Source organism: Muscardinus avellanarius, assembly GCF_963383645.1.
Source record: "Muscardinus avellanarius genome assembly, chromosome: 6".
Classification (NCBI taxonomy): Eukaryota; Metazoa; Chordata; class Mammalia; order Rodentia; family Gliridae; genus Muscardinus; species Muscardinus avellanarius.
This window is the reverse complement of record NC_137791.1, coordinates 129,935,206-130,079,384: the sequence shown is the minus strand read 5'-3', so window position 1 is coordinate 130,079,384 and position 144,179 is coordinate 129,935,206.

The following is a 144,179-nucleotide window of genomic DNA, read 5'->3' as shown; positions in this document are numbered from 1 at the left end:
TTTGCAGCAACAAGAACCAGGCAGGAGGCATCACAATCCTGGACTTAAAATTATACTGTAGAGCAATAGTAGTAAATACAGCATGGTATTGGCACAACAATAGGCAGACTGACAAGTGGAACAGAATAGAAGACACAGAAACAAACCCACACATCTATAGTGAACTGATCTTTGACAAAGGGGCCAAACTCATACGCTGGAGAAAAGACAGCCTTTTCAACAAATGGTGCTGGGAGAACTGGCTATCAATTTGTAGAAACTTGGATCTGAATCCTTACTTCTCACCATGCACAGGGATCAACTCGAAATGTATCAAAGACTTGGAAATTAGACCAGAGACTGTGAAGATATTAGAGAAAGGCATAGGATCTACACTTTGACATATAGGTACAGGGAGTCACTTTCTCAATAAGACTTCCAAAGCACAGGGAATTAAAGCAAAAATTAATAAATGGGATCTCTTCAAACTAAAAAGTTTCTTCTCATCAAAGGAAACCATCAAGAACTTAAAGAGGAAGCCTACAGAATGGGAGAAGATCTTTACCAACCACCACTCTGATAGGGGGCTAATATCCAGAATATACAAAGAGCTCAAAAGACTCTACACTAGCAAAACAAACAACCCAATCAAGAAATGAGCAACTGAAATGAATAGACATTTCACAAAAGAAGAGATACAAGTGGCCAATAGATACATGAAAAGATGTTCAGCATCACTAGCCATCAGGGAGATGCAAATCAAAACTATGCTGAGATTCCCTCTAACCCCAATCAGAGTGGTAAACATAAAGAAATCAAACAACAATTGCTGGTGAGGATGTGGGGAAAGAGGAACTCTTTTACACTGTTGGTGGGAGTGCAAAGTAGTTCAGCCACTATGGAGATCAGTATGGAGATTCCTTAGAAACTGGCAATAGATCCACCATTTGATCCAGCTATACCAGTCCTGGGTATCTTTCCAAAGGGGTTGAAATCAGAGAACTACGTTAACATATGCATACCCATGTTCATAGCAGCACAGTTCATAATAGCCAAACTATGGAACCAACCTAGGTCTCCATCAACAGATGAGTGGATTGCAAAATTATGGGAAATACACACAACGAAATTCTATTCAGCTATAAAGAAAAATAAAATAATTTTATTTTATTTTATTAAGATGGAAGGAACTAGAGAACATTATGTTAAGTGAGATTAGTCAAGCACAGAAAGAGAAGGGACATATGTTTTCTCTAATATGTTCAAGCTAGGGAGTAGTGGGAATACCAGAGGGATTCCAGAGGATGGAGGGGAAATCTCAGCAAAGCTTGAACGGAAGGATAGGAGAGGAAGAAAGCTGAGGTTGTTCAATGGAGGAGCTACATATGAATATGTGTAATAGTATAAATACAACATGATTAACCTGGACATCCTCTATTCGGGGGGGAGTGAAAGGGAGGGGGAAGGGCATGAAGCACAATGTAAATGTACACCACTCTCAATATGTTCCACTTATAAAAAAATAAAAACCAAATTAAAAAAAAGAAAATAAAAGAAAAGAGAAGGTATATTAGACAAGATTTGCTAGAATAACAGAACTCACAGCATGTATATGTGGTAAAATAGAATTTACCAAGTCAGCATACAGTACAAAGCAGTGTGGTTCCAAGGGGCTTCCTATGCGTGGAGAGTTGGAGGAATCAGCTGCTAGTCAAGTGGTCCAACAGCTGGAACCTCAGAACAGTAGTAATAGGTGATGCAGTCTCAGTCCAAAATGGAAAGGTCAGGAAAGTCTCCCAAGTAACAATGGAGAATGACCGGTTTAAAAATATGATATCCCAGGTGAGGACAGATGTGTTTTCCTCAGGAGGAACCACAAATACTTTCATGTAGCATTCTACTTCTTTTTATCCAGGTCCTGTGAATATCAGAACAATTCTGCTCTTACTCAGGGCAGGATATCCCTTTCAATCTGCCCTTCCATTAGCCAATCATCTCATCAACACACCCAAAGTCACAGAATCTTAGATATTTCAAAATCCAGTCACATTGGCAATCCAGATTAACCATCACAAGAGCTAGGGACTTGGTAGTTTGGTGAGGGTAAGAGTTGGCCATCATGTCTGTTAAGCCACCTGGGGTGACAGAAGCCAAAGGGAAGCTATGGGACAAATAGCATCACTATGCTCAGGTCAGCCCCAGAATGAGTAATGACCAGGCAGGTGGTTATCAGGGACAGCAGCAGTGGGGACGGAGGGTTGTGCAGCTGAGCTTCAGAAAATAGAAGAACAGAGGGCACAGGATGACATCAGGGAGCCGAATGCTGGCCACAACTTGGTGGAACATGAAAGGACATGTTAGCAATGAGCAGATTATGTGAGAGATGACTGCAAAGAGGTCAGTGCTCTTGGGAAAACCTAGGTAAGGAAAGAGTGGCAGGAGTCTTAGGAAAGAGGTGTGGTGCTTGGTGTCAGCTAGCTCTGTCGGGGACTCCAGTGCTCCCTCCTTTTCCAGTCTCAGGCCTCATGCAGCACTAAGGGCTTGTCTTGCTCCCCTCCCTCTTCTTTCCCTCTCTTAGACTGTCTTCTGACCTTGGCTGTGGGCTCTGACCTTGAAAACAGCCTCAACTCTCTGGTCCCTGAAAAGGCTACTTTCACAGTTCTCCACCTGGTCTTATCTCCCCAGCTAGAACCTTTACTTGATTTACTTACTGACATTTCACACTGATGTGCAAGGAATCATCAGTCCAGTTCTGAGCAAACACATGACTCAAATGTTTTTTGAAGAATATGTGGAGGAGGAAGAATAAGGAAGGAAATAAAGAAACAAGAAAAAAATGAGAAAGGGAAGGTTTTAGTCATGTCAGTCATGAAAGCGCCTACCAGGCTCACTTTGGTTTTGTTTGTTTTAGAAAATGACTGGAGGCCATTATGTTTGAACGCTCCCATTGTCGAGTCTGCTGAGAATTCAAACAGGGCCGACCTCTGGAGACTTCTCTTTCTTCAGTTCCTGAGATGGAAAAAAATAAAAGTCTGAATCTTATTAAGCAGATCCCCAGGACTTGGATAGAAAGAATAATAAAAAAAAAGCCACAATTTTGTGTTCAAGCATGAGAAGGAAAAATAACTTCAGAGTCAGCCAGACATACTTTGGAATTCACAGCAAGATATATCTAGAATATATGTGCAGGCGGGTGTGTGTGTGTGTGTGTGTGTGTGTGTGTGTGTGTGTGTGTGTGTTCATCTCCTGGCAGACAAACTGTTTGCATAAGAAGGCAATATTTTTTCTATCAAAATAAGGGGAAAAAGTTAACAAATGACCTTTAAGATGGTACGGACATGTTTGAACACCCCAAGCTCCTGCCAGGAAAATACTCTCCCCTGCATATCCCAATATTGCACACTTTTAGGGTGTGACCTGGAGGGCTTCTCTGAACCATCTAACATTCTCTTCCTTTTTAGCACCTCCCTATCCTATAGTGTCTATGCCATTTAATCAAACACAGCTGTCTTAGTCAGTTTGTGTTATTGTAACAAAATAAATAGTAGAGGCTGGGTGGCTTATAAGTAACAAAAAATGTATTTCTCCTGGTGTTGGAAGCTGGTAGTCTGAGATGAGAGTGTGGGTATGGACAGGGTCTGCTGAGGGCCCTCTTCTGGAGTTGCAGATGGTAACACAATTCCTCATTGTGTTTTAAGTTGGCAGAAAGAGGGCAAGAAAGCCATATGAGGCCATGTTTATAAGGATCCCACTCATGAGAGTTTTACCCTGAAGACCTAATCAACTCGTGAAGGCACTGCCTTCCAGCTGTCACCTTGGGGGTCAGGATTTCAATACAAAAATGTGGAAAATGGTGGTGGTGGGGATGTTGATTCCATCTCAGAGGCTGTCCCACACGTCTAGGTTTTGAACATTTTGGGGTTGCCACTGACTTTCTCAAGTCTGACCTTCTTAGCTATGATTCCCACTACACTGATCTTCCTTAAATACAAATCAGGTCTGTCTTTTGGTTCTTTATAGTGAAGCTTGTAAAACATTATCACAGGCTTGTGCAATGACAGAAAATACAGTGCAGATGAATAATACCAGGTACAGTTGTACTAGCAGTCTTAGCACCAACCCCTCTACCCTCTACTCTCCTGTTTTTTTAGTCCTCAACTGAATCTGGGTGTGATGCCAGTAAGAGATCTCTCTTACTACCTTTGAGGGGAGTGGCCAAAATATGTGGGTTTTCTTGGCCTAGGTCCAAAGCCTTAATCTTCTAAAGGCTTTGAAAGAAAATAACCAAGGATTCCTCTAAGTTCAAGGCCCCTTTTACCCAACCAGGAATACACTTCACAGTATTGAATGGCTTCTCATTGTTTTGTGTCTCAGTATTTTGGGAGAGAATCTCTTCATCTTCTTCTTCCTCCTCCTCCTCCTCTTCCTCCTTCTCTTTCTCCTCCTCTTCTTCCTCTTCCTTTTACTCCTTCTGGTACTGGGTATCTCGGGATTGAACTCATGCGCATTCTACCTCCAAGCTATACCTGTAGCCCTTTTTTTCTTAAAATAAGATCTCACTAAGTTGTTTAAGGGCTCACTAAGTTGTTGTGTGGTAAAGTGAGCCTAGCCCTTAACTTCAGTAATGCCATGATATTACTCTAGGTGACCCCAGGGCACTAATGTTCATCACCAGGTACCTTGCTAATCACACATAACTACTCATTCGGCTTTTGTAACTCATGCTTGGCTTACACCTGCAGAGCAACAAAGCCCACTAGGAACTTTCTATCCTTAAGACAGTCAAAGATGGACAATAGGAGGGACAGACACGGGTTGTTGAGCTCCTGCACAATGCTGTTTCTGGCATTTGTGCTTTCCGCTTAACTTGAACACCTGCTGAAAGAAATTGTTGATTGTCTATTCTGAGGGAATCTAAACTCTTCAATCCTGAGCTTGTAATTTTGATGTATGAAAAGAGCCTTGAGAAATGGCTCGGGGCTTCACTTAGGACTAAAGACCCTGCAGTGTAGTCACTGGCTGGCTAATAAAGACTTTCTATTTGGCTTAAACTAAGTCTGAATGGTCTTCTCTGGTGGTCGCCCTATAACAATTAAGACCGGCCTCAGAATTGCAATCCTTCCGTTATAGCATCCCAAGTACTTGGATTATAGATGTTACTTTTTCTAATTCAAATGTTCTATAGTGTTATTTCCTAAGCGCTATCCTCCTTCATAGAAGAATATGAGCCTTTTCCTATGAAGAAACAGAAGAATTGTTGACAGCTTTCAAATATCAGGGGCATGCTTCTGCTGTGAAGCTGCCTAAACATTCCCGAATGAAGTGCCGCTGGAGAAGTTCTGAGCATGTCAACTCTTTTCCCTCCCCTGTCCCTGCTCAGGTGCAGAGTTTTGCCTTAGTGTGATATATTTCTTATCACTGATGAATCAATATCGATACAACCATTTACTGAAATATGTTATTTACAAGAGTTCTCTGTGTTGTGCAGTTCAATGGATTTTGACAATGAAATACACGGTATTGTACCTGCCATTATGGTGTAATGTAGAGCAATTTCACTGCCCTAAATATACACTACGCACTACTTCTTTTTTGCCCCTGACAATGTGTGTGTGTGTGTGTGTGTGTGTGTGTGTGTGTGTGTGTATGTGTACTGTTTTATAAAGTCTACTAGAGTTTTATTTACTCCTGAATGCATCTGAGCGTTCTCCTTGCCTTTCACAGCCCAGAGCTTACTTCTCTTTGTCATTGGGTCCTCTTTTGCTGCGGAGATGTGCCATCATTTGTTTACCCATTTACCTACTGAAGACAATGTGGTTGCTTCCAGTTTTTGGCTATTAAGAATAAAGCTGCTGTCAACTTGTGCATGCAGGGTTTTGTGTGGACGTGAGTTTTCAATGCATTGAAGCAGGATTGCCAGATCGTATGGTAGGCATATCTTTAGATTTGTACGAAACTGCCAAATCATAATCTAAAGCGAATGTTCCATGTTGCGATGTCACCAGTGGGAAGTGACAGCTCCTGTTCCATCTCATGAATGGTGTGCTTAATACTTTATGTCTTAGCCATTCTCAGAGGCACGGAGTAGTGTCTTGTATGGTTTCTCTTGGTGTTTTAATTTGTATTTGTATTTTTTGGTGGTACTGGGGTTCCTGGAAACCCTTCTACTTCTGGGCTACACTCCCAGACCTATTTTATATTTTTATTTGGAAACAGGGTCTCTTAAGCCAGCGAGGCTGACTTTGAACCAGTGTGATCCTCCTGTCTCCACCTCCCAAGTGTGGGGATTACAAGTGTGCACCACAATGCCCAGCTTAATTTGTAATTTTTTAAACATGCTTATTACACATCTGTACATCTTTGGCAAGGTAGGTGTCTGTTTTAGCTCTTTGTCCCTTTATTAAATTGGGTAGTTTCTTTTTATTCATTCTTGAGGCTTAAGTGTTCAAAATACACAAAGAACATAGTATATACAAGACATATTATACATATGTACAAGACATATTATATATGTAATTTTAATATTTTTGGTACTAGAGATTGAACCCTGGGACATTTTATATCTCAACCCCCTTTTTAAAAATTTTACTTTGAAAGAGGATCTTGATAAGTTGCTGAGGGTCCCACAAATTGCTGAGGATGGCCTTGAATCTGCAATCCTCCTGTCTTAGCCTGCCAAGTACTGTGATATAAATGGCATATACCCACCATGTCTGTTTATAAATATCTTTTTCTTAGTCTGTCTTTTCATTCTCTTAACAGAATCTTTGCAAAGTAGAAGTTTTAAATATTAATGAAGCCCAATTGCCAATTTGTTCTTTTGTGAATTATGCTGATAGTGTTGTAAGAAGTCATCACCAAAGTCAATGTCACCTAGATTTTCTCCTATGGTATCCTGTGTAGTTTTGAAGTTTACTTTTAGTTCTGTGTTCCATTTTGAGTTAGTTTCTATAAATGTAAATACTTAAATATTTACTTTTGCATGGAGATGTGTAGATGTTCTAGGACTGTTTGTTGATAAGATAGTTTTGCTGAAGTGACTTGCCTTTGTTCCTTGTCAGAAGTCAGTTGATTATGTCTGTTTGTTTCTTTTTCTTTAGAGTTACTCTGTTTCATTAATCTCCTTGCCAATTGTTTTGTCAAAACTATACTCTCTGAATTACTGTAGCTTTATTGTAAGTCTTGAAGTTGGGCAGTGTGGATCTTCACAGTTTGTTCTTTTTCAGTATTATATGGGCTATTTTAAGTCTTTTATCTTTCCATAAAAGATTTAGAGTCATCTAATTAATATACAAGAGCAAAGAAGAAAAGAAAAGAAAAAAGATTTTTTTTCCTGAAAATTTGATTAGGATAGTGTTGACTCTTAGAACAAGTGGGGAAGAAATCTTTTTATCTATGAACATGGAATATCTCTCCATTTATTTAGATTTTCTTTGACTTTTGTTAAGATTTTGTAGATTTTTTGTATAGATCTTGTATAGATTTTGTCAGATTTATACCTTAGAATTTTATTTTTGGAGGCATTTATATAAGTGGTGTCATGTTTTCAATTTTCAGTTCCAATTATTCATTGTTGACATATGTATTTATATATTTACTTATCTCCAAAAAGAAAAACCTACACAAGCTCCAGTTGCCTTAGTATAAATAAAATCTCACTAGAAATTGAATGGTAATTCTTATCTGAAGCCTGATTCCTATAGTGTCATGAGAAGCTCACTTGTTTTATGCTTAAATATTCTGAAGAGCTTACTATCTTTCAAAGCAACTGATTTTTAATATTTTTAAGATTTGTGCATTGTAGTCATACATCTTTTTTCCCACTGTTTAATTCTGCTTTCATTAAAAAATTTATTTCTGCATTGTTGTCATACATCTTAATGGGATATTCATTTGATTTTTACAAAATTTTCACCCTATTCCATCCCCTCTCCCTTCTTCTCATGTTTGGATTACTGATTGAATTTGATATGTTTATGAATATATGTCAATGTATGTCATGTACATTAGGGAATTTCCTTCTCCCTCCCATTCCCCTCAGTGAAGTCACTTTATTATGGTTTCTCCTTCCTCATCTGGAGTATCTACTATGACCATTTTTCTCCCTAGCCTCTAAATATTAGGAAGAGCATCTGATTTTTACTTTTTGTGACTGACTAATCTCACTAAGCATAATGTTCTCCAGTTCCTTTAATTTCTCCATAAATAACATAATTTTGTTTTTCTTTATGATTGAGTAAAATTCCATTGTGTACATATCCATTTATCAGTTTTGTAATCCATTTATCAGTTGATGAACACCTTGGCTGGTTCCATAGTTTGGCAGTTGTGAATTTTGCAGCCATGAACATAGATACATGGGCATTAGTTTGGTAGTTTGGTTTCCATTCTTTTGGGTAGACACCCAGAAGTGGTATTGCTGGATCATGTAAATATTTTTTGAAAACTTTGCTTTTAGATAGTTTTTCTTATATGGAATCCTTGTTGATAAAGTATAACTTAAATCTAAAATAACAATGGCATTTTTGATCCAAAGTTATGTTTTTATCTGTAATATTTCTTCTCCTTTGGATAAATGTTAAGTTGAGGTGCTCTCAGCACTGATTGTGCAAGGGAGTCCTGTGTACTGTAGAGTCAAACTCTAGGAAATTGTCTTGGAGCCAAATACCCGACTTCAGATATGAATTGGTCATTTAGCTGAATTGGTCACTTTGGGCAAACTCATCATTTTTCAATTCTTACTCGTATCATTGTCATAGAAAGAATCAAGAGGGTGAATGTGAAATCAGTTTTAAAGCAAACTGTTGAGTGGAAGTATAATTTTAACTTGTCATCCTTTATTTTAGATCCATGAAGTATCAAATGAACCTAGGAACAAAGGAGGGAGAGAGAGAGAGAGAGAGAGAGAGAGAGAGAGAGAGAGAGAGAGAGAGAGAGAGAGAGAGAGAGAGAGAGAAGAGAAAGGATATGCTCCCAGTGATCCTCAGGGTTCTGATTTCCAAGCTTTAAATGTCAAGGCTAAAAAGAACCTAAACTTAATTAAGTTTAACTCTTTTATTTTGCTGGTGAGAAAACTGAGCTCTAAAGCTGAAGTTAATGAGCTAGACTATTTAGTTGTTTAACTAAGAAAGGATCTAGGCTGACTCTTGAGATCCCTGCTCTTCCTCCTAACTCACTTTACAGAGGAAGCACTTGGATGTTTCCTTCTAGGCTCTGCCAGTTGCCATACCTTCCTGCCTTTTCTTGGACCATAGAACATGTGGCTTCTCAGTCCAAGCTCTCATTGTTAGGAATTTGGGGTTCGGGTTCATGGTGGGCATTTATCTTAGTTTGTTTTGTGTTGCTACGGCAAATACCACTGACTGGATAATTTATAGAAAAAGAAGTTCAATTTCTGACAGTTCTGGAGATTGAGAACTCCACCAGGTGCTGGCATCAGCTGAGAGCCTTCTTGCTGTGCTATTCTGAACCAGAGGGTGGATGGGGCAGACTGGGTGAGAGAGCAAGACAGCAAGAGAGAGATGAACTCATTTTTATAACATGCTCACTCTTCCAATAACTAACCTATGCCTGTAATAAAAGCACAGATACATATAATCACCTCTTTAATGGCTCCATCTCCCCTGGAACCTGCAAATGTGACCTTAGTTGGAGAGAAAGTCTTTGCAAGTGCAATCAAATTAAGGTGAGGTCATTCTAGGGTAAGGTGAATCCTAAATCCAGTATGATTGGTGTCAAGAAGACTATTGGTTAAGAAAAGATGAGAGATAATAATTTTTATAAAATCTCTTTGGTATTGAAAACCTTTAGTGTCTTATTTTCAAGTCACTCCACTTTGTCACTCCCTGAGATAGTGCTTTATAATTTCTGTCCCATTTTTCTGCCTTAAAATTACAAAAAAATGAGAAAAAGTGCTCTCCCCCCCAACACACATATAAACAAGGAAACCACAGAAAAGGACATTGTAGTGATCTTCCTAAAAAAGGAGGTAGTATAAAGATTACCAGCAATGATCAGAAGGTAGGAAGAGTCAAGGGCGTGTCCTTGATTTCAGATGTCTAGCTTCTAGCACTGTGAAAGAATATATTCTCATCATCTAGGTTTGTGGTTTCTTTTTATGGCTTCCCCAGGAAACTAAACAGCCACAGAGAAAAGATGTGCTCTTTCCCTGTTCCTTTATATTTGAATCTCTGGAATCTTCTGCAGCTCTTGGCCCCAGCTTGAGGAACTATGGCGATTGGCTGGGGCTGGCAGTGTGAACGGCTCAAAATAACCTGGGTGTGAAGTTGTTGAATTTACCAACCCTGGAGCTCCCTCTCTAGGTCTTCCTTTTGCATTAGATAATACACCTTTCCCCTTTGTTTAATACATCCCAGCATATGCTGTTTTTTTTTTAACTTTAAACAAAATTACCCTAATCCATTCAGAAAGTCACTCACTCTCACTCCTATTTCTTTAACTGTAAAGTAACAATGCTACAGCACATACTGTACACAATTTGGGGGAATCAAAATGAGGAGAATGATGTAGATAGTGTTCGCTTTGTCTGATTCTTGTTATGGTGCACAACAAAATAAAATACACATTGGATACTGTTATTATGACTATTCTATGTTTGCTTTAATGCATACTGAATATTCAGTAAATACCTACTTGTGAATGCATGCATGCATGAATGAATGAGGTCACGCTAATGCAAAAAAAAATATCTGAAAATGATAACAATGAAAAAGCAAGTCCCAATGAGAGATGGGAGATTCATTCTGTACCCTGGCTTCAGTCAAGCCCTTGGACCTACACATGGCTTGGCTCAGGTTGGCCAGAACTCAGAGTCAGGGAGGCTGGTGTTTTATGTTAAAATATGTGAATTAAAAGATATCAATAGGGTTTTGAAGATAAGCTGAGGGTGCAGGATAGGCAGGAGGGGGTGAGGCTCAGAGACTGCCTTCCAAAGCCTCGTGGCGAGGACTCAGACTCAGGCACAAGGATTAAAGCAGAAGTGGGGGCTTCATCAGGTTAAGGAAGAGAGCTTTCATTCTGCCTGAGGGAAAGAAAATGGCTGTTTGCCCCTAAGACTCATTTGAAGTTAAGGTCTTGGAACACTGGATTCAATTAACTACCAGTTTAGGAACCTGGGGGAATCCAGCTTGCCCTCTGCCTTGTTTTCCCTCCTGTTATCTTTCTTCATATTTCTCCCACCTACAGAGATTTCTGAACTCAGGGGTGCATCTTCAAGACCAGTTTTCTTGTCCTGAGTTCAAGGTCAAGAATACAAGAAAGGGTTTGTTTTTAAAATCATTTTTAAATTTTTCTCTCTGAGATGTGGCACTGATTCTCCTTGGTTGCTGATGTGCTCATAGGAGTGATATTTTGTTTTGAAAGAACTTAAAGGAAAAGGCATGATGATAGTCAAAACAGTACTTACCTGCCTTTTTTTTTTTTTTTTTTTTTTGCGGTACTGGGGATGGAACCCAGGGGCATTCTGCCTCTGAGCTACATCCTCAGCACTATTTTTTGTATTCTTTATTTTGAAACAGGATGTCACTGAATTGCAAAGAGCCTCACTAAGTAGCTAAGGTTTTCCATGAACGGCGATCCTCTTGTCTCAGCCTCCAAAGTACTGGGCTTATGAGCATGCGCCACCATGCCCGGCTCATGTACCTGTCATTTTAATGAAGAGCAAGGTATTTTTTTCTACACTGATAAAAAATACATACTGAAACAAATAAATGTATTTCATTTTCAAATAAATATTGAAACATACTAATATCAGCTGGTAAGAAGACCAGACACTTCCCTTATCCAATGGGAGCTGATAACATGTACAGAGCCCCCAGGAAATGGGTTCCACTTAGCAGCAGATAATTTGGTACAGCAGGAGAAAGGAAGTGGGAAGGTCAGGACGAAGCTGGATCATGGAGGTGCATGAGCGTCTTGTACCGAGGTTCCCGTTTGTCCCCTAATGTTTTATAGATTACAAAGAGCTACTGCTGGAAGCAATGTCATGGAATTATTCGTAATACTCTGGTTTTTAAAAGGGAAATCTGAAGTATAGAGAGTGACCATGGTCCTGTGCAAAGATATTTGGTAAAGTTTCATAGAGTTAGTTATGTTGAGCAAAAGTTTGCTTCCCTGTAGTTCTTCCCTATTGGTTGTCCACATCCACAGTAATTAAAATAGTCTTAAGGCATTTTATGGAGGGCTAGAAGATAGGGCTGGGCCATCTGTGTTTGGCTTTCAATTCCATCACTCATTAACTACTGAAACTTAAGTGAGTTTCCCAGAGCTTCTGAGACTCCTGAATAATGTGATTGTTAGGTAAAAACCAAGAATATTAATGTATATAATTGTGTAGCAGGGTGTGGTAATGAGAACTAAATCCAAGGATATTCTATCTTCAAGCTACAGCCCCAGCTCTTTTTTATTTTTGTTTTGAAACAGAGTCTCACTAGGTTGCTGAGACTCTTGCTAATTTGCTGAGGCAGGACTCAAACCTATGATCCTCCTGTTTTAGTCTCCAAAGTACTAGGATTACAGGCCTTGCCCTTCTCTTGCTGAAAGAGATTTTCCTGAAATCTCTTTTCCAGACTTACAGAGCAATTGTCACCTTAATAGTTTCCTAAGATGGAGAGGATGACTTAGATTCTAGGACTATTTGTCTTGCTTCAGTGTTTTAGTATTAGAGACCTTTCTCTCAGGCCTTTAGAGTAATGTGTGATTGTTCAGTATGATGAGAAAAATTCCCTCATCAAATGCCAGCAATCACTTGCAGGATAAATTTTATCAAAATGAATGTTACCTGGTAAGGTACCTGGAAAAGGTTACCATCTTGTCCATGCTGGCTTCATCTCCAGATCCTGGCCCCTCCTCCACTATTGCTCTTCACAAGCACAGGCAGCTGTGTGTATTCTCAGGCAATCCCTGGCATATCGCAATCATTCAACAAACATAAGCACTTACCGATTATATTCTTCATGCTATACAGGACAGTACATGGTCTCCATCCTGGGTTTAGTAAATGTTTATTGAATGAATAAATGAAAAGGCAAATGAAGGGTAGTTCATCATTGAGTGTTTGTTGAATGAATGAATGAATAATTTAATGGGTTTAGAAGAAAATCATGAAGAATGCTTCTTTTTTTGGGAACCAAAAGATGTTCTACACATGTGATGCTCCAGCTGCTCTTGAATCTCAACTTGGTATCCTTTTTCCCACTCCTCCCTTAGAATAATTTATCAACAGAACGATACAGCTTGTGCAATGTTTTATTTCGATTTGTCTTAAGAGTTATTACCTTATGTGAAAGAGCTGCTGCTCCAAGCACCTGCAGATCGAAGGATGCGGATTAATTTCTTGCATGTGGATCGAGTTGGTTTCCTTAGAAGAGCCGAGCAAGCAGTCTTCACCACCCTCCTACCTATGGCAGCTGAGTGGACAAGACGAAATTCAGTGAAGTCCCCAAACATTTTGGCTCTTCTTTCAAAAGAGACATTGTGGTTGCTAATTCTACACAGTGGAGACTGACTAGTGGATATTTCCTGCCCTCCCTGTTCTCACCAAGCAAGAGAAGTTACTTGAGCTGGAGCTAGAGAGGCAGCTGGACCTTGGTTGCTGTTTCCAGGACTTAACTTTCATCTTAAATGTGCTTATTCAGCTGTGGGGATGCATTGATATCCAGCTGATTTTTGAAAAAGTGCAAAAGCCCATTTGAAAACATAACCAAATCCTCTTTTTGAGATAGGGGCCTGGAGTGGAAGTGGGGAGGAAAGGATAAGAAAACTTTTGCTCTTTTCTCTGATATTCTTTGCTTTATGTGCGTGAGTACTTACAGAGGTGCCTGCGGGTGGTTCTCCGAAGCCTCTTTTTGATCAAAGTCGATAAAGCTCTCTCGTTGTAGAGAAGAAGTTCTTTTTCACAACTTCCTTCTTACTTTGTACTTTCTTGTGGAGATAAGACATCTAAAAATCACACAGCCAGGGTTCTTATCTGCCAGGGCCTGCCATCCTTACCCGTGGCAACTATTGATCCAGTAACCACAAATTAAGTGATTACTTATGTGCCAGGCATGGAGCTGCTACAGGTTGGGAGGCAGAGGAATTTGGAAAGTAAGCTAACAGAAATAGCTATCATTAATTTTTCTAATGTGCATATATGCCTACTAGGTGCCAGACACTTTGTCTGATATTTTGGGGTAATATTCATGAAAAATGAGCAAGGCACAATTTACTCCTTCCTTTTTACAGAGATGTCAAGATTGAAATTCTGAGAAGTGGCATAATTTGCATAAAGCTCACTCAGGGAGGGATGCAACCTTTAGTCTGAGCCTTTTGATACTGATACTGGGTGCCAGAGAGGAGTAGTGTAAAGAAGGAAAGATAAATTGAGAAGAAAAATTGGCTTAACAGAAGCAAGAAGCAGGAGAGCCTGTTAAGGTTCCCTGAGTTGTGTATTGTCTTTTGGGACTCAGTGAGGGAGAAGTTTGGATTGGAAGGCCAGCTTGATCAGATGAAACAAGGTTTGGAAAAGTGAGCTGTGCCAATGGGACTCACTTTTGAACACCTGGATTTATTGTTGTCACCAACAGTAATATGGATTAATTATAGGTAGGATTGTGTTAATAAGGATAATCAATCAACTAGTCCATCAGTGATTTTTGTTGTGTTTCTCCCTTATAAAGTCAATATATACTCATTATCAAAATTTTGCAAACTGCCAAGAAATAGAGAGACAAAGAATTGACCTTTGCATCACATACCAAAGCAACTACTGTGCACAATTGGACCTCTTTCTTTGTGTCTTACTTCTTTTCTTTCTAAGTAGTTGGGGTGTTTGACTTATATAATTGCAATTATATTGTACACAAAATTTAATGTAGCCTATAATCCCAGTACTTGGGAGACTGAAATGGGAGCATTTTAAGTTCTATACCAACTTTAGCAATTTAGTTAGAATTTATTTCCAAATTTTAAAAAAAAGGACCTGGAGGTGTATCTTGAAGGTAGAATGCTCCTGGTTTCAATCCCTAGTACCACAAAACAAATATCCATAATTTTTTTATGTAATTCATAGCTTTAATTTTAATTTTTAATTTGTGCATTGTAGTCATACATCTTGATGGGATAAAAGACTTGTGAAGACATACATGCACACATCACTCAATTATCTCTTACCCAGTCTCCACCCTTTCCCCCCACCATCCTTCCTACCTATGCTTAGCTTAGTGATTGACTTTGATATGTTTGTTTATGCCATCTTTTACTTCATATTGTAGGATTTAACTTTGATGCATCATTTTGGACGGAGTAGCTCTATGGCATTTTGGAGGGTGTAGCTCTATGGCAGATCACTTGCCTAGCGTCCACGTTGCTCTGGGCTCAATGCCCAGCACTGCAAAAATAATTATTATAATCTGCTAATTGAATATCTTTCCTTATATAAGTAAACAGGACCTTAGAGTTGGATATTGACATATTTTATACTTTTAATGGTGATAAATTAAGTTTTGATGAGAACATTTTGATTTTCTGATTCTTTAAATGGTTTTTAAAAGGAGGAATTTCTAGGAGTGCTGCTAAGCTGACTCAAGAATCCACGTCTCAGTTGAACTGTTGGTAACAATAAGCATTACAAACTTGCATCATGTATGTATATGAAAGAAATGGAGTCAGATACTGGGCATGGTGGCACACTCTTGTACTCCTAGAACTCAGGAGGTTGAGATAGGAGGATCACAGTTTCAAGCCCAGCCTCAGCTGTTTACTGAGGTCTTTATCAATTTAGGACAACTCTATTTCAAAAACAAAAAATAAAAAAAGATGGAGGTTTAGCGCAGAGGTAGAACACCCCTGAACTTAATCTCTCTCTCTCTCTCTCTCTCTCTCTCTCTCTCTCTCTCTCACACACACACACACCTCTCACACACACACAACACACACACACACACACACACTGATGTTAGTAAAGAATCACAACAACTTTTATTCATTTATTCTAATATAATCACATTGTCTCACTTTTGTTCAATGAGATAGGAATGGGGAGAGGTTCCTTCTGTAGCTGAGCTATGTCATTCTGTCTCTGTTGTCTGTACCCTCAGCAGCAGTTACAACATGGAAAGGAGTTATGAAAATCTGTTGGAGACTTCAGAGCAGAAGGATGGTCAAACATAGGGTCTTGCATCATGCTTTTGAGTTGATAGCAACTCTGAAGCTTCCTTGTATTTCTTGTTGTGTAAGATAAATTTTATTATTGAAATGAGTTGATAATGAGTTTTCTATTAGTTAAAGCTTAATGCCTCTTTGTTGATGCAGTATATATGCATGAATGCCTTGGACCAGTAACCAGTTGATGTGAAATGTCACAGTGGAAACAGGTTTATGAAGAAGACTCAACTTTGCCGCCACCTCAAGAAGGTAAGTCTTCCTGACCTTCTGCCTGCCTATACCTTCTTTTGTTTAGGCTAGCTGTCTTTCCTGAGCTCTTATATAGCCTCTTTGATTTTATTGCATAAATATTGCTTTTGTCTTCCCACTAAGAAGTGAGAGTCCTCAGGAATAGTGTGTCTCATTCATCTTCATAGTTGCACACTTAGAACTCAAAAATGGAAAGTAAAACAAATGCATTGTTCACCACCTTGCTATAGTTTCCATTTCGCACAAAGGCATTTAAGTGGTGTGTGTGTGTGTGTGTGTGTGTGTGTGTGTGTGTGTGTCGGTGTGGGTGGATGGTTCATATTATTTTTTATCAGATTTGATATCTTTATCCATTTGCATGCCTGTTCTATTTTCTTCTCCTATCTTTCATATGAACAGCATTTCTCATAAAAGTCAAACAAATAGAGTTGAGATGAAACGCCCGTGCCCCTAGGGAGACTTAGAACTTACTCTGAGTATCTTGTCTTGTTGGAAAGGCAATTTGAAGAGTATGTGAGAGGAAAGAGCCATTCCGCTGAATGACTTTTCATAATGCTACAGGCCAAAAGGTGTCCCTTTCTTAATAAGTAGGATGCATAACTTTAGCAGTGTGTCTGACACCTCCTCCAGCCTCATGGGGTCTGAAAAGAAGTTTCAGAATTCTGTAGGTGACTTGAGGCTCTACCCAGAGGCTTAGGAATGTGTGATCTATAATACTTACTGAATGATTCAGCTGCAGAGTCACAAGGCTCACAGATGACTAATAATTATTCTCATTCCACAGCGTATGGTTTGCAAAACAAAGCCAGCAAGGCCTCTGCCCTTTTGTCCTGTGACTCATTCCTGTAAAACACACAGTGGTAAGTAAGACTGAGAGAGCATCAGAAAGAGCCGCTGGCTCTTCTGGCCCTTTTCTGCTCTTCTCTCCCACAGCCTTGTCCCTCTGGGCTGCAGCTCCATATTAAATGCTTGCAGAGCTGTTGTGCTCAGCGGTGGTTAAGGATCAGACTTTGGATTTTAATGTGGGAGTTCACATCCGGGCGCCATCATTCCTCAGATGCGTAGCCTTGGGTAAAGACGCAGCCTTACGGAGCCCCAGTGGTTTGCATCTCCTAGGTGGAGACAATGAAAAGAAGTCATAGAGTTGTTATGGAAACCAATGGAAATAAAGTGTTTAGTACACTACCTGAGTGCAGATCGAGGGCTCAAGAAATGGTAATTATTATTGAGATTAGCTACAAGTTTTCCTCAGGCCGTCTTCAAAGAATGAAATAGCGATATGATTTGAGGATTTTTTAACCTTCCTTAATCTGTTGTTTATTCATTAAAACAATCATAATCCTTTCTACCTTGCAGTGTGGGGAGGAAGTAGAGCAGGATACAGCAAAGTGTCTGGCATGGTAGAGTGGTGTACTGCAGATGCTGTAATACCTCTCAGAACGGACTGATATTCTCTTGGTGTGTTCAGTCCCAAGAAGCAGATCTTTCTGATCTTCATCATGGAAGAGATACGTTTTTAATCACCAACTCCAGAAGACTGATTCTCAAACACTAACTTATAGACTGGCACTGAGTAGTTTTCTGACTTAGAGGAGTAAAAGGGTTGGGGCTCTGAAAATGGCAGAGGTCTGCTCAGTGTTTCGTGTATCATCCTGGGTGGTTACAAACCCATAGAGGCACTGCAGTACAGCTTAGGGGCAACATAGACGAGTTGATGGCTAGATGACCCACCCCCAAACGTTTGAGACTAGAAGTACTTGTCAACACTAGAGGTGAGGAGGAGTCCTGCCATAATGACTGATGTTGGGCCTCCTGCCACATGGTCCACTGGGGAATCCCAGGTGGAATTCACTTGATTTAGACAAGATGATGCTACATGTCTTAAATGCTCATGCACAATAAATTCACATTGTGTATAAATGTATGTTTGTCAGTATGCATATCTGTGTATCAATATGTCAAGCAAGTAAGGCTTACTCAGAAGGGCTTATGAATGATAGCCAATATTTTCTTACTCTCTCTGAAAGAGTAATAGGTTTTGAGGCACAAAATTTCATAGTTCCAGACTGAATTCTGAAGTCAGGGCCAGAGCAGTATTGTTGGTTTCTTCAATTACCATCTTGGGACGTTAAGGCAAGTCACTAAAACCTCCTGCTATGGTTTAGATGTAGAATGATCCCCCAAAGGTCATCAGTTGAAAGTATGGCTCCCAATGCAGCAAGGTTCAGTGGGTTGGGGTTTTAGGCAATGATTGAACCAGGAGTCTCTGATTTTATAAGTGGATTAATCCATTTGATAGATTAATCCATTGGTAGTAGCTGAATGGACTACTGGGGAGTGGAACTGAATGGGAGGAAGTACTTGACTGTGGGCATGCCTGGAAGAGTTTATCTCATCTTGTCTCTGCCTCCCCCTCTTTCTCTTTCTCTTCTTCCTGGCTACAATGAGCGGAACATCTTTCTCTGTCATTCCCTTTCACCATGATGTTTTTGCCTTGCAGCAAGCTAACCAAGGACTGAACCTCTGAAACTCTGAGTCAAAATAAACTTTTCCTCTTCTAAGTTCTTCTATTCAGGTGTTTAGGTCACCACAATGTATAGCTAACTAGCCCACCTCCTGGTTCTGTTTCTTCATTTATAAGGTTCAGCTATGAACTAAGTTCCAGCTTTTATAGATTATTGCTGAGCATAAAGAAGACATGATAGACATGTGACTGGCTTGCACAACTTTCAATTGTCAGCTATTACTATGATTGAATGCTATCATGATTATATAATAGGTGTTGCCCAAAGCTTTGTACTTCCCCCATCATACTTCCTAAAGACTAGTGTTGAAAGTAAGCATGGAAAGACATCAATTCTATTCACAGTGTGCTTGTTAGCATTCACCTCTGAAGCTTTTGGGATGCTTTATGGCTAATTATACGTAGGCTTAAAAAAACTCTCTTGAGAATAGGCACACATGCTCACTTAGATGTTTTGAACACAAGGAATTCTACCATGTTGGAAAATAGCCAACTACACAGGTAGGAAGATAGGGAATTTGGGGGAAAAATTAAGAAAATTGTTTTTCTTTGGAGGTAGTGGTAGAATGGGAACGAGTGAAAATTTTGGAAAAATAAATATTCTGCAATTTCATGATGCACTTTAGAGAGATAAATGTAATGTATTCTTTTAGCAGAATTTGTCATAAGTAGTTTTGTTTATTTTTTCTTTTAGAGATCTAAAGGCCTGCCACATTTTTTCTTTTGAAAGAAAGGCCTCTTATGCTGGAGTCAGCATAGGTTCAGGTAATCCCTCTCATGTGTTTTCTCTATAGTTCAGTTCAATCAGATACATTTTATTTTAGATGAATTTAATTTATTTCATTTGTATCAATTATGCATGTTCCCAGTTTTAGTCATAATGGGGACATGAAAGGAACAAGTGGCACAACTTCAGTCCTTGCTGGTGTATGGCCCCATGGGGTAGTGCCGAGGCTATTCTGGTTGGGAAGAGCCTTCAGAATGACTGACTCAAACCATTCAGATGGAAGGGAGAGTCCCAAATGGGTCATTCTGCTCCTCCTTCCATTCCATTTGATGCTCTTATTTATTCTATGATATGTTTTCAAAAAGTAATTATACTAACATCAAAGGAAATTGATAAGGAAAAATGTTAAGATATACTGTTAAGTGCAAGAAAACAGGTTGCAAATCTACATCTATGATGGAATGTACATTTTGTGTATGTATATATAAAGTAAAATAAGAAATATGACTTGTTCTATCACCTCAGATTTGATTTCAGCCCACAAACTAAACAATGAGCACTTAAATATTCTCAATTTGTAGAGTAATATGTTAATATATAAAATAGCTTCCCTAATAGCTTCCCCAAACTGGAATTTCACAAAGATGAAACTCTGGGAACTAAATTTCCTTTTGGCTAAATCAACAAATTACAAAGAAGCCACCATGCCCTCTAATCTCTTGGGAGTTCTAGGCAACAGTGTGAAAGTGAGGGACAATGTGGACCAAGAAAACAAGTCAGAATGAAGAAACTGACCCTGAGACTGACCTTGAAACCACAGCATCCTACTGCTTTTGGGTTTTACAACTGGAGGCCGGTGAGAGCTATCAGGAGGAACACAGATTTAAATTGGATGAGTTTGGATGAGGGTAGTGACACTGGACTTTGTTATAAGTGAAAGCAAATGGAGAAATGGTGGATGCTGCATGAGATTTCACACAGTGTTTGAGAAGGGAAGCTCAGGAAAACAGGGAGGAAATGGCTATAAAAAACAAAGTTGTTTGTGGCCAAGATCTTACTTTATCCAGACTAGGAACTTGTATATGTGTGTGTGCGTGTGCGCATGTGTGTGTGTGTGTGTGTGTGTGTGTGTTTATGTTTATGTTTATTAAAGTTTATTTTATTGCTGGGTTATGAACATCAAAGAATTTCTTTGCAGTCACTGTTCCCAATAATGTTGTGATAAATCTCTCTTACCCACAGTGTGATGGACTCATAATTTCCTATTCTCTTTGGTTACAGTAAGTTATTTTGGTTTAAAAGACCAACAAAAGAAAAAAAAAGAAAAGAAAATGAGGAGAGAGACAAGCAGAATAATGAAAGGGAGTTGAGAGAGGGAGAAGGAAAAGGGAAAAATGAGGCTTGAGGAAGTAAAAAGACAAAATAATGTTGTTTGTATATGAAGGGATTACGACCAAACATACTAGCAAGTGCCTGGAAGGAGGAGGGGAAAGAAAATGTGGTGGGCAGGTTAACACACTATTAGATGTTGCCTGCAAATATGAATGTATCACTTTGATCTCACTATGATGTATAACTACAATTAGAAAAATTTAAAGCAAAAGACCAGTCTCCTCTCCTCTCCATCCAGTGCTTGAGGCTTAGGAGGTGTGGGTAGGAGGGGACCTGGGTTGCTTTCTCTTTTCCTTTCTTCCTTCATCTGTTCTCTGGGAACAGTCCTTGCTCTCTCATAGGGGACAGGTCCTGCAGTTTGTTGGGAAAGAGAGGGGAAAGCAAGCAAGCATGGCAATGTTTTTGAACCCTTGGTCTGCAGTGATGGATCCTTGTGGTCCTCTCTCTGGCAGATCCCCATCTCCATGGCTGTCATATAGTAGATGCATTGCCAGTTTTCTAAGGTTCTTCCCCAGGTGTCTCCCCTGATGCTCAGTATTCTGCTCTGGCCACCCACTCCCCTGCATGGAGTCAAGATTGACTCTTTTCTACAGTATCCACTGGACTTCCAGACAGGTGATGCATCTCTGCCATGACAACTGCTTTGGGTTGCCCTCTCCTGCTCTGTTCTCTCACTAAGGCTCTATTTTCTATTTGGAAAGGAACAGAATAAATTAACAAGGCCACTGTCTAATCAGCTGCATGGCCAGGGGATGAGAGGTCAGCATCTCCTTCTTGAAAGGTTTCCAATATTTACTTATTATATTTTAAAATGATCCTTTCATATCACAGGCCCGCTGTTTAGCTCTTGTAATATGGTGTATAGCTTAACATTTTACTCAACATTTTCACTCAACAGTCATTGATTGCCCTTTTCTGCTTGTTTTCATGAGGTACTGATAATAACAATCTTGAACTTGCACTCCTTCTACCTCTGCCTCCAAAGTACTGGGATTATGGGCATGTTCCACTACACCTGGAAAAACTTTTTTTTAAAAAAACCTATATTTTATTTAGATATTATTTATATGCAAAAAGCTGTATTTATTTAATGACTATAGCTTGATAAATTTGAAGATAAGTGTACTCTCATGAAACCATCACCACTATAAAAACTATACACATAAACATTACTTCCAAAAGATTCCTCTTGTGCATCATCACAACCATCATCATCATCAGCAGCAGCAGCAGCATCTCTGTGTGATGGAATACAACATAAGCTGTATCCTTTTAACAGATTTTAAGTACACACTGCTATGTAATATTAGTTGTAATTCTATGCTTTGCATTGAATTTCTAGAATTTATTTTTCTTTTATAACTGAAACTTTGAACCTTCTAACAATATCTCCTCATTTTCTATCTCCCCAGGCCCTGACAACCACCAGTCTATTATATGCTTCTGTGAGTTTGACTATTTTAGACTTCACATAAAAGTGAGGTTATACAGTATTTATCTTTCTGTGTCTGGCCTATTGCACTTAGCATAATGTTCTAGAGGTCCATCTTTGTTGTCACAAATGGCAAAATTTACTTCTTTTGTAAGTAGCATAATATGTATTTATGTGCCACAATGTACTTATCCATTTATCCATCAATGGATTTATCCATTTTAATTTTTTCTCTATCTTTACTATTGTGAATACTACTGTAATGAGCATGAACATACTTATTTGAGGTACTGATTTAAATTACTTTGATAAATACTCAGAAGTAAGATTGCTGAATAATATACCTTTTTCAAGATTCCAGAAAGGTGCTTGGTTTTGTTCAGAAACTGTGACACTCAATAATTCCTTAATCACAGTTTTGTTACTTCTGGAATAATAGGAAAAGCCTACTTATTTTTATATATTTACACACACACACACACACACACACACACACACACACACACACACCACATATCTCACTCTATGGAGTGGTCGAGAGAGAGACAGAGAGATAGATAGATAGACAGACAGACAGACAGAGAGATAGATAGACAGATAGATAGATAGAGAGAGAGACAGAGAAAGATGGGTTCTTCTCTTTTAACAGTGGCTGTCCTTGGGTGGTAAGATTAGAAATTATTTTTATTTTCTTCTAGGTTCTTTATTGAATTCCTCACCTTTGCTTCAATGAAAGCAAATCCCTCTTAAAATAAGAACATAAAGTACAATAAACATGATTTTTAAAATACTTCTGAGCCATGGCAATATTCCATGGGTAGAGCAGATGTGAGGGGCAGAGGCTGGGTTTTCTGACCTCCTGGGGCTCTCTGCAGGCTCATCATTCTATAAAACATCAGCTGTTCTGAATTCCTGCAGCACCTGCCACAACAAAGGCTGGCGGTTTGCAGAGCATACTAATGCAGTCTTGCATGCCTTTGTAGAACAAAGGAACCAAAAGGAGGAGGTCCTTAAGCTGGCCATGGACACTGTTCATCCACTTTCTGCCTGAACCCTCTGGGGGAGGTGGAAATCCACCTGCAAGGGAAGATGGCCTTGATGAGTGAGTTCCTGCCATCTCCCTTTTGTCTTCTCTGGTGGTCTCCCTCCCTTTTCTGGTCCCCTGCCTCCCACTTGGCTCACACCTTGGCTACTGTCTTGTTCTAAGGACCCATTTAGCATCTGCTTCTCTATCTCTGCCTCTGAATTCTCTTCTGGACCTAACTCTGGCCCACACATCATATGCCTAAGAGACAGTTGGCTTTCCAGAGGGCCAGTGCTGCAATGAATGGCTGACCCCTTAAAACTGCTTGCTTCTTCCTGCCTATGTTTTCATACTTCCTGCTATTCTTTGACTAGTCTTCAAAGCTATAAGCCCTCAGCTTGGATTTTCTGAGATAATACATTCTGATGACCAATATTACAGCATTTTTCCAAGATGAGCTGCCTTCCGTCCATCCTCCTCATGTGATGAGCACTGGAGTTGAGGACCATTTCTCTTCCTACCCTGACACCCCTGTTCTGTGTCAAGAGGGGAGAAATGACCGCTCTGATTGGCTCCAGCCTGATGCTTACTGAGACATGTTTATCAGTGGGTTAGTTCACTGTACCTTAAAGGAGGATTCCAATCTTTACCTGTCTGTGCTTGAACATAGAAGTCTTTCTATTTTTTCCCCAATATGGAAACAGACCCCAGGGAGGATTCTTTTTCCCCCCTAATTTACTAGTGCACTATAACTATATACCACAGTGAGGTTCCATGTGTTAAAATGCAAGCACACAGCTCTGCATATTTCCTTGCACATCCCACATCACTCCCCACCTTCCCTCCTACATGAGTTGAAGTTAGCAAGGTGGTTAATAATACCTTCAGATATTGCTGTAGTATTAATTGAACTATTTCCTTCCCTAGCCCTTCTTTTTCCCTTCCCTATCACCCCTAGCCCCTTCAACTACTCTGCCCAATGATTCCATCCTTCCCTAGTGTAAGTCAGTGCACACTGAATTCTGTTTCTCCTTTTGCCAGTGTGGTGAAGAAGGCTCGTCATCCTCCCCTGTGTAATGGCCTTTCTAGATGCACCCAGAGTTTTGTGGTTGGTTGGATAGTCAAGTATCTTCCTTTCTTCTGCAGCATGCCTGAGCTTTCTCTTCTCAGGACTTCATATCTAAGCCATGCACTACAGTTTAGCCTTTACCAGAATTCTACATTTGAAATGTCACAAGTCTAAAACCCCGAAGACCAAGTGGTAAGTTTTCATTTTGCATTATTTTTAGGTGGGTGTAAATGTAAGATGCAGGTGAGGAGGGAGGCTGGGTGGAGGCTACCTTGTAGAGGCTGGGGGTCAGATAGACAGTCTGCTATGAAGAGCTCCATGCTTCTCCACCACTGGCTTTAGAATGGGATGCCATTTATTCCCTTGCTCACATTTTTCCCTTGGTCCACACTGAGAGGCATTGGTACAAAAGCACCGTACCGATGCTTTTACAGTAGTTGCATGGGATTCTCAGACTTTCTCTCTGCTCTAGAGCTAGTCTCCTCTATGACTGACAGCAGGAATGATGAAGACATAATGATAGGTGTGTGAGCAAACCAATTACACCAACTTATGTTGAGCCCACTTGGCCTAAAACAGAGTGGAATTTATGGTCACCTTTGCACTCACTATGAGTGACCAGGCCTGGGATATTGTGATGGAGCTGCGAAAGATTATACAAGACTGAGAACTCAGTAGTCTGGCTCCTCCTCACTCAACTTCAAGACTAGACCTTAATAGAGGTCTGTATAGTTCTGCTTCCTCTCTGTTCTTCTGCCATGTTCATAAGGGCACAATCAGGATAGAGCTTTCTGGGGTATCAGAGGAACATGGACTAGGGCTGAGTCACCCCACCTGACCCAGCAGGAGCTGGAGCTGACAGCGGATGGTGAACCATCTCCAAGCAGAATGAGTCAGCAAGCAAAGTTGAGCAGAGCCATCCAGCCTGACATCCTCCTTGCAAGAATAAATGCTTATTGTTAGGAGGGCTTGCCGTGGCTGTTCTGATGTAGCATGGCTGTGAAGAGAGATAAAAGAAAAGTGACCTTGGCAATATAAGTTTGTCTTGCTCCTCATCTTGTATTCACTCATCCAGTGGATGTATATTGAGTGAGCACCTTGTGTCAGCCCTGGCCTAAGTGTATTGAGAGGCCAAAGATGATGGTAGCATCATTTTTAGCAGGGAAATGTTGGCAGGAGCAAGACTATGTCCTAAGAACAGGAACTTTGTCTAGTTTATTTACCAATGTATCTCCAAGTCCTAGAAGAGAAAACTGGCATTTAGTATATGCTTGATAAACATTTGTTGTCGTATGCACACATAATGATTCAACAAATTTATATTGTCGTATAGGAGTCTTTCTCTGTGTGTGGATGTGTGTCCGTGTCTGCATTCTAGAAAACTAATTAAATATTTCATTAAAGTATGTAACCCCATCTCTCTTGTTCTCTTTCTGGACTGGCAGAAATGACAATTCCTATTCTTTCATCCACTGTCATTTTTTCCCCCACTCCTTCGATGTCACAGCAGAAACTGCAGTGTGCTATAAATGTACCTCCATAATAGAATGTAGATGCATAAATCAAAACAGCTTCTAACGGGTTGTCTGCAGTAATAAATGCTATGGAGGCAGCCTGACTGGCAGTGGAAGAGAGATTATACAAACTGCTGCCCGGAGAAAACACAGCAAAGTGAATAAACTCAGCCTTGAATTATTTATATATTTTAGGCCTGATTTTCTCTCTTCAATCCTGCCAGTACTGAGAATAATTTTTTTTCCCCCACTGGGAACTGAGAGTGCCCAGGTTTAGCTACAAAATGAAGATAGTTGCAGGGTGTCATAAGCTGAAGTTCAGGCAGTGGATGGTTCTGCTCATGGGAGGCAGCAGCACACACTCAGGGGGCAGTGAGCAGGCCCAGGTGAGAGTCAAGAGGGGTTCATTCAATCCCGACAGACTGTATCCTTAGTGGCCATGGACTTTGTCAACCACCGCAGGTCAAGTGGAGAGCAAAAAAAGGGAGGATGGAAGAACCCCAGGGCCTCTCTCTCCCATCTCTACCATGGAGTCATGGCTTCTTTCAATTTTATGTTATAGGTTTCCACCTAAGATTTTGTTGTGGGGAAAAAAAATCTAGTATAAAAGAAAAAGTTTAGAAATCCCTGGCTGGGTTAATCTTTGAGACTCTATTCATTTGGGTCTCATTTCCTTCTACCCATTATGAGTCTCTAGGGAACCTTTAGAAACTATTCATGCTTGAGCCTAGACCTTAATCAATTAAATAAGAATTTAAAAACTGTCCATATGTCTTAGTCTGTTTTCTGTTGCTAATGGCACAATACCACTGACTGGCGAATTATAAAGACAAGAGTTTTATTTGGGGTCAAAATTCTGATCCAAGGTTGAGGGCCTGCATTTGGCGATGGCCTTTGCTGTCAGAGTCCTGAGGCAGTCAAGGGAAGCACATGGTGAGAGACAGGAAGTGTGTGTGCAAATCCTGGTCTCTCTCCTTCTTCTGGTAGAGCTGCTAGTCTTCGCTTATGGGGCTCCACCCTGACCGCATTGTATCTTAATCACCCCCAAAGGTCCAAACTCTAAACAATATAGTCAGTTGAGCTTACACCTTCTTTATACCTCACAAGGGGATTAAACTCTGAGAGTTTTGGGGGAGACAAGTAAGTCAAGCTGTAGCAACAGGGAGCTTGGATGAGTGGCCAGGGTTGCAAATCACAACTTAAAATCCTTCATTTGTCCAAGTCCAACAGGACAAGTCATGAGCACCTGCTATGCAGAGGACTAAGGGTAAAGTGAGAATGAAATGAACCAAATTTCTGCCTCTGATGAATTTGTCATTTTATACACCATCCCCGAAAGTAAATACAACATTGAAATTAGGCAGGTTGTATTTTGATATGGGAATATAAAATGCTATGAGAGAAATAATAGCAATGATTATAACAAAAGTGATTATAATTATTGCTGGGATAACTATGTTTGAGCCCCCTCCCACTTTACCATTTTTTTTAATGGCGATTGAACCCAAAGGTATTCTACCTCTGAGCTACAGCCCCAGATTTATTTTTTATTTTGAAATAGAGTCTCATTAAGTTGCTGAGAATCTCCCTAAGTTGCAGAGGCTGGCCTCAAACCAGAGCTCCTTCTGCCTCAGCCTCCTAAGTTCTTTGATCACAGGCATTCACCACCATGCCAGGTGGTTTGAACTCTTTTTAAGACCCAAGCACTGTGAAAATGCTTTGCATAAAGGATCTTAGTTTCTCATCCCAACTCTGTAGATAGGTGCCAGTACCATCTTTGTTTTACAAATGAAAAAGTGAGGCCCAAAGAGAAAGAATAACTTGCTCATGAAACCATGGTTCCACAGCCCACAGCAGTGAAGTATGGGAGAAGATGTTTCTCACTTAGCCTTGGAGAATCTGGTTGATGTTTCTATTCTTCATCTCTGTTTGAGCGTTCCTCAGAGCTGCAGAGACTGGAAAATGTCAGCATATCTGTTGAGGAAGAGAGCTAATTTTCACCAAAGGTCTGGTGCACACACACTACACACACACATACACACACACACACACACACACACACCAAGTATTACAGGCAGAAATGACTAAATGACAACATTTTTGTTTTGCATCAAAGAAAACAGATTCAGAGAGAGCAGATAGCACAGGAACCTGCTTTGCCATCATTTATGTGAGAATCCAGTTATCCTGTTTCCCCTCAAAGAGAAATTGTGACACCTTACTATGACAGCATCCCCCTCTTGCTTAAAATCCCCAAATTCAAAGGCATTTGTACCCAGTTTCACCAGATGTAATTTCACCTCAGTCAAAGCCACCTGTCCTTGAGCTGACTTTTTCTATAAGCACCTTTGTTCGCTGAACCTGCACCTTGAATTTTGGATGCCCCATTTCCTCCCATAAGCAGGCTTTTTGTCTTCAGCAGGTGAGGGAGAATTTGTCATGAGAATATTATAATCCTTCCCATTTGTTCGGAATTGGTACTTCTGAGCAACGTTCCCTAGCAACCAGCCATGCTCTTGTAATCCTGCCAAGAATCCTTCAGTAGAGAGGGAAGTTGCCATGACCAGCCCATCTGGAAGGTGAATTGACTCAGGTTCAGGAAGGATGTGGGACCTCCTCAACATCATAATTGTAGTCATGGGATGATGTACAGTGCTGGTTAATTCTAATGACAAACTTGTCATCACACAATGTCTTTGTTAGTTCCATTTGTGTTTTCTCCATCTTTCTGCCACCCACCTTGAGACTCTTCCTTTCCAGATCACCTGGATTCCCAAGTCTGGAAAATCTACGTGTGTGTGTTTGTGTGTGTGTGTGTGTGTGTGTGTGTGTGTGTGTGTGTGTTAACTTCTCATCAGAGTATGATATTAATCTGGCCACTGCCTTCTCCTCTGTTAACATCTGAACTTTCTTCTTCCCATAGATAGAAATGCAGTTCCTTGCTTCTTTCCAAGGCTGGTTTGCAAAGGTTCTGCCATTATTTTCCCACTCTTTCTTTCTTTCTTTCTTTCTTTCTTTCTTTCTTTCTTTCTTTCTTTCTTTCTTTCTTTCTTTCTTTCCTCCCTTTAGTCTTTGATTCTTTTTGTTCTAACCATTGCCAACAGTTTAGCAAGAGAACATAAGACAATTCTCTAGAGTTGGGCCCAGTCAGTTCTCTTAACGGCTCATCTACTTTGGGAAATCTAGATGGTGCAAGGGCAGAGACTTTGTTTCTGAAAAGTTCCTTGAGACTCACTCCTAGTATGGCTAGCTGCAAACTTCATCTGAGGCCGACCTTTGTGGAATCCACTGTCCACGTGGGAATCCTTTCCTTGTAAGTAGAAGCAGAGGCCCCAGTCACCAGGCAGGATAGGTGGGGCGGCCATTCTGTTGGGTACAAATTCTTCTAAGCAGGGTGAGTGTGCAAATTGCTCATTGGAGGGCATTTGGGGACTCTGGCTAAATAAGGCTTTCTAGGATCCCTGTTGGGAAGGAAACCAGGCTCTTTCCAGAGTCAGAAAATAGTTCATTAAGGTTAGTGCTGGATCAAAAGAAATTCCAAGGTGTCTGGCAGATTGGCAGCCACTGTCCTAGGATGAGGTGTGTTTGAACAATGCTCTACACTCACTTTATCTCATTCCCTTAAATGAAAGAACTTTAAAATCTGCAGTTTTTATAAGCACCCTGGATGGTTGAAGCCTAGTTATTGCACAGATGAAGTTGTATGAAGGAATTAACTCTCCATTTCTGTCAAGTGATAAGTGAAAAGTCAGAGGCTACTTCTCCTAGTGTCTTTATAGACTTTGGTAGGAAAAGGATGGAACAGGCAACCTTTTAGGGAGTAGATCTTGGCACCTGAGAGGATCCTTTTTGTCTTCCTACAACACAACTTCAGATATTTTCTGAGTGTCTACGAGATACCAGACCTGGCATAAGCTACCTTGGATTTAATGATTAAAAGGGGGTGGTACTCTCCCATAAAGCTCCCAGGCTAATGGGACAGGGCCCTTGGGAGGCAGGATCCTGAAAGCAGTCCTTTCTTTGGGGGATAATTGGAGAATCCTGTCATTTTACATGGAGTGATTTCTTCTAGGAAACAGATAAGATAAGATCTGTGTACTGTGTATGGAACCCTTCTACCTCCGGAGTACTCTTCCAGACTCTTCTCTCTCTCTCTCTCTCTCTCTCTATATATATATATATATATATATATATATATATATATATATATATATATATATATATATACACACACACACACACACACACACACACACACACACGTGCACTACCACGCCTGGCTTAAACATATATTTTTACAAAAATATTCAGAGAAAGATGTTGCTCAGTGCCCCATCTAGGAGAGTTGAGAGAAAGTTAATATATGCCTATAATTTTTACCCTCTCTCCTCTCTCCCCTGTTTCTTATAACAGTCTCTGTTCAGAGTACAGAGCTTTAGCTGAAGACCACTCTCATGCCTTAAATTCTGAAGCACATAACTGTTTATATGATTAAGAAATCTCATCATCCCATTTTTGGATGAGGAACTGGAAACAGTACAAATAGTACCTGGGCATTGTTATGATCTTTTGAAGAAAAATAAAGGCTGTGAAATTCTCTTTGTGGGTGTTCTCAAATTTTCATTTTGCTGTGCTGAAAAGGAGTAAATGTAAATGCTGTATTAGTTTGCTAGAGCTGCTATAACAAATTGCCACAACTTAGGTAGTTTTAAGAATCACAGAGAATATTATGATAAGTGAGATTAGTCAGTCACAAAAAGTAAGAAATTGGATGCTATCCCTATGTGGAAGCTAGGGAGAAAATGGGTCATAGGAGAAACTCTATATAGACAAAGAAGGAGAAACCATAGATGAGCAAATAAGGCCACCTAATTGAGAGGGATGGAAGGGGAAAAGAGAAAAATTCCCTAATGTACATGATGTACATTCACAAACATATCAAAGTCAATCACGAAGAAAGCATGAGAAAGAGGGAGGGAGGGAAGACACGGGGTGGTAAGTGGTAAAGAGCTAAAGAAATGATATGCATATGTATGCCTCTATCATCTTGTACCTTATTAAGATGTATGACTATAATGCACCAACAAAAATAAAAAAATAAAAAGCACACAAATTTATTCTCATAGTTATTAAGGCCAGAAGCCCCAAACCAAGGTGTCAGCAGGGCATTTCTCCTTTAAAAACACTGGATTCAGATCCTTCCATGTCTTTTTCCCACTTTATGGTGTTGCCAGCAGTGTCCAATTTCCTTTGGCTTGTTGAAGCATCATTCCAGTCTCTGCCTTCAGAATCATATGGTCTTCTCCCCAAGGGTCTCTGTATTATGTCCAGAATTTCTTCTTACAAGACTCTCCACTGGATTAGTACTAAACCTACTCTGATACATCTTTCTCTTGACTATATCTTTAATGACTCAATTTCCAAAGTTCACATTCACAGGCCTTGGTAGTTAAGGATTAAACATTTATTTTGGAGGGGGCATAATTCTTACCATAACTAGTGCATTCTAAGGGAAATTGGGGAATAAGCTGCTGGTTTGGCCAACTGTAGATAGCGATATTAGGTGAATATTTCTTCAATATCACTCCAATATATGTTTTCCAGGTCTCAAATAGTTCCCATGCATGGGCTGGGCAGGGGCAGAGAATAAAACTAGTAGTTCTCTAGGCAACAGGCTGCTTCATGGTAGCTTGAGGTAGTAGCTTCTGTTTTCCTGTAGAGCTCCACAGTGTGAGTAGGGCAATGGCTTGGATGCCTTCCACTTGTCAGTGCCCCTTTTCTCTCATAATTCCCAGCCTGGATGGCTTGCTGATTCCTTTCTGCCTTTGTCTGAGGCTCACAAGGCTCAGAGGTCCAAAGTCACCATCTTCTCATTGGAGAGAGCAGATTCCCTGTTCACTTGGAAGGGGTTATAGGAATTTCCAATCTGGCCTTCATTTACTTTTCTGAGGGAGAATGTGCTGGCTGGAATCCCTCCCTTTAGGGCTCCTGATAGAAAAAATGAAGGAGACATTGTCCCACCTCTTTACCTTCTGCCCTGTAGCCACAAGGCAATGGTGCCATGTGTCCTTACTACAGCCTCTAGAGGGAGCTCAAAAGCTTCATCCATTATCTAGGACTCTTCTGAGAAGGAAGTGTTCTGATTGGTTAAAGATTGAAAGATAAACACTCCTTAGATGGGACTATTTAGTGGGAAGAATAAAGGAAGGCTCTGAAGGCTTTGGAAAAAATACTTTGGAAGAAACCCTTTCACCTTAAAGGGCTTATAGATCTTTTCTGCATGCAGATGGTTTTGTCCCTAGAAACTTGTGGGCATGATGATGTTGATGGGCATGGGAGGCTAGCTGATGCCAGCTCTTTCCTATCTATGTTGGTGGATGCAGTGAGGTAGAGCCTTCTGCTTTGTTCTTCCCTTGGACTGGGAAGATCTGAGGGCTCATGGGGGCTAAAGCCTAAACTAGCAGAATCAATGAGGCCTGTCTAATCAGCTGGCCTGCCCCTGGGTCGAAAGTCTTTTTGGACACTGTAGAAGTTGGATAGGATGCAGAGTCTTGATCGCTTCTCACCCCTCTTAGGCAGAGAATGTGAAAAAGAAGCCAACTTAGTGGCAAGGACCATCACTAAGATTGTGTGATAGTGAATTGTTGCTCAACTTCCAGAAATCTAGCTCTTCCCTCTGTAACTTATTGATACCACATGCTTTAAGAACTATCATGAGATTTAGAAGTAAAAGCATCAACATGGAAACAGCTAGCATAGCTCATAACACAGCATGAGTCTTCAACAACCAGTGGCTGTTATGGCAGGTGTGTTCCTGGCTTTTGCTAATGAGTACTAAGTGACAGCTAATGCCAAACACTTTGTTTCATCTCATCCTCCCACATAGGTAATTTCATTACATATGTTCCTATTATCCCTAGTCTCCAAATGCTAACATGGAGGCTGAAGCTTCCAGAGGCTGAGGAACTTGATCAGAGTCACACAGCTTATAACTACTAAAACTGAGATTTGAATGCTGATAGGTTGACGATGCTACATCAATTATCTAACTGCCTCCCCAAGGATGGCTCTGAGTCAATTGGTGGAGAATTTGGACTCTATGGAGCCTTCAGCCTTCAGTTTTACCTTTTGTCAGTAGGTGGTGGGCGCTGTGTGGGTAGGTTTGGATGGGGATGACCAACCTCTGTGTGTACCCAGGATGCATGTCTGTGACACTCTGTGAATCTGGAGGGAGCTGATGTGTCTGAGTGCCACTTTTTCATCAAGGAGACTGATCCATCTCCCGTCGTCATTTGATCTTTGATGAAACAACAGCCACAGATCTCCAAGCAACACAGGCATGACACAGACAAAATGAAAAGGGAGAAAGTGGCATCTTCCGCTCATTAATGGAAGAGAAGAAAACACATGGCTGTGCCTTAAGTGTTTGGGGGATGAATTATTTTTAGAAAAGAACATTTTGTGATTTTAGTTGTTTGATTTCAGAGAAGGTATTCTTTAAAATATTTTTCAAATAAATTGCAGAATCAAAAGGGCATAATAGATGGAGCAATAACAATCAATCAACAAAAGTATAGTGAGCTCCTTCTGTGTGCAGAGCACAGATCTAGAGACAAAGAAACTGTCAGACTTTGTCCTTCCTCTTTAGATGGTTAAAACCTCCTAAGACAGATTGCAAAGCTATCTATGTAGAGAGCTCAGAAAATAAAGCAGTGGGATTTACTATAGTTCACAGGGGATAAAATAACCAGAGAAGAGAAAATGATAGAGTCCTGAAGAATAGATAAAGTTGTTTATTCATTTGTTCATCCAATGAATATGTATTGAACACCTTCTCGGTATGTAGGAGGCAAACACAAAAGAAAGCTAAATAAGGACTTTGCCCTTACCCTTGAAAAATTTGTAGATCAGTGGCAGACACAGAATTATAAACCACAAAGTAAATGATTGAAATTTATACAGGTAACATGGTGCTACAGTGGGAGATGTGATTAGTTCTACCTAGGATAGAGAGATGGAACAGAAAGACCTCATAGAAGAGAAAATAGCTAAAAAAAGAAGAAAGAATAGCTATGCAGGATATTGATAGATGAATGCTAACTGAACAAAAAGAAGTAAAAAGGTAGTCCAGGCCAAAGAAGCACTAGATGCAAAGATGTAGGAGCTTGTTCCACGAGGTTCAGGCTCTGTTTGCATGAGGGAAAGGTCAGAGATTAGGGGACTTTCTAGATGATGCTAGAAAGGTGTTTAATGATACTGTGTTTGGAGGCAATGGGGGAATCCTTAGAAGACTGGAGATGATAGGGTGACTTCATCAAATCTTTGTTTTAGAAAAAAGTTACACATTTAACAATGGACAAGCAAACAAGGCAGTATAATAATAACCTTGAGGGTAACTGTTTGGGTTACCATAGGGATTCAGAGGGAAAACACTTTATCCAGGCTGGGTGTATCTGGAGAAGACTTCTTAGAAGACATTACAATAGCAAAAGTTAGCATGGTGGAGGTGGGAGTGAATTGGAGGAAGACAGTTCTCCAACAAAGAGGGAGAAAGATTTGGGGCACAGCAAACTGCTCTGTGTGGCTGAAAAACAGGGTGTGTGTGTGTGTGTGTGTGTGTGTGTGTGTGTGTGCATGTGTAGTAAGATTGGACACCAGGCAAGGGTGGGAGTGTGTATGGCAGGCCTGAAAGAGGTCCTCAGCAGACTATCAAGACTTTAAAAGCAAGGTGAATCTTATCAGATTTGTCTTTTAGGAAGGGCCTCTGGCTGCTGGGTGGGAATGTAGGGAATGAAGGTGCTAAAAAATAAAAGAAGAAAGAATAGCTATGCAGGATATTGATGGATGAATGCTAATTCAATAGAAGGAAGAAGAAAGGTAGTCCAGGCCAAAGAAGTACTAAATGCAAAGTTATGGGAGCATGGAGGAGATATTGAAAAGATATTTGTATTGGTCAAGGGAAAAAAGGATGCTGATGTAAACCAGAGTGGGGGCCATAGAAATGGAAAAAATGGAGAAAAGCACATTAAATGAAGAGGTAAGAAGGTTATCATTTTGATAGCCTGGGATGTTGAAAGAAGTAGAAGGTGGTGGGGAAGGAGTGTTTAGAGAAAACTGGGAGAATGGTGGGACATTCAAAGAGATACAGGACACAGGATGAGGCAGTGCTTGGGGTAAAGTAGCCTGAGTTATGGAAGACAATTCAGGCTCTGACTAGTGTGGCTTGGGAGGTGAGAGGAGTCTAGGGTGTGAGGGAATAAAGAGTGATGATGGAGGAAGCAGCATTTCAGCTCAGCAAACATTAATTGAGCAGCTGCTGGGTGGCTGAGGGCCTAGGGGGCTGGGGCCAAAACACCTACACAGAACATTTTCAAGAAATCCTGAAGTCTGACGAGAGATGAAGATGCTCGGTCACTTAGAAAACTTCCGTAGAGCGTGTCCATGTGTTGATAGATCTGTGCAGAGGCTTTCAGGAAAGAATTATTTAACCAGGCGAATACTGACTAGCACCTGGTCTAAGCCAGAATGGTGCTGGGTACTGTGGTCCTGGCCATGAGTGAGTTTAACAGGAGCCTTTTCTTAAAGGAGATGGTATGTTACTGGGGAGACAGTAAAGAAATAAATTAAAATAGATGAAGATTTAGATAAATACTAATGTGTTAGTTTGGGTTCTGAGAAAATCAGAAGACAGGTCTTTGAGAAAAGATAGAGATAGAGATAGAGATAGAGATAGAGATAGAGATAGAGAGAGAGAGAGAGAGAGAGAGAGAGAGAGAGGGAGGCAGGCTGAGGAAGCCTTTGAATTTTAGTGCTAATCTGACTCCATGGAGGAGAGGAGACAAAAGAAGTTTAGGTGGGAAAAGCCTCAATTTCCATGCAGTCTAAGAAAGCTTTAGCATTCTTAGACTGGAAGTCCCCAAGTTAATGTTGCCAGTTGCTGGAGCTCAATTCTCCCAGGAAGGAGCTGTGGTACTGTCCTGCCTGACTTAGTCACTGGATAGGTGGAATTCAGGGAGGCAGAATCCAGGTTTCGGAGCCTGTGTGTGGCTGGATTACAGAGAGTAATAGCCAGAGAAGTAGACAATGACACTTCAGCATTTGGGGATGGTAAGGCAATTCAAAAAGCCAGACACAACCAGCAAGTAAGTCAGTCAGTGTCCATGTGAGAATAACCACAGAGACTGAGCATTTAGATGATCGGGATGGATGGTCAATCTGGGGAGAAGACATTTAACCTAGGACCAGAAGGATGAAAAAGATGAAGTCATGTGGAGAACACTGTAAGCCAAGGGCACAGCAAGGGTAATGGCCCTGTGGTTGATCAGGGTTCCAGGGTAGCTCAAAAGTAAAAAAAAAAAAAAAAAAAAAAAAAAAAAAAAAAAAAAAAAGACTTGCAGACATTGTAGACAGGATTAGATGACTCAGAGTTTCACTTAACTGCAAAAGAAGGCCAACAAGAAATTAAATTGAGCAGTGATGTTTATATGATATGCCATATATATATATATATATATATATATATATATATATATTTTAACATTTTATTGGTGCATTATAGCCATGCATCTTAATGAAGTATAAGATAAAATTTGAAAATTTTAAGAAGACCACTATGACTGCTGGGTGGAGTATGGCTTACAGAATTTCAGGAATGGAATTGAGTTAGTTGGTAGGAAATGATGATGTTTTACATCTGGGGCTACAAGGGGTACCAAGAGGATTGTAAAAAAAAAAAAAAAAGGATTTCGGGATAGATTTTTAGGGAAACTTGCAAAACAGAGGTGACATTTGAGTTGAGCCTCACCAGCTCTGTGAAGGGAGGACCAATTTTGTAGCAGTTTTCAAAATCATTTCACTAAAACACAAAGCCATAGCAGTCTAGCGGTCTTTAATTTAGTGCCTTTTATGGGGCAGAATATGGTTCAAGAGGAACCAAGGACATTCACAGGTGAAAAGTACTTAAATCAAAGAGACAGCATAGTTAGGGAAAGGAGACCAACCATTTCTTGTTTTATGGCAGAGAACATTAACTGAATACTTCAGAGACCAAAGCAGAGAAGCCAAAAGAAGCAGAGACTTCATTCTGGATTTGGCACCAGATCTGAACTACAGTCGCAGTGTTCCATTTTGAACGCAGAGAGTTCAGGGGAGGTGTGTTCTGTGTAGTATTAAAAGCTTGTTTTTCAAAAGCCATTTTTGGTACCATGTTGTATTTTGAAAATAAAATGCAAAACCTACCTTCCAAGTCACAACAATAACACTAAGGGCTATGTCACAGATCAGAGTCCAAACACTGAGTAAAATTTCTCCCTCTCCCATTCAGCCTCTCTTCTTGATTGTGCCTTCTGTCAGCCAGCTATCGTCAACTTTTTATTCAACAGCTTGGCTTTAGGTTTATACCTTTGAAACAGATTCCTAATCAGTATCTTCACCTCAATTCTCTTGTACTATACACAGGTCAAATAATAAAATGATGGCTTATTGGATAATATAACCCATGATACATTTTTATTAAACTGCATGTGCATTTGTTATCACTTTGATACATTATGATGTATAATTACATTGTACTAACAAAAGCATAAAAATAAAGTAATCTTTGGACAAAGATGTCAAAACTAAAAAATCAGATGGTTTTACATAAACATGCATATTTTCTACTGCTTGTGAAAATTCAAATGATCTGACTATGCTGTTTCACATCTAGCAACAACTAGATGAAACTGAATATGGCCATTTATTTTAGTACAAGCATCTGTTTTTTTTTCTAGCTACTCATAATCTCTTTTCCAGACTAGTATGTCGTTTCATTGTTGTTGTAGTTGTTGTTGTTACCTACCTAAGCTTGGGAGGTATTTGAGTTAGGAGATATTCTTTTACAGATATATTTTTCTAAAACACGAGCCTGATCATGTCACATTCTGCTGAAAACTTTTACAGTCATCTTGCTTGGTGGGTGAAGTTCAATTTCATCAGCCTAGAAGTGAAGGGTCTCCATAACCCGATCTCAGTGTCTCTGTGGAATCCATGCCCTTTCCAGCCATGCTGAACTGCTGTGCTATGTCTCACTCTGTCCCCTGTGCAGTCCTTAGCTAGGATACAGTTTTTTCTATTATACACCTGGGGAACATGTGCCCTTTAGCTTCAGATCCAACTTAAATCGTCTTCTGACTTCTCTTCTCTTTTACTTCTTCTTTGCATTCTTAGCATCTTGGACTAAATTCTTTCTCTTATAACATTGTCCAGCCAATTCTGTCTCCTTATCCAGATGGTACTACCACACTTAGGGTTCTGAACTGTCTTAAAATGTCTGGTGCAGGATAGATGAGTAATATTTGCTGAATGAATATGTAAAGGTACAGAGTTTGGTCTTCATTTCTTTACCTGTAGAATGGACTAGTCACCTCTCAATTCTCTTATCCAAGGATTATTGTGATGATCAAATAACATGTCTTTTGAAAAATGTGACAAAGGGCATGGACACTGAAAGGTAATATATGCATGAATGGAATTAATAATAAGTGATATATTCTCAAATCACTTAAAATACTTGAACTACATCATTTCCAAAGATAAGAGCAACCAGAAAGGCAGGGTACCCAGATTATAGTTCCAATTTTATTGCCAATTTTCTGGGTCACTTAGGATGAATCCTTTTGCCACATTAAGGCTCAGTTTTTATGGCTTAACATAAGAAATTTTAAGGTATTTGTTCTTTATTTTATTTTTTTCTTTAATTTTTCAAGTAGTAAAAATTTTATATCTTTTTTATATCCTTTTGTTGTTTGTTCTAGTACTAGGTATTAAGGCTTAACTTAAGAAATTTTAAGGTATTCTTTTCTCTATTTTTTCCTTTAATTTTTATATATATTTTTATTGGTGCTTTGTAGTTAAACATCACAATGGAATATAAGATTTGTGAGGATATAAAAGCACACATCATCCAATTAGCCTTTATCCAATCCCCATCTCATTTCCTCCCCCTCCCTTGATCTCGTGCTTGATTTGGTGATTAACTTTGATATATTTGTTTACATACATAAGGTGTTTTAAAAAGATTCCATCTTCCCCCATCCCATCCCCTCTGATTGGTCACCTTAATTGCTCCTCGATAGGGCCCTTTCTTTACCTAGATATCCTCCTATTACCCATTTCTTCCTGTCTTTTGCATATTAGGGAAAGCATCCGATTTTTATTTTCTGTGATATTTCTCTGTTTGCGCTGCATTGCAAGTACTGATCCCACTCTTGAAGGTCTCGGCACTGGCCTGGCCACCCAGCAGATGCTGATCCCGGCCTCGTTGGCTCCAGCACTGGGTTTGCCTCATGGCAGGCTCCAATCCCAGCCTCGGAGGCCCCAGAACCTGCATTGCCTTAAAGAAAGCTCCTATCCCAGCCTCGCTGGCTCCACCTACGGCCTCACCGCATGGCAGGCTCCGATCCCAGCCTCCTTGGCCCTGGTACCGGCCTCACCCCTTGGCAGGCTCTGGTCCTGGCCTTGAAAGCCCCAGCCCCAGCCTTGCCTCACAGCAGGTTTGGATCTCGGCTTCGCTGGCCCTGGCACTGGCCTCACCCCTAGGCAGGCTCCAATCCTGGCCTCAGAGGCCCCAGCACTGGCCTTGCTGCATGGCAGGCTCCAATCCTGGTCTCACTGGCCCTGGCACTGGCCTAGCCACCTGGCAGGCTCTTATCCTGCCCTCAGAGTCCCCAGAACCGGCCTTGCTGTGCATCAGGCTCTGGTTTCTGTCACTATGAGCAGGTCGTCTACAGATGTTCCCTTTTTTCTTTTCTCCTCTTCTTCTTCTTCTCCTTCTTCTTCTTCTTCTTCTTCTTCTTCTTCTTCTTCTTCTTCTTCTTCTTCTTCTTCTTCTTCTTCTTCTTCTTCTTCTTCTTCTTCTTCTTCTTCTTTTTTGGTGGTACTGGAGTTCTGGAAACCCTTCTACCTCCAGGCTACACTCCCGGAGACCTATCTCATAATATATATATTTAAACTTGGAAACAGCGTCTCTTAAGCCAGTGAGACTGGCCTCGAACCAGTGCAATCCTTCTTTCTCCACCTCCCAAGTGCAGGGATTACAAGCGTGTGCCACCATGCCCGGTGTTCTTCCTTTTTTTTTTTTTTTTAATATGAGAAAGCAGTACGTGTCTTTTGAAAAAGCTGGGACCCCAAATACCTAGTGGCAATAAATTTTGTCTTCCCTCTAAAGGCAGAGGTCCACAGCTTCACTTTGGAAAGCAGGCTCTGCTGTTCCATGTGTACCCTGGCCTCCCACTCTGTGCAGAGGAGCACGGTGGCCATGAGGGCTGATGATTCCCAGAACACGCAGCATGTAGGCCCATCTTGGCTATGCAGTGCTTCCTCTGATACCACCCAAACCCTTTTGCCACTTAGCATGTTGTCCAGAATTTTCAAGCATGTGTGGCAGGAGCAATCAGTCTACTTTTGGGGAGATTTCCTCATAGGCTCAAGGTAGACTGGACTCGAACTGTCTGTCCCTCCAAATTCTGGTCACCATCGCTGCCACTGCCTCCATTGCCATCTCGGTTCTCTCCTGAACACCTTTCCCACAGAGTTTGTTTTCCAGAATTCCCGAGCATGTGTGGCAATAGCAGTATACCTTTAAGGACATTTCTTTAAAATTATGGGGTGGATTGGATTAAATCTCTGCTTCTACCAAATATTGACCACCGCTGCTACTGCCACAGCCATCTCGATTCTCTTCCGAGCACCTTGTTCACACAGCATGTTGCCCCAAATTCCCGAGCATGTGTGGCAGTAGCCTTCTACCTTTGGGGGGATTTCTTCAAATGATCAAGGTGAAGTGAATCAGATCTCTGCCTCTCCTGAATACTGGCTGTAGCAATTGCTGCTGCCTCTACTATCTCAATTCTCTCCCAAAACTTTTCCCACACTGCATGTTGTCCAGAATTCCTGAGCATGTGCGGCGGTAGCATTCTACCTTTGGGGCAATTTCTTCAGAAGATCAAGGTTGGTTAAGGTTGAATCAGATCTCTGCCTCCCCAAAATAATAGCCTCCACCTCTGCTGCCAGTACCAGTGCCGGCGGTGCCGCTGCAACTCTGGTGCCACCACTGCCTTCCTTCTGGTTCTCTGCTGATCTCCTTCCTTACATGATATGATGTCCAGAATTCTTAAGCATGTGCAGCAGGGGCAGTCCCCCTTTGCGGGGATTTTTTTTTCCAAAAGTTCCAGGTGAATTGGATAGAATTTGTCTGCATCTCCTGAGTCCTGGCTGCCACCACGGCCATCTTGGTCCATCTCCAATATATTTTTTTTTTAATAATAGAAGACAGTATGTGTGTTTTGAAGAGATTGTGAGATTGAGCACTTAGCAGCAATGAATTTTATCTCCCTTCCAGGAGCGGACGCCACAGCCTCACCACATAGAGCAGGATCTGCTGTTCAGAGCACACTGCGGCCCCCGGTGCAGCACAGAGGAGTGCGGTGGCCAGGTGTGCTGAGTTCCCAGGAAGCATGGCTCTGCTCCTCGCTGGGCACTGCTCGGCTCCCTCCACCACGCCCGGGTCATTTAACAAGGTATGTTGTTAAGAGTCCCCACGCCTGGGTCGTTTTTCTTACAAGGTATGTTGTTAAGAGTCCCTAGCATGTGCACCTGAAGTGGTCTTTTCTCTAATCCTTTCTGGGATGTTCTTCCAAAAATCATTTTTCTTGTGTGGCGGAGGCCTCGTCATCTTGCTTCTAGTTCCGCCGTTATCCACTCTCTCTCCTGTATTCTAGATAGGAAGTTGCGGCTGGAAGTGTCTCCTTAAGTTGTCCTGATCTGATATTAAACCAAAATCTGGTATCCAGGGCTTCCCCGAGGAATGCTTGTCCTTTTCGGCGGCTGTGGTTGTCACTGTGACCACAGCCACCGCCATCTTTCTCTCTCAATTTCCCACTTCAGATTTATAACTAATGAAATTCTGATAGGAGTGCTGTGTCTTTTGAATGCCTGCTGACCAAATGGACATAGGATATGGCTTTTATTTGTGTTATTCCACCCCCCCCCCCCGTGATATTGAGGATTAAACTCAGGGGCACTCTGCTACCAAGCTACATCTCCAGGCCTTCTTCTTTTTTTTTTTATTTTGAGGCAGAGTCTTATTAAGTTGTGAGGCTGTCCTCAAATGTGTGATCCTCCTGCCTGAGACTCCTTAATAGCTGGGATTCCAGGCATGAGTCACTGCACCCAGAGATTATATGGCTTTTCTAAGAACAACTAGAGACCACTTTGGAAATAAGACATGTTATTACCAGACACAAATGAAGATCAAAGTACTTGTCCAATATTTCTTCCAGACCAAAAATTCCACCATGTTCTAGAACTTTTAACTCAACAAAACATGTTGCTGGTGAAGATCCCTGGAGCAGAGGCTTCTTTGTGTTGAGTGTTCTTTTTCTTTTCTTTTCTTTTCTTTTTTTGGTGGTACTGGGGTTCCTGGAAGCCCTTCTACCTCTGGGCTATACTCCCAGACCTATTTTTACATTTTTATTTGGAAACAGGGTCTCTTAAGCCATCTCGCGTGGCTGGCTTCAAACCTGCACAATCCACCTGTCTCTGCCTCCCAAGCGCGGGGACTACAAGCGTGTGCCACCACGTCCAGCCGAGTGTTCTTTTTCTAGCAGCTGAGAATGAAGTCTTTGGACAAACTGTGGATGTTTCTAAGCTTCTCCCAGTTACACCAATAGTTCCTCTTCATGGAAGACCACTATGGAAATTTTTCACGAGGGAAGAAACTGTCCTCATCACCAAGGAAGGTACAGACATTTTCTCATAGTTTATCTGTGCAATTATCAGACAACGACTAGATATAATGAAAACAAGATAGTAAGAGTTTAAATTGTCAGAAATAATGGTTTTCCCAGCCCTTAGAAAACTGCATGTATCTTGATATTGTTCTTGAACTCTCTGTGCAAGAATACAGTAGAAATCTTCTTTACTTATTACCAGAAGTTTTAGATCTGTTTGACATAAAATTGAAGTAGGGTGATTGGCATTTGTTAAAAGGCAGATTTCCTCTCTGAGATTTTCTTGACTCCTTTGCTTGGGTTGAATGAACAACAATGTCTTCAGCTTTTTGAAATCTTTGTTCATATTATATTTCAAAAAAATTATCATGGTAAAGAACAGTTCATTAGCTGAATGATTCCTCATATTCAAATAAAATAGTGCCCATTCTTTTGCTCAACTCTTTTCAATGTATTTTCTCATTGGGCCTCAATGTATCTTCTCCACAAGGCCAGTCTGCAGACATGCACCAGGGTCCCAGAGGCCCACCGCAGCTGCGCCCACACCCCCGGTCCAGAGCAGCCCGGGGCACCAGGCACCCAGGCCATGGCTGCAGCTGTCGCGCCCTCCTGGGTTTTTTCCTTTAATTTTTCAAGAAGTAAGAATTTTTTCCTTTTTAGTATGTTTGTTTGTTTGTTCTAGTAATAGGTATTAAACACAGAGGGGGGCATTTTTCTACCTCTGAGCTAAACCCCAAGCCCTTTTTTAAAAATTTTGAAACAAGATCTTGCTAAGTTGCTCCATCTAACTAAGTTGCTGATGATGGCCTCAAAACTGTGATCCTCCTGTCTCAGTATCCTAAGTACTGGGGTTCAAGATGCACCACAGCATCAGATTTATTGTTCTTCCAGATTACCACTACTGTATATTTTGGATGGTATATTAGCCATAATACTATAATGAATATGCAGTAATTAGTTTTTCTATTAAATATACAAATCAAGGACAATAGCTATTGTGTAGTGCTGATTACTAATTTTCCTAGCCTGGAATTGTTTCCATTATTTAATCAACATTAGCAAATGAAACCTGCAGAGTTCAGGCGGGAAAGATCTCAGCGGCTGTAGTACCATAAACCATGCCTCCCTCAGTCTCTCCCAGCCTCTCTCTCTGTGTTTGATGGCAACTCCATCTCACTTCCATGTCACTCCAAAGTCACCATGTGACTGATGTATTGAGAGGGAGCAGACGGGAGTGGGAGAGAGTGGAGGAAATGAGTTTACTTGATGAAGAAAAGAAAGCTTTCTTCTTTCCTGGCTTTCTAAATTGCAGCTGATAAAATTGATTCATTGACTGCTGACTTAAAATAGTGTCTGTTAATAGTCCTTGGTATTACTTCTCTGTAATGAGCAGTAACATACCTATGAATGCTTAGAATAAGACATACACTCAGAAGACAGCCATGACCTGGACAGTCCACTGAAGGCGAGATTTAGGAAAGCTTTTTGACAACATCCTTCCCAATGGAACTGCTGGATGGGAGGAGGGTAGTTGGGGGAGAAGGTAGCCCACATTTTAGATGTGGTGTGGCTGAGGACGTGTTCTGTGTGAAAGAGGTGGCAACTCACACTATCTTGTGCTTCTACCTGGAAGATGACTCCTGCCTGGAGATTCCTGGGTTATGTTGCCTCTGGACTGAATGTCTATGAATGCATCCCATGGTGGAAATTCATGCCCATCAAGAACTTCAGTATGTGATCTCATTTGGAAATAGATTTTTTGCAGGTATAATTAAGATAGGATCAAGATGAATCCTGCTGGCATAGGGTGGGTCTTAAATCCAATAAGAGTGTCCTTAAATGACGCCGGCAAATACAGGCAGAGCCACATAGAGAGAAGATAGCTATGTGAAGACAGAGGCAGCCTGGTGTAGTGTAACCATAAGCCAAGGAATCCCTAGAGCCACCATTGGCTTGAAGAGCTAAATGAGGACTTTTCTCTAGAGACTTGAGAGGGAGTCTGTATGATAGAACCTTGGCTTTGGACCTTTGGCCTCCAGAACTGTGTGAGGATGCCTTTCTGTTGCTTTAAGCTATCAAATTTGCAGGTAATGTTTCAATGGCAGCCTTAGGAAGCTAGCAAAATGGAAAACTGAACCAAGGGTTGACATTTCTAACATCTAAGGTAGCAAAAATGAGTAGGTTGACTAAGGTGATGATAGAGGCAGACTGCAGAGGGTAGGCCTTAAAGTAAGACAAGCTCTTGGCCTCTAAGAGAGCAGATGCAGACTTGCGAAATCTGTTTCTAGATGAAAAGAAAACCCTGAAAGTATGGATATTATTTGTATGTTTATTTAATTTTAGGGTTGCCTCAATGATACTGCCAAGAAAACGCTTGGCAATTAACTGCTGAAAGATTTCTTTAAAGGAATTTATTTGGCATCTTAAGACAAGATACAAGGAATGCTAAATCTTTTGGAAATAGAACAAATGTTACAAAGAAAAAAAAAAACAGTAAGACAATATGTAAAGGGATGTGAATGAAAGGCTTTTTATGAAACATAAAAGTGCAACATAGCTGGCCATAGTGTAATCCAAGTATTTTGGAAGCTGAGACAGGAGGATGGCAGTTTCAAGGCCAAATTTAGGAACTCAGTGAGACCCTGAGCAACACCCTATTTCAAAATAAAAAATAAAAAGGATTGGGGTTATAGCTCCAAAGTAGAATTCCACTTGGAGTTAGTCCCAGTACAGTACCCCTCACCACAAATACAAGAGCAAAGTTAAGAAGCAGTCACAAATATAATTTGATTATAGGAAGTCAAATTATGTTACAAAAGACAAATTTTAGAGCTCTCCTAAAAAGTGTGGGGCATGCATGAAAACGAAGAGAAAGTACATGTTTGCTAAAGAGAGCTATGATAGAACCTTTAAAAACTATAAGTTCTGCTAAGTGGGATTAGTCAGTCACAATAAGTAAAAAATTGAATGTTTTCCCTAATATGCAGAAGCTAGGGAGAAAAGGGTCATAGGAGGAACTCTAGGCAAAGAAGGAGAAACCATAGATGAGTAAATAAGGTGAACTAACTGAGGAGGATGGGAAGGTGAAAAGGGAAATTTCCCAATGTACATGATGTACATTTACAAACACATTAAAGTCAATCAATAAGCCAAATATGAGAAGGAGAGAGGGGGAGGGAATGGGGAATTGAATAAGAGCTAAAGTGATGTGTGCATATGTGATTCCCACATTTTGTACCCCATTAAGATGTATGATGACAAATTTTAATAAATGATAATTTTTTTCTACTAAAGGGAGAAAAGATAAAAGATATATTTAAAGAAAATTGATTACTTAAGAACAATATACATACAGTAAAGTTGCTAAAGATATAAATTAAATCAGAGAAACATGCAGCAAACAAGAATATCGCTGAGACAAAAATTACATATTTATTTATTTATTTATTTATTTATTTATTTATTTATTTATATTATGGAACTAGGGTGTGAGCCCAGAGACATTCTACCTCCAAGCTCTACCTTAGTTATTTTTATTCTTTTTTTTTTTTTAAAGTGGTACTGGGGGTGGAACCCAGAGACTTTCTACCTCCGAGGTATACTCCCAGACCTATTTTTTTATAATTTATTTGCAAACAGGGTCTCACTAAGTTGCTGAGAGCCTCACTAAGTAGCTGAGGCTGGCTTTAACCTGTGTGATCCTCCTGTCTCAGTCTCCCAAGCGTGGGGATTACAAGTGTGCGCCACCACACCGGCTTATTGTTTTGTTTTGAAACAGGGTCTCACTACATTGCTGAGAGTATTACTAAGTCACTGAAGCTGTCTTTGAACCTGTAACCCTCCAGTCTCAGCCTCCCAAGTACTGGGATCACAGGCATGCGCCATCATTCCTGGCTTATTTTTTATTTTTAACTTAAAAACTGTACAATCTTTAAACATCCCAATACAGTACAATGTAAATTAATAAAAAGTCATTATATGTCTCTCCTGATTTGATCTCCAGAGGGAAGTCTGTTGTTAATGGTTTGTTGAACAGCCTTAAAGATTTTGCTTCACATCTACTAATACCTATAAACATTTGTCAGAGTTGTAGCCAAAAAGATTATTACAGTAAACATAGCTCTGCAGTGTGTTTTTTTCTTTGTGTAGCAATATATTGTAGATATTTCATATTGTCAGGACATAGGGCTCTCTTCAGTATTTGAAACCACTGGAGAGAATGTTTTTGTACAGGTGTACTGCAATTCATCTTATTATTAGTAAGCATTTATCTTTTTTGGACTACAAACAGTGATGTTGTAGATATTCTTATCTTTGCACACTCTTTTAAATAGATTTTGCTAGACTAGAGAATACATTTCTTGTTGTAGAATTACTCTAGTGCAAAGTTTTGCCTAAAGATAAAAAATAAATCCTATAAAGATATAGGTAGGCAGAAAATGAAACAAATAAAAAGCAACAAAATTCCCAAGCTAGTTATTGCAAAGAAACAGAAATTAGGAAGGCCTTTCTTTTAAAGCATTGAATGTCCAAGTGTTTGAATTGAAGTTTCACGTGCAGAATTATTTTTGTGTGTGTTAGGGATTGAATCTAGCAGTATTCTCCCTCTGAGCTATATCCTATCCCATTTACATTTTTCCCCAAAACTTGAAGCAGGGTCATAATAAATTTCAGCAGCTGGCTTCAAACTTGTTATTCTCCCATCTCAGCCTCCCAAGTACTTGGATTACAAGTCTGTGACACTAAGCTCAGCTAATGTGCAGAATTTTAAAGTGGAATGACAGTATTATCAAAGATATTGCTCCCCTTCAAAATGGCCTTTGTATGGAAAAATCATTCTCTAGTAAACTGGGATTGACCCTCTTGGCTTCCTGTGTACTAATTGATGAGGAGAGAAGAGGGAAAGGACTTGAATGCATACTCCATATTACCAAGAACTGATTACAAACAAAGAGCCCAGGAATGAGAAGGGCATAGCCCAAGGAGGCTGATGGCTCTCTGTTTCTCCAGAATGGACTCCACACCTAGGAACTCAGCAGTGTTTTGGAGTCCTTTGGCCTTGATAGGGCCCTTGTTGGTTCTTCTCTTCCTCCAACTCTTCAAGGTATCTTTCCAGAATTTTATACCCACCAGTTGAAACAGAAGCTGTGCCATGACTGATGCCCATTTCAAACAATTATTCCTACTCTTCTCTTTAAGCACTTGGTAATGCTCATTAAAATACTGAAATGACTAAAACACCACTTAGAAAATTAATAAAGAACAAACATAATCCATTTCTTCTCTATAAGATAGCACTGCAGAGAGTGACATATGACCGTTTTCAATGCTGCAGAACTTGAATAATGATGTTCTGCATCTTTAAAATTCATGTTGAAACCAGAAAATGCCTGGATATTTGGAAAGAAATAAACCACCTACTGGCAGATATTATCTGTCATTAGGCTTCTCTTTATTTTATTTTCCATCTAGGAACTACAAACATGCCTGAGTTCTTTATGCTTAAAAGCAGTGCTATGCTATTATTTCAAGCACATTAAAATATGTGGAAAAAATGAAGGACAAATAAAAGTAGCTAGCACTGTTTATCATTAGTTGTATACTTGATTATCTTTGTTTTTAAAAATTCATATTGTATCTTATCTTCCTCTATATTTTAAATTTTAAACATTCTATAGAAAAGGGCCCTTTTATAATGAAAAGCAAATGGACAACATTGAAAATAACTGCTTAATTTTGACATATCATAATGTCACAAATATAAACATATACATCATTCAACTAAAAGAAAATATCCCAAAATATTACCAGTAGTTATCTGAATGTGAAGTTAGGGGTTTTAAAAATAATTCTTAGCCAGATGTGGTGGCACACACTTGTAATCCCAGCATTTGGGAGGCTGAGACGGGAGGATCACAGTTAGTGGACAGCCTCAGCTACTTAGTGAGGCCCTCTGCAACTCAGTGAGACTCTGTTTCAAAATAAAGAATAAAAAATTTGGCAGGGAGTGTAGCTCGGAGGTCAAATGCCTCTTGGTTCCATCCTCAGACCTGCAAAAAACAAAAACAAAAAAAAATTCTTTCTATATTCACAGATTATATAGAGCCTTATTATTCTTAATAATAAGAAACAATTTTTAGGTATTAAGAGTGCACTGAACAAGAAAGCTGTGATAGCCAGGCATGGTGGTGCATGCTTGTAATCCCCGTGCTTGGGAGGTGGAGACAGGAGGATCCCACATATTCAAAGCCAGCTCGCTGGCTTAAGAGACCCTGTTTCTAATAAAAATATAAAAAAAATAGTTCTGGGAGTGTAGCCCAGAGGTAGAAGGGTTTTCAGAAACCCCAGTACCACTAAAAGAAAAAGAAAAAAAGAATGCTGTGATAGCCTTTTGTGAGGCAAGGTCTCTGTGGTTAGACAGGTAACTGAGGAACGGCACCATATTCCAAGAGTTTTAATTATTATGAGCTATTATCTCTTATATTGTCTACATTGAAAGTAAAGATTGACGACTCACTTTCACTGACGGAGAACACCCATATCATGGGCTTCTTGGTCAATCTGAATTGGATTGGATAATATTCGGTATGTTAAATCTATTCTGGTGAAGACATGAAGTTCAGAAAGAATTGTATACGGCATTGGTTCTATCTGGATTAGAGTTTCTTTTCATGGAAAGCTTGCCACTTGAACCCAAGTATTAAATTAATTAAATTATTTTGGCCTCAGTGTCCTCATTTTTAAAATGCAGAGACTAATATGGAACTGGTGGGGGCAGTGGGAATAAAGTAAATTATGAGGAAGTATGTATCACAATGACTAAAATTGAGACTCATGAAGGCTTTGGAGACCCAACTTGAGAAAGGCAAAGTAAAGCATGCATGGTCTTTCTTTGGATTCCAGTGTTTTCATCTGAGGATTTAAAATTTACACTAGAACTAATATCCCTTGTACTGGAAGCACTTTAAACTTTGCATTCTGATTTCATGTAGCCTGCCTTATTTCACACCAGAGTCCACAGGTATCTTGAGCCAAATCAGTGGGTCTGATGGGATCAAATAGCTGCAGGGTGGGCTTTCAGGAGAGTGATGAGCAGGCTCCATGTTAGGCTTCAAAGGGGTGTGTTGAATTCTGGACAATGACAGCTTGAGACAGATGGACAAGGTCAACCAGGGGAAAGGTCAAGTAGTTTGCATTTTCCAAAAGACTGAAGAAGGAACACGGCATGCCCTGCTACTGTATTGAGAAGCTTTCTTGAATTGCCTTTGTTAGTCTTCACAAGAACTCTGAGATCTGGACAGTACTTCCAAAGACCAGCAAGAAAACAAAGACCTAGAGGAGATGGTTTGTTTAGGATGAACTTGATGAGAAAGAAGAGGATAAGATATGGACTTAAGGGGATCTGACTCTACACACATCCCACTCCTCCTAGATATAGAATGGGTTCTTGGTACTTCTGAGATGGAAATCAGCAAGATATTAGATTTGTAACAGCAGAGTTTAGTATCTCAAGAGAGGAACTTGTCTCAGTTAAGTGGGTTTTCAGGACGTGAGTTGCAGTGGTCTCCTGGTCTATTCAGCGGCCCATTCACTGTGATGAATGCTAAGTTCTATGAACTGAGAATGTGCAAAGGGTCCACCAAGAAAGTCTTCAGTGTAGTAGCTCCTAGGATCTCAATTTAGCAAGTTAGTCACTGTGCTAGGACCCGCCAATCAAGTATATACTCTATTAGCTGAAAAGATTCTAAGCTAAGATCTAGAGATACTGCAGAATTTTGGCTAGAAAGTTCATATCTATAGCTTTGAATAACCAGGACAAGCAAAGATATAAGCAAGATAAATGCCAGGGAGTGTTTCCCTCTCACAGAGGGAGAAACTGAGACTGAAAGGCATAAAGGACACACTTCATGAATGGCAAAGTCAAGTGGGCCTGATCTTTCTTTGCATGTGGACACCTTTCTTATTTTCCTTTATGCCTGTGTTCATAATAATTCAGACCAGTGGAAGCAAATGTTTTTGCTCAACAAATGTTAATTGTTGAGTGTATTGACAAGTGTTCTTCAATATTCTTTAGATTCAATAATAAACATGGTTGACAAGAATTCCACCTTTGCTGAGCTTACATTCTAAAGGAGGGAAGACTTAAAGAATATGTATTATGCAGTACATACATATTGTAGTTAGATGTGGATCAAGGCTATGGAGAAGAATAAAGAACAAGGACTATGGGTACCTCATTTTGAAGACATGTAAAAAAAATCCTCATAGAGGTAAGGAAGCCAATCATGCAGAATTCTTGGAGCAGAATGTTCTAGCCACAGAGAATTGCCAGTTCCAGTAAGAGCAGTAAGGTGGGACTGTTCTGGGAAGATTAGGAGTAGTCACTGAAGTAATGGAGTGTTAGATCCTGTTTGTACTTATGGTTCATTTCAAGGACTTTGGTCTTTATTCTGGGTGAGATAGAGACCTAGGGAGGTTTTTGGTAAAATATGATGAGAGCAGATTCACAAGATAATATAATCACCTGGGCAGATATGCATTTAGAGTTGTTGTGTATAACGTTTTTACTAGACATGGACATATACAATGTTCCCCTGTCCCTCAGTTTTAGGTTGGCCAAGTCAGAAGACACTGGACTTGTGACTCCAGGTGGATCATAAACTTCATGTGGTAGAGGTATCCAGGGATAAAAATGCTTTAAGAAGAGGCATTGCCTATATACCTCTCAGGATAATATGGAATTGTATTTCCTGATGGTACTCTTCATGTTATCTTGGCCACATTCAGCGAAACACACCTGGATGGTATTGACATAAACACATTAACTGAAAGCTTTCTCTGGTGTCCTTGAATCAATGTTGTTATGGAAAATTTCTCAGGTGATTCCAACCTGGACAAGCTGCTTGACCTAAGCCTCCAGAAGCACCTGCTTTCCCATAGGGTAGGACTGACAAACCTTGAACATTGCTTCACATTGACAATGAAGGGGCTGGGAGACGGGAAGAGGGAAATTCTCTAATGTACATGATGTACATTCACAAACGTATCAAAGTCAATCTCTAGGCAAAGTCTCTTAATTATATTTGGTACTTTTAAAAAATAAGGCTGAAATTTTTCTGGACTTTTTAAATTCACAGATTTTACTAGTTATTTTAACATACTTTAAACAAAATAGTTATCAAATGCTTTCAATGTTCCAGGCACCATGGGAGAAGGTAAATAATAAGAAAATTTTCCTTCTTGTTATTGATAAGCTTAGTGTAACAGAACACTTGAATGACTAGATAACTGCAGAACCATGATGCATGCTTTTACAGGCGAGTTTCTGTGATAATATTGAAGCCCAGAAACTTAACTTCAACTACGGGGTTAGAAAAAAATTTCCAGAGAATTTAGCTCCACAGCTTTTTACTTAGGGAAGTCTATCATCTTTAAAGGTATTTTTCTTCTCCCTCACCGATTCTTACTATTTCCCTTTGTCTTTCCTTCTATCCCTCCCCTTGTTTACTTTCTTAAATAACTAATTGACTGTTTATATTAACAAAGGGAAAAGCATTTGGGATTAAGTCTTGTTTTTACAAAACTTATAATAGAGTACAATTGTTTGGATTTAGTATGTTCCCCTAGCTTCATGGAAATGTAAGCAGTAGCAATGTTAGAAGTGGGATTTGGTTGCTATGGAGGGGTCACTGGAGTGTGGTCTTGAGCATGGTATAAGGTCTCTCCTCCCCTGCTCTCTGCTTCTGGCCTCTGTGATGTGAGCAGGGCCCTTGTGGTCTCTTCTTCTCTCTGCTTCCCACCGCCAAGCTTTGAGTTCTGCAAACCCAGATTCATATGGACTGAACCTCTAAATATCTAAGCACTATGAGCAAATCATTCTTCTTTTCTCTGAGTTGTATGGTTGGTTATTTTAGATTATTGCAGTGAGAATGTGAACCAGGACATAGAGCAAGAAAATATTATGTTCAAAAAACTGCAAAAACAAAAAGTAGAACAGTACTTCCTAGAAACCAGGGGAGGGAGTGGTAAATGGAGAGTTACTGTTCAATCAGCATAGCATCCAGTTATGTCCAATGGAAAAGTCGTAGAGATCTGTTGTGCAACACTATACATATGGCTAACAGTATTTTTTCCCCAGTATCATTCTATCACTCTATGGGGATGGAACCCAGGGGCATTCTACCTCTGAGCTATACCCCCAGCCCTATTTTTATTATTTATTTTGAAGCAGGGTCTTACTGAGTTGCAAAGGGCCTCACTAGGTAGCTGAATCTGTCCAAGAACCATGATCCTCCTGTCTCAGCCTCCCAGATGCTGGGATTACAAGCATGTGCCACCACGTCCAACCATGGCTAACAGTTTTGCAATGTATTGTACACTTAAAAAATTGTCAGAAGGGTAGAGTATATATTCTATGATTCTCATCACAATAATAAAAGAAACATTGAAAATTAAAGAAACTGCAAGAGTATTTAGGTTTGTCTGGATTATGATATGTAAGTAGGACTTGCCAAATTCAATGCATAACACCCAGTTAAATTTGAATTCCAGATAACAAAGGACAATAGTTTTTTTTTAACACAACCAAATATTGTGTGGGACATAGATATACAAAATATGATTAACTGGGTGTCCTTTTTATTGCTATGTCTGGTCTCTCTTTTATACTGGGAATTGAATCCAGGGACATTCTATTTCTGAGCTATACCAGACATTTTATTTTGAAACTGGTTATCCCGAAGTTCTTAAAGGTCTGGCTAAGTTGTAGAGGTTGGCCTCAGAACTGTGATGTACCTGTCTCAGCTTCCCAAGTATTGAGACTCAGTCCTACCTTTAGTGAATAGTAGAAAAATAAGGTTAGAAGTTTAAGCATGGAAAAAACAAAACAAAACAAAACAAAAGTTTAAGCATGGAAAATGCAATTTTATGACTCATCACAAGGAGTGTGAATGTTTTACTGCTGTCTATATATAAGGAGCCATTAAAGTATGTTATGCAAGGAAATAACAAAATCAGATTTGAAATTGATCAAGAAAATTCTGGCCACAGTGAGATCATCTGAGAGAAGGACCAGAGGCAACAGAAACAAACAGGACTATTTTGTTGAGTTTTGTGTCTTTCTAGTGTCCTCTAGTTCTGCTTAGGATCATCATTATTGCCAAGAATTAAATAGACTCTTCACATACAACGCAAATATTTCTGAGCATCTCTGTGGGTTCCTAAATATTCAAAACTGAATGTTGAATCAACTAATCTGAACACTCAGCAATTTGCTTTTTGCATATCAGACCTTCAGGATAAAAGGGTCAAACTGATGCTTTGTCTTCATCTCTTTTATGTTGCTATAACAGAATGCCATAGACTGGGTAATTTAGTAAGAAAAAAAAATAATGTCTCACAGCCTTGAGTTGAAAAGTCTAAGATTGCAAGGCTGCATCTGGTGAGGACTTTCTTGTTGCATAATCCATGGCTGTAGGCTTCACATGGCAAGAGAAATCATACCAGGGAGAGACAGAGAGGGGGCACAATTCACTACTATGATAACTAACCCATTAATGCATACAAGAAGGCAGGACCCTCATGATCCCCATCTCTTAGCACTGGTGCAAATGGCAATCATGCTTTCACATGCAATTTGGAAGGAATAAACATTCAAACCATGACATGCTTGCATATGATGCCAGCCTTGAAGGTGAAATCCTTCAGCACTGAGCATTTATTGTATCTTGAAAATAAAGCTGGAAAAGTAAAACTTGCTGAAATCAAATCTCAGTTGATCTGCTTTAATGAATAAACAAGAAGCAATTGGAATTCAAAAATATCAACAGGATGAAGATGAATATGTTTTTCATCATGCCTGAAAAGTATGCATTTTTTATATACATTAAGTATATTAATGCACTTCTCTAAAATCTTATTTGCTAATAACTCACTTATTTTCCAAATAATAATTTATTCACCAAACCAAATCTTAGAAAATTAGAAAAGAATATGTGTGTATGCATGTATATATATATATATATATATATATATATATATATATATATGCATATACATACATATATATCTATATAGATAGTTATATAGATATATACACACTTACAAACATATATGTACCCAGGGATCACTGAGGCTTTTTTTGGGGGCAGTACTGGGGATTGAACCCAGGGGCATTCTACCTCCAAGCTACACTCCCAGCCCTACTTTTTTATTCTTTTTATTTTTGAAACAGTGTCTCACTAAGTGATGCTGGGCCTCACTAAGTAGCTGAGGCTGGACACAAACTTGCAATCCTCTTGTCTCAGCCTCCCAAATACTGGGATTACTAGCATGCAGTACCATGTCCAACATCTCTGAGGCCTTTAAGTAGGTCACTATGATTGGATAAAGGAAAGAAACAATTGTAAGCAGGTAATAGGATGACTTCAAAACAGTACAGGATGATGAGTGAAGTAATTGATTTGTTCCCATAAGAAACAGCTGCTATTAGAATGATAACATTTGAAAAGAACTGACTCATGACTTTGCAGCAAAATGGGAGGAGTAGGGGCAGACAGAACACTATATAATAATTCAAGGTAACATGGTACATTAGCAAAGGGATTAAGATACACTAGGCATGATACCAGTAGTATCATTCCACATCTGAGGAGGAGTGATAAAACTCTCATTTATTAGCAGGGGAAATGGATAGTCTAGCCCATAGCATTGGAAAGGTCTTATTTTATGTGCTGTTGGGGAGAGAAGATGAGAAAGCAGAGAAATGAACATTTATGGGGCACATACCGTGCATCATCAACTATGTTGAGAACATACATTAGCTCCAGCCCCTTAAAATCACTCAACCAAACACCTTCATTAAAGACATCCTTATACATGAAGAAACAGATGCTCAGAAGGATTAAAGAACTTTGTCCTTCATCATGAATGAAGTGATACCACTGAAATTCAAATTTGGATCATTGTATCCAAAGTCTGTTTTTTTTTTTTTAAATCTTCCTATTCCACCAAATAGTTGGCTGTGGTTTACGTCGTACACTTCATCACTCTTAGGAAATTAAGAGCATTCTTTTCCTCCTGACACAGAATTATCTGCCTTTGTTCTGTGAGGGACCAAGGAAAACATTTTTTTATCCTATTAATGTTACTGTCTTCTATTTGGGACAATGGTGACTTTACCAAGGCAATTGGTGAATCAAGTCTTGGCTTGACCTGGTTATCTCTCCATTAGATGATGGTCCATGACTTGGAGCCCATTTAGTATTGAGTTTCATATCTGAGCAGAAACAGCCCTGCAACTTCACACTGGGCATTGCTGACATCAGTGTAAACTACTCAGGAATCAGGTTTATTTATGGAGAGAAGGCTGAAGATTATACCCTACATGTGGAGAATATGTCAACTTCCTTGTCATCAATATCTACAGTTCATTCACTGTGCATTTGAAATTGTGTGTTTTGCTTTACATTTCTTAAGATAAAATTAATTCCATTTTTCTCTTAATTTTAAAATTTAAAAACTAATTTAAATGGTCTAATGCAGTTTCAAGGTTTTAATATTTAAATTAGATTAGACAGGGATCAATGCACTCTATTAGGACCTCGAGTCAAATTTAGGCTTCCCCTTAGTTTTGTAACTTGAGTTTTATTGAAACACAACTATGTACATCTTATCATTTATCCTTGCCTATGGTGTTTTTTGTGCTACATGGCACTGTTGAGTAGTTGCAGCAGAGACTATATGGCCTGCCAAGCAGAAAATATTTACTTCTGACTCTTTACATTTTTGTTAAGATACTGGGAATTGAAACAAGGAAACTCTATGACTGAGATACATCCATAGCCTCTTTTATTTATTTTTTGAAACAGTCTCTCTAAGTTATCCAGGTTGGCCTTCAACCTGAAATCTTCCTATCTCAGTTTCCTAAGTACCATATTATAGGCATATGCCACCGTACTGGGCTCTTTTGACATTTTTCAGTATTTGCTGCCCCCTGGCCTGTGACAACAAGAGACACTTCAAATTTACATGTCTAATCAGATTGTTCCATGCATGGTATTTCATCCTCTCCCTTGCAAGAGGAACCATAAAACACTAATAACATTTCTATCACAAAATGCATATTAACATTTATGGGGATTAAAAAAATAATAGAATTTTTTGGGGGTACTGGGGATGGAACCCAGAGGCATTCTACCTCGGAGCTATGCCCCCAATCCTATTTTATATTCTTTATTTTGAAACAGGGTCTCACTGAGTTGCAAGTGACTGAGACTGTCTGAGAACCCGGATCCTCCTTTCTCAGCCTCCCAAATGCTGATATTATAAGCATGCACCACCATGACAGGCTGGAAATATTTTTATCATATGCTCACCAAAGAACTAGGATATAGTTATTTATAGTTTAGAAAAAAGTATAGGCATAGAGACAGCATTCATTTTTGAAAACCCAAACAAAATCAAAGTCTGGGAACTGATTGTGAATCCTGAGCTGGGTGATGGGGTACAAGGGAGGACAGAATCCCTATTCTCAGAGAGATAAGTCTGGAGTATATAATTTACCCCAATCATACACAGTAAGAGGCCGAGCCAGACTTTGAACCCAGATATAAATGGTTCCAAAGTAGTGTGTGTGTGTGTGTGTGTGTGTGTGTGTGTGTGTGTGTGTTACTGGGGATGGAAGCCAGAGACATTTGGAAACAGGGTTTCACTAAGTTGCCTACAGCTTCACTATGCTGCTGAGGCTTCAAAACTGTGATCCTTCTCTCTCTCAGTCTCCTAAATACTGGGATTACAAGCATGCGTCACCACACCTGGCTTCCAAAAGCATTTTTAAATAAGCACTGCTTAAAATGAAGTTTGTAAGACCCTTTTCTAACACTTTGCTTGTATTAGATCCAAGAATAGACAGATATACCGGGGTTAAATTTTACTAGATGGTATATGGCTTTAAAATATTTTATATTAATCAATCTGACTATTTTGAGGAAGAGAAGGTGATTTCAAGTGAATATTTAAAATAAAAACAAAATACTTCAAATAACTTAAGGCTTAGAGAGCCTGTAGGGGTAGACTATTCTCTCTGGAACACTCTTACAGTAAGAAGAAAAGAGAAAAAGGAATTAAGGCTTTGGGAAAATCCAACATACACCAAGAAAACCTTTTTAATAGCAAGTATTTAAACAGAGGGAAAAAGAGAACAAACGTACAGGAGAAGCTTCAGATGCAAACTTGAAAATGAGTTTCACAGAGTGTCACTGGTCAATCTGCCACTGAGAAGCCTAATTAAGACATCTGCTAAGAGTTACCAATTGATGGTGGTCTCACTGTCACACCATTTTAATTGACATGCTGTGATTTTGTTCCAGATTAACTTCATAAGTGGTCCTCCTAATAGAAAGATCACTTAAATTAAAAGTGGTCTGTAAATGGGGATTTGTGATGTTAATAGGCCAGCATAACCTTTATGTCATTTACATACATTTCCATTTCTCCCAATGCATATTTGCATATATTGGAGGATGTCATTGAAGGTTTTACATGGGCAATATTAGTATGGTAATGAGCATCCAACTGGTAGAGTGTCCAAAGAGTCACTTCTTTGACCTCCCCTCATTGCTAATTTTGGAGGCGCCTTTGAGCCTCCAACATTAATAACATTAAATCCATGTTCAAAAAAACAAGAGTTCAGCCTATTTATCCAGGTGCAATAAATGTTTGGAAGTCTGTAATGAACTGAAACATGAAGGCTTTATAACATTTGAAGAGTTGCTTAGTACTAAAAAAGCTTGCTACAATAATGCTGCTAAAAAACATTCCAAAATATGGTTCAATGTGGCAGCCCATTGATATTGCTTAATGTGTTAGCTCAATAAGCATGGTGCCATATGAGAGGCTAGAGCCAACTGATGCCGCATGGAAATTAGGGTCAGAAAAGAGGGCTCAGGAGGAGAGCAATGAAGTTTGAGAGTCTACCAGACCAGATTCTAGCTGTGGGTCTGCCCCATCTGATTTTCATTCCCCTGAATCTCAGTTCTGTTTCTATCAATTCTATATCAATTCTATATAACAGAAATCTTATGTTTGTAGCTGAGATTGCAATAATAAATGTAAAAGCATTGGTATGTAAATATCAATAATTGAGGGCAAAATTTTCTCCCATCTTCATAAACAAAGCATAGAAGAGGACAGTAGAGTGGTTCTCCTTGACTGGGTAGGGGGATGCTTTCAATTTCTGGGACTATCTAGAGAGAAATGGCTCTTTCAGTGTGACCTCCAATATGCATTTTGGAAAACCAAGCTGAGCAGATCCAGAGTAATACTCCAATTAGCCCTCCACCCCCATTCATGCTGTTTCTTTAGTGACCTAGGCATCATATTTCTTAATGGCAGATTTGAAATATCCGAGAAGCTTGAGTTGAAATACTGCTCTTTCTAGGAGCATAACAATGAGATGGACAGTTCTTTTCTATGATTTCATAAACTATCACTTCTTTCTTGAGACAGGTGGACCAAATCTTCTCTCAGTGCTCTCCATAACCAGTGGACATCCTTTAGCACCCAAGCCCTGCTATTTATTGTGACACATTACAATATCACGCACTGATACTGCTCTACCAAAACCAGCTCTGAAGGAATGAGGTTTTTACAGAAATTCTCCTTCAGAATTTATAGCTTATCTTTCAAGATCAACTCACCTTGTTTTGGGCAAAGGATTTCAGAGTTATCTTTTCCAATTATTTTGAACCAGAAAATGGATTAAGGATCAGAGCAAAGATGCCTTTTGATGCCTGCCCATCAAGGAAAACCTCCATAGAATCTTCATGATAAGTATCAGCAGCCACTAAACCCATATCCTACAGATTCAAATCAGGTCATGGGGCAGGGAAGACACAGTAAGGAGCAATAAGTTCCTGGTAGCACCTTGCTTATGGGATGGAAGTGGTCTTGGGGTTTAATATAGTCACAGATATCAGGTAGGATTGGTAAGAACAGGGCTGACTGCCAGGGGACAGAGTGGTAGCAAAATGACATCCAAATTGGTACTGTATACAAGACATTTCTGTGTCTCACCAGTGGCAATACTCTTAGAAATTTTGAGAGGTTCAGGTAAAGTGTATGAGTCTTTATCTTTTTCTATTTTATTATTGTAACAGAAGTTATTCTGTGTGTGTGTGTGTGTGTGTGTGTGTGTGTGTGTCCAGAGTACTTTAGAATCTTTTTTATTCTTAGTCCTTTGAGGAACACCTCTCTCAATTCATGATGTCTTGATGGGGTGTGGGAATTGTTCTGTCCTAAGCCTGAGTTGAAAGGAGACACATGACACCGCTGGGGTCAAGTGCCCCACCTCTGGAGAGAGACTGGCCTCAGGTGTGTGTACCTGGGAAAGAGGCTCAGCCAGGATCTTTTCTAGAATTCATAGGCAGATTTGGGGAGTAGGATTCTGTTGCATTGAAATCATGAAATTAGAAAGATGTGGGTTTGGAGATGAGGGTAGACTCAGAGAGATAATCTTTTATAGATGGAGCCAAATGGAGTTGAGACATGGAGAAAAAGGCAGATTCCCCAGTATGACTCTGTGGCTAGATTTCCTAGCTATGTGCGCCAAGGAGATCCTTTTGACTTCAGCTAATCTGGGGTGGGTGTCTGGCACTTATAATTTAAAGTCAATTAAGGCTTGGACTTGGAGGAAGAGAGAGAGATGTATAACCAAAGGAATGACATAGGAAATCAAGTGTCAGCAGTAGATATAAATAAAGTCTAAGGGCTGGGTAGAGGTCAGGCCATATTTTGGCAAAGAAATAGAACTCATCTGGCTTTTAATTAACCGTTTCTAGCTTTTCTTCTGTGAAGATGGTATCTGCAATGTTTTTATAAAATTCCTAAGAGTTTTTTGGACAAGATTTATAATTTTTTTTGACACTGGAGATTGGACCCAGGGAAATTGTACCTCTAAGCTGCATCCCCAGCCCTTTATTTATTTCTGAAACAAGGTTTTACTAAATTACTGAGGCTATACTTGAACCTGTGATTTCCTGTCTCATCCTGACAAGTACTGAGATTACTGGCATGTGTCATCATACCTGGTTCAGGTGTTATAGTTCTTAACATCAAATTTCCTATCTAGCAGGTGACAATACCCATCCTACTGCACCACTCAGGGCTCTCCACTTTTTTTGGTACTGGGGATGGAACCCAGGGGCAGTCTACCTTCGAGCCACACCCCGAGCCCTAGTTTTTATTCTTTATTTTGAAACAGGTCTCACTGAGTTGCAAAGGGCCTCACTAAGTAGTAACTGAGGCTGTCCGCAAACCCAGATCCTCCTGTCTCAACCTCCCAAATGCTGGGATTACAAGCATGCACCACCATGCCCAGCTAGGGTTCTCTGCTTTTAAGTCCTGTTAAAACTATTTAAGAGAGTTTTGAGAGAAACAAAATTGAGAAGCTATGCGATAACTCAGACAGAATTCTGGGTTTTAAACTAGTTATTGAGTTTGAAATAAATATTTTGACACCCTTTTGGGGAGTAATTACTAAGGTTCTGAGCCTTAGTTTTTTTGTATGGAAATTGATAAGCACAGTAATGGTTCTAGCCTCCCATGGCTTTCATGTGGATGACATGATACACTGTAAGTGGGGTAGGCTGGCCAGCACCAGAGTAATAATTTCTCAGGTAGGAATGGTGGCACATGCCTATGATACCAGTACTTGGGAGGCTGAGACAAAAGGATTGCAGGTACAAAGCCAGCCTCAAGAACTCAGCAAGACTCTTAGCAATTTGGGAAGACTCTCTTTCCAAATGAAAAGTAAAATAAAATATGGCTGGGGATATGGCTCAGAGGTAGAATGCCTCTGGAATAATAGGTTCTCAGTATTTACTTCCTTTCTTCCTCCCTTCCTTCTTTCCTTCCTTCCTCCCTCCCCTCCTCTTTCCCTCCCTCCCTCCCTCCCTCCCTCCCTCCCTCCCTCCCTCTCTCTCTTTCTTCCTTCCTTCCTTTCTTTCTTTCTTTCTTTCTTTCTTTCTTTCTCTTTCTTTGTTTTTTTTTTCTAATAAATCAATGACAGTGATATTCAGAGGAGGCAGAACAACTGTTTCTACCCTCTGCCTTGGCAAACCTTTCCAAGAGCCAGAAATGGGTGGAGCTACTCATTTTTTAATTTTTTTTTTTTGAGGGGGGTGGCACATTTTGAAAAGTGGTTTCAGGGTCTTTGTGATACCCTTTTGGGTTGAATCTCTGGGCTATGTTTGGTGTACTTTCTTCTTGGGAACCCTCTGAACCATATACTTAAGGCTGACTCAAAAGGCAAACTAATCTCCAAAAGAAAGACAATGTAAAAGTCTCCTTTTAGGCTAGCCTAGGGTCAAAAAAGATTCCATGATTTGGAGCAGATTTCTTTCAAATGGGAAAACAACTCCTACATACCATGCCACCTATTTTTACATTAATATCAGCACCACCAGTCCACTCCCAGAAATCAGCAGATGAGAAGCTTCTATACACTTTGCACAAGTTAACATACAAATCTTTTCTAGGATACTCACAAAGCAGCTCCAGCAGATACTGTTAATATTTAAATCTACAGAAGATAATCAAAGTCTCAAGAAGTTAAGACATTTTCTAAGGACACACAGCAAAAGCAAAAGCAAGGAGAAAGTGGTCACAAAGTGCAGGCTTCCTTTCTGTTACCATAGCCACAGATGTGTGGTAACAGGCTGTCTTGTCAACATGAATCTTATCAACTGTCACACATGGAGAGAACCAAGGGAGGAAAGGACCCTGTCCTCCCTTATCCCCCAGAGGAGGGAATTGGTGGAGAATGAAGGGTGAGGCTTATGGAGTGGCCTGCCTGTCCAGGGCTGGGGGGGATGCTCAAAACTCTGGAACCAGAGTCCTGGGACATTCATTTTCAAGCTCTGTTGGAGCTTGGCTGCCAGCTCAGCCTGCCTGGGATATGTGTCAATAAGCCATTTGCATGACCCTTTGCAAAGTTAAGCCTATTATTTGGCCCTTCCTGCTGATTTTTTAAAAAGCCCCTGACAGTAGGAATAGAATAATAAGTGTCCACAGTAGGAATAAAATAATAAGTGTCTACATGCTGGGTGCCTTCTTAAAAATGAAAAGCCGAAGCCTGAGAAACTTTGCAGCCAAATAAGAAATTCTAAGTATGGAGGAGCTATATCCAAATATGTGTAAAAGGATGAATATAGAATGGTTAACCTGGACACTCATTGTTGGGAGGGGGGGCAAAGGGAAGTGGGGGGGAGAGGGCACCAAGCACAGTCTGAATGTATGCATTTTTAATGTGTTCCACATTAAAAAAATAGCATTGCCCCATAAAATAAATAAATTTAATTTTCCTCAGAAAAGAAATTGTAAGTATTAAAGTGGACTGTGTTTGATATAATAGATTTTTTAAAGCTTCTGTGCAAATGGGACGGGTTGGAATCTACTCACCTGAAGTAGATAGGAAGCCAGATAATACATAGGATCTACACAAGTAGGGCTATCCATACATCCTCCAGGAGTCAACCTCCACTATCAGTTGAGCATCACTTGTGTCTTGGATGTCAAAAGGCCAAGCTCCAGAGGAGGATGCTGAAATGGACATCACACAAGGTAGCTGATACTCAGATAGAAGGACTGAGGCATGAGACTGAAATCTAACTTGGTCCACAAGTGAGGGGAAATGCTCATTTAGAGTAGAGGGCTCAGGTAGTGGTTTTTATCTTGGAATGTCTATCTTTCCTGGAGGACTTTTGGAAATTACTGGAGAGATTTTTTTGGTGGCTATTACATGGGGAGGGGAATGAATACATGCTATGAGTTACATATGATTTGTTCTCTAAAAGTTCTTGTGCAGGAAATGTGGTCCCTGGTGTAATAGTTTTAGGTGGTGAAAAATTTAATAGAAGGGATATAATGCCTGATGTGGTGGTGCACATCTGTACTTGGGAGACTGAGGCAGGAGGATAGCAGGTTTGAGGTCGACCTTAGCAACTTAGGGATACCCTTGGCAACTTAGCAAGATACTGTTTCAACATAAAAGAATAAAATAGGGGAGGGGTTGTAACTTGATGATAGAATGACTCCGGGTTCAATCTCCATTGCCAAAACAAACAAGCGAACAAAGTAATAAAATAAAGCAAAACAAAAGAGACAGAACATAGTGAGATATAATTAAGTCATGGCGACAATACCCTCTGAAGGGATTAAAACCCATCTTGCAGGAATGGATTAGATCTTGAGGAAAAGCATTGGCTACTGCAAAAGCAAGGTGTTATAAAGCCAGTTCTGCCTTTTCTGTTTTCCCTCTAACTTCCTCTCACGCTATGTGGATTCTTTTTTGTCTCTTCTCTTACACATTTGCTGTCTTATGACATGGGGGCAGTCCCTCACCAACTATAGCTGCCTGACCTTGAACTTCCCAGTCTCCTGAATTGTGAGATAAATAAGCCCATTTTGCTTATACTTTATCCAGAATCAGGCATTCTGTTATAGCAACATGAATTAAACTAATGTGTCCTTTTTATCCATCTGGCAGATAGAGGTGAGGGATCCTATTCAACATGCATAATGCACAGAACAGCCCTAAATCAGAGTAACACAATCCCAAATGTAAAGGGTGACATTTCGGCATTTAAGTTTAGAATGTCCCTGTAGATCTCACAAAGACAAGGCAGCTATGTTGGAGGCAGGGCTTGGTTGCTGAGAAGTCCCTTGGGGTGTGATCTTGGGGATTATATATGATCCCTTTCTCTCTCTCTCTCTCTCTCTCTCTCTCTCTCTCTCTCTCTCTCTCTCTCTCTCCTTCCAGCCCCCATGTTGTGAGAGCAGAGTCCTCACATACAGACTCTCTCTCTCTGCTCCTCACATACAGACTCTTTCTCTCTGCTCCCCGCACCATGACCTGAGCTCTGCAGACCTCTCCTGTCTTAACATGGACTGAATCTCTAAAATCACCAGAATTATGATAAAATAAATCTTTGTTCTTCTAGGTAGTGGTGGCTGGTTTTTTTTTTTTATCTCAGCAGTGAGAATGTTGACATAATTAGGTGCTGAGGCCAAGACAATTTGGTCTAAGACTGTGAGGCACTAAGACCAGAAATACAGATAAGATTTGGAATGACTTAGGAGAAAAAAGGCAGTAGAGATGGCCAATGTATGCACAGAGGATAGTTCATCTTAATATAAAGCTATATTATTGTGCCCAGAAGCCTGAGATTACCACTGTTGACTACCTATACCTGGATTTCTCCCAATTCTACATTCATATTATCATGGTTTGTTTGTGTGTTTGAGAGACATTATTTATAGAAGCAGAACTGAGAGCAATGCTGGAGGGACGAGAGCCATAATGGAGCTGTTCAGTGGTGTAATAGCCCTGAGGCTAAGCTTGTGTCCTGAGGACTTGTGTTCAGATTGCAGCACTACCATTTTCCAGGTGTGGCTTAAGACAAATGAATAAATCTCTCCTTTTCTAACCTGTATTCTGGAGAATGTTGTGATACCTATATCATGAGATTATTACTAGCATTCAATAATATAATCTAGAAAGCCTAGTAATTATTTTAAAAATAATACCTAATATGTGAAAACTAAGAAAAAAAGGGTCATAGGAGAAACTCTAGATGAAGAAGGAGAAACCATAGATGAGCGAATAAGGCAACCAAATGGGGGGCGGGATGGGAGGGAGGAAGAGAGAAATTCCCTAATGTACATGATGTACATTCACAAACCTCAAAGTCAATCACTAAGCCAAACATAAAAAGGAAGGGGGGGAAAATGGGTGGGAATTGGGTAAGGCCTAATTTAGTGATTTGTGCATGTATGCCTCAACTACCTTGCACTCCATTAAGATGTATGACTACAATGCACCAATAAAAAAATAAAAAACTCAAAAGCACCCAAAGTTATTCTCAGTCATAAAGGCCAGAAGTACCAAACCAAGGTATCAGCAGGGCCACACTCCTTTTGAAAATACTGAATTTGGATGCTCTCAGGTCTTTTTTTCTGACTTCTGGTGTTTCAGGTAGTGCCTGGCATCCTTTGGCTTGTTGAAGCCTTTCACAATCACACAGTCTTCTCCCCAAGAGTCTCTGTAAATGACTTGAACTTACTAAACCTTTGATGAGCAAATAAGATGACATAACTGAGAAGGATGGGAGGGGGGAAGAGGGAAATTCTTCAAGTTATATGATGTTTATTTAAAAACCTATCAAGGTCAATCACTAAGCCAAACATGAGGAGGAAAAAAGGGAAGAAATGGGGAGAGAATTGGGAAAGGGCTAGATGAGTGATGTGTGCATGTATGCCTCTACCATCTTGTACCTCATTATTATAATAGCTATTATACATAATAGCTATTATTACTATGGTTGTGATTCATATGTAGGCAAGATAGAAAATGTTTGGGATGAGGATACACTTGTCTATCTGGGAAGAGACACTAAATAACTCAAGGGTGGCTTGAAGTAGTGGGCTGGTGAAGGGGATGAGCCCGCTAATGATTTATGATGTTGAATAGTAAGAAACAAAACTCACCAAATTGTAATATGAAACAAAATTTAATTTATTTATTTTCCTGCAATGCGGTTAGGTGCGAGTTGAGAAGGTCTCCCAGAGCAAAAATGGGAGGATCTAATAGTAGGTTAACTTCTATTTTGAATATAATCTAGCAATACCACTTCTGGGTATCTACCCAAAGGAATGGAAACCAAGTTACCAAACTTATGCATGCTTATCTATGTTCATAGCTGTACAATTCATAATAACCAAACTATGAAATCAGATAAGATGTCTCTCAACAGATGAATGGATTATGAAACTATGGGATAGGTACACAATGGAATTTTACTCAGCCATAAAGAAGAATAAAATTATAGCTAGGCATGGTGGCACACACTTGTAATCTCAGTACTTGGGAGGCTGAGGCAGGAGGATCACAGGTTCATGGCCAGTCTCAGCTACTTAGTGAGGCCCACTATAACTTAGTGAAACTCTGTTTTAAAATAAAAAGTAAAAAATAGGACTAAGGATGTAGCTTGGAGGTAGAATGCCCCTGGATTCAATCCTTAGAACCAAAAAAATATGCCTTTTGCAGGAAAATGGATGAATGTATAGAACTGGAAAACATTATGCTAAGGGAGATTAGTCAGTCACAGAACATAAAAAATGGGATGCTCTTCCTAATATGTAGAAGCTAGGGAGAAAAGGGTCATAGGAGGAACTCTAGAGGAAGAAGGAGAAACCAAGATGACCAAAAAAGATGACCTAACAGAGAGTAATGGGAGGGGGGAAAGAGGAAAATCCCCTAATGTACATGATGTACATTCACAAACATATTAGTTTCAGTCACTGAGCCAAACATAAGAAGGAAGAGGGGGAGGAAAAGGGGTGTGATTTGGGGAAGGGCTAAATGAGTGATGTGTGCATAATGTCTCTACCATCTTTTATCCCATTGCAATGTATGTCTACAATGCACCAAAATAAATAAATAAGATACAAAAATGGGAAGGGATGGATAGATTACAAAGACAAGTTCAAAAGCACCATAATTTTTAAAAATACTTTTTGGTGGAATGTAATTATACATCAGAATTGGGTGTAGAGTGGTAGGAACATACATGCACACAACACTTAATGTATAATAAGGCCCTCTTCTGAATTTCAGCTCTTGGGTTGGCTTGGGATTGTGAGTTCTTTTCTCAGTGGCCTATGTTTCCAGGTTCTCTGGTGTCAAAAGACCTGCTATCAATCGAGTTTGGAGTAGACCAATGTTTCAGCCCCAGATGCGGATGACAACTTCACGTGCAATGTTTAAAGCTTCAGCCATTCTTTAGCAATGCCAACTGAAGTTTTGGATTTGGGCTTTGTATTGCCACTTGTGGATGTCTGGATTTCCTGGGAAGCATCTACTCAAGAAAGTCCTGCGTGCAAGTTACTTGTGCAGGTGTGTCTTTGGGGTCCACATCTATGAAAAGAAGAATGAAGCAGGGGTGAGCATAGAGGCCTTCATGGTGGCAAGCACCTTTAAACCCAGCATTTGAGAGGCTGAAATAGAAGAATACCAGGTTCAAGGCCAGCTTCAGCACCTAGCAAGACTATGCTTCAAAATGAAAAGGAATGGGTATATAGCTTGGAAGTGTAATACCCCTGGGTTCAATTCGTTCAATCTTTGGTCACACACACACACACACACACACACACACACACACACACACACAATCAATCAATAATAATAACAGACTAAGGAAGAAGCTGTATTGTGGTGCAAGCCCAGTGACAACCCTTGTCACATCCCTAAGGCTCCGTTCTGCAGAGCCCTGGGAAAGAAGACACAAACGCCGAGTCTGTTGATGATGCTTCCTCTTTAATGCTTCCCCTTCAATGCGTACAGCCTGTAAATATATATCAGTCTCATAACCCCTCCCTCATCACTCCACCAACCCCAAGCTTCCCACAGCCAGGGGTTGCACATTTCTAACCCTCTCATAGGCGGGCTGGTGGTAGCACGAGGCGCTGCATCACTGATCATCCGTAGGGCGCCTGATAGGGCTCACTGCGCAGGCTCAGGGCACCACCAGCCTCGTGAGCCTCATGACTTGGCAACATGCCTAGGCGCCATCTTGAGCCACCGCCCCATCCTGGTCTAGCCGAGCGGGCCCCGACAAACCCTGAACAGAGTCAAGGAGCACCTGGAACCAGCTGTACCTCATTTCAAAGTTGTTCCTTGCAATGAGATGATCAGTCCTTTATGCTCCCTCACCCACCCTTAGATAAAGGCGATTTTGGGAGAGCATGACCTTGGGTAGGTAGCCCTCTGCACTGCCTCGACGCTGACAGATGAAGACTACTCACGTCAGCAATGAAGGAGCTTCTGGAGGACAGCATGAGCCTAATTTCAGCCTTGGACTTGCTTCATACGTAGGACATCTCTGCAAGGCTGGTGAGGAGGTGAGAGCTGGTGCAGAGAGACTAAGATGTTCATGAACCCTGCACAGTTAATAACTTATTTCCTGGGACTTATTCCTGTCTCACTCCATCTCCCCCTTAAAAAGGGAACAGAGGATCAAAACTAGACTTGAGTCAGCTCTGTGGAAGGTTAATAGGCCTCCATTCCCTTACAGAAGTCATGCATATTCAATGAGCAAAATAGTGCAAAAATTGATTCTTGGTAAATAGGGTGAAGAAATCATGATTTTTATATATAAAGCACATGGAATATATAAAGAGATATTCAGCATATCATGGCACTTAAATTTCATGGGATGTGATTGGGAGAAAGATTTTAAACTGTTTCTTGGAGGGAGAGGAATAATATAAAAAGGGGTAAAAGAATGTAGAAGACAGAAAGCACAGGGAACTATAAGTGTCAAACGTTTAGCCTGTCCTTCGTGTTATAAGAATGAAGTCTGTCTAAAGTCTTAGGGGATGGGAGGCAGTAATTATGATTCTGCAAGATACACAGTAGTTTTTGTTTACACTACATTGAAAAACATCTCACTTTAACCACAATTTTAAATTTGGGTGATGTGAATTTCCCTGGGAAGCAGCCTTTGAAGAGAGCTGGCTATTTATTCAAGTGTCCATGGGATCCATATCCGTGGAAGAGTAAAGAATGAATCAGGAGTGAGAAGTGGGAAAAGTTGAGGTGTGGGGCAGGCCCAGTGACGTGTTTGACCAGGGCCAAGAGATGCCTTGGCACTGGATTCTATGTGTACACATGCACATGTATACACAGAAGCAGACACATGCACATGGAAGTGTGTGCACATGTAGAAGCAACCAGGGTATCCAGCTTCTCTTTGATAAGACATTTGTCAGCCTTGGTTTCCATTTTCCTTTCCCAATTGGCTATCAGTGAACATCTGCTGCTCCTTCCCACCTGTCTGCACACCCCTCTCTACTCATTCATGTAAGGTGGACTGGTCTGACTTCTTGCACTTACCTGTTTGGCCTCTGTAGGTGTCTGAGTTGCAAGCTCAGTCCTAAAATACCAGGTCTAATTCTAGAGGTTTTCTGTCCTATTTTCATATCAGAAGAACTTTAATACCCCCTCAGGGGTCTGATTTAATTTGCAATGCATCCATATGTTCTAAGGGCTCCCCAGGAGATTTGAAGATGCACCCATGCAGTCTTGGAAAGCGCTGGTCTGAAGCAGATTCTAATTTTTCTAACACAGGAAATTGAGACTTGGATTGGGAAAGTAAATTGTCTAAAAACATATAGCTATTGTTTTAGAAGCCAGAATTAAAATAAGGTCTTCTAATTTTGTCTTGGAGCATTTCCTTCTTCTTCATACAATCTTCTTTAAGTTCCTGTGGGGAAATATAAAGTAGTAGGTAAGCTGGTCAAAACACCAGACTTAGATTTTATTTTCACATTTATCCAGTGACAAGAATTCATTCTTTCTAATTCATCTTCAACATACTAATGTCTTCTCTTCCTTTGGATTCTATAACTAAGTTGCACAGGGTCCTAGAAATAAATGGTATAGGGTAAAGGACACCCAACATATGCCTAACAGTTGTTACAAACCAAATTTGTTCCAGGTGCTTAACTGAGTTTGCTTAAGTTATCTTAACTCTAGGAGTCTTGCTTTCCAAGCTCCATCTCAAAATGATGAAACCAGGCTAAGATGGGTTTGGTCAGGTGCCCCGAGACTCACAGTTGGTAGTGACCATGCTTAGTGAATCACTTTCCTAGCCAATAATTTGGTCAGAGTCTGTCTGCTAGAATGTAAATTCCACAGTCACATATTTTATTTTTTGTGGTACTGGGGATGGAACACAGGGGCTTTCTACCTCCGAGCTACACTCTCCAAGCTATACCCCTAACCCTATTTTTTTACTCTTTATTTTGAAACAGGGTCTCACTGAGTTGCAAGGGGCCTCATTAAAAAGTAGCTGAGGCTGTCCTTGAGTTTCTATCTTCCTGTCTCAGCATCCCAAATGCTGGGATTACAAGCATGAACCACCACACCTGGGTAGTTGCAGATTTGAAAAATATTAGATTTTAGTTTGTTCATTTTTTCCTCCTGCTGTCTACAATACTCTCAACATGTAAGAGGTGCCCAATACAAATTGTTAGATGAAGAATGAATGAATGAATGAATGAATGAATGAATGAAGCTTATAGACCTTTAGAACTTGGGAGACAGAAATTTCAAAAATTTCTTCAAAATTAAAGAAAAAGTTTCTACTTTTAATTTTGGAATCCTGTAGCTTACCAAACAGCTGCAAGAGAATACAATACAAGTCAAAGAATGCCAAGTGAGAAAAATATCCTAAACATATTAGAGACACGGTGTGTGAATGGCTGTGTGTGTGCGATTGTCAGGTTGTTCAAGGTATCTTTAAAGGTTTTAGTTAAGCAGATAAAAACATTAGTATCTCAAGGATTGTTCTTGCACACCTGGGATGATGAAGCATGCCTGCTGAGAGTAGTTGGCTGTGGGAGTTTGGGAGGTTCAGGGAGGCATGTTGCTTCTTAACTCCTTGAATTTGAGCTAATTTGCATGCTAAAAATACCCTTCTATCTACAGCACCCCTAAATCACAGGCTTGCTCAGAAACCTGTGCTTCTCATTTCTGCTTCTCTAGAACTTGATGTGTAAAAGTACCTAATAAATGCCTATTAAGTGACATGACAAGTGTGTTCCTATAGAAACAATATTTCCCTAGGTCGAAACACACTTCCCAGCTATTGCAGTTTTTATGATATTCCCCTAAGAATAACTTCCAGTGCATTTTTAGGTTGAGACAGGGTGCAATTCATTTTTACTACTTTTCCAGGTTATAATGTACTGGAGACTCTATGCTACCCAACAGCCATCTGAGGTGTTATTTCTGTGTTGCAAGTAAATGAAGCAAAGGATACTCAGAGAGTTTGAGGAATCTTCCTAAGGATGGTCAGCTGGAAAATACTAGCAGGAAATGCTGGTCAGCCTCACTGTATTGAGTTCCAAGATGGAACCAGTTCTGTGTGGTATAAAATTAACTTTGGTCAAAAAAATAAGACTGACCCTTGGCTGGCTTTTGAGAGGTAGCATTTCAGTTCTTGGGATGTCTTCTCTGTAATCAGGAATCTTAGGCCCTCAATATCAGCCTGACCTATGAAGGGGCCAATGTCTGAGATTAATACATGGCAGCCAGTCATGTGCCTGATGCCCAGCAAAGTTCCTAGATAACTTCCTTGCTTATCAATACTTCTAGCACATCACCATGCATCATTGCTGGAGTGACTCAGGGTCTCATGTCCCCTGAGAAAGGACAACTGGGGGCTTGTATCTGAGGCTCTCCTGGACCTTACCCTCTGCAGCTTTACCTGCTACTGATCTTAATTGATATTATAATTAGATATAGAATGTCTCTTGAAGGGTAGATGTATTAATGTTCTTGTGTTAATGTTGAGAGTTGTAATTCCTTTAGTGGTTAAGTCTACTGCAATAGATTTTTGAGACATAACCTAGGCACGTGGAGTTTGGCTGGAGATAGTAGTTCCCTGGGAATGTGGTCTTAGAGATTGTCTGAGAATCTCTATTTGTCTTTGAATCCCCTTGCTCTCTTTTGCTTCTGGCCTCCATGATGTGAGAGCAGAACCTTGCTCTCTTCTTCTTTCTGCTTCCCCATGCCATGCCCTGAACTTTACAGACCTGGCATGACATGGACCAAACCCTTGAAATCTATAAAAAATTGTAAGCAAATAAATTTTTCTTCCTCTAATTGTGTGTGGGCAAGGTAGTTGGGCCACAGCAGTGAGAATGGTGACTAAGACAACCTCTAATCTTCTTGCTGCAATAAACCAGAACTGTGAGTTTAAGAGCTTTGAAGAGTTTTATGAGTCCTACTAGCAAATTATTAAACCTACTATGTGTGGTCCTGGGGGCCTCCTAAGTTCCAAAGTTTCTCCTGCTTCTCTCTGTAGCACTCTGTTGGCATTACTTTCTAAAGGCTAAAGTAAGCAAGACTGAGTGTGAGGTAGAAATGACTTTCCTGGTAGAAATGTAGGTTGGGCTTAGTAAGCAGCGTATCTAGCTCCTCATTAATGCATCGTCAGTAGCAGGCTATAGCAGGAAAGGCCTTTTGGAAATCATACATCAAAACTGCGATGTTTGCTGTCTTCTGAAATTGGAATGGGTTTCCTGTCAAATAATCAATCTTATTGAGAAAGTTTTCCCCCTGCCCATGTGTTGGAGTGTTGGTCCTATGCCCTCTTCAAGGGGCTGCAAGGCCTTTGGTCTAATTTTCAGGACATTGATCCATCTTGAATTGACTCTTGTGCATGGTGAGAAAGAGGGGTTTATTTCCATTTTTATGCATATGAATAGCAAGTTTTGCCAACATTGTGAAGAGATTATATTTTCTCCAGTGTATGTTTTCAGCCCCTTTGTCAAAAATCAGTTGACTGTAAGTGTGTGGGTATTCTGCTCCATTTGTCTATGTGTCTGCTTTTGTGACAATACCATGCTGTTTTTATTATTATGTCTCTGTAGTATAATTTAAAGTCAGGTACTGCGATGTCTCCTGTATGGTTCTTTTTACTGAGAACTACATTAGCTATTCTGTTTTTTTAGATTGTTCTAAGTGAATTTAAGGACTGTTGTTTTTATGTCTATGAAGAATGAACCATTGATTTCTGATCTAATTTTTAATAGTTTCCTGTCTTCTACTCACTTTGGGGTTAGACTGTTTCTGTTTTTCAAGGGCTTTGAAGTATGGTATCAGGTTATTTATTTGGTTATTTTCTGCTCTTCTTTTTTCTTTTTTTGCGACTCTGTGGATGGAAACCAGGGGCATTTGACCTCCAAGCTACACCCCCAGCCTTATTTTTTATTCTTTATTTTGAAACAGAGTCTTAGTAAGTTGCAGAGGGCCTCACTAAATAGCTGAGGCTGTTCATGAACTGTGATCCTCTGGTCTCAGCCTCCTGAATGCTGGGATTACAAGTGTGTACCACCATGCCCGGCTTTTCTGTTCTTCTTATGTGAGCAGTGAATGCTATAAATTTTCTTCTTAATTCTGCCTTCAAACTGTCCCCAGAGGTTTGGATATGTTGTGTTTCTATTTTCATTTGTTCCTAGGAATTTCATAATTTATTACTTTATTTATTTTATGACTGATTCCTTATCCAGTAGTGTGGTTTAGTCTCCATATGTTCATTACATTTTTTATGTCTTTTTATGGTTGATTTCTGGTTTTATTCCATTGTAGTCTGAAAAAATGCAGGGGGTTATGTCACTTTTTAAAAAAAATTTATAGTGCTTGCTTATAGTCCAGGATACTGTATACCTTGAAGAAGTTTCTGTGAGCAGCTGAAATGAAATTAAAATGAGGATCAATATGGGGGATAGTATTAAACTAAAAAGCTTCTGTGCAGCAAAGGAAACTATGAACAACTTCACTAGAGAGGTGACACAATCAGAGAAGTTTTTACCAGCTACTCTTTTTATAGAGGACTAATATCTGGAATATGCAGAGAACTCAAGAAACTCACTGCAAAAAATAATAATAACTCAACCAAAAACTGGGCAAGTGAACTAAATAGACTCTTTACAATAAGAAATACAAATGGCAAATAAATGTATAAAAAATGTTCAACATCATTAGCAATCAGATGCATATTCAAACTACCTTGAGATTTCACCTAACCCCAGTTAGAATGGTAATCATTAAAAACACAAACAACAAATGATGGCAAGAATGTGAAGAAGTAGGAACTCTAAAACATTGTTAGTGGAATTGCAAATCAGTGCAAATATGTTGGCAAACAATGTGTAGGATCCTTAGAAGAATGGGAACGAGCCTACCATATTCTCCAGCAATACCACTCTTAGGTATCTACCCAAAAGAATGAAAAAAATTACTACCAGAGAAATGCATGCATATCAATGTTTATAGCTGTATAGTTCACAATTGCTAAACTATGGAACCAACCAAGATGTCCATTAGTAGATGAATGGATTACAAAACTATGAGATATGTACTTAATAGAATTTTAGTCAGCCATAAAGAAGAACTAAATTATATCATTTGCAGGGATATGGGTGGAACTGGAGAACATTATGCTACGTGAGATTTGTCAGTCACAAAAAGTGAAAAGTTGAAGCCAGGCATGGTGGCACACGCTTGTAATCTCTGCGCTTGGGAGGTGGAGACAGGAGGATCAGGCAGGTTCGAAGCCAGCGGTGCTGGCTTAAGAGACCCTGTTTCAAAAATATAAAATAGTTCTGGGAGTGTAGCCTGGAGGTAGAAGGGCTTCCAGGAACCCCAGTACCACACAAAAAAAAAAAAAGTGACAAGTTGGATGTTCTCCCTAGGGAGATGTTCTCCCTAGCTAGAGAGAAAATAGGATAGAGGAGGAACTCCAGACAAAAGAGGAGAAACCCTAGATGAATAAAGAAGGTGATTTAACTGAGGGATATGGGAGGAGAGAAGAGGGAATCACTTTAATGAACATGACACACACACAAACTTATCAAAGTCAATCACTATGCTGAGCATGGGAAGAAGGGATGGGGAGGGAATTGGGTGGCAACTGAGGAAGAGCTAAAACTGTGTTATGTACATGTTGTGCCTCTATCACCCTGAACGTCATCAACATATATGAATACAGTGCACCAATGCAATTTTAAAATCAATCTTCACAGTATTTCCTTCATTCGTCCTCTCTCTATTATCCTACCTCCTTTCCCCCCTCATCACCAGGATAAGTGCCCTTGGTAGGAAACTTTGGCAAGGCATTCAAACCACATCTAAGGCACACACAGAGCAACAAGAAAATCCATCTTGGGCTGGCTTAATGTGCTTGGCTGCTTAAACACAGACAGTCACCTTTAAGAGAAGGAACTTTTACCTGCCTTGAATGTATTATAGCAACCAAAAGAATGTTAACTGATAGACTTGCTCAGACTCAAGCCCTCCCACCACTCCTTGAACTCTGGCTTATTATTCTCCTACCCTCAGAAAGTCACAGGCTACCTATTCTGTCACTGACAGGGTATACACTCTACTTGATTCACATCTGCCACCAAATCTCTCATATTACCCAGAGGGAAAAAATTTAAATATATATATGAATGGAAAGGAATATATGGATTTTCTGGGACCACCACCCTCAATAGGAGCACAGCCATCCAGTGTGCACCTGCTGGGTCCTGCCCTGACTCCTGGGCCTTCTTCTCTTCACATGAAAACACTGTAGTAGAAACTTGCTATATAAAGAAAAGAAAGTCATTGCAATTAGAATATGGATGTTGTTCTTAATTAAAAATCAAATTGTATATGACCTTACAAAGGACTACTAGACAGAATATCTCTGCTGGGTTTTCATTTACACCTACAGGGTCCACAGACATCTTAGCATGCACAGATACTTGGGCTCACTACAGACCACTGACTATAGCCCTTGCAACCTGGGTTTTAAATTCTGGCTTTGGTATACACTGGACAAAAACAGCTCAATGCGGCCACAAGCAATACTGCAATTAGCAAAATACTTCAACACTCAAGTGAGAATATGCTGCTTGTACAAATGAGGCACATTGATATGCCAGGCAGTCACCGTGACAGCAAAACAAAGAGAATGGATCACAAGAAATGGATATTTCACTCTCAACACACAATAGCAGTTTTGAATTCCTCAGTTTAATCCCATAAATATGTACAAAGTGCTTATCCTGAGCCAGGTGTGTCAATTCTACCAGGTGTCGGGGTGACAGAGGTGACCAATGCAAGGTCCCAACCTTCCAACGAACAGATTGATGAACAAAAACATCTGTAGTGCTGTGTAATTAGCATAATTGGAATGTGTAGAAAGTGTTAGGGGAACACAGAAGAGGTAGCAATCCCTGCTGCCTGACATCAGGCTACCTAGAAAGATTGAGTTAGATGGTGAAGGGTGGACAGTGCTCAGTAGGCCAACACAGGAGGTTGTCTGGGCCCCAGAAACAAAAGCCAGGCAGACAAGGAAATCCTGGTAATCAGAGGAGAATGGCAGGAGATAAAAATGCACGGTATGGATCATAAACACTATGCATTTGAGCATAGTATAACTTCTAAAATAAACCCATTTTCTTTATATATTATCTGATATCAGGTATTTTGTCATGACAATGAAAATTAGACCCATGCACTCTACTGTCTTCAAGGCTCAGCGTTCATCTTGTAGTCTACTGGGAACACCATCACATTGATATCCCAGCCAATAGGAAATAGAGAAGAGAAAGGGAGGTGAAGGCAGCACTTTCACTCCTATGCTATGGACCAGAACATAGCCAGGTGGCCACACCTAGACTCAAGAGAATTTGGGACACATTCTTCATCTGGATGGCCCTGTGCCCAATTAAAATCTTGATTCTTTCAAAGAAGAGTAGACTAGATATTGGGGAACTAACCAGACATCTTTATCTCATAGATATTTTCCTGTCTACTGCCCAGACTCAGCAACATACATTGGAATTCCAAAAGTATGTGGAGGACAAATTGAAAAAGAGACACAAATCAATGTCTTAAATGTCATTTGAGAACAAGAAGTCAATGACCAAGGTTAGATGTATTAGTATTCTGGGGTTGCTTAGAAAAGCTCGGCATCTATGACATTTCTTGTTCAATGCATGCATTGTATGATGTTTAATGTTAATTTAACTTAATATAATTTGATTGTGATAGTGTTTGCCTTCTAGAAATGCAGTGTGTGTATGTGGGATGGGGGAGGGAACAGAAGGAGGGTTATAAATTTTCACAAAATTAAGACATAAAACTTGCATGAATGGAGGTGCTTTGTGTATAATCAGCAGTTCCCATTTTAAAATAGGCACCATGATTTATGTGTGTGTTTATAAATTGTGCATGTATGTATACTTAACATGATCCTAAGTGTAGTAATATAATATAGTTGGGTAAAGTTTCATTTACAGTTTGGAAAAATTTGGTGATTAGATCCAGAGACTGGAGATTGAGCTTGTTGTAATAATAAATAAAACTGCCTTGGGGGGACTCTTAGGAGAAGAAGGTAATTTTCCTGGATAGGTATAGGAGGTGTGGTAGATTTAAAGCAGATCTACAGATTCTTTGACATTTCTCTCATCTAGAGGAACGAGTCTGCTGCTCCTCCCCTTAAATAGGACTGGCCTTGGTTAATCTGTCTAGTAAATAGACTGTGGTGGCAGTGACCCTGCAGGACTTCTGATGTGAGCTTGTATGGTACTGTGCAATCTCCTCTGGCTGTCTATTGGGACTTTGCTCTGAGCATCAGCTGCCATGCTGTGAGGAATCCAAGGCCATATTGAGAGTCCAATATGTGTCTTACCAGTAGCCTCCATGGACCACCAGACATGTGACCAACCATCTTAATGATTCTAGGCCTAGACACAACTGAACTGTAATTGCTTAAGAAACCCTGAGTGAGATCACATAGCTGAGGCCAAAACCCCCTAATTTACACGTGACCATTGCTTTACAGCCCTGAGAGTGTGGTGATTTGCTTTACAACAATGGAATAAATAGGTTTGAAGCTCAGAAAAAGCAGAAGACGTATAATCCCAGCACAGCCATGACTGGCTATGATGATGGGCAAGTCACTAGCCTTCTGCATGAGACAGGACTAGTAATAGGCATGGGATTTGCTTTCAAGGATTAAATTGAAAAAGTGCATGCAAAATACCTTTGTAGCATTGATAAGTAGTATTAGTCATAGCTGTGTGATTTGATCAAAGTTACACAATTGTCCATCAAAGGGAAGAACTAGGAATTGAGCCCTCGAATTTTGATATTGAGTTCAGATTCCACCCCCTGCCCTTGCCCCCTGCAAACTCACTGCTCAAGAATTTCCTTCTTTGAGCAGCTATTTAAAACTCAAACTTAACTTAGATTTATTTACAGCACTATTGGGGTAACTCCAAGGATGGTGGGGATTACAGTAATGATAAGTGCTGGAGATTTTTTAAAAACACACATACATGTACACACATACACACCCCATGCACCTACTTGGGCATGCATGTATATTTATCCTTGAAGCTTTCCTTCTATCACCCCATCTTACAGTACAGTTACAGTTAAGTTCCTGAGAAGCAACAGAGATGCTAAGAGTTTTCATTTTTTTTTATTCTAAGGACAAGATATACTGGGGCTCTTTTGTGAGAAACACAGTATGATTGATATTCTAGCTACTGGCAGAACTTACTGTGCCCATCACTCTTCCAACCTGGCCTCAAAGACTTCATTCTAGACCACTGCTGAGATTTCTTAAAATCTGTGTACACTGCTCTAAGGATTTGCATATAGCATGTGCTTAATTAAACGTTCAACCAAATTGAAGTCTGACTAGCAAGGAAAAGCAGGACCAACATGTTCCTTATTTTAGACACTTTGATTAATGTTCTTCTAAATGTCATAAATAATGTAAATCTGACATCTTACTGCTTCTACACTGAATGTACATTTGTAGGTAAAACAAGAGCCTGACTCTGATGTCCAGTCACCCAGTGAATGGATTTTCAAATTATTTGTCTTGTTATTTATTTATCAGGCACTTACTTGATGCTAGGGACCATGCTGACATTTTCAAATGCATGACTTTATTCTATCCTCTTGAGAAAAGTATAGATAATAATAATTATTATTAATTATTATTAATATTGCCTTCTCAGCATCCCTTTCTTCTTTGTGTGAAAACATTCCTATTTTCTTCTGGGTACCTGCCTTTTGCCCATTGCTTCTGCATGTTTTCACAATGGGACTATTTGTCCAGCTTCTCTATAAAGTCACCCCCAACACTAGCCAAGGACATGGACACTGGATCCAAGAGAGGCCATTCAGACTCTTTCATTGGCACTGGACCATGAGCTCAGCCTTACATAGAGAGGAATCACAGGATCTGAGTGTCCATGAGCTATGACCTGAAAATATCTCTGCTTGTTTTTGCTGCCACATATTAGAATTTGTCTATACTATGTTTCAATTCCAGATAAAGCAAATGAAAAACTAAGAAAAGAAAGAGTAAAGAGAGAAAAAAACATTTTGGGAATGAACAAATGAATGAATGGAGAAATGTTTAGAATATCTCTGGCTGATGTATTACTCAAATCCAAATCTTCCTTTAATTCTCTGAGCTTTTGAAATACTTCCACTAAATTAAGCAGATTGTATCTCACCTTCATCAATTGTGGACAATCTCCGGAGCCTTGGGTATTGCTTTCTTAAAACGGGGGTGTTCTGAGCAGGCTTAGACCCAGGAAAATAACCAAAACACAATCTGAGTCACTTCAAAATGTTTATTGCAAATGCGATAAAAATAGGTCTTTTATTCACTAATGCTTCATGCAAGTTTCATATAATTTATGATATTTTAGGGCAAAGACAACCTGGGAAGCAGATTGGGCAGTCCATTCATTATGTAGCTCAGCTGACTATGTCAGGGTCTGGTCAGGTCTCAGGTCTGGTCTCAGGTCAGTCCAGGTCTTCAGGCTTGAGCTCAACCAGAACTGAGGATAAGAAATTGTCTAATGGCTACCAGGAGAGCTGCCCTGTCAGCATTCTGGTGGTCAGAATTACAAGGTGATGAGGCTTGTTGGCAAAGGAAGCTGCAAGTTTTCAGTCTCGGATGCTGACAATTATAGTCCTCTGGTTGCTAGGGTCTCCATGTGGTTGTCATGGTGTTCCTGGTCAGCAGGCCTCCTGCCTGCACATTTTCTGTTCATCCCTGGGTGCTGTACCTTGTGCCTGGGGCCATGTGTCACCCTGGATACCCTGGGTGTGCTGTGCCATGCCTGTGTGTGCTGCAAGAATTCATTTGCACACTATACAGCATACCGAAGTGTGGTGGGCTTTGGGAATTAAGTCCCACTTTGGCTTTAATGGGGATCCCTTTTAAAAATCATGTTCTCCATATGTAGCAGTAATGGCTCACAGAGAGATGGTCAGGATTGGAGAGAAGGTTTGTGAAGCAGCTCCTCTGTGGTGGGACACTGACAATCAGTAGCTCTTCGGAGTCAGTACCAGAGATAATGTAATCTGCTTTCTTTCAATGGCATCACATAAATTGCAGACACTGGATCCAGCCTTTTCTACATGGACTTGTCTTCTGTCCTGCACATCTTGATTTCTGTTCTCTCCTTCAAATATAGTGGCAGCTGTATCTTTTCAGATATTAATTTTCCAAGTTCTAGGAGGGCAGAAATTGAAATTTAACTTATGCAAAGGTACCCAGTGAATGAATGCCAATAAAAAGAAAAAATAAAGAACATTTAAAATGATTTTTAGTTCTGCTTGGTTCATTTTTTAAAACTCTTCAACAAGTAAATGAGGGCCTATTTTATTATTTAAATTTTTTTCTTCTTTCTTTGCTCCTTTTTTTCTCTTTCTTCTCCTTCTCTTCCTCCTCCCCCTCCTCCTCCTCCTCCCCCTCCTCCTCCTCCTTCTCCTCCTCCTTTTCCTCTTCCTCTTCCTCTTCCTCTTCCTCCTTCTTTTGGTACTGGGAATTGAACTCATAGGCATTCTATCTTTGAGCTACACACCCAGCCCTTTTTATTATATATTTTTAAATAGGGTCTTGCCAAGTTGCTGGAGGTAGCCTCGAACCTTCAATCCTTCTGTCTCATCCTCCCAAGATTGTAGGCGGGGACTACCACACCCAGCTGAATTTAAATTTTCATGATACAGTCTTTCTAATCAGTTCCTTTTATATAGCAATTTAAAAAACACACAAACATTCCCTGTTCTGTTCTTTTAGATTCTTCCAAAATACAGATATTGGTGGCATTTCCTGATTTTAGTTAGCAAACTGAGGCTTCTCCCAGAGGTGCCTAACTGGCCCACAACAGAGTTGTGCATTGGAAGTCCTTGCTAGAACCCATATCTAACTGGTTGCCTGCACTCAGCCCTCACTCCTGTGCAGGGCTGATTCACCTGAGAAAGTTGGAAGAGATAATGGATGGGAATCCCACAGCAGACTCCAGAGTGGAATATGAATGCAGGGGATTATTGCTATTATTTCCAGCCTCTCATGGAATCCATCTATCAACCAGGAAATCCTGTTGCTGTTCACTGAACTATACCCCCGTGACCCAAAAGATAATATATTTCCCAGTGTACTGTACTTAATACTATGGGCTGACCTGGACCTTGAACTTGGCGGGTGAGTAATATTTAAATGCAGAGCCTGACAACTCATAACCCACAGTAACCTCCCCCTGGGGCAGGCTGCCAGAGCAGGAGGGAAGGGCAGCGGAATGTGGATGAATCTAAAGAAGGTTGGATGGTGTTCCTCCAAAAACAACCTGGGGCTTCGATTTATTTTTGATAGCTTGATGAAAGGAACATCTTTGTTCAATGATTATCAAGAGTACTCCTTGGGCCACCTCCTGTAGACACCCTTGGGTTGTCAATTTCAGCTGCCCTCACACTGGGTCAGAACCATTCCATGTTGATTTAAAAACTCAGCAGGGGATCATGGGACTGGAGTTTGATGTCATGGTTCAGCAGCCTGCTGGATCCTCTTTTCCCCTGCAGAAAGGAAAACGCTGGCCGGGCACTTCTGCAGGCCAGAGTCAGTGGGTGGGAAGGGGTGGAGTGTTTCTGCTTTCAGTTTTGAAACCCCCAGCTGAAAATACAGTTGAACCATACAATTAAGAGTGTGTTTGAAGTGGAAGGGAACTTAAACATCAGTTTAAAGACCCTAATTTTATCGACAAGAAAATAGGTACTTAGAAGGGTAAGCAATTTGCCATGTCATTTGGTGTCTAAATTCATAAAATTTAGATGAATGTCTCACCTAAATCAGTTATACGAGACATTTCTTATCCCCAGTCCCTTATTCTTTTGGTCTATCATGTTGCTAACTATTGAGGGTGATATCTTATCTGCCCAAGTCAAGAATCACCCAAACAGGAAAGGGTTTAGAAGTCATTTATCTGATATTCTAAGACCATTAGTCAATCAAAACAACAACAACAACAACAACAACAACAACAACAACAACAACAACAACAACAAAAACCCCTGAGATCCACTCTGCCCTGACACAGGGCATAGAACTACAAAAGAAACCAAAGTAGCTCTCAGTGATGTGACAACTTCAAGTGTTGCAAAGATTATGGTCAAAGACCTGCATAATTATAGAAGAGTGAGTTGAATGCACCTAATATTATGTAGATATCAGTTAGGGCCACTGCTTCTCATGTTATTCAAGGATGGCACAAACAAAAGTGCTCTGTCTTTGGACTTCAGGTTGAGTTTAAGGGCACTAGTTAATCACAACCCCTTTTCTGTGGTTTCTGAAACATAGCTCCAAGAACTAGAAAATGATTATATGGGAGTCAGTGTTATTACTGGTATAGCCCGAGTTGGACAGTAGAATATGCTGTCCTGGTCAAAAAGAACCAAGCTACGCTATACGGGACCTAAAAAAGCCACATTCCTTGGGAAAGTATGTAGGGAGTAGCTCACCTGTGACCTGGAGGAAGATGGAATGAGAGAAGACAGAGTCAAGGGTCCAGTAAGAGAGGGGGAAGAAGAAAATGAGAGACCCATTGTCCTATCCCTCTAGTAAGATGATTCTCACCCCCTGGTGAGAAGTACCAAGAAGAAACTCAGAGGATGAGCTTTTCCACTTTAAAGGGTGAGGATAGATTATGCAGAGAGGAAGATTCTCCTCTATCTCTCAGAAACAGGAGTAGATCAGTCCATAAAACCACACTATCCCCCACAAACATACACAATTACTATATATTAACATAAAAATTTAGAAAACAAACAAAAGCAGGTATAAGGGAAATGCAGAAAACCATCAAGGAGGTGGCAGGATCCATGCTGCAGAGATGGAGAGAGGACACAGCAACTCAGTTTTCCACTTTTGTTGCTTTAATTTAATTAATTTATTTATTGTTATACTGGGGATGAAACCCAGGAGCATTCTACCTTCAAGTTACATCCCAGCCCTAATTTTTATTCCTTATTTTGAAATAAGGTAAGCTGCAGAAGTCCTCACTAAGTGGCTGAGGCTGTCCGCAAACCTGGATCCTCCTGTCTCAGCCTCCCAAGTACTGAAATCACAAGTGTGCACCACCACTCCCGGCTTAATTTTGTTTTTAATTATGACAAAATACACAATACGCAGATGGGAATGCATATGTGGAAAGGTGGGGATTGAAACTAGATGTTCTTATTTGAGCAAAGAATAAAGCCAAGCAAGCTCATTGCTGGTTACCCTTTTAGTCTTGCATTTCTCATTTGCAGCTCTAGTTCTCCCTCCTTTTAAAATTGTATTCATTTGTATTCTTTTATGGGTGAATTATAGTCTCACATCATTCTGTAGTTCATAGTCATGGTGACATACAAGCACACAGCACTTGGTGAGCTCCCCTGGTTCCCTCCCCTGGCTCCCCCTTCTCATATGGGTATTGAGATGGACACTGGTATTCTCACATATCAATGGAAGTAATTCTTTCATTGATTCTCTCTCCCTCTTTCCTTACCCTAGATGACATCTCTAACTCCATCAGAGATTCTCCTCCATTATCTGAATTCTCTCTGGTATCCTGATCATTCCTTAGCTTCTACATATGAGAGAATCAGAACATTATAGCAATATATGCATATCCATGTTTACTGCAGCACAATACACAATAGTTAAATTATGAAACCAATCTGTTGTTGAGTACCCACAACAAATAAAAGGATGACAAAATTATGAGCTATATACACAATGGAATTCTACTTAGTAATAAAAAACAAAAAATTATGTCATTTACAGAAACATGGATGGATCTGGAGAACATTATATTTTTCCTCCTTGATTTAAGTGAACCTAACAAAAGCAGCACTCTGCACCTTCTTTTTGATGAGCTACAGAGATAAGGGTGCTTTGAGTTAACTGATAGCTTTTTCTGTTTCTGCCATTCTAGGTGACTCCTCCTCTAAAGGTATCTGATGAGTGAGAACATGATATTCAAAGATGCTACCATGCAGAACATGAACTAGAAGATTTTTTTTTTTGCAGTAAACTAGAATCCACAGTGGCACTGACTGGCCAGAAACAATAGAACAATCTCTCAAATTTGTGTAGAGATGGACAGTTTGCAAAGTACTTTCGTAGCCTTGGTGATTTTTAAAACCCACAGCCGCTATGTGAAATAATAGTGTCTCTAATTTACAGATGATACAACAAGCTCAGAAAAGTCACGTGACTTTCCAGTTCTGCCACTTGTAAGTGATGAAGCTAAGATCTGAAGCTAGTGCCCATTGGCCGTTGAGACCGTTTCTACTGTTGTGTCAGGTTTTTGAAATAGTCTTGATCCATTTAGGACATTGGTCCTAGCTCACATTGCTGTTCAGCCATAGTTTATATTGCCCATCTTTCCTGCAGTATCCCCAACCCTGAAAGTAAGAAAAAACATCACTTTTTCTGGCTCACACACCATGGTGTGTCTAAAAGTGTCTCCCCCTCTCGTGGCAGTCTCAAGAGGGTTCACACTGTGGATTTCTCAGCCTATCCTTAAACATCACTTCTGTTGTCCTTGAAAATCCTCTGGATACTTCACTACTGCCTCCCATACCAAAAAGCCAGCTGTATTTCCTTTTTTCTGTGTTGACGTGGAGAACCACCCAGCTGCTGAGGGCATGGTGATCCCTACTGGTGTTGCTGTATCCTACTGAAACCCTTCGTCACATCAGCCCCAGGCTCTGCAGTTGATGCAAGTCACCCAGGAGCTGAGAGAACTCTCTGCTTCTTACATTCCTTCCTTGAGGCTTTCCATAAGTTCTGTGACCTAGTTCTCCTTTAAATATCTATGTGCCACAGATCGGGATGCAAACACTCAAGGAAATCAAACCACTCATTCGAATCCACCTCGTTAGTAAGTGGTAGAAGAGGAATTTACACTCCTATGTATCAGAAAGCAGAGTCACACAAACTCAGCCCCAAGCTCTCTGTGATATTATGACTTATTATAAAATATATACTTTGTCTTCTTCTTGATCCCGGCTCAGGAAACTTCCTAAGGGATGAGTGCAATGAAAGTGACAGAGAATCTTTAGTTATGCATTACAAATCCTGTTGGGTCACACCTGAGTTTATGTTAAGAGGTGACTTTGGAAAGCCCCTGTACAACGTAGGATGGGGGCAGGTTGCTAGGGCAACCGACCTTATAATCAAAGGATCAGGACTTTCAGGTCCACCATCACTTCAGGGGAGAGGAAAAGGGCTACAGGTTTATTTTAAAAAAAATTTATTTTTGGTGGTACTGGGGTTCCTAGAAATCCTTCTACCTCCGGGCTACTCTCCCAGACCTATTTTTATATATTTTTAAAATTGGAAACAGGGTCTCTTAAGCCAGAGAGGCTGGCTTCGAACCTGCACGATCCTCCTGTCTCCACCTCTCAAGGACTAGGATTACAAGCATGCGCCACCACGTCCGCCTGGGCTACAGGTTTAGAGTTGAACACTAACTGGCAATGGTTTAATTAATCATGCTAAGTAATGAGGCCTTCATGATTCCTAGAAAAGAAGGAATACAGGATGGTGCTAGGTTGGTAAGCACCTGGGTGCTAGGAGGGTGGCATGCCCAGAGGAAACACAGAAGCTCCATACCCCTTTCTTACACTCTACCCTCTGCATCCCTTCTATAAACTGAAAATATTATGATAGGCATCTTGGTAATGATTTTGGTAAGCTAAGACCAGTCTTATATTGTGTCTCTTTTTTTATTTTATTCATCATATTTCATCACTACTTGTCTTAGTTATTTTGTGGGGGGAGTGGTTGTTATAATAAACTAGTAAAAATTGGGTGGCTTATAAATAAAAGACATTTTATTACACACAGTTCTGGTGGCTTGAAAGTCCAAGATTAAGACAGATGTAAATTTAGTGTTTGGTAGTGGCTTATTTTCTGGTTCCAAGATGTCTGTCTTCTTGCTGTTACCTCATGTGGTGGAAAAGGGAGGAACCTCCTTAGTACTCTTTTATGAGGACCCTAATCTAATCTCTAAGGGTGGAGTCTACTTCATTTCCTTAAAACCCATCTCCATGTTGGACAGCAGGTGCTCCTACTTGCATCCCCCAGTGTTATTACAATGAATATTCAAGGTCAAAGGCCAAACACATTGAGATCCAGCAGTAGAATGTAAGATGCTGCTTGAGGCAGGGTGGAGGGCAGCTGAGAGACGGAAAAACGAAGAGGATGCTGAAGGCTCCTCTGCAACCCAACTGGGAAGAATGGCAGAGATCCTTCCTTGATTGATGGCCTGGGGAAACAACTTCATGCAGAGAGTAGAAGAAATCTTGAAACACAAATACATTAAATTCTTCATCCGCAAAGTCCCATAAAGCCTCTAACACTTATCACATTCACACTGCGCGTATGGGGGAAGTGAGGCTCAGGGTGTGAATCTGACCTGCCTGAGTTGGTGACGTGGAACCAAGACTGGAGACCAGTCAGTCTAATTCAAGACTTAGTAATTTTAAACTGTCATCGACAAGTTTACATGAATCATTGACCTCCCACTGACAATGCCATTTTGGAAGTAGAAAGTAAAAATACTGGAGCTCTTGAAGACTCTGTATTGAGCTCACTTTTATTATTTTATTCTTTATTATTAGTCAGTACCAATGATCAGGGTTTTGACCTTAGCCATTTTTTCTGCATCAATTTCCATTTCAGTTTCTAAGCTTTACATGTCTCTATCCAGAAACTTGCTGACACATTTACCCGGCTGTCCTATAGAAACTCCAATTCAGCATGTCCATGAATGACTCTATCCTTTCATCCCTGACCATTCTTCCCCTCTACTGTTCCAAGTCCTACTTCAATGATGCCCCTAACCAAAGAGCTGACATAGTGGAAATCTGGGAATTATTCCTGAAATCTCCCTTTTTACCATATCTTAAAATATCTCCTTAGTCTTATTTCCATATTTTGTTCATTCTGATAAATACTCTCTGCTGAATATTATTGACTATCAGAGGTTTTCTCTTTTTAAAAAACTAGTCTCTTCACCTCTTTCATGAACCCTTACAAACCTATCTTAATTGACTACTATATGAAAAAATTAATATTAAAATAAAACACAGATTTTTTTCTCACTTGTCCTCATTACTACTCTGAATTTCTGTAGCCTAACAATCCTTGTTAGATATTTTCCTTTTTTAAAAAATGCTACTAGGGCATCTTATCTCTACCCTCCCTCACTTCTTTTCTGCATCCCTCCATGAATTTTTAAAAGAAATATTGTTTCAAAAGCTTTCCTCATATGCTAGGCTTTGAAACTAGCTTTATAACCAGGTTTAGCATCTAAAACCCATTTTTACTTACACTGTCACATTTCTCACAACACTGTTGACAGGAAGAGAGAATTATCTCTATAATTTTTTTGTGGTACTTAGGATTGGACCCAGGGGCATTCTACTTTCAAGCTGTAACCCCAGGCCTATGTTTTTACTCTATTTTGAAACATGGTCTCACTAAGTTGCAGAAGGCCTAAGTAGCTAGGGCTGGTCATGAACCTGTGATCCTCCTGTCTCAGCCTCCCAAGTACTGGAATTATAAGCATGTGCCACCATGCTTGGCTCTATTCCTATCTGTGAAAACGGAGACAAAGGCTCAAATAGGTCAAGTGAATTGCCCAAATCCATGGAACCAGGGAGTACTGTGGTTTTCACTGTGGCCTGGGCTTCCAAGTGCTTTCATTGATCTGCTTTATATCACTATTTTTCAAAGACAGGCAGACACTCTTGTTATTGTATACCTGTCTTCACCATTTCCATACATCATAATACATTATCAAAGCCTTGAGATCTCTGGACATATCTAATTAGGATGTATCCCTCAGCATTCTTGCAGCCATAAGCTGAACATCTGATCACATAACTCAGAGGAAAGATTTATTTTCTTATGGTTTCTGGCTCAGTCCATGGGAGGCTGGGGACCATGGATCTCAGGGGGTGGTGGCCAGAGGCAGAGAAAGGGAGAGAACATGGGTTGTGCTCTTTACATCACAGAGGGAATGAGAGAGAGAGAGAGAGAGAGAGAGAGAGAGAGAGAGAGAGAGAGAGAGAGAGAGAGAGAGAGAGAACACTGAAGAACCCTTTATATAATCCCCAAGGCTCCACTCCCTCAGGGACCCACCTCCAACTATATTCTGGCCTCTACCAGGTACTCCCAAGGTAAAGTCATTACAATGGATTTATCCACTTCTGGGATTACAATCAATTGCAATCAATTATAAACTTAATTATAAACCCCGAATATTAGCAAATGAGCTCTTCAGAGGACAATTTACATTTTACTATAACACCAGACAAGTAGAGTTTAATCAAAGACTGGCAGAGGCAGAAGCACAGGGTATTATGGAGAGGAGTCTACTGTCTGCAAAATTTCCATATTTCTGGGAATACTTTACTGTTCTTCATCCAGTAAAGAAGTCCTTTTTTCATCCTGGCTATTGGTCAAATGGGAGTCATGATTGGAGTATCTCCTGTGTTGTCTGTGTGTTTTTATGACTCACAAGATGTGAGTATAACAAACCTAAACATTGCCCCTCATCCTTCTTTTACTTTGGTACTGGGGATGGAATCCAGGAGCATTTTACCTTCTGAGATCCACCTCAAGCACTTTTTATTTTTTTTAATTTTAGAACAGAGACTTAGTTGTTGAGGCAATGATCTCCATTCATTTGTGTCTTCATTACTCAACACAGACACGGTGGCTCAACATGTGGTTATCTATTGCAGGGATTTAGAGAATATCTTTGTGAACCACAGTTTTCCAAACCCCAGTTGATATGTAAAATTTGAATTTTCCTTGCTTATTTACTCTTTATTGATCATTGTCACCATCCCAAGTTTTATAGAACAAACAAACAAACAAACAAACACCCCTGAAATTTAAAATGATTTTGCCCTGTCCTTCAAGAATGGAATTTGTTAAGAATTAGTGTCAGAGCTGAATTTGAACATGAGCATTCAGGTTCCAGATTCTGGGGCATAGAGCAGCCAGCCCTTCCTGCTTTCATAGCTAAGGCTTTTTCTGCTTCTCTGGCAAAAGAATCGAGCTGTAAGGAGACTGTGGATGTGGAGATAACCAGGTGCCTGCAACCATCCGTGCAGTGCATGCAGGCAGCTTTGTGTGGGAAGCTGTTGCAGCACATCTTGGATAGGAAAGCTTGGGAGAGAGAGAGAAAAAAAATTCAAGAAGCCCTCTGGGGTGTGAGCTGGGGAAGATGGTGGTATCCAGGACAGGCAGGGAAGCCAGCCCTTTTTCCTCTGCACTGAGCTGAGAACACTGGTCATGCATTTCAAGTCTACATTTTGGAAGGAAAAGATAATGCCCTCTTAAGATTGTTCTCCCTTCCGTTCCAAAATGAAGGTCGGTAGGAGAGAAGGAGCATCTGAGATGCTAATGAAAGAAAACCCTGATGACTGCAGAAGCAATTTAAAGATTTGCCGGGATTTGCTGAAGCCCCTGTGGCTGTTGCCTTCTGTTTGCTATTCCTCCCCGGCTGTCTGGATGGGGAGATAAATACATTTTTAAAAAGTCCAACATCCAGGCACTTTGAAACTAGGGAAAGCAGAACCTAGGAGGCTTAAAATATTAATCATGTATCCAGGCTTGCCAGAGAAAAGAGGATGGCGTTCTGCAGGTGTAACTCAGAGAGAAAATCCCCTCCAGGAATGAGTGATATCATGGTGGATTTCACACATGTGGGCAGCAGGCACAGACAGAAGGCTGATTTATCCTGAATTCAGACCTGGATTCCAAAGCCTCTCTTTAAAGGGAGAGCCACCAGCCAGAAGCTGCCTCCAGGACACTCTGGGCCTCATTAGAATATCATTACACAGCCATCAAGACTCTGCTACTGGTAATAGGCTGAGTCCAGAAGCACTGATGAAAGGGTTCAGGAAGGTGGGATTTAAAAACAGAGCACATGGGTAGTGATTACACATGTTTTCTATCTCCCTTAAACTCTTTAGTAGCCTTAGGAAGTAGACTTGGCAAGAGTTCTTTTATTACCAAGGAGCCTGCACCCTATCTACCGAAGATTCTTAGGGCTCCCTCTTAGGCCAGATCAACTTCTTGTGTCCTGTTTTTTTTTTTTTTTTTTTTTATCATGAACCCTAGAGATTCTTCTTTTTGATTATCTTTATTTTTATTTATTTATTTATTTATTTTTATTATTATTTTTGTGTGTACTGGGGTTCCTGGAAATCCTTCTACCTCCGGGCTACACTCCCAGACCTATTTTATATTTTTATTTCAAAATAGGGTCTCTTAAGCCAGCGAGGCTGGCTTTGAACCAGCACGATCCTTCTGTCTCCATCTACCAAGCGCGGGGATTACAAGCATGCACCACCATGCCCGTTTTATTATCTTTAAAATGTCTAGCATGCAATATGCTTTCTGAACCAGAGTCTATTCTGCTCCCCATCTTTGTTCTGCTAAGGATGGACTGACAGGATGGTTACTAAATTAACAGTGTTAAAGTGATGTAAGTAATGAGAATCCCGGTGACAAGGAATCAACCAAGGCTCTAGAATTTTAGAGTTCTTTGAGTTTGATCTTTAGTCTTTAGCTCTGTTCATCTTTCAGGGATATTCTCAAAAGTCTCAAAGATTTGACATTCTGTTTTTTTTACTTGAAGCAGTATATAATTGTCCCAATACTTGTACCTTATTCCTTAAATAGTGTGAAAGAAGGTTGACAATAGTGACTCCATTTTGTAACCAAGACTCCATTCTGTGCTTTGGCGACCACTCTGTGAACTTGCCATTGTACCAAAAGAAAGTGATTTGCTCAGAAGGAATGTCCCAAGGATTGTATAAATGAAACTCTTTCCTAGATTTGTAGTATGGCTAAGCTTACTATAGATATGACTATACTATAGATCTAGACAATATATATAGACTATACTATAGATGCAAACAAGCTGTAGATGTAAATGTATCTTCTGGTCATAATTCTTGACATATTACCTCTTTAATTCACTTAAATACCAACTTCCTTTTTTAGTCCTTGACAGGACCCTCTATACAAGTTCCTAAAGTGACACATTCTAGTTTTCATTGGAATCGATGCTTCATTAGTTGCAATTCTAAGACCTTACATGAATGTCTTTTTCTTGAAAGATTGAGTTTCTTTGATGATAGTGGAATGAATAAGTGGCTTGCTATGTTTTACCTTGTCCATAGTCTGTTGCAAATCTCTACATCCTTATTTTCTTCTTCCTTTGCTTTGAATGTCCATCTGAAATGCAAATTCTTGTAATAATACTTTCCACCCTTTCCTCTCATGTCTTATCCTGATGGAAGAATCACAAGCAGCTGCCATGTGAAAGTCCTAGGCAGCTGCTTACCTCCATCTCAGAGCAATTATGTCCTTCTGGACGGAGTCTTTCATCACTAGGACCTAACATAATGTCTGGCACACAGTATCTGTCTACATTGAGAAAAGTAAATTTATTTTTTATAATATAGTAAAGTTATCTCATAACTGCCAAATAATTTCATCTTGTCAAAACAGCTTTAGATTTAGGGACTCAAGTTTGAGTTTCTGATCTGTGATCTGAAGGCTTAGTGGTGGTATATACTTTTCTTAATTTTTCTATGCCTCAGGTTGCTTATTTTTAAAACCCATAAAGTAGGTATTATTGACTTCAGTTTGTGTTTAAGTGTGTCTATGCATATGTATGTGTGTGTTTGCATTATATATTCTTTTGCCGGAATAGAAGCATTTCTAGAGAGAGCAGGAAAGAAATTTGGGGAGACATTTCTTTTTCTTTTTCTTTTTTTGTGGGTCTGGGAACTCAGGGGACCTCCAAGCTACACCCCCTGCCCTATTTTTTATTCTTTATTTTGAAACTGTGTCTCACTGAGTTTCAGAGGGCCTCACTAAGTAGCTGAGGCTGTCTGCAAACTGCAATCCTCTGGTCTCAGCCTCCCAAATGCTGAGATTAAAAGCATGCGACACCACGCCTGGCTTTGGGGAGACATTTTATAAACTATATTTATTTGTGTATTCTAAGACTGGTCTTGATTTGTAGTTTGATGTTTCAAGAGACCATAGTACTGTTGGGGTTGTCTCCAAAGGCTGGACATCAGTTGGCAGAATGGCTTCCCAGCATTTACCTTTCCCTATAATGAATCAGATTCTGTTTCATCTGTAATCGAGTGAAGACAAAAAAGGAATATAGGATAACAATTTAATTAAAAAGTGTATAAAGGCCTGTTTTAGTCCACTTTTCTGTCACTGTAGACAAAATACTTGATGTGAACCACATAGAGGAAGGAAAGTTCATTTGGTTCATGGTTTCAGAGCTTTAGGTCAAACTCAGCCAACTCCAAGGCAGACTTCATGGTGGCACAGCATGTGGCAAAGGACAGCAGCTCATCTCATGATAATCAGAAGGAGAGAGAGAGAGAGAGAGAGGAGAGAGGAGAGAGGAGAGGGAGAGGGAGAGGGAGAGGGAGAGGGAGAGGAGAGAGGAGAGAGGAGAGAGGAGAGGGAGAGGGAGAGGGAGAGGGAGAGGAGAGAGGAGAGAGGAGAGAGGAGAGGGAGAGGGAGAGGGAGAGGGAGAGGGAGAGGAGAGAGGAGGAGAGGAGGAGAGGAGGAGAGGAGGAGAGGAGGAGAGAGGAGAGGAGAGGGAGAGAGGAGAGAGGAGAGAGGAGAGAGGAGAGAGGAGAGAGGAGAGGGAGAGGGAGAGGAGAGAGGAGAGAGGAGAGAGGAGGAGAGGAGAGAGGAGGAGAGGAGGAGAGGAGGAGAGGAGGAGAGAGGAGAGGAGAGGGAGAGAGGAGAGAGGAGAGAGGAGAGAGGAGAGAGGAAAGAGGAGAGGGAGAAGGAGAGGAGAGAGAGAGGAGAGAGGAGAAGAGGAGAGAGGAGAGAGGAGAGGGAGAGGAGAGAGGAGAGAGAGAGAGGAGAGAGAGAAGTGACCAGATATAGTCCTCAAGGACACACTCTCAGTGACATAGCTTCTCCAGCCACACCTCATCTGCCTAAATTGCCACCCAGTAAATCCATTCAAATCACTAATTCTTCAGTGAATTTATCCTCTGATGAGACTAGAACCCTGACTTCATTATTTTACCTCTAAATATTTTTGCATTTCCAGTTCATGGGATTCTCCAGGGGACATTCTACATTCAAGCTATAAAAAGGTCTTTAGATTCTCAGGATACTTGTATCACCACCCATTTCTGATCTTCAAATTATTTGAACTGACTTGAGCTTCACTCACTTGATGGTTTTCTCATCCATTTTCCTATTCAGACTTCTTGGCCTTTTAAAGAAAGATGGATTTGTTCCCCTGCATTGTCTGACCTATATAGGTTTCCTGAACTTTGATTCCCAAGATTCTGGCTTTCATAGCCATTTTTTTCTCCGAAACCCCAATCCATCAGAGGCACAAGTGGGAACATGGACTGCCTTTTTCTTTCGTTAGGCATCAGAGAATCCATCCTAAGTTCACCCATTTTTTTTATCCCACCCATATCTCTCCAAATGACAACAACAACAACAACAACAACAACAACAAAACACACACACACACACACGCACACACACACACACACACACACACACACACACACACCATCCTTCATATTTTTTCTACATTAGAGCCAGATGATCATTAGGAAAGTCTCAGGAGATGATAACCAAAATGAATTTATCCTACTCTTTTCCACTTTTCTCTGAGTAAAGACTCACCTGTCCTTCCCAGCCCCAATAGAGAACTCATGGAAGCTTCCTGCTGCAGTATTAAAGACATGACCAACACATACAATAGCACAAGTAAATGGGTCATTTGTGCTGCATACTAATCAACAGCAAGAAATAGAATTGACATGGGAGGTCAGAAAGCCCAGATACACCTTTCTATATCCTTCCTTTCCTAAAAGATCTTTATGAAAAGTTAAGTTATAACCAGAACATTGCTTAGTGGGTATGAGCTCAGCACTAAGGCCATTTATTGGCTTTGGGAGTTTAGGGTAACATGGGACAGTATGATATCTCCATCTTCCATTTGAGATGACTTTGCCAAATGGGAATAAAGCAGAGTTATTGCTTTTCTTCCTCAAAGATCTGTGATTTCATAAACTTCAATTGCTAAAATCAAGATCTCATAAAATGAGTTAGGGGAAGAACAATTAAAAAAATTCACCAAATACATTCAAAAGATACAGCAAATAAGTATTCTAGGAGTCTTCCCTTGTTTAGCAAGCCATATGCATGACTGTGAAGCCCTGTTTGCATAAATAAGCTACCTCTGCATGGCTCTTTTCCTTGTTCAGAAAATATTGCTGCAGCAATTCAATCTGCTGGGACTGAATATTTCAGAATCTTTATGTTGTGTGGAGTGAACCTCTCTTTCAGCTTTATTTATTTATTGTTTGTTTGGTTCTGAAGATGGAAATGGAACCCAGGGCCCTGTGCATCATAAGCATGCACTTTACTACTGAGCTTCACCCCAGTTCTCTTTCAGATTTTTAAACCAGCCCTCCCTTCCTGGCATGGTTGTTTACTTTTATACAAACACACACGTATGCATGCACACACACACAGACAAACACACACACACACACACACACACACACACACACAATTATTTTCATAGGCCTGAGGAAAATGTTCAGCCATTTCCCAAGTTACAAACATATTGTCTGCCTCCAGTTCTCTGTTGAAATTGGTTTTTGATGTGATAGTCAGAGAAGGCTAAATTATACTTCAGCAATGATATGAAGAAGGGGATCATGCAAAATTTGGGAAAAGGAATTCTAAGTATAAGAGAACAGCTAAGGGAAAACCAGTTAGAGGGCCAGGGCTACAGAGGAACTGAACGAGATGGAGAGAGATGATGAAGCTCAGTCGTATAGTGTTTCATGAACTGTGCACGAAGCATAAGGCTTTATCTTCAGAGTGATCAGAGCCACCACCGGTTCCAATGTGTTGGATAAATAGCATGACCTTGAAAAGGCCTTGTTTCACACTGCATTGATATCCCCTGTGATTCTATTTTGTGTTTCCACGCTGGTAGCATCTTTCTGACCAAAATAAGTTTCTTTAGATATCTTAATATCTTTATTGAGGTTATATTCTCCTGCTCAGTGCACTCTGTCTCTGAGAGGTGACTTTGTGCATCTCTTTCTAATGGTACAGATTTCCTGGCTTAATTTTGGGAGGACAATCTCTTTGCCACAGTTCCTAGTTCTTGGGGAGTATATCACTATTACCTTCCTACCCACGTAGCAAGAATATAATCATGCACAGTTGCTTTAGGGATTCAGGCCAACAGCAATAACAAAGATTTAAAAAGAAGGCTGTTTGGAGTCCAGGTGTGTTGGGAGCTTTAAAAGCAAAAGCCAGACTGAAAACACTCAACATTCTCAGAGAGGGAGAGTTAGAAATAAACACTTACGTCATCGCTTCCTTCCTCTGCATTGATGCACACCAGACGGGTGATGGCCCAGCATTTTGAATTTGTCTGGTTTTCTCATTAATTCTCCTCTCAATTCTGTTTTTATTATCTGCAATGACAACAACATGCTATCCCTACTCAGCTTCTAAAGTCATCTAACTGTCATTAGAGCAATAAAGCCTCCTATCTTTTTGCACAGTAAACAAATTAAACTGCTCCTTGGAATCTGAACTTCTTGATTAAAGCTTTATTGTTATTATGATTTCTGCTGTGCTTTGCAAACCTACTGTGTGCCAGCCACAGCTGGTTGTTTTACATACAGTAGTTCATTTAATTTTTGCAGCAATATTTTCAAACTAAATACCATCAGCACAATACACTGAAGACACATGTCTCAGAGTGATAAAGTACTTGTCCCTACTCAAAATCTATGAATGGCCAACCCCTGATTTTGACCCAGCTTTGTAGTCATACATGTCATACATAGTATGCTACAATCACAGTATGTATTACCTGCTTCTCCTACCACTCTGGACTGGCTTTGACATCTTCTCTTACATGCACTAGTAAGAGAATAAAATGTCATTCCTAGCCACTGGGAACTCACAGTCCTGGTAAGGAGAGAGGGTAGGGAGAGGAGAGAGAGAGAGAGAGAGAGAGAGAGAGAGAGAGAGAGAGAGAGAGAGAGAGAGAGAGAGGAGGAAGAGAAGAGAGAGAGATGAGAGACAGAGAGAGAGATGAGACACACACACACAGAGGGAGAGAGAGGGGGGAGAGAGAGAGAGAGAGACAGAGAGACAGAGAGAGAAATGGTTTATGTGCATATTTACCTTACTTTCTCTTCTCAGCATTTCTTCAGAATGTAAGGATCCAGATTCCAGATTCTCCTTCTTTTTTCATCTTTCTACTCCATTAAGTCATGCTCTGTCATTGCTGGAGGGAACCTTGGAGATTATTTTCTGTAGATATTTTCAATCTTGAGTGAGTCTCCAGATGGTAGGCTTCAAGCTAGCTTTCACATTTAGAAATACCTAATTTAACCACTGCACTCTGGTTTGTACAACTCAAATATAGATAAATATATATTTTTTTCTAATAGAAAGTTTAAAAAGACTTGGTCTACAATAGAGTAAGTAGATAAAATGAAAAGGTTGTTGGTAGAAACTCTCCAAAATAAAACAATTTTTTTCTCATTTTTTTCTTTCATGGTACTTTAGAAGGAACCCAGGGAAATTCTATCTCTGGGATGTACCCTCAGTCCTGTTTTAATTTTTTGTGTGTGTGGAAATAGGGTCTTGCTAGTTTACTAAGTATTGCTGTATTTCTGAGGGTGTTCTTGAACCTGCCATCCTCCTGTACACACAAATTATGCCTCAGTGGTTTGGATGTGAATCTAACGCTTATGTTTCACTGCAATTGAATATTTTTTTAAAAAAAGCAGTCTTTCTGAGCTTAATATTCTTTTGATAGACCAATCATTAATGGACATTGTTGCTTCATGAAATCTCTTTCAACTAAATAGTACTGACATTAAAACTTCCTGCTTTTCTGTAATTTCTCCTCTTTGTCTGAAGCTTTTTGGAGCTCCTCATCACTCTTTCAGGCTGTGTCCTTCATGCAGGAGCGGTGACAATTATGGACTCACTGCTAGATATGTTAGCAACAGTGAAGAGATTACAGCTGCTCTCAGCTCAGTGCACAGACCTTGATTGATAAGTCAATCATCTTCCCTAACAAGGCCCCAAAGGCTGTCATTTGAACCTTTGTTCTCTGCATAGCCACAAACCCTAGGTCTTTGCATTGCAGATAAGCAACTATCTGCACTTCTACTAAAGCTTTGGGCTTCTTTCTGGAATATTCTCTTTTCTACTCTTTTTACCAGATTTACCTTCTTTCTTTTCATGATTTCAAATGACTAGATAAATTCTTCTGATATTTGCTTCATTGCACCTTGAGTGTTTCTTTGTACATAATATTTAATTATAATTAACCACTTATTTTCTGCTCTCTTCACTATGACTGCAGGCTCTTTGTGGCCAGGGGTATTTTACACCCAATGTCTAACACTTCATTGAGACACATAGTATGTGCTCAGAGAAGTGAATGAATGAGTGGATTAATTAACTAATTTTGCAATAACCAAATCTCAGTCCCTCCTGCTTCCCTAGTTACTCACATAGATGTCCACATAGGATCGTATGGGCCCATTCATAATTCTACATTCTTGCTTCATTACAGTGCTGGAAATTTGGGTCAGAGAAGAGAAGGAAGTTAGATGAGGGAGACAGAGACCAGGAAGAGTAACCTGTGGTGAGGCAATCACATCAGAACACATCTCATCTGTGAGAAAACTGAGACAGGAGAATTAGGTGACCTACTAAAGCACACAGTGGAGGTAGGACCTGGTTTTCTGGATGCTGACCCTGTGTCCTCTTTAGGTCATGAATAGTATAGCAAGTGAATCTTTCACATACAAACAAAGGTGCCCTGGCTAATTTCTAAAAACAACAGTCTCATTGTTAGAGTAACGGGTCATTGGTTGAAATTTAAAAGAAAAAAAAATCCTGATTGAAACCCAGGCACTCAGGCGGAGCAGTGACTGAGGCTAATTCTGCAGGCGACATGTTTTCCTTTGAGATTTCTCATCCGATCTGTTCCCTGTTCTCCTAGACTGCATAAGGTTAATGATGAATTCTGTGACTGGATCCCAACTTCCCGAGGCTCAAAATAATCACTGTTCTGTTTTCTATGGGAGCTGAAGATATATGTTTGTATTTTAACATCCTTTGAACATCTACTTTGAAAACAGGAGACATCCGCAGCAGGTGGGACTTGCAAATGATATTTGTAATCAGATGTTCATCCAGAAAGTAATTAACTTTAGGAAAGTGTCTTCCCAGTAAGGCCCCAGGGGCTTCTGCAAACACTTCCTTCCTCTGAACTCTCTCTGAGCATGCTCTGTCTTTACCTCTCCCTGGGTTGCATGGCCGGAAGGGAAGATGAGAAGCAAGCCCTGCTGATAAGAATGAGAGTCACATTCTGGTGACTCAGAAGTATGAAGCAAGAAGCCCTTCTTCTGCCTGTCCCCTCCTACCCTTCACAGAACACTCAAGGTTGTGGTGCTTTTTTTCTGTTTGCACATTGCTTAGAGATTTGCCAGTGTTTACAGTTTGATCTGGCCTTTGCTTTCACTTTCCCCCATTCCCTTAAGGAAATCCAAAGGAGACACTAAGATCTGCCCTTGAGGTCAGGGAGACACGAGTTTAAGCCTTGTGTCTGCACTTCCTAGCTGTGTACCCTTGGGTGAGTTACAACCCCTTTCTGAATCTCATTTTCTTACCCATCACACAGATGTTTTCAGGTCTTTTGAAATGACTCACTGAAAAATACCCAGTTTGCTGCCTGCTCCCTAGAATCTCTCAGTAGATATTTACATCATGTCTTGTCTCTCTCCAGTTGCTTTTTGGTAAAATTAAGTTTGGAAAAAGTTTAGAGAGTATATTAACTCTCCAGGGTTGTTGTAACAAACCATAAAATGGATGCCTGAAGATAAGAAAGATGCATCATCTCATGTTCTTGAGGATAGAAGTCCTATATCAAGGTATTGGCAGAGCCAAGTCCCACTGAAACCTGTAGAGGAATCCTTCCTTACCTCTTCCTACCTTCTAGTGGTTTGCCACTAGTACCTGATATTTCCTGGCTTGATGCCATATAATTCCCATCCTGTACTCCATGGTCACCTGGAGTCTCTGCATGGGCCCATTTTCACTTCACTATCTTCTTAGAAGGATTATAGTCATAGTGTATTAGGGGTCCAACTTATGCCAGCTTGACATCATCTTAACCAATTGCATAGGCAACAACCTGTGGAGATAGTCCAAATGTGGTGCTAGTTAGGCTTCCTTGCCTCCTTTTGATAAAGGCCACTGTTAAATGAAAAATAACTAAGCATGCCCTTGAAGCCATAGTGCTATAACTCTGTGCCCCTGCTAGCTGCCACCTTTGTTCTGGGCTTTGTGCCCCAGAACATCGCCACTTTCGTTAACTCTGTGCCCTAGCATGTTGCCAGCCCTGCTTTCCTTTGATATATAAACTGGACAGGGACTGTCCACTGTGAGAAAGTCCTATGTGGAAGTCTTTTGCAGAAGTCTCTGGTGGAGCTCTCTTGTACTCAGCTAGCTACCACTGATTAATGGAAGCAGAGGCATTCTATTTCAGTATGCCAAAGCTGGAATAAAAGACACATCTCGTTCACCTTCAGCTCATCCTTTTTTCTTTGTACAGACCATATCAAATGTGAATCTTTAGCCTTGCTCAGTTGCACAACAAACCCTACTTACAAATAAGATTATAAGATTATATTCTGAAACACTTGGGGTAGGACTTCAATATATATATATATATATATTGGGGGGTGAGGGATGATCACAATCTAACATATTATAAGTAGATATGGAATTATATGCTAGAATACTTTAGTCTGTTGATTTAATATATAACATAGACTCACTGATTAGGTCATAATCTTAGACTCACCATGTTAGAGCTACAAGGAAACATGGTTTATTTTACTTTCTTCCCAGGGTGCCTTCTTTCCCTCTTCCTCGTGTTGATCCCTAGAACCACTTTTCACGATCCCCAATCCTGATTCTCAGACAGCCATCAGAATGTTCTTCTTGCTGTCCTCTCAGAATGCTCATCTGTCTAAATCAGCCATCTTCTTCATAGGACAAATGTCCATCTCCTCACCTTTACACAAATCGACCTTCAGCACCTGACTCCCGCTTGCCTCTGAGGTGACACACTGTTCCAGTTGGTCCTATCTTGCTCTGGTTTTAGCATTACAATTTTTGAATCCTGAGGCTCCCGGAATCCTGAACAAACCCAGGCAGCTTGTCATCCTACTACTTACCTAAGATAGGCGGTCTCCTCCAGGTTTCATTCTGTATTGTTAAATGTCTGCTGCTTTGGCATTAGCTGTTTTCTAGCTGGGGTTTTCTTCTAAATTATACGTTTCTCTCTTTTTTTTTCTTTTTTGAGATTTTACTGGTGTATTATTCTCTCATATGTTGACAATGACATACATGCACACGCTCTTGGTGTCCCCCTCCCCATTTTCCTCCCTCGCAATACTGAGAACCCAGATTGAGGTTGGTATATATTCACATGTATACACATAGTCTATTGTCGTTTTTCTATTAATGAAATTAAGTCTTCCTCCACTCTTAACCTTATATTTCCTTTCTGACTCCCCTGTGATTTTCCCTCATCATCTGGAGTCTCTCTTGTATCCCAGTTACTCCCTATTTTGCACATATTAAAAAAAAACACCATATGACCCTTCACTCTCTGTGATTGGCTAACCTCACTTAACACAATATTCTCCACGTCCTTCTATTTTCTTGCAAATGATGTAATTTTATTTTTCTCTGTTTCTGAGTAGAATTTCATTGTGTGTATTTCTCATAATTTTGTTATCCATTCACCTGTTCATAGCAGCATAAATTACATGCTTCTTAAAGGTCTTAAGTCCAGGTAAATCTGGGTTGGAATTTCAACTCCTGTGACCTTAATCAATGCCTATCTTATTAAATATCAATTTCCTCAAAAACAAAGAGGACTTAAAACTATATACCCTTTGGCTGCTGCGAGGGTAAATGAAATGTGATAAATAAAGCACCTTGGCAGAGTGCCTGGCAGATGCTAGGCATTGCATAAGTGGGTGCGGATTTTTCACTGGTGACTACATGTATACTTTAGCATACCAGTGTTCAGTAAATGCATTTGAAAGAAAGCTCAAAGCTACAAAGCTCAAATCTCTTGAGCCATGATCTTTCTGGCCTGCCATTTTCTGTCTCTGACTTAAAAATAAATCTGTTCTTTCAGAGGTTAGCTTTACTAAGAGCTTGGTTCAAAGCTTCGCCAAGTAATGTGGAATATGACAAATGTATTTCCCATGAACCTCTGACTACTGGAATTTTCCATGTGTCAATAATTTTCTACCCTCCAGCAAATTGTGATCTTGCCAGATTCAGTTCCTGGTCCTTGAAGGGAAAACAAAAAATGGAAAGACCTTGAACTTTTTCTTGTGCTCCAGTTCTCATGAACTCAAAGCACAAACTCATTTAAAGTTGGTGTGGCATCGTTGACAGAAGGTTGGGGGTTATTTAATGCCTTTTCTTCCATATGAACCTCCCAAACAAAGCACAAATCTTTTAATATGCTGTCTTTGCGGAGTTCCACATAGGATGGATCTGTGAATGAGTGACACTGCCCCCGCCCCCCTAAGGAAGAAGCAGGAAACCCTGATTATGGTCAAAAGGATATTACTGGCTCCTGGTTTTCCCTCAGATTCATATTGTGGGGCCAACTTGTTCTTTTTATCTAGTAGGTATTTGATGTCATGATGAGATTAATAATTCACAGAGTCTGGGCAGTACTTTTCCACTGAGGGCTGTGTGCAGAGACAAGCAGAAGTACTGAGAAAGCCAGAGGGCTTCTGACAAGGTCGGCTGCCTTATGTTTAAGCAAGTGCTCAGAATCCCCAGTAACCCCTTCCTTGCTGGGACTGGCACATGGGCAGCTCAGGATTTTTGAAGAGTTTTTAGTTTTTTTGGCTGACATTATAGTGGTTTCCATCAAATAAACCTCTAGAGGCATTATGTCAATGACAACAACAGCTACAAACTATAAATAAAATGTTCATTATCTGTTCCAAACAAAATTAAAGAGGATAAAGTATACATAATAAATTGTGATAGCTAATGGGAAAGATAATATGATTTGGTAAGCCAGGAAAAGAGAGCATGTAATTTATGATCATTATTTCTTAAAAAAATTATCATTATTTCTTATTCTGATTATTCCTATCTATCATTTTTTAGTTTCTGATGTTGAATATGATGCCTTGTATAATCTTTATACTAATTGTTTGTGATAGATTATATTATTTACATTTTATGTAAGATGGGAGGATCAACCAGCCTTTTCCAATGCTACCAAGGTGATAAGAGGTACAGGCAGTGTTTGACCTTCAGTTGATTATGTCTCTAGAGACAGTTGATGATTTGTCTCTGAAGACATGCGCTGAATTCCCTTCTAGTAATAATTAGGTGGTCATGGAGAGGGTTCTTAGCAGTTTGTAGGTATGTAAGTTTTTGAGACCATATAGATATCCTTTTTTGCTGCTTTCACAGTACCTCTGTGTAGAGATAAGTTGGGGCTACTAATTCCACCTGGCACATGGAAAACTAGTATCAGTGGAAAAGTTAATGATTCCCAAGGCAACCGGCCAGTCACCAAGATACTCTTAGAACTCAGAGCTTTAAACTCCATGCCTGGACCTTTGTGACTTGTGCTTTAGAGGATAAACTTATACCAGTGGTAGCTGCCATTTTTGAAATTTTTATTATAACTTGGGCTAAAGGAGAGGAAAATGGGGACTAGTCAGAACTGAATATTCTACCTTAACTTATCTCTAACTTTCCAGGCTAAGCCCACATGGCTCCCTGGGAAGTAGGACTCCTACTCATTAGACTATGTTTTCTTTAGTTGTTGTTTTTTTTTAAGTAGGGCTTTTCTATATTCCTCAGACTGGCCTTAAATTAATGGACTTGAGTGATCTTCCTGCTTTAGCTGCCTGAGTAGCTGGGACTACAGATGCTCAAAAAGACCATCCTATTTGCACCAGATTTCTAATGATGATGATAAGGATATCTTTTGTTCCTGTCCATTTTCAAACTCTTGTCTGGCTTCATGGAAACTCTATGATTTTCTCAGAAACTTCATTTTCTATTTTAATTCCCCAGTGTAAAGTTCTGATCTTTGTAGCTGAGACCTAGGGCCCATGAGCACTCCACTGAGGTCGTATACAAAATGCCCACACCGTGCTGCCATGTGGTTTGTCTTCCAGTAGCCAAAATTGTCTAGCCCCTTTTCTAAAAATGGTATGTAGTCAAACTGTGTTCTGCATGGTTTTTGTTCTTGCTAAACCATCATATTAGCCATGCTTTATCAAGCTACCTTGTACAATTATCTATTAAGATGGCTCTTAGGATTTCCCAGGGGGCTGGATTTATATTCACTCCAGGGAGGAGAGTAGGGTATAATCAAAAAGGAGGAAGAGAGGTCTCTGGAGGCTTCAGCTGGTTAGGATTTCCTTAGCCAATACATTTAATTTTGCTTCTCCTTTTCTCCTGTTATTTCCCCCATATTATCTCCTCTTTCTTCCGAATATTTCTATTCCTTATTGAAATAGAATACTCATGAGGGAGATTTACATGTACTGGAATCTAAATATCCATATGGACCCTTTTGTTGTCAATTGGTTCTCTGCTGTGAACCACATTAATAAATGCCTCATTTAAACCCTATGATACTTTTAGAGGGAGAGATTGTGTCCTTGCCAAAGAGCAAGGGGTGAGTAATAACTAAAGCTCCAAGAATGATGAAACCTTCTTATGGCAGTGTGGTACCTAAGCAACTGCCTCATCTTTCCCATGAGTCTGTAAGCACTTACTCGATGGCAGTACAGCTTGGTCATTAGAATAACTGACCAAATAAATGTCTGTCGGAGGTCCTTGCTCTGACCAGATATGATCCTGAGAAAACATTACTTGAAATCTTAAAGTCTTGGGCAGCACCATGAGAGTTCAGGAGTGAAGGTCCATACTCAGTGAAAGATATACATAGAATTAGGTTTCTCTTGTTCTGTGTTCATTTTGCCTCTCTCTGGGAGACATGAATTTTAGCTATCTCTCCCAACATGTGAAGATGCCTGAGTCCAGGAAGGTTTGTGACACCAGATGAATTCTCATGGCCTCTTCATATTGGTAAGAAGTGCTGTGAGAATCAAGTTCTCTTTGTCTTAATCTCTCTTCCTCTCTCCTTAAAAAAGACTCAAATTACCCCTGGATGCTCCTAATTGATCCAATTTAGACTTCATGGAAAAATTAGATAGAAACTAGAGTATATCATGTTTATAAGAGTGATCCTACAGTTTTGCCTATATATTACTAAGTCTAGGATGTCAAGAGTCACCATGGACCCAGTGTTTCTGGCCAAGTTACTTAGCCATTCCATGCTTCAGTTTCTTCTTTTAAAATAAGGATAAAGCTGGGCATGGTGGCATACATTTGAAATCTCAGTATTTGGGAGGCTGAGATAGGAGAGTTGTAGGTTTATGGACAGCCTCAAAAATTTAGTGAGGCCCTCTGCAAATGAGTGAGACACTGAAAAAACCATAGGGCTGGGGATATAACTCAGAGGTAGCATGCCCCTGGGTTCAAGCTCCAGGATCACAAAAATAAAAACAATATCTAAATATAAATCATCCTAGAACCTTTTAAGTGTAAAGATTAATGAGAAGATCACTGTAGAGCAGTAAGTTCTATGTCTGCCTGACACAAAACCTTCAGTAATGTTCATTATTGCTTCTATATTCAGTGCTGATGCCACAGAAATTGATAAAAATTGTCCATTTCTTACTGGTTCTGTCATTGTTAAAGGTGACATAATGTGTGAATAAGGGTCTTCATTTGTTTTACTTCAGAGTAAAACTGGCAAATCTGCTTACATGAATTTGGTTTCCTTATTAAGGGATTCTATTTGCAGGAAGGGAGTTTTATCCTGCTACCTTTATTAAAATAAAAAGTCGACCATTGAATTTTCAGCCTCATAAGTATTGAGAAGTGGAAAGTTTTTTCTTATTATTTTTTCAAAGTGAGTTGCCAAGTGTTATAGAGGTAGAAAAGGGTGAAGAAAAGTATAGTAGGAGGTAAATGTTTGAAAGGAATTTGGCAGTGTATCAAAAGATGAATTCTATCCATTTTATAACTCATCATCTCTTGTGTGCAGAAAGCTCCCTGGGTAGACTGCATGTTCTATAAAGGCGTGAATTGTACTTGGGCTCCCTCTGAGCTTCTCTCATCCATATATAGTCACTCTGTCCCTTTTCTTTTCCAGACAAATGTGTTTGTAGGTTTTTCCAGATCATGCCTTATGAACTTTTGTGCATGTTTTTTTTTTTTTCTGTGCCAGATAAACACTTGTCTGGCTGTTGAACTTATGCTCAATCTTATGCTTAAGTGTCACCTCCTCTGAAAGAGGGATGTTTGTGTCTATGAAAGACAGGTTGCCTTTTTCATGGATAAAAAGCAGAGCTCCTCATTTTATCAGAGGGAGCACAACAAGCACACAAATAATCCTGGCACCATGAGACCAACAGAACCATCGATATCCTCACATTAAAGGTCTCAGGATATTTTTAAGGCAATCACATGGCAAAATCAGCTTGATCTTATCTCTAAAGATGTTAGACTCTTGATTATCTTTGGCTTCTGGTTGTAGAGGAAGAGGCCTGTGTGACTTTGAATACAGAAATATTAGAGTTTCGCTCTTGATTCCCATGATCTACTCTTGGTGTGAAGACTGAACTTCATTTCTTATAAATGGATGTAATGATAGGTATCTTGTTCTAATAAGATAGTAACTGTGACAATGAAGATCGTGTATCAAGGATGTTCCTGGAATCTGGTAGACATTTCAGTGAAGAGTAGTTATCATAAGATTATTTGTCTGTATGGGACATTCTTGTGCCCCTTTCTAAGAAATAGCAGATTTGTTTTCATTATGCACACATAAGACCTCTTTATGCAAAATGGTCCTAACTGTGGCTTATTATAGAAGTAGCCTGTTTCCGCATGCTACTCCATCCTTCTGGAAATGATAACTCTTGCCAACCCCAAGGATTATATTCCTGGAAAATATCTTTGATGGGAAAAATTGTTGCTAGTGAAATCAAGAAATCAAAAAAATCATGGGTTTAAGAGATGGAGAATTCAAATAGCATTATAGACATTTAAAAAAGGCAAATAAATGTTATAGAGGGAACATAATTCCCAAACACAAGTGATTTTTCAAGATTAAATTATTACTCTTCCCACTAAGACTGCTGTTACCACAAGTATATTGATGAGGAAACAGACCTTAGGGAGATGAAGAATAAAGTTTCATATCTTTTTTATTTTTCTTACTTGCATATATTAATATTTGTTTGGGGTAAACAATTTGAATGACTTTAAAAAATTCTTTTTTGTGGGTCTGGGGATTGAACCCAAGGTCATCAGCTTCTGAGCTACACCCCCTGCCCTGTTTTTTATTCTTTATTTTGAAACAGGGTCTCTCACTAAGTTGCAGAAGGCCTCAACTTCTAAGTAGCTGAGGCTATAGCGGAACTGCTATCCTCCAGTCTCAGCCTCTCGAATGCTAGAATTACAAGCATGGGCCACCACGCCAAGCTAATTTAATGACTTTTGATATCCTTCATTGTCATTTTTATTATGAACTTTCTAAGGAATCAATGTTGAATTTATTTGTTTTTAAATAATATGAACAAGATTAGTTATCTTTCTTTTTAATTTTTAAATTTTTAAGTGGATCATATTGAAAATGGCACACATTCAAACTGTGCTTGGTGCCCCCCCACTTCCCCTTCCCCTTCTTTCAACAATGAGTGTCCAAGGTGACCATGCTCTAGTCATACTTTTACACATATTCAAATGTAGCTCCTCCATTAATCAACCTCAGCCTTCTTCCTCTCCTACCTTTACATTCTAACTTTGCTGAGGTTTCCCACTCCATTATTTGGAGTCCCTCTGGTATTCCTAATATTCCTGAAAGGCATATGCAAGTATAAAAGCAGACTGGAAATCAAAGTAGTATTTTTTAAAATTACTATTTTATTTTAAACTAATTTAAATATTAAAATCTCTAATTTTAGAGTTAGAGAAAAATGCTAAAATAGTATATGTAGTTCCTTTAAATTTCTTACCCCATTCACCTAATGTTAAAAATATTAACCTCTTTATTTTGTGGTGGTACTGGGGTTCCTGCAAACCCTTCTACCTCCAGGCTACCCTCCCAGACCTATTTTATATTTTTGTTTGAAAACAGGGTCTCTTAAGCCAGTGCGGCTGGCTTCGAACCTGCGCAATCCTCCTGTCTCTGTCTCCCAAGCACAGGGATTACAAGTGTGCGCTACCATGCCTGGCAAATATTAACCTCGTATAGAGCTATCATATAATTATCAAAGCCAGGAAATTCACATTGGTATAATATTTTAACTAAATTACAAACTTTAATCAAATTTCACACTAATGTTCTCTTTTAATATCTTTATATTTTATATCTTTTAAGTTATAATTCAAGGTCTTTTAAATTGTATTATTTCCCAGTTATCTGTAACAGTTCCTCATTATCTTATGACCTTGACACTTCCAAGGACAAATGATCAGTTATTTTGTGGAATGTCCTCAAATTTGGTTTTGTAAAATGTTTTTTTTTTTATTATTGGAGTGAGACACATGATTTTGCCAAGAATGTCATGAAAATGAGGTGGTGTCTTCTCAGTACACTGTATCAAGGGGGTCACAATGTTTACATGTGCTATCATCAATGATGCTTACCTTGGTCAGTTGGTTAAGCTGGTTTCTCTGCCAAGTTTCCCCAGTGTAAAATCATAATGTTTGCCTTTGTTGATGAGAAATATCTTAGGTAAGATACTTTGAGATTATACAAATCCCATTTCTCCTTAAACTTTCCTACTGGTATTTGTGGAACATGTATGCTTCATTTATTCTTTTAGTATTTGCCTGCTAGTGATTCTAGATTTCCCTCTTTCTATATTTATTAATTGGAACTTGACTGTTTGCTTCTCCTCACTTATATATTTATTTTATTGTATTGTGTTGGTAGAACTCATGAATATTTATGTAATTCCATGGTTTAAAACCCAACACTACCACTCTTTATCTTGTAAAAACAACAATCTTTCTCTGTGTTTGGTATGGAGGCTGAATCAAAGGGCTTTCTACCTATGAGGCATACCCCCAGCATATATATATATATATATATATATATATATATATATATATATATATATATATATATATCTTTGTTTATTTATTTATTGGTACTGAGGATTGAACTCAGGGGCATTTTACCTCTTACCTAAATACTCAGCCCTTTTTACTTTCTATTTGGAACCAGGATTCACTAAGTTGGCATCACACCTGCAATCCTCCTATCTTAGCCTCTCAAGTACGGACATTACAGGCATAAGTCACTGCGCCCTCCTCTGGCAATTTCTTTACAGTCTCTCTAGTTATATATATTTGAATGAATGTCAAAATTAGGTTTAAAATCTAAGCCAAACCAATGGTGCTTTGCCTGGGTGTGGGGAAAGGGGAACAATGCACTACATTCTAAGGTTGGAGGTGAGGTAGAAAGGAAAAAAACAGAAAAGGAAAGGGGAACTGTAGCTTTAAATCTAAGAACTCGATGACCACCCTCTCCTTCACTCTGACGGCCCATTTTCCTCCAAATCTGAATTCTAAAAAAGTAAATCTTAGAGCATTAAGAGTCCAGTTAATTGGCATATATGTATTTTGTTAGCTTACAAAAAATATTTTAGACTAATGAACAGAAGTCTAGAGAAAGATATTATTTAAAGTCCAATGATATAGTAACAGCCAAAATGTTATCCATCAACCTGATGATATGGGCCTGAAGACTATGAGATAAACCAGACCACTATCCCTGTGTTGTGCTCCATGACCAAAGGAATCAAGCTCATCAGACTGACACCACCCTGGTGTGCCTCATATGCTCATCATTTGCTCACCCCAGTCGACCACCATTTGCCAAGAGCTTCCCAGAGGCGTCCCTTCATCTGTCTCTCTGTCTCTCTCTCAGGATCAGGCTTTCATTCTTTCTTGAACATGTATTTTTGTTTCCCATAAATAAACCTGTCTATGGCTCTACTCTTTGTCTTGGAAATTTTTTGCCAGCTCATGTGTGCACCATGACAAAACCCTCTCCATAATGAATTGAAATAATTATATCAACACATTGAGGTTGGTTTATGGAAAGAGAAATAGAGCACAGAGGTTTTTTTTATTATTATTATTGGAGTGAGACACATGATTTTGCCAAGAATGCCATGAAAATGAGGTGGTGTCTTCTCAGTACACTGTATCAAGGGGGTCACAATATTTACATGTGCTATCATCAGTGATGCTTACCTTGGCCAGTTGGTTAAACTGGTCTCTCTGCCAAGTTTCCCCGTTGACATGTGTGAGAGACAGAGAGCAAGCACATAGAACCAGGTAGGTGGGAAACAGAGTCTCTCTCTCTCTCTCTCTCTCTCTCTCTCTCTCTCTCTCTCTCTCTCTCTCTCTCTCTCTCTCCTTCCTTTCTCTCCTTCCTTCCTCCCTTCTTCCTTCTTTCCCTCATTCATCTTCCTTCCTTCCCTCTTTCTCTTTTCTTTCTCCTTCCTTCCTTCATCCCTTCCTTCCTTCTTTCCTTTCTTTCTTACTTTCCTTTTTTTTAGTGGTACTGGGGTTCCTGGAAGCCCTTCTACCTCCAGGCTACACTCCCAGACCTATTTTATACTTTTTTATATTTAGAAACAGGGTCTCTTAAGCCAGCGGGGCTGGCTCTGAACCTGCGCGATCCTCCTGTCTCCGCCTCCCGAGCGCAGGGATTACAAGCGTGCGTCACCACGCCCGGCTTCTTCTTTCTTTCCTTTTATCTTCCTGTCTTTCTTTTTGCAGTGCTGGGGATAGAACTACCTCCTACTACACTCCAGCCCTATCTTTATTCTTTACTTTGAAACAGGGTTTCATAGAGTTGCAAAGGGCCTCACTGAGTAGCTGAGGCTCTCCGTGAACCACGATCCTCTTGTCTCAGCCTCTCAAATGCTGGAATTGCAAGCGTGCAACACCATGCGAGTCTGTTATTTCTAGAACTGCTTACTGAGTAGAAGCAGGCATCTTACTATTCCATATTTCCATTATACTATCCTAGCGTAGCTAGGACAGGAAGTACCTATTTATCTTGAGAAAGAATGCTTAGAGCAGCAAAATCAGTAACATAAGAAAAAAAGTAATAATTAAAAATCCATTGGTGATGAAATTCATCTCTAATTAAATAGACCTCATGCCGATATTGTATTTTTTAAAAATAGATGGAACACAGGGCTAGTGAGCAACATTGAATAAATCTTTTGTGAGTCCACAAGGGCGGGAAGGATTAAAGAAAATCAGAGACATGCAAAGCTCAAGAGAGACTTGAACCTCATATACAAGAATAAAGAAAGGGGAGAAACTTACCAATCCAAATGCTGAATTAGAGACCAGAAATCCTAGCTCCACATCCTGAGTTTGTTTCCTTTAGAACTTAATGGCCTCATCTGAAAATAAAACTGTTTGATGGCCTCTGAAATCTTTCCGTTTCAGCTCTCACTTCCCGATTCTATTTTCTTTAATGTGTTGGTTTAATGTTGGTAAAGGGGTTACACCATATGAATTTCTGAATTTCTAAGGAATGCCTAGATAGTTTAAAGAATACTCACCCCAGGCTCTATGAACTGAGAAGTGCCCCAAAGAGGACCGAGACAGACCGGTAGGATTTACAAAGCTTTAAAAGGCTCTGGGAATTCCTGACAAGAAACCCACCAAACCATCCTGTGCTTGATGTCTCTGTGTAAGTGTTCAGAATCAGTTGCTGTTGGGCACATATGCTAAAGAGTTTTGTTTCAAACCCAGCATATGGTGGTTTTGGAATAAAGTTTGAATTCTTTTTAAGATCCTTGGCTCATGCATCTTCCCAGTTCTCACAAATGACAGAAGAGAGACTAGAATAAGGGGGCTATTCTAGTTAGGAGTATTACGTAAATGAAGTCTACTTTTCTCCACCCACTGAGGGGGCTGCTCTTCAGCGTTCAGTAACATGCACCGTGTCATTTTCTTGTCTTCCTGTGTGTTTGTCTTTGTCTTTGTGCCTCTCTTCCCTCCTTTCCCTCTCTCCCTCCCTTCCCTCTCTCCTTCCCTTCCTTTCTTCTTTCCCTGATCCCTTCTTCTCCAGAAGCGCACACATACTGTTTTTGCTAATGAGTTTTTTTTGTGGAGGGTAACTTATGATCCAGAAGGTGAAGAGAGGCATTTCTGTGAGACAAGTTTCTACCTAAAGTCATGAAGAAAAAAAGCCACAGGCACCTTGTGGTTCTCCCTGTAACCAAGCCAGAGCCGCCTCTCTGCTGAACACACCATCCAGGTAAAGAGAACAAGCTTGTTTCATTCAGCAGAGCCCAAGTCCTCTGATATTTACGTCTGAAAATTTCCATATCACAATTAGAGTCAAAAGGGAGCTCACCATTCTTTTAGTTCAATGGTTTTCCAAACAATGCTCAAGGTGAGATAGATCTCTGAAGGTGCTAAAAAGTTATTGTAGGCAGGTCATTGATACCTCAGTGTTTTCAAACCCAAATAAGAGAGTCTCTGACTTCCCCCATCCCACTTTAGCTAAGGCATGGTGGTTCAAAGTGTGGGTAACAGATCCGGGTTGCTGACTATGATGCTGGTTTTTGGTTGTGTGAGCTAAGCAAGTTAATTAACCTCAGTGTTCCAGTTTCTCATCTATAAAATGGAAACAATGATAGTATTTCTAGGGTCATGTGAGAAATAAATGAGTTAGGGCAGTTGTTCCTCAGTATTTGAGGGAAATTTGATCCCTCCATAGATATCAAAATTTGTAGCTGCTCAGGTCTGTTATACACAGTGGTATAGCATTTGCATATGACTTGTGCATGCCCTCCCATATTCTTTAAATAAACTCTAGATTTCCTTATAATACATGTATATGGAATATCTATGTTAAATGGCTCTAATATCCCTAAAGAAGGACTTTGAACTTCCAAAGCACATCCTGGGCATAATGCACCACACCAAGAAATAGCATGCAACTTGCTGGTATATCATGTAAAGTTCAGGAATAACATGCAATGCACAGATGTAACCAGGACATGCCTTAACAACAACACTACCATGTAATTACCTAAGGACAATAACTATTGGAAACTGAAGACTGACTGCTATACCTTGGTCTGCAACAAAGCCTTGTCATGCCAACCACCAATACTGAGGCTAGGTAGTGACTTTGCCAGCTCTGCTGGTAGCTGCTGGGCAATTCCTTAGTTTCAGTTTGGGCCAAGACCACATATCAATTCTCTCAGTTTGGTAAGCTCTCACCAGTTTTTGATCCATGGTTGATTGAATCTCTGAGTGCAAAATCCATGGACACAGTGGACTGATGGAACATTTAATGCATGTAGAAGAGTGAATGGCAGATAGTAAGTGCTACATAAGCTTTTCTATTATAGCTAATAATATCACCATCATCATTACCACTGAAATTCTGTGCATCAGGTCATTTGATGAGAGACTTTAGCTGTTAAGAAAACACACAGGTATTTTTCTAATTTTATTCAGGGAAAAGCAACCTTATGATATAGCCAGCTAAACTCTGCCTGAATGTGCTTGATAATAACCATTTCACCAACTTATGGAGCCACCTGCTTTGATGATGATAAGCTCTTTCTAATGAGAAAAAATATTTTTTTTGTGGTGTTAACCAACTAGTCTTATTGCTTCTCCCTAGAATCATACTGAATAAGCCTCTTTTACTTCCAATTGGCAGTTGGTCTTCCACCTGCCCAAGGATTAGCTCGTCATCATTAATGGAATCAAGTTTCCTCACTTACACACTTATATTGAGAAGGAGCTCATGGCCATCTGAGGCAGCTAGTGAGCTTGTGGATCAACTCTGATGACTGGAATTTCTTTCTGCAGCTAAATCAACTGGAGTTTCCTTGTGACTTTCACCCATTGCCTTCCCTCGACCTTCTTAAAATTTCAACTCCACTTCTCCAGCTTCTCCAAATGAACTCTAAGGTAATCAGAGAGCCTTACTTTGGTCTTCTCCTGGACAATGGCTCCTTTGCCTGCTCCTTATGTGATGACTTTCTCTAGGATTCATCATATGGTCTACATCAGTGAGGCTGAGGTTGTGGTAATGATTATTTCTCTGACTCACTCCTCCCTCCCTTGAATCTTGGAGGTTAGAGTTTTGTGTCCTGTGAGATCTCAAATTTTTCCTTTTTTTCTTATCTGTTCTCACTTCTCATTGACACTTACTGTGGAGAAATCAATAGGCCTTTATCCTACTATATACGGAAGCAGAACACTACTGTCTTCACAAAAGCTATTGTCTCTCTCAAAGGTAGTGAGCATTGTGTGCAACAGAATGGAGACCCTGTTCCCATGTCAATGTAGAAGAGCACCTCCTGTCCACTAAGACCCTAAAAGTGATGCCGTGTCCCTTTGTCTCAGGGATAAATTGAGGCAGAACTTGTCTTTCCAGGGCTGACACAGGTATTTTGGTTCAGGGGAGGACTGGAAGGATATTTCCTTCTAAAATACATATGCAGATATAGTTTTCTTAAGCTGGATATGATGGCACATGCTTGTAATCTCAGTACTTGGGAGGCTGAGACAAAAGGATCACTAGTTCAAAACTAGCCTAAGTAGACACACACACTTTTCCTTGGTCTAGGCATAGATATTGTGTTTTGTTGTCCCACTCATGTGATTAATAATATCTGACCAAGTCTGAGCTCAAAATAGGATTTCCTTCCAAAAACACAGGGCAAACTTCTTTCTCCTGTTTATAGAATATCTCTTCACCTTGACATGAACCAGAATTAATTCACATGAAATAAGTGGTCACTTAAAGGAAGATGTTGGGTCCAGCCTGTGCCAGTGATAGGGAGAGGGCTCCAGAAGAGAATGAGAGTAGGTGCAGACAGGGTGCTTCCATAAGAAGATGGGGATTCTCTTGTGTAGAATGTTTACAAGCAGAGAGTGATATGCTGCAAACCTGATTGTTGGGATATTAGTACAATGAGTATGTACATAGGCTCTGTTTACTTTCCTAGTATATATGCATAGAATATAATGTAGTTGCTTTGGGGAATAATTAAAATAATTAGGTTTTAAATTAGAACCATTGACTTGGAAGGCTGTTTGCTAACGGCGATTTACTCTAATGCAAACAAACAAAAAAAATCAATACTCTTTATGTAGTGCAATCCCATTCAGATTGCTAGATTTAGTTAGCCTTTACTCTTTACCAAGGCTGACAGCCATTGTTTATTTTTCCATATTGTCAATTTAAAACCAGATAATCTAAAAACAAAATTAAAGTCCTTTATTTTGTTATTTATCATATTTTCAAGTGCATTAATTTTTTAAATTAGATGATTAGGTGAAGGCTCTAAACCTTAGTTTTTTTTCTAAAAACGTTTTTAAATTGTTTAATTTATTGATTTAGAATTTTTAGAACTTCATTCAATACTGTTTCTTATATGTAAGTTCTCTCTCTAAGCCTATCCATTCATTTACCAGTTCATAGAAGAAACATTTATTCAGAACATATATAAACAAGGCAATATGTGAACTGAAGTAGGGAGTGTCAAAACTAATACAATATCACTTTTGCTCTCAACAAATAAAGACAGAGAGAGGAAAATCTTCCTTGCATTTTAATCCTAGACAGACTGTGATTCCTATTTTAGGGCAAGCCAAGTACAATGGGAGCGGATAGAAAGTTCAGACCTTTTACTCTGAAGACTTCAAAGACTTCTTGGGAAGACTTAAAAAAAAAAACAGAAAAAAATCTCAAGGACAAATCTTTAAGAAGAAAAGCTAGATATGAGTCAAGACCTGGAAGGCTGGAGTCCAGTGCATATTTAGTGAATAACAGGTATTTTGGAATTGATAATAATATACTATTTGGGAAGAAAAGGGCTGACAATGTGGCTTTCTATACTAAAGAAGGCTCTAAAAGCAGTTAAGATTCCTGGTTTTATATAATGACTCAGGAGTTTAGAGCAGAACAGTGACATGGTCAAAGATTGTTTAGACATTCTCATTTTGTATCTCTTCTTTTGTGACATTCTTCTAGTCACATACACCCAGAATCAACCTATCACTATCCTATTAGAACTTCCATTTTGCTGATGGATAAATGGAGGCACAGAATCACCATGTAGTTAAACTAAGGCTTTGCTCTAAAGATGAATACTTAGAGACTTACTATTTCTTTAGGATCATCTAAATGGCTTTTTGTTCAAGCCTCAAGCCTCTTGAGAAAGACAAAGAAAAAGAAGACAAGTATTTTCAGGCCTTTTCCATGCATGTATATTTATTCTCATTTCATTTTCATATAATTACAATATGAAGGGATTATTCTTGCTTGGTTTTGATACCAAGAAACTCCAAGGCTTGTTCCTGTGAATGGTAAAAATGGAGAGTGGAAAGGAGGGAGGAAAAACAATGATTCAAGACACTTGTGAGGTGTACCTCGTACTAAGATCTTTTGCACATATTTTCTCTGCAATTTTCCCAGCCCCAGGAGATTGGCGTAATGATTGTCATTTTTATAGATGAAGAAATTGAGCTTGACGATTGTTATGCAACTTAAAATATAAGGTTACTGAACACTTACCACATGCTAGGCACTATTCTAAGTACTTTTATGGGTTAAACCTCTCAATCCTTACAATAGCTGTAGAGATTGGTAAATTATTACCCTAATTTTATAGATGAAGAAATGGGGTAAAAGAAGCTAGGAAACTAGTCCAGTGTGGAAATAACCAGTAAATGGATGAGCTGAGAGTTAAATCCATATCACCTGGCTCTGAGGCACATTTACTTAGTCACTATAGTGTATTTACTATTTATATAATAGTTGGCACAGCACTGTTACAGGATGGACTACCCTAAATCCAAAGCCCATGAAGCTTCTATTGTCCCATGGAGCTCAAAATGGCTTTAAGCTATAAATTCTTTTTTTTGTGTGTGTGAACACATTTTATTTTATTTTATTTTTATGTGTATCATATTGAAAATGGCATACATTCAGACTGTACTTGATGCCCTCTCACCCTCGGGCCACTTCCCTTTTCCCCTTCCCAACAATGAGCGCACAGATTAACCATGCTATATTCATACCTTTACAAATATTTGAATGTCGCTCCTCCATTAATCAACCTCAGCCTTCTTTCTCTCCCACCCTTCCATTTCAGCTTTGCTAAGGTTTCCCCTCCATTATCTGGAGTCCCTCTGGTACTCCTAATAGTCCCAGGTTTGGGCATATTAGAGAAAACATATGTCCCTTCTATGTCTGTGCTTGGCTGATCTCACTTAACATAATGTTCTCCAGGGCTTTCCATCTTCTTTCAAATGACATGATTTTGTTCTTTTTTTATAGCTGCGTAGAATTCCATTTAAGCTATAAATTTAATTCAATTCAAAACATTTTTTTATGTTTTGCCATATTACAGAGTTTGTGGTAGGTGTTTAAAATATACCATACATACCTACAGACATAATCACAGTACTTCTCAGTATTAACCATCATTAAGCTGGAGTGGAGACCCTTGGAGGTTTATCAGCTCACTAATAAATTTAGTTACTTATGCCATGATCTCAGAAGTGCAATATTAAAATATGTATTTAAATATTGAATTTATTTAAAATAGCCATTTACTAACATCTACCATTCATTTTTTTGAGTGTGGGGGGGTCTAGGGATGGAACCCAGGGGCATTCGACCTCCCAGCTACACACCCTGCCCTATTTTTTATTATTTATTTTGTAACAGGGTTTCACTGAGTTGCAAAGGGCCTCACTAAGTAGCTGAGGCTCTCCGAGATCCACAATCCTCCTGTCTCAGCCTCCAAATGCTGGAATTATAAGTGTGCGCCACCACGCCCGGCTTGCCACTCTTAATACCAGGCATATAACTATATAACAAACCACCCAAATACTTACTGGATTCAATATTAAGGCAAAGATGATTTTTATTTGCTCATAATCCAGTGGGTATGTGATTTTGTCTGGTTTCATGTGGGTAATCCTTTTGTTTGTCTTATCTGGATGACTCATGGTATAGATGTAGAATGGATACTTTGCTGGAAGGTTTAAGATGGCCTGAAGTATTTGGCTGCCAGTGCTCCTGATCTGCAAGTGACCACCAGGAGTTTAAAAAATAATGCCCTTTGTATCCTATACAAGCTATTCTTTTATCTAATTCTAGCCCCATATCACACAGGGAAGGTGAGGAAATGTAGTTCCCAGCTTGGTTGATGGAGCAAAATGAAGTGCAGCTGATCTTTGTCAACTTGGCAAACATATAGGCTTTTTTTAAAAATAATAATGAACATTAAAATTCAGTAATTGCAAAATCATAACTCAACTTTATGCAACACAGTTCTCTCTTGTGCAACTACAGTATATTGAGCCTATCTCCCAAATGGGATGCAAAACACCTCACACGACACTTTAACCTTTTGCTGATGCTCACAATTCCAGCTGAATCACACTATGCCTTTGTATCTGAAAAATACTGATATAAAATTAGCTACTGTTAACACTATGTGTTGAGTATCAGGGCAACAAGATATGAAAAATATCTATTTTACATATATATTTACACATTAAATATATATGTTTGAAAATATGTTTACTTACACACACACACACATGCACGCACACACGCACGCATGCACACACCCCAAAGCAAAGATAAAAGTGCCCAGTTCTCAGATCTGCAGTTGGTCCCATTATCATGGCTTTTGTCATTTCTTCCATGACCTTAGTTTATATTTATTTTTCCTTCAGTAGGTACCTAAAATACTGATGTTTCCTTGCTTTCTTTTTTCAAATATTTATGTGTGAGAGTCTTTATGGCTTGCTATTTTGTTTATTTTTGGTTGATAAAGTTTTATATAGTTTTTTCATAGGACCTAGGACTATTAGATGTGCCTGGTGGGGAGGGTTCTGTGTTTCAGATATACTTTGCCCTGATCCCTGGGATACGATTAGCCTATATCAGTTTCATAGTCAGAAGCAATTACGCTTTTCTGCTTACCCACCTACCTTTTTTGCATATAGTTTTAGTTGTATGAGAAACATAAAATAGCAGTCTTAGCTTTCTATGTAATGATGCTATAGTTGTATTTTCTCTTGAAAAAATGGCACCTTAAGCCAGCTGAGATCAATGTTGTTGTGCAGGAAGACAGAATTTTTACTGGTTCAGTAGGAGTTGTAGTGATAGAAGCCACTTTCAATTTTACCCATTGAGATGGCTGAACCGAGTTGAGGAAATAACAGTAAACTGGGGTCTAAGACCTACACAGGTTACAAAACATGGCTTTGTTAGAAGAAAATTTCCTGATCCTACAACAGGGGACTGAACATATGCCTGGTTGAATTTCAGAATTGCTATGAACCATAATTGCTAAATACCCCCTTCCCCTCTTAAAATGTGTCTATTATCATTATCTTCAACGTGTCTATTGCAGTTATTTTGTTTCTGCCTGACCATTGAAAATTGAGGTGCTTGGGAGCAAATAGCATGTCTTTTCAGTTTACAGTTCTTTGTTTCAAGAAGAATCTTTGCCAGTGATGACCCTCAAATGACATTATCCACATCTAGACGGGTGCAACCCATGGATTATAGATCTCCCACCAGAGGCCATTCACGATGGGAGTATCTGGGTCTCGAGAGCAAGTAAGTGTGGTTTGTACACCAAAAAGTGTGAATTGCTGGAGCGCAAAAGCAAAGCAGATCCTACCTCCCCTCACACTTCTTTGTACTCCTGGAGGCTGAGCTCTATGCATTGCAGGACTAGGGCTCCCTTGTCCTCTGAACAATGGGAGGTGCCAACAGAAGATTGGCCTGAAGCGAATGAGTTTTAGATATTCTTTCTGCTTTCTCCCTGCTGCATAGTGGTTTGGGGAATGGCTATGTTCTTTCATGACTTATCGCTAGTTGGATGAACCTTCTGTTTACATCCCATTCCCTCTTTCCCTGCATCGTTCAGGGGCCATTAATGACCCCTGGCCACCATTAGTCTTAGGGTGCTTCAGCATTTCTTTTGGTTTTCTTTAACCTGGCTGACACTTTGGTGAATAGTTACATTTTTACAAAGTCTCTTAAAAAATTAAATATGAAGTTTTTTTTGGGGGGGCAGACTTTGGCTAATATGTCTAGCTTTAATTTACATACTGCTTTTTATCATATACCTGGTATGGGATCAAGGAAAAGTCATATAACTATTCTGAATTTAATATATTAATTTATAAAAGTAGAGTTGTAGGGGATCATCACCTTTATTGAACATGCATTACAAGCTGAACACTTCATCTAGGTCAATTTATTTACTCTTCATATTAATTTTCACATATAGATGTTTTCATAATTTTTTCATGATATGTCACCTGTATCTCCAAACATATACATAAATCTAGAGCATGACGGATATTCAGAAAATGCTCACTGAGTGAATGACACATGAAGGGGACTGGAATCTTAGTTATGAAGAAATTGATGCTGAGATTTGTCAAGCCAGTAGATAAAGATCACAGAACTAATAAATGGCACAGTTGAAATTGGAGGCTAAGCTGTCTAATTTAAAAACCTTTGCTCTTTCCAATAAGTGATTTTTCCTTCCCTATTTAGCCTACCCGTATAAGGCTGTCGTGAGCATCAAAGGAAAAGGAAATGTAAAAGTGTGCTAAAGCTTGTTATGAGTTCTAAAATCCACTTAAACATATTGCATCATCATTATTTTTATAGATATATTTTAAAACTTCCTTCCCACTCTCCTGCCCCAGAGTGCTGTGCAGTCTTTAAATACAAACTCATTTAAATGTGTTAGCCAAACATAAATATGCAGGTTTTTTGCTGAGGAAAAAAAAAAAGAAGAAAATGATTTTGAAGTTTTCTGCCATTTTATAATATTTTTTTCAGCTATATCCTTCTAATTACCTGGTTATTTAAGAGATAACTTTTCAAGTTTTAAAATTTAACACTAAGTTGGTGAGAGCCTCACTAAGTTGCTGAGGCTAGTTTTTTTTTTTTGAGAGTAGATATATTTATCTTTATTTTATTTTATTTTATTTTATTTTATTTTAATTTTTTCTAGTACTGGGCATAGAACCCAGGGGCTTTCTACCTATGGGCTACATTCCCCGACCTATTCTTTATCTTTTATTTGGAGAAAAGGTCTCACTAAGTTGCTGAGAGCCTCACAAAGTAGCCGAGGGTGGCTTCTAACCTGCGCAATCTTCCTGTTTCAGCCTCCCAAGTACTGGGATTACATGCATGCACCACTACTCCTGGCTTATCTTTATTTTAAATACAGGGATATAACAAAGACTCCAATCATTTTGTGACTCATTTAAAGTTTCTTACATTCTACGTGATGGGGAAAAGCTTTGAATATATATTGTCAGATTCATTTCCATTTTTATTCATTTCCTTCTGCCCTTTGCTTACTTATTTTTCTTTTTAATGTGGTGACTGAACCCAGAGACATTCTCCTTCTGAGTAACACCCCAGCCCTATGTTTTCATTTTATTTATTTATTTTTGTTTTTTGATGGCTCTGGGGGTGGAACCCAGAGGCTTTCTACCTCCGGGCTATACTCCCAGACCTATTTTATATTTTATTAGAAACAGGGTCTCACTAAGTTGCTGAGAGCCTCACTAAGTAGCTGAGGCTGGATTCGAACTTGTGCGATCCTCCTGTCTCAGCCTCCCAAGAGCGGGGATTACAAGCGTGCGCCACCATGCCTGGCTCAGCCCTATGTTTTTAAAAAAAATTCTTTTAAACTCAGTCTCACTGCATTACTAAAGGATAGTTTTGAACCTGTTATCCTCCTGTCTCAGCCTGTCAAGTACTGAGATTACAATTCTGCATCACTACACTTAGCTTGGGCATTCTTTTTAGCTTTATTTATGTAGATTTATCTTTGTCTTATAGAAATACTGTTTTCTTGTTGGGCGTGGTGGCACATGCTTATAATCCCAGCCTCAGCTACTTAGTGAGAGAGGCCCTTTGTAACTCAGTGAGATCCTGTTTCAAAATAAACAATAAAAAAATAGGGCTGGGTATAGCTCGGAGGTACAACGTCCCAAGGTTCTATCCCTGGTACTGAAAAAAAAAAAAAAAAAAAAAAGAAAGAAAAAAGAAAAGAAATATTGTTTTCTTCTTTGTATAGTTAAATTCAACAGTTGCCCCAATCATGCTTGCAAGACTTTATAAATCCAGTATTATTCCAATGATATTTAAAAAATTAACAAAATTAAAAGAATTTAATTTAAAGAAAACATATGGGCTGTGGATTTGGATGTGTCAGGAAAATATTATAAGAGTATAAGTTTAGAAAGAGCATGAACTTGTTTCTCTGATTCCAAAGTCACAAGTAAATGGAAGTCATGGGAGTCACAAGAAATTGTTCCTGAGAACTTGGGTATAGATTGAGGTTCTGAACCTTGGGACATGTTATTGACTGTTTCCATGATGAAACTTAGGTCTCCTGGGGAGTTTGTAAGATTGGCTAGACCCAAAAGGCAACAGACTCTTTGATGAAAAGATGCTTGAAAGAGCCTTACAAAAGTTATATAAGGCACGATACCCATGCCATTTTCCCTCTCTATGTTGCTTATGTATCAGTTTAGAAAGTTCAAAGTGAACGATGGCACAAAAATAGCGACATGACAGATTTATTCCTTTGGGCAATGTCCTAGTCCGTGAAATTCCTTTTCTTGCTTGCTTGCTGTTGCCCAACTTTACTGACCTGTAGTTCTACAATTTTGGAGACCTAGGGTTTTCTTTACTATTTCTACAGTAGTTAAAGCAATATAAATTTATAGGAAAGAAATGGTGACTGGAAATAATGAAACCAGCTTTAGTAAACCGATGCATCCTAATCTGTGTCATTTTTTTTCATGTAGCTGATCTGAAAAACTGAGGCTTTACCTCAGTGATGATGACTCCTGCAAACTTCATTTAAATTTAAAGACTGAATTAAGCATCAAAACAATTCCCAAGGTTATCACAATCTTTCCTTCTAGCTGTCAAATGGATTTTAGATACTCGGCCGTAACAAATACTCAACCTCATTCACTTTTTTTATTTTGACACGAAATGAATATCTATTCAGGACTTACTGAGGTATTAGGAATTACTGCTAATACTGTTTCTTGAAGCAATATGACAGTCCAGGCCCTGAGGAGCTCATAGTTTAGGGGGACAGAGATGTAAACAGCAATAATCAAGGATGGAAAGTAGATACAGAAAGTTGAAGTCCATGTTTCTCTGCAAAGAACACTTTGACACCCTAGAGGGTCAGGGAAGCATAACTAGAAGGGCAAGCTCTCAGGCCAAGTTTGGAAGGATACTCAGAGGTAATCTAGGTAAGATGACTGGAACCTCAAGAGCAGTATAAGGAATGGGACTGGGGTGAGAGAAGACAGTTTATTCATCAAGAAATAGTTCCTTGTGCATGGAACATAAGTCAGGTACTCAAGTGCCAGGAGGAGGAGACAAACTTATATGCCAAGCAGATCACCATATAAGGGACACTGGTGGTCCAACCTTAAGTTTGATCTCCTCAGATAAGAACCAAACACTACAGAGGATAAGTGTTGCTTTTCCATTGGTCTGTAGTTTGTGGTTTGGAAAAAGTCTTTCACTCAGGTTACTTTATCACATGATTTCATTTTAAATACAGTCTGTGATAGAAATTCAAGAACACTTTTCTTTTCTAACCCCTGAGCTTCTTGAATTCTGTCTTTTCTGCCTGCATCACTGCATAGAATAATGGATTCTAGTCCTGTCTACATGTTGGTGGTAATGACCTTCTGATGGCTGCCCAACAACTCATCTTTCGTTCTCTTCCTCATGTTGGGAGCCACGATTGCTAACAGTGTTCCTTCTTCACTCTAGCTACACTCTCTATAATCTCCCTTACAGTATCAATATTCATTGAAGTGTTACCCAAGGTTGCTCAACATCTATCTCTAGACTTGATAGTGCAATGATTAATTTTCCTATGATCTTGCTTCAGTCCACTAACTTCACCTCATTCATTATTTTCTTTCTGAAGCTATCTGACATTTTTTAAATCTTAGTTATTACGCAGTGAATGGAACACTGAATATTGTTGGGTATCAAGAAAGAACATTCCCAAGGGTGCCGGGGTCCAGCCCTAGCAGAGTCGGGGTTTGTGTGTTGGTGAGGGGGAAACCAAGGTCAAAAATGAAAGATTGATCTCATGTGGCTTCTTCTCTCATCGGCCTCAGTTTCCCCCTCATCAACACATGAACCCTGACTCTGCTAGGGCTGGACCCTGGCACAAGGGCCTTCTTTCAGAATCTTGAAACTCACAAGGATGACAATTTATTCAATTATTTTCACGGCTCTTTTATATTATTGTCTTGATAAAAAATATTGTTATTAAATAAAATAAAGCAGTTGGACTTGGTGGGGCACACCTCTAATCCTGTTACTTGAGAGGCTGAGACAGGTGAATCACAGGTTTGAGGTCAGCCTCAGAAACTTAGTCAGATTCTGTTTCAAAATAAAAAATAAAATAGGGTTGGAAGTATAGTTTGGAGGTAGAACATTTTCTGAGTTTAATCCCCAAGATCTCTCCCCCAAAAAAAGGAAGAAAGAAAGAAAAGTAAAACCCACATTTCAGAAATAAAAAAACACAGGACATTTCAAATGGCATTATGTTACATAAAACCACGAATCTCTAATATTTATGTGACCCTTACTAATATTTTTTAAGTCGTCAGAGTTCTTCAGGAGATTGCCCTTTGCCCATGTATCTTTTTGCAAGCCCAAAGTAGAGATGTTAAAGTAGGTTAGAAAGTAATAATCATGTGAGTTATATTTCCATAGCCACTGTTTTCATTATCCTGGTAAGAAGTTGTCCTTGATAAAGCAAATTCAGAGAATTTCCCATATTGTAGTGTTTTTAAATCTTATTGTCACTTGGATACAGATAAATGTCAGAGAAGCAATGCACAAATATTTCCTTCAAGCAGCCAGAGCTTAGGAATAGTGCATTTGGGAGGAACAATGAGCCCATTGAAGTTATATCAGCCTGTCCTCAAAATATTGATTTAAAACAAATCATCATGGTTAGTCCAAGATGATTTTTTTCTGCCTAAAATATATTGAAAGACCAAGCAATATGTGCATGTATGTTTGTGTCACTTCGAATCTATGATGTATAATTATCATGCACATTCTTTAAAAGCATAAAAAGATAATTCAGAGCAGTGAGTTCACTTTGATTCTGCTTTTATTGTTGGAAGTTTTTTGTGTGTATGGTACTGAGGACAGAACCCAGGGGCTTTTCTACCTCTGGGCTATACTCCTAGACCTATTTTATATTTTATTTGGAAACAGAGTCTCACTAAGTTGCTGAGAGCCTCACTAAGTAGCTGAGGCTGGCTTCAAACATGCGTGATCTTCCTGTCTCAGCCTCCCAAGTGCTGGGATTACAAGCATGCGCCACCATGCCTGGCTGATGGGAATTTTTTAATGTGGTCATCCAATTAATAAATTTTAATAGCTGTGGAGAAGGGCCAAGTGAAAGTAAATGTGGAAAAGGTAGTCCTTCAAGCACTAAGTTAACAGTTAAGAGTCTTATCTGTCATTGGATAAGAAACTCCTGAGCTTAAAGATAAGAATAAGAAATGTTGCTGAGAAGACCTGATTGGCCAGTGACACTATTTTGGGAGGAAGGCTACAAAAGACCATGACAATCCTTCATTCCAGATGACACCAGAGGAAGAGAGCTTCAAGCATTTCTAAGCTAAATCTTAGAGATCTCAGATTCAGGGTAAGGAGTGCAGCGAGAAATGAGTCAAGTTATAAAGGAACAGGGCATCTTGTGCAACACAAGATTTGTATGACAAATTCAAACCTGTAGAAGGCCTGTGATAGATGCTTACCTAATACTCTAAGAGGTGAAACAAAACTGTAGGTGGGCAAGACAGATTGCTCTGGCAAATGTGGGTAGAGTGAGACAGACTAGCATGGGTCCAGGGCTCCTGGACAAGGAGGAGCAGAGGTAAGTAGCAATGAGCAGAGAAAGAGGAGAAACAGAAAAGACATAAAGTCCAGGGTAGTGCTAAGAGGAATAGAGAGAACTATACCATAGGAACTAGGACTCACACAGAAGGAAATCCAGGTCACTTTCCTGCAGTAACTAATATGTTTCCCTTTAGGTTTTTCATTTGAAGACTCAGGGATTATTTTCTGGCTTTTGCCTTAAAATGAAAGAGCAGTTTCTAAAATTGCTAAGTAACTGGTACAAAATCATTTTAACTAAAACGACTGCATCAGTGCGTATCAGTCTCATATTTGCTGCTGTATGGAGATGGGGCCTGAAGAGTAAACAAGTACTAAAACAGGAAGGGCTCCCTTGTGGCCTGAGGCTTTGTGTCCCATGTTGTATCTTCATCAAATCAGAGCCACCACTCCATTTTCTGTCCACTATTGATGGAGCTGCTGCTGGGTAATAAATTTCCTTGACCCCATGTGTGGTTTCAGTCTCCAAATGAACACACTCGCACTGTTTCTGTTGGGCATTAAGACACACATCACAGGGAACATGGTCATATAGGGTTATTAATTGTAGACTTCAGCATGCAGTTTCTCCGAGTTTATAGCTGACTTTCTCTTTTGAAAAATTATGTCTTCATTTATAACTGTTACTGAGTTCTTCTTTAAGCTTCTGCCTGCTAATCTTACTGACCAGGTTGTAGGTCAAAGTGTCTCTTAGGTCTACAGCATCAAAGCCACCTTGTCCATTCCATGATGTTACTTATCTAACTCTTCCCAAGCCTGATTCATTTTCCATGATTTGATTTGTTATTAATGTATTCAAGTTGCTCATTGCTCCTGGGTCCATTGTCTGGGTGCCAAGGAAGTGCCCATCAGCTCTTCTAGCTGAAGAATCATAACTTTATTATCATCACTACTGGTACCACTTATATGGTTGGCTCAGTCACAGAAAGTGTCTGGGGTTTTCATCTTCTCTCCAATCAGGGCACTCAGCAGTCTTGGGAACTCTCACATCTCCTATAGAAAGAAATGGAAGACAAAAGAGAAGGTGCCATAGGAATTCTCCTGGATGGAGAATTCCACTGGTGACATCTGCCCATGGAGTTTTGCCCCCATAGCATCTATGGGGCAGTGATAGATGGAAGCTACCGACTCTTCACAGAAGGCAAAGAAGGGAAAATGGGGAGCAGAGCAGAAAGAATAGAGGGAGAAATTAAGAGGAGACAGAGAAAGAGAATGAGAGAGCAACAGACAGAAAAGCAGAAAGAAATTAGGAGGAATTCATTCTGATTTTAGGATTTTGTAAAGATCAATACTTTGTATAGTCTATGAAGACTGTAAATATTAAGAAAATTGAGTCATTTTATTGAATCGGAATTTCAGAGCTTTAAGGAAACTAAAAGCAGAGACATTTTGGGCCCAGCCTGGATAAAGAATTGACCAGTTCCTACAGCAAGTGTAGCAGCCAGCCTCACTGGGAATGGAGAGTGTTTTGTCCCAGGCTCTGGCCTTCTGGAGACAGCCTGCCATCACTGTTCCCTGTCTACCCCTTGCACACATGTGACCAGGCAAATAAAGCAAAAAATTAAAAATGAGCACAGCCTGGGGGCAGATCCTGGGCTTATATCTTCACAGTTGTGTGTTTTCTGATGTGTACCTGTCTCCATCAGCATTCTCAGTGCTATATTCGAAAGTAACTGACCTTACAACTTAGAGGATGGATGACTTATTTGTTTGGGGATTTTAGATTTAGGGGTTCAGTCCATATGAGATCGGCATCTATGGAGCTCAAAGCATGGCCCACTAAAGTGCAGAGAGAGAGCACTAAGCATTGTTCTTCATATCATAAATGTGGGAAGCACAGAGTCAGGGCAGAGGAAAGAGAAACCATATAATCCCCAAGGACCCCTCCTTAGTAACCAAGTCCTGCTTTCCTACATGGCTGCCTTGTTTCCATGAGGGCTGGGGGGATATTATCAATCCAGACCACTATAGCATCTTTACTTCTCTGGTTTCCAGATTGCTCATTTCTCTAGATGGAGCACCCTCAGATCTAGAGCTGTGCTGATATGTAACTGTGCAAGTGTGAATTCAGTGAACATATGGGGAAGGTACTGGGGCTCTATTAAAAATGTGAGATAAAAATATGTATGTTTCTGAGGCAAAGAGATTTGAACTGCCCCCTTATTTCTTTCAATTCAATTCTAATGGTGGAGTAAAGGTGCAATGATAATGTGTCTTTATATGGCAGCTTTATAAACTATAAACCAAAAGATGTCTCATAACCCAAAGTACTGCCAATCAATGGCAAATTAGAAGATAAATCTGGTTTTGGCTCTTTTTAGTTTTTGAGTGTTTAGCCTTGGTAGTCATGCCCAAGGTTGTTTTTTGTTTTTTGTTTTCTAGATCTGGAATATACTGCCATGGGTATATGATGCTCAAATCTGGCTTTTACTGCAGCGTCTCTGCTGCAGTGTGCAGCCAGGTTTCAGGAGGGAAGTGAAGGTCCAGGAAGGATTGGACACTCTGCAGATGGAAGTACTCTTGAGTTCATAACCAGGTAATGAGTAGGGGCCCTGATCCTCCTTTTCCAGAGCAGCATGGAGGTACTCTGAGAGAACCGTGAGCTTGCACATGTAACTAAGATTTCTCTGCAGTTCCCCTCTTGTTTACTCTTTGATAATGCTTCTTTGTGACGTATCACTTGTCTATATACACAGGTACTGTGTTGCAGTCTCTCAAAGGCTGAGATAGATGCCCAGGCCACTCCTATTCTTTGAAAGCTCCCTTAACATTGAAAATTTAAAGAAATGTGAACACAGAGTTATAAAACTTGTATCTTATTTAAATTATAATATAGAAATATTTAAAAAAAATTTTGACACTGAAGATTGAACCACTGAACACTTTGAGCTCTACCCTCAGCTCTTTTTATTTTGAAACAAGGTTTTGTGAAGTTTCTATGTATGACCTCAAACCTGTGATCCTCCTGTCTCATCCCCTCACTTACTGGGCTTACAAGTGTGTACCACTGCCCCTGGCCATTTAGTCCTTTTAAAAATTAAACATTTTTGCAAGTTCAGAAATAAAAAGGAAAACAGTCACTTATTATATATATATATATATATATATATATATATATATATATGTGTGTGTGTGTGTGTGTGTGTGTGTGTGTGTGTGTGTGTGTAAAAGAAATGAAAGATTCTGTCCTCAATGCTGATAGGATCTCATTTTGACTGAGAGAGTAATATAAATGGCCTCTTCTGGGATGAGTAAGGCCTTGGTGAAGCTGGAGGAGTCCAGGCTTAGACTCAGAAACCCTTCCTGCTTCTTTTTTTTATTAGTGTATTGTATTTATACATGGATTGGGTAAAAAACTTGTGTAGACATAAATGCACACATCACCCAGCCAGCCCCCACCTAGTCCCCACCTCACTCCCTCCCCATTCCTTTCTCCCATGCTTGGTTTAGTGGTTGACTTTGATATGAATAAGTACATCATGTGTTTTAAAGAGTTTCCTTCTCTCCCCCTCCCATCCCCAAAGTTATGTTGCCTATTTACTCTTCTATAGGATCTCCCTTTTCACCTGGAGTTCCTCCTATGACCCCTTTCACCCTAGCTTTCACATATTAGAGACATAAACTGCTTTTCTGCCCCTCACCCCATCATGAGTGATGGGCCTTGATCTTAATGTCTGAAAAGCTCTGGATTTAATGCTAACTTTCTTTCAGTTGGGGCTTGGCCCATAGGGTTGGGGTAGAGTAGGGGAATTAGCTCATGAGATAAACTTATACTTTAAAAGTATTCTCTCTTCTGAATGTCGACCTAATGATAAATGAGGATGGTCTGGTATTCACTATCAGGCTGATTCCCAGAAGGACATTCCCTCCTTCTGCCTCCAGCAATGCTCTAATTATGTTTCTCAAATAGGCATAACCAGTATCTATCTACCTAAGAGGAGGCACATGTATTGAATGACCTCTTGAATACCATATAGCTCTAAGGTCCAAGACCATGTTACAAAGCAATCATTTCTTATCATCATTATCAGCATTACCTGGGACCTTCTTAAAAATGTGAACATGTGTGCATTATTGAATCAGAAGCTTTGGTGTAGAGCCCAGTAATCTATGTTTTAACAAGTCCTCTGGGGGATTATGCCCAAGTTGGAGACTGGTGTAAGCAATAAGCAATACTTTTTTTCTCATGGATGGCTGAGTCATTTAAACTCTGGGAGACTCAATTTCTTCATCCACAAAAACTGGGTACTTTTATCTCTTTCAAATTATTGTCATGAGTTTCAAATGATAAAAGAGCATCAAAGACACCCATGCTCAATAAATGTCTCTTGAAATTAAAAGGTTGAAAAGGAGAATGAAAAAGAAAAATAGAGACTTCCATCTTTATTTTTCTTATATAACATCTTTAGCATTATATAATGTGCAATTTGCATGCAAAACACCCCACCCCAGGGCATTATAGAAGCCTTGAAAAATCCAATATTATACAGGCAGGCAGAGATTCTGGCTGCTAAACCAGGCTTAAAAACTAATTTTCCCTCTTTAAGGAAGTGACATTTGCGTTTTCGACATAAGCAGCAATAAATTTAGGTTTTCGTACCGTCCCCTGCTGTGTATGAGGTTATTATTTTTATCAATAGCAAAGCTATTTTTTGAGTATTTGGAGCTGTTTTTGAATCTCCTCTTCATTCACACTGTAGCTATTAGGAAAGTAAACAGGTCATTAGAAAAAGAAAACAACAACAATATAAACCTAAAACCATTTTTAATGGCAGAATTATGACTTGAACATTTAATTAAGCTCTAAAGTTATACTTTCCATTAATAATTGGGAATAAATTCCACATCAATTAAAAAAGGATTAACAGCCAAGGTTTGAAAATTTGGATGTAAATGTAGCCTGAATTTTTAAGCTGCTTTTATTCTCAGAGTATACCAGAAAAAACACTCAGAGAAAAACATATCAAGTCTGCTTCTCCTCAGAAATTTTCATGATATTTAGAAGGTAGAAGGCCTTTTCTTCCTCATGAGTGGGTCATTATTGGTCTCCTTGGCAGTGCGAGGAACTCACCCCTGATCCCTAAATGTGAGATCATAAGGCCTGGAAGGTGTGAAGGGGAGACTGATTAAGTGGTTTCAATTGTATCTCTTTCTTTTGGGGTCAGACATTCTCCTCCCATCACTACAAGACCTCAAAGGCAGAGTGCTTCCCTTTAAATCTTTGATACTAGTTTGGATTAAAATTTTACTGCTCTCTCATGGACTGTTGTACAGAGACCTTTCCTGCAGTTATGTGAAAATGCATGTTTGAAATAAGGAAGATGCTGTAATCAAAACACCAAAGAGAATTTGAGTCCTAGAAGAAGTGATGTTGGTGAGGTCAGAAGTGAAGTACTGCCCACATCCAGTAGAGCAGTGCTGATCAAAAGAAAGGAGGTAGTTCTTTGTTTCCTATGCCAAGAACCTAAGGCTCTGGCTTGAAAAGGAAGACAAAGATGAAAAGCAAGAAGCCAAGTAGATTATAGAATGGAGAGAGAAAAGAGAGAAAGGGTCAGGGAGGAGACTAAGTCTATGCCTCCCATTAGATAAATATTAAGAGCCCGTTATGTAGACCAGGCAGTGTTCTATATGAAGCTTAAAATGAACTCATTTTTATTTGCTTTTAAGTTAATGACAGTATAGACAACCTAATATAAGGGTAGAGAATTAAATTCTTGCTTTGACTCAAAAATTTCCACGGGTTAGTTTGACTTTCATGAATGTTATACATGGTAGGTTTTGTGACCCATATTGTGAAATGATGAAGTTGAGAACCCTGAAGTTATAAATTTATAGACCCAAGAATTCTAACTTCAATTTCAAAATTCCAATTCCAATTTCAATGGTGTTTCTACCCTGGTAGTTGCCAGGATGACTCTAATATTTTTTGGATATATCAGAGTATCAGATGAAGAGTTTATATTTTCTCACTTGTTATAGGAAATGCCAAAGCCCTCTATGTGGTCCTCATTCATTGGTTATATGTTGTAAGGAAGAGTGATGAGATGAATAATGACTCATTATATTCTTCAAAGTATTTGTGAAGTACCTACTAAGTAGCAGGCACCATTCGGAATTGTTTTATCACAGGGATTCAATGAATACAATGCAAAATGGTATCTATACCATAATACCACTTAGTTAAAATGTGACAGAGCATACATACTGTGTTCAGTGATGCATAAGTATCAATCTCAACATGAGAGTGGATACCTGGACATTGAAGGCAAAGGAAAGATTGAGAAAGAGCATGGGGATAAACAAACCAAACAAACAAACATAGGGTGATGTGGGGACTGATGCTAATGCTAAACCACAAACTGAGTCAATTGACCAGTGCTGTATTCATGGTTTGGATGCGAAATATCCTCCAAAACTCATGTGTTGAAAGCTCGGTCTTTAATTCAGTAGAGTTCACTGGTGAGGTTTTTAGGAAAATAATTGAATAACTGAGGGCTTTTATCTCATCATTACTTGATTTGATGGTGAGGGATTAATGGATTGGTACACCAAATGGATTAATCCATTCATAGTTGAATGGACTACTGGGAGCTAGGACCTAGTTGGAGTAAGTAAGCTACTGGGGGCCATCTCTGTAAGGTTTCATCTTCCTTCTAGACTCTTTCTTTTTCTACTTTCATCCCCAGTTTCTGTCTGCATGATATGAGCAGCTTTCCTCTGCCTACCCTCTGTCTTAGAGCCAGCTGACCATGGAGTGAAATATTTGAAAACCATGAGCCAAAATATTTTTTCTCCTTTAAGTGAATGTCTCTTTTCAAGTATTTTGATCAGAGTGACACAAAGGTGACTAACAAAGGTGTCATTCAAATTGTGAGTCCCTGAAGTTCAGTAACCAAGATGAATAACTAAATGTCCTTACCATTAAAGAGCCCCTAGGAGGTGGACACAATTGTGCATACCTGTAAGACCAGCACTTGGAAGGCTGAGACAGGAGCATTGAAGGTTAAAAGGCATTTTCAGGAATTTAGGAAGGCTCTCAGCAACTTAGCAAGACCTTGTTTCCAAATAAAAATAAAATAGTGTTGGGGGTATAGCTCATATCTCAAAGGTAGAATTCAATCTCCGGTAAAAAAAAAAAAAAAAAAAAAAAAAAAGAAAAAGAAAAAGAAAAAAAAACCCAAGCTCCTCACTGGGAATCCACAAATCATCAAATTTCTGCACTATGTGGGATCTTTGGGGCTTATATTTTAAGCAAATACTTCCTTAGGGGTTCAGCTTTGAAATGGGGATATTTCTTGTCCAGAGGAGGATTTGTTTGCTATTGGCACTGTTGGGCCTATTAAATTAAAGTTGTAAACTCATGAAGTTGAAGTGTGAAAGTGTAAATGTACTCCTACTCTTGGCTGTGTTGTGGTTTCAGGAAGATGGCTGGCAGCCCCTGATATTTTTGGCCATGGGGACTCTCTCCTACACAAAATCTCTAGAGGAACGTCATATCCCCTTTGAGTCTCACCCAGGACTCAAATAACTTCGTCTTTTGTGCACAAGCAGAACATTGTTGGAGGGGAAAGATGAGAAGGATTCAAGAACACTACCCTATTCAATGTACATGAGAGGAAAAAATTCTTGGTATTGATGATCATATAAAAAAGTTAGAAAAGTTATCTTTTTTGTCTTTTTACTTTCTGGAAATTTCAGTGGTTATTTTTCTTCAACAACTCTTGAGATATTCTCTTGTTTTGTTTGTCTCTATATCAGAACCTCTTTCTGTTTCTCTGGTTCTTGACTCTATAAAATTTCTCTTTCTAGTTTTGTATTTCTATCTTTATCTTTCTACCTCTATTTCTTTGTGTGTCTCAGTCTTTTTCTTAGATTCTCAGTAATTCTCTCAGCCATGGTCTCACAAAATCTCTCTCTCTTTTTCTGTTTCTATGTCTATGTCTCTCCTTGTGACTCTCTGCCTTTGTCTCGCTGTGATAATCTTTACGTTCTCTACCTCATTTTCTTTTTCTTCTTCTCTCATTCATCATTTTCCTCTAACTTGATCTTCTCTCTTAGTTTCTATAGGATTTCGTGAAAAGGTTAAACAGTGGTCACTCCGTTTCTGAGATATGAAGAAGAAACAATATTTATTAGTGAACAATTATAGTTCAGAACCCTCAGCATTCCAGAAGATTCTTCATGTATTCTCTCCAATACCTTTAAACATTTTAATCACCTTATACCTGTACATATGTGTCTCAATGTCTTATAATGTCAGAGTTGAGAGAAATTTAAGTGCATATTGGGTGTCATCTTCATATCTCACACAGAGATCCGAGGATCAGAGAAGAGAAAGTGGCTTTTCTAAGAGCACACAGATAACTTGTCTCAGAGTAAAAACTGGAATAAATATCCACATTAGCCAGAGTTTGCCATATCTCTGTCCAAAATAGCTGACAATCACAACTGAGAAGAATAAAGGTTTATTGACTCAAAGGTTTAGAGGTATCAAAGATTTCAAGCCATGATTGGCTTGCTCAAGCACAGAGCAAAGCTTTAAGGTATCGTGGGGAAGAAAAAAAGTCAATCTAGTCAGTCTTACTTAATGGTGGCCAAGAATATGAGGGAGAGAGATGGAGATAGAGATAGAGATAGAGATAGAAATAGAGAAAGAAAAGAGAGGAGAGAGGAGAGAAGAGAGAAAGAGAGAGAGGGAGAATGAGAATATATAAAATATTCAAGGACAAAGACAGTCCCCGAGAGCACACCTTCAGTGACTCACCTTCTCCAGTCATGTCCTACCTCTGTACCTGGCCACGTTTCCTAAAACATATGCTTCTTTGGGGGTCATTTATATGCAAACCATAACATATTTTGAATGACAGTTCAAAGTCAAAGAAATATTTGACTCATCAAGTTATCCACCAATCATTCAATAAATATTTAATGAAACTTACCTATATGTATATGTTACACTAAGTTTCAGAACAATGAATCAAACTCATGGTGCCTCCTCTTGGAGACCTATAACCTATAGGAGGAGGTTGTATGTTCAAGTGTTAGGGGAGAGATAAATGATGACCCCTTATTCTCTCTCTGAGTTTAGGAGCAAGTGAAAAAAACAAGGTTTAAAAGAGATGCTGATCAAATTTTCAGATTCACTACTGGTAAATTGTTGGCTAATATGGCTTTAAAACTGTAGCTAAATGATTTTGTGAATATTCCCTGCTTCAAACTTAGACTTGAGGATTTCACTTTAAGGGAAGTTTAGGTCCACTTGAAAGACACATGTGTAAGGAATTATTACCTCATGTCTGATCTTGGCAGAAAGGATATGGGAGAGTGAATCCCCAAATATTTCAGATTCTAGACAAAAAAAAATCTGGACCAGTGGCCATTAAACCCTTAATTTGACCAGAGGAGAGATAAAGCAGGGAAGAACCACCGTAGGAATATGAGACTGTGGGGGTAAGGGACATAAGTGAATCTTCAATACCCTTTTAGATGCATCTCTAATCTTTCATTTCTTTTAGCCTATTGAACTTGACCAGTATACCTGTTGTCAATAAAAATGATCCTGTCTTCCTGTGGGATGAGTATATTTGAACAGTCTGGCTACCTTCCTCTCCAGCCTGCTCTTGAATACATGCTTTGTACTTGGGGCCAAAGTCACCCTGAGGACAATTCTCAGGGTAGTGGGAGTGAAATGATCTTAAGTATTACTATAGTCTATAACCTTCTGAAGCTCAGTCCTACCTATGAAAACATATTACATTTGTGGTGTTGAAATCCCATGGGTCAAATAGGTCCAAGAAAAAGAGGCCTAAATATCTTCTAGGGGATAATATTGCCAGCATTGAGAATGGATGTGTTTCGGAGCTGATGCAGAAGATAGGCAATGTGAGATATGATAATAAATGCAATGGTGAGAGCACTGCCCTAATATTAACCTTGACTGATGTGTACCATTCTGGGACCTAAAGTGGGGAGTTAGTTCTTGCCCTACAGTTGGCACCTGTACCTGCTTTCCTCCAAAAAAAAGAAAGAAAGAAAGAAAGAAAGAAAGAAAGAAAGAAAAAGAGAAAGAGTTGTATGTCCAGCAGCAAACATCATCATTCAACTAGTTTAAGATGAGAAAAAGAATTTGCAGAAGACTGTTGGAGGATTAGATGAGCTTTTTGGGAAAAAAGAAGGGCACTGCCAAGGAAAATGGTATAGCAGTATGTATCTCCAGAACAGAAGGGCTACTATAACAAGAAATGTGACTTAATTGCCAGGGAAGGAGGTGCATGCCTGCAATCTCAGTACCTGAGAGGCTAAGACAAGAGGATCACAGATTTGAGGATAGACTCAGCAATTTAGCAAGACCCTACTTCAATAAATAAATGAGTAAATAAATAAAAAAGGACTGGGGATGAAGCTTGAGGTAGAATGTTCCTGAGTTCAGCCCCAGAAAAAAAAGAAACTTGTCTCAAAGACTGAAAATTTTAAAACTAAGAGGACAAGGGCTGAGACTAGAGTAAGGTGCTCAGGGTATGAACTGTGAGTACCTGACACTTGAGGCACCTGAGAGCTTGTGTCTCTTCATGCTCTTACTTAAGAGCTTCACTCAACACACCTCATCCCAACCCTGAAAAGGACAGAGGCTAGAGCTGCCCCTGGGAGGGCTCTTGGTCTTCATGAATCCTTTGAGGACCAAGATCTTTCAGCTTTGCTGGATGCCTTGGTTCAAGGGCACTCTACAGCTGATTGTCCAGCTGGACAAATATATAGACCAGAAGGAAATATTCTCCAGAAGAAAAGAGTCTCATCTACACAGTTCTAAAGCAAGTGTTTACAGTCTTTTCATTTATACTACCTGTTAGATTTGTCCTTGGGAAGTCTCCACTAGTAAAATAAGAATAGCTGCAGTGCTTAAAATAAATCACCACTTCTTTCTATATTATCATTCCAGTAGCATGATAAGAGAATTGAGGACCAGCTCCTTTTGATGTAGTCAGATCTGAAATCCAGATCTAAATCGCCTGCCATAAGATAACACTGAATTGGTTCCTTATAAGGAGGCAAGCTAATACCACAATGTGGTGGTGAGTGAGGAAGGAATGGCAGTGTGGTAGTGTGGTGTTTTCCATGGAGAACTGAGTCAGTGCTCTTCTGCTCTAAGTGGCTGTGAATACAGACACAGAAGGAGGGGGTGTGGCATGCGTATGCACATGCTTGGCATATGCGTGAGTGGGTGAAGGTGATTTCATTTAATTATATGCCTCATTCATGCAGACAGAGGAAAATAGAAATTAACTTCCATTATTTCACTAATTCTACCCCTTCATCTGGGTTTTCCTGATGACGTCTTTGCATATGTATCCTTTATCTATGGTGGCCATAATTGCAGAGGCTGCTCCCCTGACGATCCTATTTACAGCAGCATTCACAACATGCTCCATTGCCAATTACCACATTTTAGAAAACAGCAACAATTCTCAGGACTGCTGCCACTAAATTTCCATTCCATGAATGTAGGATGAGACCCTTGGAAGTTGAAAGATTAGGAAATTATTTCTGGTATGTGGAAATTTGATCTCTTGAAGGAGTTTAACTGGATAGTTTGAAGCACAGAGCTGATGATCCAGACAATACCTGTCTTCCAGGAGCAACTTTGTGCTTTGTGCATCCATATTACAACCACTACCACCACTGCTTTTACTCTCTAGCACATTGAATGCATTTCAGTCTAAGTCTCTCAAATTGAGCTCTTCCCCACATCTCCTGAATTTCCTCCCTATCAAGATTATTTGGTTGATTTTATGTGAGTTGACTCTCTCTCTCTCTCTCTCTCTCTCTCTCTCTCTCTCTCTCTCTCTCTCTCTCTCTCTTATTTTCTTGTCTCAAGTCTGAAACAAGGAAATAATGATATCAATGCATTTAGATTGTGTAAGTATTAAGAGTTAATAGGTTGTCTGCTGCCTGATGTAGCATTGTTGCCTGTGTCTTGGAGAGAAAAAAATTTACCTAGCATCATTGAGATTTTTGCCCTATGTTTTCTTCTAGTAGTTTGACAATTGTAGATTTTAGGTTTAAATCTTTAATCCCTTTGAGTTTGCCTTTTGTCTATAGTGTGAGATAAAAATTTAATTCTATTCTTCTGAATGCCAATATTCAGTTGTCTCTATAACACTTACTGAAGGGATTATCATTTTCCCAATGTGTACTATTTCACCTTCTTCAAAAATTACCTGACCCTAAATGCTTGAATTCATTTTTGTGTTCTTATTCTGTTCTATTTTGGGTCTATGTTTTTATGCCAGTATCATGCTGCTATGAATATTATAGCTTTTTAATATATATATATATATATATAATTTGTGGTTCTGGGTGGGGCTGGAACCCTTCTACCTCCAAGTTATACTCCCAGACATATATATATTATTTGGAAATAGGGTCTCTTAAGCCAACAAGGCTAGCTTTGAACCTGCGTGATCCTCCTGTGTCCTCCTCCCAAAAATTTGAAGTCAGAAAATAATACAGTAAAAAGAAAACTTAAAGAATAGAAGAAAATATATGCAATCTAAATATTTTATAAGATGTTAATATCAAAAATATATAAGAAACTAAAACAACTGAAAAGTGACAAATAGTGGTAAATAAATATAGTGATCAATAAAGTGACATAATAATTGTCAGAAAAATGCTGAGGATTCATATTTATGAGAGAAGTAAAACTTAAAACATAGAGACATCATCTCATGCCTAAAATGACTATTATAAAAAAGACAAAAGGTAATCAGGTCTGGTGACAACATGAAGGAACAGAAACCCTGATACACTGTTGATGGAAATACAAGTTATTACAGCTGTTATGGAAAGCATTATGAACGTTCCTTGAAAAAAATTGAAGGTACAATTAACATATGAGTCAGCAATCTCACTACTGTTACATACTAAAAAGTCAGTAAGTCAAAGAGATATCTGTACTCTTATTCTTACTGCAACTCTATTTGCAGAAGCCAAGACATGGAATCAACTTTAGTGTCTACCAGTGGCTGGATAAAGAAAAATTGGCATATGAGCACATGAAATACTAGTCAACCTTAAAAAAGAAGGAAATCCTGTCATGTGTGACAACATCAATGCACCTGAAAGACATATGTTAAGTAAAATAAATCCATCCAGAAATACAAATATTGCATCATCTCATTTATGTGTGGAATCTAAATATGGTAAATTTATAGAAACAGATATTAGAATGGTGACTACTAGGTCCTGGGTGGATTGGGAAGGATTGGGAGATATTCTTTAAATGTATACAATTTCACTTAGACAGGAAGAATACATTTCAGAGATCTGTTGTACAAGTGGTCACTATATTTAATAATAAATATATTCTTGAAAATTGTTTAGAGGGAAGATATTAGCTGCTTTCACCACAAAAAGTGATAAGTATGTGAAGTAATACGTAGGATAATTCACTTGATTTTGCCATCTTAGAATGTATAAGCATATTTCAAAACATTATGTAGTAATAATGAATATGTAATTGTTACTTATTAAAATAATAAATACATAAAATTGAGAATTAAAAAACAGAATATAACAGTACCTGGCACATAGTGCTTTATAATTAAAGGTGATTGTTCTATTGTTATTGTGGCTGCTTGTGGTATGGGGAAATAGAAAAGGAGACAGAACTTCTGAGAGAAAGTGAGAGGCACCAGGGCAGGAGCAGGTGTCTTGGTGGCTCAGATTCTTCCAGTGTTGTCGGTGGGGAGAGAGTGGTTCTGGCCACCCATCTTGCTCCTCACCTTTCCATCAGCCTATGGGAAGAGAGCATGAGAAAAACATCCTTTTATAAATAGCCCACCTCCTCTTCCAGTTCAAAAGCTTCACTTTGGGGTGGGGGCAGAGCTTTTTGGAACCAGTGGTCATTCTTTGTTCTCTTGCTCTTAAGTCCTGGATGTGAAACAAAACAAAAGAATCTATGTCTCTTGAGCCTTTTGAGCTTCCTCATCCCTGAGCAGTTTGGGTGAGTGGGCTACTCCACACATTCCTGATCAGTCTGTGAGGAAAAGGGAGCCTTATTATGATCTCACTCTGTGGCTTAGGGACCACCACCATCTTCCCGAGAAACCTGATGGGAGGGAAGGGAGGTCACTCTTGGCTAAAAGTGGAATGGCTAGAGGAGGACAGAGTGAAGCCTGGGGGTTTTTGTATTCAGTTCCTATCTACAGTCTTGAAATTGATATGCTTCTATTAATTTGAAAAATAGTAACAACAAAAGGAGTGTTTAATATAAAATGGTTTACTTTCAACAATCTGTTTATGAAACATTTCTGGAAACAAGAAGGTCCATTGTACCTTTTCAGACCGGAAATTATGGTTTTGTTACAAATTTCTTCTTCAGAGTAAGGTAAAATTTTCTTTTATTACAAAAACAATATCAAAGAAACAACAACAACAGGAAAATAAACTGAAGGAAGTAAAAACAATTTACCTCTCCAGCTCAGAAAAATCTATTTTTTAAATTTCTCTATAATCCCTGGCAATAAAAAGAAAGGATTTAGACTTAAAGTGATGATGAGTATAGAATATATTTGATTGTGTCTTGTTCACAAAATAGATACCACAAGATTTTTATGTTTCATATTCGTTTTCATCTGTTTGTCAAATAATCAGCAATAAATATGAGAACCTTAGATTTTTTTCTACATATCCTTCTTTTATTTCTCTTTCTTTCTTTCTTTCTTTCTTTCTTTCTTTCTTTCTTTCTTTCTTTCTTTCTTTTTTTTTTGGTGGTACTGGGGTTCCTGGAAACCCTTCTTCCTCCGGGCTATGCTCCCAGACACCTATTTTTTATATTTTTATTTGGAAACAGGCTCTCTTAAGCCAGCAAGGCTGGCTTCAAACCTGTGCAATCCTCCTGTCTCTGCCTCCCAAGCATGGGGGTTATAAGCATGCGCCAACACGCCCAGCTCCTTTTATTTCTATTGTGATAGAATAAAGTATTCATAGTGATTTACTTTAAATTTCTAGAAACTTTGTCCAATGAGTGATCTATTTATAACAATCTTTTTTTTTCCTTTTTTTTTATTGGTGCACTGTATTCATACATCATAGTGGGATACAAACTTTTGTAGACATACATGCACACATCGCCCAGTCAGCCCCAACCCAATCCCTACCCCATTCTCTCCCCATCCCTCCCTCCCATGCTTGGCTTAGTGGTTGACATCTAGTATTATAGCAATTTATCAAAAATTAAAAATGATAATCTCACATAACAGTTTCATTTGTCTGATACCAAGCTTTTGATGACTTAAAGATAACATTTCAATATTTCTTACTTTCTTTCTTACCAGAGAATATTTTTTTTCTGTTTTTTTTAGGTGAAACTATCATATATTTATATATTTATTTTTCAGAAAAAAATCTATCCTAATATGGAATATGGACTCTAGATACCCAAAACGATCTTGAAAAAGAACAAAGCTAGAAGATATATATTTTCTGATTTCAAACCATATAAAGCTACAATAATTGAAACAGTGTAGTACTATTCTAAAGGCAGATATATAAACCATTGGAGTTAAATAAAAGCCTAGAGCTAAATTCTTCCCTATATTGTCAAGTTATTTTTGACAAGGTTTCCATGAACATTTGGTGGTGGAAAAAATAATCTTTTAACTAAATATTGTTGAAAAATAATAATTACATGGAAAAGAATAAAATTGGACCCTTACCTAATCCCATATACAAATATTAACTCAAAATAGATAAAAGACCTAAATATAAATCTTAAGACTATAAACTTTTAGAAGAAAATCTGGGTCATAAAACCTCACAACATTGAAATTGGCAGTGATTTCCTGGATATGATTTCAATGGCGCAGGCAACAGAAGAGTATACAAACTCCCTAAAAAATATTGTATATCCAAAGACAATGTAAACAGAGTTAACAGTTACTAATAGAATGGGATAAAATATTTCCAATTGCTATATCTGAAGGTATATTAATATTCCAACTAGAAATCCTAAAAATTAACAACAATAAAGGCAAACAATACCCTTTAGAGATAGGTAAAAGACTAACATAAATAATGAATCTCCACAGATAACCAATCTTAGTTGTCTGTTGGATGGAAAATCTTGTTTCTCTAGTTCTGGTGTTTGTTACCTATTTCTTCTTTGTAGTTAATCTCTTTGAGTATTTTCTCTAGTGCTGGTTTTGAAGACATAAATTCCTTCAGTTTCTGTTTGTCATGGAAGCTTCTTATTTCTCCATCTAATTTGATAGAAAGTTTTGCTGGGTAGGAAATTTTTGGCTGGAAATTGTTTTCTTTCAGAATTGGGAATATGTTACTCCAAGCTCTTCTGGCTCTCATAACTTGGTTTGGGAAGTCTGGAGTGATTCTAATTGGTTTGCCTCTGAATGTCGCTTGGCCCTTTGCTTTTGTTGCCTTTAAGATTCTCTGCTTGGCTTCCACATTGGTCATTTTGACAATTATGTGGCATGGGGATCCTCTTCTCTGATCCTGTCTAAAGGGAGTTATATAAGTTTCCTGGACCTTGCTTTATGTCTGGAAAATTTTCTGCTATTACTTCCTTGAAGAGATTGTTGATCCCTTTGGTTTCACTTTCTTTTCCCTCCTCTATTCCAATTATTCTTAGGTTAGCTCTCTTAAAATGGGCCCATATTTCTTCAATATCAGATTCCTGCTGTTGGATATTTTTTTCTAGATTAGAAACTATGCGTTCATTTTTGGAATGATCATCTTCTAAGAGCGAGATTCTGTTCTCCATGTATTCTAATCGGTTGTTTGTGCTTTGAATTGAGGCCTTTACTTCATTAATTGCATCCTTTATCTCCTTTTGGCTCTCTCTGAGTTCTTTTCGAAGCACCTCTTATTTCTACAGTTATTTTCCTGATTTGCTCTTCTAGAAATCTCTGATTTTCTGTTTTATCGGGTTCTGATGTTGTGGGGTTGTGGGCATTCATTGCTCCAGTATTATTCCTCTTTCCCATGATTTAGGAAGTTTGTGCCTTCTCTGGGTTCTTCCCTTGGGTCACTATGACTTCACTTAAGGTGTTCTGGATCTAGAGTTAGTAGTATCTCAGACCCCACTACTCCTTTACTGGGTTGTATCACAGAGTCTCTGACCCAGAGAGTCGATAGAGGCTGCTTTAGACTGTGGGGGGGTGCCAGGTTGCACGTTCTCCTATCGTGTGATATCTCTGCCACCGCCCCTCCTCCACTGGGTCAAGTCCCAGGGAGTACAGTACTGGGATTTCTCCTCTGTGGCCCGCAATTTGACTCATTGTTCTTGAGTACGCAGATGTAGCTCTACTGGCTTCACTGAATTCGCTGCTGCCTCCGCCGGTGGCAATATGGCGCCGCTGCTACACCCTCAGCTGTGGGGCTGGTGTTTTTCTTCTTGGTTTTGATTTCCACTCTGAATCCCTGCAGCGTGTGCTGAGCTCAGCCACTGGGCGCTTTAGATGCTCTCTGCACCGAGAAATCCCGCCTGGCTGTTCCGCAGCGGCTCACCTCGGCTTGCTGTAGCCATCCGGTGAACTCCCCGCTGCCGCCAGCAGTAAAGCACTGCTGCCGCGTCTGTGGCTCTGTTCTCAGTCCTCTTTCTCTCTGGAGCCTGGTGATTTTTTTTGTTTTTCTGGTGATGGTGTTTTCTGGCTATGAAAGGCGCTTATTTTGTGGTAATGGAGATTGGTTGTTAGCGGGGCTCTTAAGACCCGCTTTTCTTGGTCGCCATCTTCCCGGAAGTCTTATAACAATCTTTATATTCCCTTGGATATTTATGCTACTTATATTTTTCAATCTTATATAATTAATTGCTCAATTAAAATTGGTTGAATTTATAACCTTTATTTTTTCTTTTGGATTCTTACCCTTGAACATGAGTTTTCAAAGAATAATTTTCTTGAGGGGAGAAAAAAATTCTTGCCTGATAAAACTTTGCATACTTATCACATATATGATAAAAATGAAGTTTATTTGTCTCTTACCTCTAAGAGACACCCCTAGACTTTCTTTGGAAAACTGAATATTTCTGCTTTAAGATAAATAATCTGAGGTAGAATTTT